We start from the raw sequence: 139,391 nt of genomic DNA on the forward strand, positions 1-139,391 counted from the left end.
TGCTCTCTGGCTGTTCACATTCAGCCTCCAGATGTTAAACCTCCAAGGTCCATGCCTGAGTGAATCTTTCACCCTTCCCTTCACAAATGTTATGGAGGGTACAGCATGCGGATATAACTGTGGGGATGCTGTCATCGGCCAGGTCCAGCTTCCCATACAGAGAGCGCCAGCGGCCCTTTAAAGCACACTCCACAGTCATTCTGCACTGGCTCAGCCTGTTGTTGAACCACTCCTTGCTGCTGTCAAGGCTCCCTGAGTAGGGTTTCATGAGCCACGGCATTAAAGGGTAAGCAGGGTCTCCAAGGATCACAATGGGCATTTCGACTTCCCCTACGGTGATCTTCTAGTCTGGGAAGAAAGTCCCGGCTTGCAGCTTCCTGAACAGGCCAGTGTTCCAAAAGATGCGTGCGTCGTGCACCTTTCCGGGCCAGCCTGCGTTAATATCAATGAAATGCCCACGGTGACCCACAAGCGCCTGGAGAACCATAGAAAAATACCTCTTCCGATTAACGTACTTGGAAGCTAGGTGGGCTGGTGCCAGAATTGGAATATGCATCCCATCTATCGCCCCTCCACAGTTAGGTAAACCTATTTGTGCAAAGCCATCCACAATGTCATGCACGTTACCCAGAGTCACAGTTCTTCTGAGCAGGATGCGATTAATGGCCCCACAAACTTGCATCAACATGATTCCAACGGTTGACTTTCCCACTCCAAACTGGTTGGTGACCGATCGGTAGCTGTCTGGAGTTGCCAGCTTCCAGATTGCAATAGCCACCGTCTTCTTCGCTGTCGGGGCAGATCTGAATATCGTGTCCTTGCGCCGCAGGGTGTGGGCGAGCTCCTCACACAGTCCCATGAAAGTGGCTTTCTGCATCCGAAAGTTCTGCAGCCACTGCTCGTCATCCCAGACTTGCATGATGATGTGATCCCACCACTCAGTGCTTGTTTCCCAAGTCCAAAACCAAAGTTCCACGGTGGTGAGCATGTCCGTGAATGCCACAAGCAAACTCGTGTCATATGCGTTACTTGAGTCGATATCATCGGAGCCCTCACTGTCACTTTGGAGTATAAGGAATAACTCGACTGCCAAACGTGACGTGCTGGCGAGACTCGTCAGCGTACTCCTCAGCAGTTCGGGCTCCATTCCCGCAGAGCGAAAGGGAAGACAGAGCGCACAGTATAGAAAACGTTGAAAGATGGCGCCAAGTGTGGTTGGAAGCACAGGGATTGCTGGGATGCGAACCGATGCATCACGGGGCGTTGGGACAGGACCCAGAATGCTCCCCCCATCCCCTTCCCACAAGCCAGAACGCCAGAATGGGAAGAGGTGCTCTGTGGGATAGCTGCCCATAACGCACTGCTCCCAATGCCGCTGCAAGTGTGCAAATGTGGCCACGCCCGTGCGCTTGTTGCTGTCAGTGTGGACAGACTGCAGCGCTTTCCCTACTGCGCTCTCCGAAGGCAGGTTTAACTCAAAGCGCTCTGCATCTGCAAGTGTAGCCATGCCATTAGAGTGACCTCAAAGGTGCCTTAATCAATGTTCTGTCTGCAATGGTTCCTTATGAGTCATGCACCAAGCAAGGGAGCTGCATTCCCGTGTGCTATGCCCATGCCCCCTCCATCCCTGGGCCACATCCTGTCTAAGAATCTGGATTGGGGGGCCAAAACAGAACCATTTTAATAGCTCTCTCCCAGCCAGAGAAACCATTTACACCAGGGCAGTTCTACAGGGCAGTTCCACCCCCGTTAGTGGAAAAGAGAATTGGACCCAATGGCTGTAAAGTTATCTGGGTGTGAAATTGCTGTTGAGTCCAAGGGGAACAAATCCGAGTTAGATTCCAGTTTACCTTCGGCCACGGGTGGGGTTGTCATCAGTTCAAGAGTGGTGGGTAATGGACATGCTGGACTGGAGCCTTACAGTAGGGGAGGGTATCACAGCAAAGAGGGAAGAGAAGGTCGCATAGTCCATACCTGCAATGCAGCATAGGGCATAATGGGCACCCCTGCTTATAGAGTCCAATAAAACGGAATTTTGCTGGTTCTTTTTTACAACACCCTGTAGGAGCAGCACCCAGAAGTGTAACCAACTGGATAAACCGATTCCTATATTGTAGCCACTCCAGAATTCAGAACAAATGGAACCTTCTGCTCAATTAAATGTTGTGCCTGATTCCATTGAGGGAACGTTCACTGTCCCAAGGGGTGGGGGAGCATTTGGAAGAGGAATGCAAGGATGAGCCTGGAGTGGAACCAAGACAGATGCGTCCTCTTGAATGGTTGCTATAGTTACAGCGCTATCGATTGGCCAGAGTCTCTGCTGGAGTTTTACATAAGGCCAGAATGGACCATGATGATCAACGACCCTGTGTTGCATATGAGAAACGGAGGATTTTCTGGACAAAAGTCAGGATAGCCTTCTACGGGCACAAAGCTCTAAAGATTTAGAGCAGGTTGCACAGCGGAGCCAAGAGGCCAGTGAAGAACCTTGGCAACATGTGACCTCCAGAAGAAGAAGGGGGAATGTCCGGGTTCCAGCAACGCGGACACAGGTAACTAACCGCTTTCATGTTCTCTCCACAGGTACCGCTGAGGAGAGTGGACCAGCTGATATGTCCGGGGGGAGAAAGCAGAAGGAGACTCCGCTGGTTGGAAGGCATGAGATGCGCTGTCCTGAGGTTGGGGGTTCCACGACCACCACTCCCAAGAGAAGGAGGCGGGTGGTGGTGGTCGGGGACTCTCTACTCCGGGGGACTGAGTCATCTATCTGCCGCCCTGACCAGGAAAACCGAGAAGTCTGCTGCTTACCAGGGGCTAAGATTCGCGATGTGATGGAGAGACTGCCGAGACTCATCAAGCCCTCGGATCGCTACCCCTTCCTGCTTCTCCACGTGGGCACCAATGATACTGCCAAGAATGGCCTTGAGCGGATCACTGCGGACTACGTGGCTCTGGGAAGAAGGATAAAGGAGTTTGAGGCGCAAGTGGTGTTCTCGTCCATCCTCCCCGTGGAAGGAAAAGGCCTGGGTAGGGACCGTCGAATCGTGGAAGTCAACAAATGGCTACGCAGGTGGTGTCGGAGAGAAGGCTTTGGGTTCTTTGACCATGGGATGGTGTTCCATGAAGAAGGAGTGCTAGGCAGAGACGGGCTCCACCTTATGAAGAGAGGGAAGAGCATCTTTGCGAGCAGGCTGGCTAACCTGGTGAGGAGGGCTTTAAACTAGGTTCACCGGGGGAAGGAAACCAAAGCCCTGAGGTAAGTGGGAAAGCGGGATACCGGGAGGAAGCACAGGCAGGAATGTCTGTGAGGGGAGGGCTCCTGCCTCATACTGAGAATGAGGGGCGATCAGCAGGTTATCTCAAGTGCTTATATACGAATGCACAAAGCCTTGGAAACAAGCAGGGAGAACTGGAGGTCCTGGTGATGTCAAGGAATTATGACGTGATTGGAATAAGAGACTTGGTGGGATAACTCACATGACTGGAGTACTGTCATGGATGGTTATAAACTGTTCAGGAAGGACAGGCAGGGCAGAAAAGGTGGGGGAGTAGCACTGTATGTAAGGGAGCAGTATGACTGCTCAGAGCTCCGGTACGAAACTGTAGAAAAACCTGAGTGTCTCTGGATTAAGTTTAGAACTGTGAGCAACAAGAGTGATGTAGTGGTGGGAGTCTGCTATAGACCACCGGACCAGGGGGATGAGGTGGATGAGACTTTCTTCCGGCAGCTCGCAGAAGCTACTAGATCGCACGCCCTGGTTCTCATGGGTGACTTTAATTTTCCTGATATCTGCTGGGAGAGCAATACAACGGTGCATAGACAATCCAGGAAGTTTTTGGAAAGCGTAGGGGACAATTTCCTGGTGCAAGTGCTAGAGGAGCCAACTAGGGGGGGAGCTTTTCTTGACCTGCTGCTCACAAACCGGGAAGAATTAGTAGGGGAAGCAAAAGTGGATGGGAATCTGGGAGGCAGTGACCATGAGTTGGTTGAGTTCAGGATCCTGGCACAGGGAAGAAAGGTAAGCAGCAGGATACGGACCCTGGACTTCAGGAAAGCAGACTTCGACTCCCTCAGGGAACGGATGGGTAGGATCCCCTGGGGGACTAACATGAAGGGGAAAGGAGTCCAGGAGAGCTGGCTGTATTTCAAGGAATCCCTATTGAGGTTACAGGGACAAACAATCCCGATGTGTCGAAAGAATAGTAAATATGGCAGGCGACCAGCTTGGCTTAACGGTGAAATCCTAGCGGATCTTAAACATAAAAAAGAAGCTTACAAGAAGTGGAAGGTTGGACATATGACCAGGGAAGAGTATAAAAATATTGCTCGGGCATGTAGGAATAAAATCAGGAGGGCCAAATCGCACCTGGAGCTGCAGCTAGCGAGAGATGTTAAGAGTAACAAGAAAGGTTTCTTCAGGTATGTTGGCAACAAGAAGAAAGCCAAGGAAAGTGTGGGCCCCTTAATGAACGAGGGAGGCAACCTAGTGACAGAGGATGTGGAAAAAGCTAATGTACTGAATGCTTTTTTTGCCTCTGTCTTCACTAACAAGGTCAGCTCCCAGACTGCTGCGCTGGGCATCACAATACGGGGAATAGATGGCCAGCCCTCTGTGAAGAATGAGGTGGTTAGGGACTATTTAGAAAAGCTGGACGTGCACAAGTCCATGGGGCCGGACGAGTTGAATCCGAGAGTGCTAAAGGAACTGGCGGCTGTGATTGCAGAGCCATTGGCCATTATCTTTGAAAACTCGTGGCGAACGGGGGAAGTCCCGGATGACTGGAAAAAGGCTAATGTAGTGCCAATCTTTAAAAAAGGGAAGAAGGAGGATCCTGGGAACTACAGGCCAGTCAGCCTCACTTCATTCCCTGGAAAAATCATGGAGCAGGTCCTCAAAGAATCAATCCTGAAGCACTTACATGAGAGGAAAGTGATCAGGAACAGTCAGCATGGATTCACCAAGGGCAAGTCATGCCTGACTAATCTAATTGCCTTCTATGACGAGATAACTGGTTCTGTGGCTGAAGGGAAAGCAGTGGATGTATTGTTTCTTGACTTTAGCAAAGCTTTTGACACAGTCTCCCACAGTATTCTTGTCAGCAAGTTAAAGAAGTACAGGCTGGATGAATGCACTATAAGGTGGGTAGAAAGTTGGCTAGATTGTCGGGCTCAACGGGTAGTGATCAATGGCTCCATGTCTAGTTGGCAGCTGGTGTCAAGTGGAGTGCCCCAAGGGTCGGTCCTGGGGCCGGTTTTGTTCAATATCTTCATAAATGATCTGGAGGATAGTGTGGATTGCACTCTCAGCAAATTTGCGGATGATACTAAACTGGGAGGAGTGGTAGATGCGCTGGAGAGCAGGGATAGGATACAGAGGGACCTAGACAAATAGGAGGATTGGGCCAAAAGAAATCTGATGAGGTTCAATAAGGATAAGTGCAGAGTCCTGCACTTAGGATGGAAGAATTCAATGCACTGCTACAGACTAGGGACTGAATGGCTCGGCAGCAGTTCTACAGAAAAGGACCTAGGGGTTACAGTGGACGAGAAGCTGGATATGAGTCAGCAGTGTGCCCTTGTTGCCAAGAAGGCCAATGGCATTTTGGGCTGTATAAGTAGGGGCATTGCCAGCAGATCAAGGGATGCAATCGTTTCCCTCTATTCGACACTGGTGAGGACTCCTCTGGAGTACTGTGTCTAGTTTTAGGCCCCACACTACAAGAAGGATGTGGAAAAATTGGAAAGAGTCCAGCAGAGGGCAACAAAAATTATTGGGGACTGGAACACACGACTTATGAGGAGAGGCTGAGGGAACTGGGGATGTTTAGTCTGAGGAAGAGAAGAATGAGGGGGGATTTGATAGCTGCTTTCAACTACCTTCTAACTGCTTCTCCACGTGGGCACCAATGATACTGCCAAGAATGACCTTGAGCGGATCACTGCGGACTATGTGGCTCTAGGAAGAAGAATAAAGGAGTTGGAGGCGCAAGTGGTGTTCTCGTCCATCCTCCCCGTGGAAGGAAAAGGCCTAGGTAGGGAGCGTCGAATCGTGGAAGTCAACGAATGGCTACGCAGATGGTGTCGGAGAGAAGGCTTTGGTTTCTTTGACCATGGGATGGTGTTCCATGAAGGAGGAGTGCTGGGCAGAGACGGGCTCCATCTTACGAAGAGAGGGAAGAGCATCTTTGCCAGCAGGCTGGCTAACCTAGTGAGGAGGGCTTTAAACTAGGTTCACCGGGGGAAGGAGACCAAAGCCCTGAGGTAAGTGGGAAAGCGGGATACCGGGAGGAAGCACAGGCAGGAATGTCTGTGAGGGGAGGGCTCCTGCCTCATACTGGCAATGAGGGGCGATCAACAGGTTATCTCAAGTGCTTATATACAAATGCACAAAGCCTTGGAAACAAGCAGGGAGAACTGGAGGTCCTGGTGATGTCAAGGAACTATGACGTGATCGGAATAACAGAGACTTGGTGGGATAACTCATATGACTGGAGTACTGTCATGGATGGTTATAAACTGTTCAGGAAGGACAGGCAGGGCAGAAAAGGTGGGGGAGTAGCACTGTATGTAAGGGAGCAGTATGACTGCTCAGAGCTCCGGTACGAAACTGCAGAAAAACCTGAGTGTCTCTGGATTAAGTTTAGAAGTGTGTGCAACAAGAGTGATGTAGTGGTGGGAGTCTGCTATAGACCACCGGACCAGGGGGATGAGGTGGATGAGGCTTTCTTCCGGCAGCTCACGGAAGCTACTAGATCGCATGCCCTGAGTCTCATGGGTGACTTTAATTTTCCTGATATCTGCTGGGAGAGCAATACAGCGGTGCATAGACAATCCAGGAAGTTTTTGGAAAGCGTAGGGGACAATTTCCTGGCGCAAGTGCTAGAGGAGCCAACTAGGGGGGGTGCTTTTCTTGACCTGCTGCTCACAAACCGGGTAGAATTAGTGGGGGAAGCAAAAGTGGATGGGAATCTGGGAGGCAGTGACCATGAGTTGGTTGAGTTCAGGATCCTGACGCAGGGAACAAAGGTAAGCAGCAGGATACGGACCCTGGACTTCAGGAAAGCAGACTTCGACTCCCTCAGGGAACGGATGGGTAGGATCCCCTGGGGGACTAACTTGAAGGGGAAAGGAGTCCAGGAGAGCTGGCTGTATTTCAAGGAATCCCTGTTGAGGTTACAGGGACAAACCATCCCGATGAGTCGAAAAAATAGTAAATATGGCAGGCGACCAGCTTGGCTTAATGGTGAAATCCTAGCGGATCTTAAACATAAAAAAGAAGCTTACAAGAAGTGGAAGGTTGGACATATGACCAGGGAAGAGTATAAAAATATTGCTCGGGCATGTAGGAATGTTATCAGGAGGGCCAAATCGCACCTGGAGCTGCAGCTAGCCAGAGATGTCAAGAGTAACAAGAAGGGTTTCTTCAGGTATGTTGGCAACAAGAAGAAAGCCAAGGAATGTGTGGGCCCCTTACTGAATGAGGGAGGCAACCTAGTGACAGAGGATGTGGAAAAAGCTAATGTACTCAATGCTTTTTTTGCCTCTGTTTTCACTAACAAGGTCAGCTCCCAGACTGCTGCGCTGGGCATCACAAAATGCGGAAGAGATGGCCAGCCCTCTGTGGAGATAGAGGCGGTTAGGGACTATTTAGAAAAGCTGGACGTGCACAAGTCCATGGGGCCGGACGAGTTGCATCCGAGAGTGCTGAAGGAATTGGCTGCTGTGATTGCAGAGCCACTGGCCATTATCTTTGAAAACTCGTGGCGAACCGGGGAAGTCCCGGATGACTGGAAAAAGGCTAATGTAGTGCCAATCTTTAAAAAAGGGAAGAAGGAAGATCCTGGGAACTACAGGCCAGTTAGCCTCACCTCAGTCCCTGGAAAAATCATGGAGCAGGTCCTCAAAGAATCAATCCTGAAGCACTTGCATGAGAGGAAAGTGATCAGGAACAGCCAGCATGGATTCACCAAGGGAAGGTCATGCCTGACTAATCTAATCGCCTTTTATGATGAGATTACTGGTTCTGTGGATGAAGGGAAAGCAGTGGATGTATTGTTTCTTGACTTTAGCAAAGCTTTTGACACGGTCTCCCATAGTATTCTTGTCAGCAAGTTAAGGAAGTATGGGCTGGATGAATGCACTATAAGGTGGGTAGAAAGCTGGCTAAATTGTCGGGCTCAACGGGTAGCGATCAATGGCTCCATGTCTAGTTGGCAGCCGGTATCAAGTGGAGTGCCCCAAGGGTCGGTCCTGGGGCCGGTTTTATTCAATATCTTCATAAATGATCTGGAGGATGGTGTGGATTGCACTCTCAGCAAATTTGCGGATGATACTAAACTGGGAGGAGTGGTAGATACGCTGGAGGGGAGGGATAGGATACAGAAGGACCTAGACCAATTGGAAGATTGGGCCAAAAGGAATCTGATGAGGTTCAATAAGGATAAGTGCAGGGTCCTGCACTTAGGACGGAAGAACCCAATGCACAGCTACAGACTAGGGGCCGAATGGCTAGGCAGCAGTTCTGCAGAAAAGGACCTAGGGGTGACAGTGGACGAGAAGCTGGATATGAGTCAGCAGTGTGCCCTTGTTGCCAAAAAGGCCAATGGCATTTTGGGATGTATAAGTAGGGGCATAGCGAGCAGATCGAGGGACGTGATCGTTCCCCTCTATTCGACATTGGTGAGGCCTCATCTGGAGTACTGTGTCCAGTTTTGGGCCCCACACTTCAAGAAGGATGTGGATAAATTGGAGAGAGTCCAGCGAAGGGCAACAAAAATGATTAGGGGACTGGAACACATGAGTTATGAGGAGAGGCTGAGGGAGCTGGGATTGTTTAGCCTGCAGAAGAGAAGAATGAGGGGGGATTTGATAGCTGCTTTCAACTACCTGAAAGGGGGTTCCAAAGAGGATGGCTCTAGACTGTTCTCAATGGTAGCAGATGACAGAACGAGGAGTAATGGTCTCAAGTTGCAGTGGGGAAGGTTTAGATTGGATATTAGGAAAAACTTTTTCACTAAGAGGGTGGTGAAACACTGGAATGCGTTACCTAGGGAGGTGGTAGAATCTCCTTCCTTAGAGGTTTTTAAGGTCAGGCTTGACAAAGCCCTGGCTGGGATGATTTAACTGGGAATTGGTCCTGCTTTGAGCAGGGGGTTGGACTAGATGACCTTCTGGGGTCCCTTCCAACCCTGATATTCTATGATTCTATGATTCTACCTGAAAGGGGGTTCCAAAGAGGATGGATCTGGACTGTTCTCAGTGGTAGTTGATGACAGAACAAGGAATAATGGTCTCAAGTTGCAGTGGGGGAGGTTCAGGTTGGGTATTAGGAAAAACTTTTTCACTAGGAGGGTGATGAAGCACTGGAATACGTTACCTAGGGAGGTGGTGGAATTTCCTTCCTTTGAGGTTTTTAAGGCCTGACTTGACAAAGCCCTGGCTGGGATGATTTAATTGGGGATTGGTCCTGCTTTGAGCAGGGGGTTGGACTAGATGACCTCCTGAGGTCCCTTCCAACCCTGATATTCTATGATTCTATGATTCATTCCAGTCTTAGGGAGACCATATCCTCTCACTGTACTCCCACCTCTGTCTGCATCTCTTGTGTTTTGTCAGATCCTTAGCCTGGAAACTCCCTGAGGCAGAGCCATCTTTTTGTCCTGTTTGTTCAGGCCCTAGCATAAGGGGATCCTGGCTCAGGACTGGCACTCCCAGGTGCTGTGGTAACTGGCCAGCATTCACTGCTTCTTTACAGACAGCTGGTCACTTTCAAAACTAAAAAGGATTGTTTTCATTTTATTTATTTCACCTTTGGCCCCACTTCCAATTCCATCCAAGTCAGGGGACCTGGGTCCAGCACAGGCCCCGTTTGTAGTGAAATGGCATTCGGATGCATTCTGTAACCAGGCTAAGACCTTGGCTGTGAGCCTGGAATTCAGATTACAAAATGCAGCTTAGGGCCATGTACACTTAAAGTTTGGTATGGGGTTGTAACTGGGTCATGGCACAATTGTAATTGGCTAGATTGTAATTGTAGGGTAGGCTGGTCTTTCCTCATACCATTAGACCCTGTTCTGCTTTGTTCCACTGATGCACAGACATGCTTGGTTGATGGATGCCTTAATGAAGCTTTGGGAAAGGAGTTGCTTACAATCAGCCATAGACACTTAGTGCACAGTAGGTAAGATATTTGCCCAGTCTAGACCAGGGTCAGTAGGAAGACACAGGAAATACAATGGCAAATGTAGGACCTGTAATTCACCCCTGTTGCAATGCCATTACAGCTAGTGTAGATGGAGCTTTTAACAACCGTGTCATCGATACCAGGTGTTCTCAACCTGGGGAGTTGCAAACAGGTGTCCGTGGGTCATGACCACTCTGCCATTCCCATATTGCTAAATGGGAGAAGAATTCAGGTAGATCTTGGAAAGCCTGGAAGGGGAGATCTACAGTGGGGTGTGTCGCTATGGAAAAGCGAGGTGGAGCATGGAAAAGATTGAGAATTGCAGATCTAGATCTACCCTGAGCAGGGTTAGACAACAAGGTATTCCTGTATTCCATCTAGTCTAGCGCCCTTGGTGAAGCCGCAGTGGTGGTAATGCAGCAGCAGGAGGTTTCGTGAGTGCAGACAAACTTGTGGGGCTGATATAGATTAGGAGGGGAATTGTAGCTAATTTAGTGTCCTCAGATATCTGAGGATAAAGCAAATGTGTGCTTTTGTTTTGCTGAAGGGAGAAGTGTCATAATCAAAAGCTAATGGATGCTGGGCTTTGTGCAACCGAGAGCTGGGTCATTTATGAAACCTGTTGGGATCAAAATTTATTTTCTTTCTACTTGTTTTTAATGTTAAAAAATGAGATTGCCTTGCCCCTGGCAGACTGTGGGCAGCTGGAAATCCAGTAGGACTATGACATCAGATATACTATGCAAAAGCCCTGTGATGAATAGGAAAAGGAAGTAATTTTTATTCAGACTTTTAAAATATTCAGTGAAGTGGGTATTGATTTTGGGTAGCTAGCAAGAGACACCAAATACCAAATTATTTGGTCTGGCTGAGCTGGACTCAACACAGGGCCAGAGGGGTGAGGGGCAAAGGTGACTTTAAGCACTTTTACCCTCCCTGATCCTGAAGCTGGATGGGGCCTGAGACAGTCCACGGCAAAACAGTGTCAGGACCCTCTAATTTACACCCAGCTGCCCATAGCTCAAGGGGGCTCTGGCAGCTAGGAATCTCGGGCATAAGGAGATCCTGGCCACGCTCCCATCTCTCCAGACAGTTCCTTGGTCTCGAGGCTGAAGGGAGCCATTCTGTGCCGCCCAGGGATTCTTACACAAAGGGTCCGGATCCACCAGCTGTATACTGTCGCAGGGATGAGAGCCTGGCATCTCTCACTGGGTGCCCAGAATCAGTGGCCACTTTTCAAAATGTGGGCCCTTCATTAACGCCTCAAATTCTGGAATAAGCCCCTTCCATCAGGAACGGAGGTCAGTCCATAGGAGAGACCTCCAACAATTCCTCCAGCCAAACCAACAAAGCCAGAAAAACAAGCAGAAAGGAAATCTTTTTAAAAAGCCTTTTTTGGCCCTTTGTGTGTCATAAACCGGCAAACAAAGGGCACAAACTCATTAGCCCTTTGCTGGTCACCTTTGTTACTGGTGCTGTGCTTTGATAGCTGAGGGGTGGGCTAGGTGGGGGGTTCTTTGGCACATCAGGAAAACTCTCCTGCCAGATCCTATCCCCCAAGTTGCGGGAGATGAATGGGGGGAGTTAACAGTGGAGTGGGGGGATCCCAGATGGGAGAATGGGAAGATCGCTCTTCTCAGCCCTAAATAGCCGTGATTGTGTCCTCTCCACCCTTTCCACCTCATCCGCATGCGCTCAAGCTCACTTTTCCCACTCCTCACCCCACAGCTTGGCCCTGCCTAGGCTCAGCCATTGTCAATAAGACCTGTAGCAAGCTGTACCCTCCCTTTCCTGCCAAGGCCAAAAGCAGGTCATGCCTGCCTCACCCCTCTGCCTCACCGGCATTTATCTCAGTCCTCCCTCCTGCTTCCCCCTTGCCAGGCTGTTTCCCCCTGATTCTGGCTCCTATCCTGCCTGTTAAGGCCAACCTTGGGGCTAATCCCTCTCAATCCGCTGCAGATCCCTGCAGCCAGCGTGACACCTTAGAGCTGCCCTATGTGTGAATGGGCTGGCAGGGCTGAATGGGTCACATGTAGAGGGTACACGTGCAATGGCCAGGGCTCAGTGGGATGGAGAGGAGGGAACGGCCTCCTGGGAGAGTGAGCCTGGCTCACAGGGACTGGGGACATCATCCCCTCCTGCCCTTGCTCCACCAAAGAATGCTCCCTCTCATCATCCCCTCTGACTTCGGCCCACAGCCTCCCCATCTGGCTCCGAGTGGGGTGCTCTGTGTGGTGGCATCAAAGGTTTCCCTGTCTCAAGCCCCCAAGGTCTGGGGGGTCCCAAGTGCATCCCCTTGAGCCAGAGACTCCTCTGTCAGACGTAGTGTCTGACCAGGCCAAAACGGGGACATCCCCTCCTCAGCCCATCCCGCACCTTGCTGGGCGTCCGTCTTCGCTGCCTCACTGCTGGGGGTCTCTTCACCCTCTCCCTGCGATGCTGGGGTGTCCCTCTCCACACGCGCCCCCAGAGATCCCACCCTTCCCTCTCCCCCTGTAACATGGGGTCCCTCTCTCCCCTGTGGCTGTGGGGCACCCGCCATGGTCGCGGGGCGGACCCCCCCCATGAGAACTGCAGGGAGCCGGGGGCTCCCCCTGGGGAGGTGGCAGCGCTCCCCACCAGCTGACTGGGGCTGCCTGCCCTGACTGAGGGGCGGCTTTGCGGGGGCTCCCCCTGGGGAGGTGGCAGCGCTCCCCACCAGCTGACTGGGGCTGCCTGCCCTGACTGAGGGGCGGCTTTGCGGGGGCTCCCCCTGGGGAGGTGGCAGGGCTCCCCACCAGCTGACTGGGGCTGCCTGCCCTGACTGAGGGGCGGCTTTGCGGGGGCTCCCCCTGGGGAGGTGGCAGGGCTCCCCACCAGCTGACTGGGGCTGCCTGCCCTGACTGAGGGGCGGCTTTGCGGGGGCTCCCCCTGGGGAGGTGGCAGCGCTCCCCACCAGCTGACTGGGGCTGCCTGCCCTGACTGAGGGGCGGCTTTGCGGGGGCTCCCCCTGGGGAGGTGGCAGCGCTCCCCACCAGCTGACTGGGGCTGCCTGCCCTGACTGAGGGGCGGCTTTGCGGGGGCTCCCCCTGGGGAGGTGGCAGCGCTCCCCACCAGCTGACTGGGGCTGCCTGCCCTGACTGAGGGGCGGCTTTGCGGGGGCTCCCCCTGGGGAGGTGGCAGCGCTCCCCACCAGCTGACTGGGGCTGCCTGCCCTGACTGAGGGGCGGCTTTGCGGGGGCTCCCCCTGGGGAGGTGGCAGCGCTCCCCACCAGCTGACTGGGGCTGCCTGCCCTGACTGAGGGGCGGCTTTGCGGGGGGGAAGGCCTCACTTTCCTGCCCTGGCTGCCCTGCTCTAGCAGGCTCGGGGTCTCTCCCGGCGGCGGGTGGCTGGGGTGACCGTCCCCCGCGGGCTCTGGTTTAGGGCTGCAGATCCCGCGTTGCGGGGCACGTCGCTCCCCGCTCGGCCCGGGGCTCCCCGAGGCGATGCCCCGCCCCGCGCGGGGTGTCTGTCCGCCCGAGGCCCGGGGAGGCAGCCGGCGGCCCGGCGAGTCCTCCCGGCCCAGCAGAGGGAGCGGGCGGGCGCGGCGGCGGCTCGCGGGGCGGCGGCGCGGCGCGGCGCGGCTCGGCCCGGCCCCGGCCATGGCCCGCCTGCTCTTGCCCGTGCTGCTGGGGCAGGTGGCGGCGCTGGGCCCGGCGCTGGCCCGGGTCGAGGTGCTGGCGCTGCGGGAGCCGGGGCAGGCCGCGCCGCGCTCCCCGCCCGCCGGGGGCTACACGCTGCAGGGGGCGCTGCTGGGGGGGCGCCCGGGCCCGGGGCCGCGCGAGGAGGCGACGGAGGGGAGCCTGGTCCTGGTACGGGGGCCCCGGCAGCGCGGGGGGCGGCCCGGCGGGGGCGGCCCACGGGCCTCTCCCCTGTAGGGCAGCGGGCCCAGGCGGGCCCAGGCGGGGTTTGGCGTTTCGCCTCTGTTCTCTTGGGTGGCCGGGGCGCCCCGGCGTGGCCCGGACCCCGCGGTGTCAGGCGCTGTACAGCCCAGCGCAGAGACGGGCCCCGCCCCGGGAGCAAGCACCGGACCCAGGGGCACAATGGGGCAAAGGGCTGGGCACGGCGGGCCGCGGGCCCAGCCCCCACAGCCAGCCCTTGCCAGGTGTCCGGCAGGCGTGGGGCAGAGGATGCCCCCTGGCTTTGTGGGCGGTAGGTGGAGCCGCGGCCGGGAGTGCGGCGAAGGGGGCACGGCCGCTTTCTCATCAGGCTGCCCTGGGGAGCTGGCTGCTCGGGACTGCGGGCGAGCGGCTGGGCCCGGGCCCGGCGTCGGGCTCGGCGGTCCCCTGACGGCGTTTTCTCCTCCTGCAGGTGGGAGGTGCAGAGCCTGAGCTGGAGGGTGAGGGCAGCTGGATTGGGGTGGTGCCGGTGGGGGAGGAGCAGGCGGAGATCCCGAGGGGCAGCAAGGAGGAGTCCTTCACCGCGGCCGTGGTCAACAAGGTGAACCAGCGCTGCCTCCGTGGGCCGTCCTTGGGCCACAGCAGTGGCCACTGGGAGAGCGGCAGCAGGAGCTTCTCCATGGCATGGCCCCCTGGGTCCCCAGCGCGGAGTCTGGCAGGGGGATTTCCTCCCCATGGGGCCCCTTTGTGCATGCCAGGGTCTCCAGCACCGCGTGCTCCCTATGACAGTGCCCCTTGGGACCCGCACTGTGCCCCAGAGACTCTGGCAGAGGCAACCCTTTTATCCAGTCGGTCCCGTGCTCCCTAGGACTCTGCCTGGAAGCAGAGGATCTTTGCAGCCGCTCAGCGAGGGCAAACTGGAGCCAGGCTACTCCTGTCTTGGAGTGACTTCCTGGAACGCCAGCAGCGGGCTGGAGACCAGGACCCCTCTTATCACCACAGGTTGGCTCACTGAGCCTGAGTCAGAGGGTGACCCTCAGGAAAATCTCCTTCGGGGGTGGGAGTGGGAGGGGAAGGGGGAGGAATGGCTCAGTTGCCCACCCACCCTGTCCTGAGGCTGCTGGGCCAAGCCTCCTGTCTCCTTCCCTTGGCCTCCATGTTTGTGTGTGGTTGATAGCGTGTGCAACTCTGTCTCTCCCTGGCCCTGTGCACTCTCCCCCCACAGATGAAGCGAGCCCTAGTTCTGGGAGCATCGGCCCTGCTCATTCTCGCGCTGAATCAGAACACGATCCGAGAGGTAGGAGCGTCACGCTGGCTCCCCGTGACCCTGTCTTGGGGGCTCAGTGCTGCAGCCTAGCTGGCTCCATGGCCTTGCTGACATGTCTGTCGCTTTCCTCCCTGCTGCAGTTGGATGTGTCCGAGGTGCTCTCCAAGCCCGTGATTGTGATCCAGACCTCAGACAATGTCACCCGGCTTCTCGGGGCTCTGCTACGGTAAGAGACCGCCGGCAGGGATCAGTGGGGGCAGCTGGAGAGTGTCGAGGCCTTGCAGCGGTGTGTGTGTGTGCGTGCACAAGCCCTGTCAAGGGCTTCAGCAAGTGCTGTGTGTGTGATCTTTAGCCCTTGTAGTGTGCGTGCGCACACACGTTACCCTGAGCTCCAGAAAAGTGTCGGGGGGTGAGCCTTAGCCCCGCACTACCTGTGCAGATATGCACATGCTACCCTGGGACCCAGCCAGGGCTCTGTGTGTTCTCCTCTGCCCCCCTGAGGGCCCTGCCGGCCTGTGTGTGGTGCTATCTGGGCTGCATTGTCCTCCCATTCACGTGTGTCATTCTCAGAGCTGTCCCTTGGGTATGGCGAATCAGGGTGACCTCTCCGGGCACCGCGCTCTGGGGGCCCCTGCGCTTCAGTGTGCGTGAGTCACGCGGGGGGCACTAGGCTAGCCCAGGGGGGTGGGGGTAGGGGCATCCTTGCGCTGCCGAACACTTGCCCAAGGTCACTCAAGGAGTCAGTCCCAGCACTCCATTCTCTTACTGCCTCCCTTTTGCCCTCTGTGGGCATTGGGATGACCACCCTCCATGTGTGTGTCTTGGGCTCCCCATTATTTCCTATGTGGGTTCCATGGCTTCCTGCGGGCTTTTGTGCCATCCTGTGACCCAGGCTCACAAGCCATCCTCTACAGGAGAGGCAGGCTAGGGGGCATTCCTGGGGTACCTCAGCTGCAGCCGAGGTAGCAGGATGAGATTGTGGGCTGAGATCCCCTACCCCACAGAAAGTTGAGCTCCCCTCATAGCGGCATGACAGAGATGCCTGTGCCTAGGGAACCTGCAGGGCTAACGCTGTTTTCAACTTTTGCTAACAGGGGGCTCCGGGTGACAGCCAAGATCACGTATCAAGCGGTGTTGCTGGAGAACCTGGTACGTAGTCTCAGCAGGGAGGGGACAGCGTGCGTGCATGCTCAGGCTGGGCTGGGTGCATGCTGGTGCTCTCTGAAGCTCAGACTGGGGAATGTGTGTGATCATAGCATCCTGGCCTTCTGCTTTCTCCAGCCCAGTGTGAAATGGCCTGGCCCGGCTGGCCTTCTGCCCTTTCCCTTGGGAGCTGATTCCACAGCCAGAGACACCTCGATACCCAGTTTATCGGGGTTCCACGTTCCTGAATGTATTTATCCTCAGAGATGGGGAAACACTATCTACATTTTACAGATGGGGAAACTGAGGCACTGTCACTTGAATGACTTACCCCAGGTCACAGAGCCTGGGGTTGAATGGGGAATTGAACGTATGTCTCCTGAATCCTTGGTCAGTGCCTTACCCACTAGACCGTCCTTCCTTCCATCTCAACACCAAGTTTCCCTTAACTTCACCCCGTTACCCTGCTTTCTGTTCCCTAGGGAGCCCCTGACTAACTGCAGACTCATGTCCTGTTGTCACTTAGCCATGTTATAGACAGACATAGACTCCCTCCTAACTCGTCCGCTTTCACTGCTCTCCTCCAGGGTCCCTTTGCTTTGTCAGGATCTGTCTGGTAAAGCAGTGCCCATTGAGGTGATCAGATGCCAGGCAAGCCACTTAGAGCAGGATCCTGCCCTCCTTGCTCTGTGACATGGTGCTGTCTGTGTATGGCCTGTTCCCAGTGCCATCTTGCGCTGCTATCTCTTGTTGCCCCTGCATGGTCTCACTGTTGCCTCCATGTGTTGGTGTTGCCCTGCCCTATCACTGGCTGATGCATGGTGCTGTGTTTCCTCTGCAGGGAGTGACTCTCACCCTGTGGTCAACCTGCGGCCTGTCCCGGGGTGGGCTGTATGGAGAGTGGCAAGGAGTTATCTGCACGGGCGAGAACAGCTCGCGGGTCCAGGTTTGTGTTGCTACTGGCTGAAGGGTGTCCCTGGGACTCCACAACGACAGGTTTCAGAGTAGCAGCCGTGTTAGTCTGTATTCGCAAAAGGAAAAGGAGTACTTGTGGCACCTTAGAGACTAACCAATTTATTAGAGCATAAGCTTTCCTGAGCTACAGTTTCAGAGAGCACCAACAGTACCAAAGAGGATCCCATCCTATCCTTGGCTGAGATGCAGGTGGGGTTTGCTGGGGGGTGCTGCAGCTGAGCTGGGGAGAATGGAGTCCCAGGCGTGTGCTAATGGCTCCTGTGTGCTGGCCCCGCAGAAGTACCTCCAGCAGCTGTGGAACGCCATCCTGTTCATCGCCCTGATCCTGTGCACAGGTGTGATCGTGCAGGCCCAGCGGCAGTCCCGGCAGGGCCAGCCGGACCAGGACACTGAGGTGGGCTCGCTGCTCCTCTCCTCTCCTGTTGGGGACGTGCGGCTGGGAACTGACTGTGTGCTCTGCCTTCCCAGCTGGACCTCAAGCAGCACATCCTGCGGAGGCTGTCGGCACTGAAGACTCGGCGCTATCACCCTGGCAAACACCACTGGAGCCAGGCCCATGACATTGATAGCTGTGCTGTTTGCTTGGACCAGTTCCACAAGAACCAGGTAGAGCCTGGCTGGGGCAAGACGTGCTGGGGTCTTGGGACCAATGCCTTGTGCACCAGCCTTACCAGACTGGTGCTAGGGACAGACACAGGAGGTCTGCGAGAAGCCTGCTAGCCAGTGGCAGAACCTGGGCTGAAAAGTCACAGGCCAGTTAAAGCTATTGCCCCTAAACCATGGGAGAACCTGGGTATGGATTCTCTCTAGGCACAAGAGTTCCCACCTATGTTCAGCTCCATCCCAGTGCTCCCTGTCTGGAGCAGTCCCCAGCCTCTGCCCTCACTTAGCAGACTGCCAGCAGCTCTGCTGTGCCTGCCCTTTTCAGATACTTGTATGGTGGTCAGATGTCTTCCCATGGCCATTTGGACACGCAGGGGACTCCACTCTCCCCAGCTGGCCTATCAGTGCATCCCACTGCAGCAGGAAGGCAGATACTGGGCTACCTGGCTCCCTGCTTTGGCCTGACACGTCTCCGAGGCAGGGTGCTAAGATGGCTGCTGTGATGCATGTATTTGTCCTGGACATTCATTGCTTCGCCTTCTGCCCACAGTGTTTGCGGGTGCTGCCGTGTTCACACGAGTTTCACCGGGACTGCGTGGATCCATGGCTGCTCCTGCAGCAGACCTGCCCTTTGTGCAAGCACAACATCCTGGGTGAGAGCGGAGGGTGGAATTGGAGGGTGGCCCCCTGTACAGCTGCCTGTGCTGGCCCTGAGGCTTCAGGCCTCTCACTGTGATGTGGGCAAAGCCCTGCAAGCTCCTGCCCTGGCTGTGGATTCCTTTGATGCCCCCTCTCCCCCATGACATGCAGAAATGGGACAGACCTAATAAATGAGCCTCATAGCTGGGTAACAGGCTGTCCACACATTGTGGCCTAAATATGAGACCAGGTCTCCCAGCCATTGCCTCCCCAGGCCCCACCTTGGTGATCTCAGCATGCTTGCAGTAGGGGGTCTGGGAGGTTTGGAGGATGTGGGCTCTGGGGGAGGGGTGCAATGTCTGGGGGGGGCTCTGGGAAGATGTGTTAAGTACACAATAACTGCATCCTTGGCTTTAGAATCCCGTGGCAGCTTCTCGCCCTGTTTTCCCTAGGGAGAGCTCATTGGCAGTGAAGGGGTTACTGACCCTCCAGTGACACCCCTCTTGATCTCCCTTCCAGGTAACTGCTGCGGTGAGAGCTAGCTGGCCTATGGACATGGTGCGGGGACAGAGCCACCTACACTCCAGGGGCTGGGGGGTGCCTGTTGGAGGGGGCTGGGGACACCAGGAGTGTGGCTCCATCAGCAGAGCAAGTGGCTGAGCAGGGGGAAGCAGCAGCACTGTGCATGTGTCCCCAGGGCTGGGCAGACCCCCAGGGCTGCGTGCTCAGCTCAGCAGTTATCCCCAGGCAGCTGAGAGTGGGAACCTGAGCACTGGGGTGGGGAAAAGGTTCTGCTCCCTTTAGAGTGCACTCAGACAGCCTTGTTTGGCAGGGGTAGAAGGCAGGGTCAGTGTAGGGATGGATGTGGTCAAATTGTGCGCTGTCTTAAATCCATGCAAGCCCCCTGAGACTAGGGAGGGCAGAACTTTGCCTCTGAGTATGTGTGTAGGGGGTGGGGGTGCATCTGGGCAGCTGATCTGTCGATATTAGTGTAGCGTCTTTGGAGGGGTAGGGGTTGTGGGGGCTGGTAAAATAAGCTAAGGAGGCACCTGAGACCCGCTCAGGGGAATAAGGAGGGGATGCCAGACTTCTTAGGCAAAGTCTTAAAGGGTTAGTGGGGAAGCTTCAGCTACCATGGGAGAGGCTGGTGCAAGCACTTTGCTGTAAGCTGATTTCCCTGTGCTCCCTGGGGCAGGCTAGTCTGCCCCCGCCCAGTGCTCTTAAGGGACTTACTCTCTCCTTTTATAAATCTCTATTTTCTATACTCCCATGGCTGCTGCTAGGAGCCCCTGGGCTGGCTCAGCTCTCAGTTACTCCTTGGCTATCTCAGCAGGGTGGCCTGGGTGTCGCCAAAGGCAACACTGAGCCCCTCTCATCCCTCACAGGGTGTTGGCCCACACCTGGAGCAGGGGAGTGGGCCTGGAAGCTGCATTGATCTGCCATGTTTTGATGTGCTTCCCTTCTCACTGGCCCTTGGGAGATCACCTTGCTGGAGGGCAGGGGCAGGAAGTGGGGAGGGTTTGAATGCTTGCTTTATTTATACTAATTTATTAGAGAGAATGGCATGAGGTAGCTGCAGGGGCAGAACAATATCTGTGGATGTGTTGCAGTGTCCAGCCCTTTGCTGGGAGTCCTGGCTGGCTCCCAGCCCCACTCAGCAGCCAGAGGTTGCTGGATTCGATGCACTGTACCTGTCTGTAAAGCTGCCTGCGCTATTAAATCTAGAGCAAGGAGAAACCTGCACTGCTCTTGTTGCTGTTTCTTTTACGGAACAATCCAGCACTGATTCCCCCTCCTGCTCCCTGCATAGGTTCAGTTTCCCTCTGCCTGGCTAGCAAGCCCCTTTCTCTCCTAGTCTCCTACTGCCATTTAGAAAGGGTCCCTCCCAAGATAGCAGAGAAGCTGAAAGGGGCGTGTATCATGGAAAAGAGCCTGGCTTGATCCTTGCTGTGAGTTCAAGGCGGTGCCCTGGTTACTGCCTGGCTGCAGGTTCAGGGGCCAGAAAAATACTAGGGTATGGTATATACCAGACAGTAGTCTTTGCTCACAGCACAGGGATAATCTGATCTCCAGGTTGGACACAGCAGTCCAGTAACTTGCCAGAGGATGGATGTGGCCAAGGTGTTAGCAGAGCTCAAGAGGCCCTGACTCCCAGTCCTATGCTTAGGCTGCTAGCCCATGCCTCTCTCCTAGAGCAAACCTTTGGGCACATAGCCAGCTCCCTTTGCCTCCCCCAGCTTCATCTGGATGTGCAAATATACCTACCCAAGGGCCACATTGGTGAGGACTACAGGAACCTGCATGCAATGCAGCCTGGCTAGTCTGATGAAGGATCATGGATTTCAAGGTCAGAAGGGACCGTTAGGATCATCGAGGCTGTCTTCTGCCTAGTATCGTGCAGAGAATTCCACCAGAAGCCCACTGCATGCTGGGTCCTCTAGTTTTCCACAGGGTGCATGACATGACTTAAGCTGGGGAGTGTGGGATGTAGTATAGAATGCAGTGGCATGGGCTTAGTCCTCTAGACTGAAGTTAATGAACATCTGCTGAGCCTCGATTTGGTTCAGTTTTTACACGTCTCCACTGCTGATGAATCTTATTGTGGGTTCCAATGACACTTAGTCTCCCTCAGTCCAGTAAATTGGTGCTATGGTGTGAGATATGAAACAGGCTCATGCTCCCTGCAGCTGCACAGAGTTCTCCCTGCTGCTAATCTGTGCTGTTATCCAGATCAAGGAGGCATGTCACCCTTTGCTTTAAAAGCCCTCGGACAAACAGTATTGCGGGATAAAGGTGGGAGGAGAAATTGCACATGCAATTTCTTAAGAGGGTGTTGACCAGCATAAATTAGGTGGTGGGAAGTATAATGAAGTAATTGTCAGAGGCTCTTTAAGGAATGGCTAAGCTTAAATGTAAAATACTAGTTTATTAACAGCACTGTCCTCTCTCTGGGAACCATGCCCTTTCCCTGCAGGGGCAAGGACAGTCTGATCTAAGCTAGTCTTTCATATCTTAACTTCTTGGAGCCTAACTTGTAACAGAGCCATTGAAAAGGAACAGAACAGTGTATGCTGTCAATGCCCACTGGAATTGTTATATAGCAGTCACTCAATACAGTCCTTCCTGTTCTCCCCACCCCTTTTCTTGCAGTCATTTGCCAACTGCAATCTTACTGGTTAAAAGTCTTAACTCTTGAATCTTTTACTGAAACTCAACTCCCTGCTGTTTCCTCCTGCCCTTGCAGCACACCGTGCTGTCAAAACCCAACCAGGATGTGGCAGGGGTTTGCAGCAAGTGCTAGATGTTAAACCACAGGAGGGGGGGGTATGATCCAGGCTGTGATGGAGCTCTTGATTCCTAGCTCCCTAAGGAGGAAGAAAAGTCCCTCTTGTGTCTGTACAAAATGGGGCAGTTCCTATGTGGGAATGGAAGATGTCTCCTGCTGGAAGGTGGGAAAGCATACAGCCTTTTGTATGGGTTCTGTCTTCATGAGATCCTCTGGATCCCTGAGAGGATCCCTCAGTCCTTGCATCCTTCCCACCTCTTCCTGGGCAGCCTCCCTCACAGCAGCCATCCTGCTGCTCCGGGAGGTCCGGCTGGTTTTCCTTGTGGAGCTGCCAATGCTCCTTCCTCCACCAAAGGAGATGCTGTTTGCAAGGCGTGGCGTCCCCCACAAGCTGACTGCCCTGACTCCAGCAGGTGGCCCATCCCAGTTAGGGAACAGGCGAGTGGCAGAGAAGCCCTGGGCTCCCATGTGGCACAGCCCTTTTGCAGCTCTGTCACTGTCACAGACAGTAGCCCTGCACTCGGAGGGAGCCTTGGGGAAGAACAGTAAATGGCTTTATTTGTGTCCTTGGCTGAACACCTCCAGCAGGGGTTGCTCTCCTGGAGTTCTATTTCCGGTGATTCCTAGGGCTGTGAGCTGAGAGGCCCTGGACTCTGGCTGTGCTGCCTTTCCCTTTCAGTCTGGCATAAATGCTGATGGCCGAGTTCTCGGCTGGAAGGGAGACGCAGGACATTGCCTTCCACGTGGCCTCTGCAGAGGATGGCTTTGGCTGGTTGCTTGGCGGTCTCTGGAGGGCCATGCTCTGGCTGCTGGCTTGGCCACTCGCAAGCCGGTGGGGTACTGTACTGCTTGGAGGTCTGTGTGCGAGGTTAGAGTTGCTGAAGGAGATGTAGGACAAGGCATTGGAGATGCAGCCCCTGAGGCAGGGAAAGTCTCATAAAAACATAAGAACAGCCCTACTGGGTCAGACCAAAGTTCCATCTAGCCCAGTATCCTGTCTTCCGACAGTGGTCCGTGCCAGATGCCCCAGAGGGAATGAACAGAACAGGCAATCATCAAATGATCCCTCCCCTGTTGCTCATTCCCAGCTTCTGCCAAACAGAGGCTAGGGACAGCAGTGTAGCGAGCGGGGCAGCGGCCGCTTTCCCACCGAGCAGAGGTGGTGCCTTTTTAATTTTTACTCACCCAGCGGCAATCCGGGTCTTCGGGGGCGGGTCAGACGGCGCTCCGGGTCTTCAGCAGCACCCACTTGTACTCACCCGGCGGCGCTCCGGGTCTTCGGCGGCACTGAAGGAAACCCCCTCCCCCCCCCCCCCCCCCCGAAGACCCGGAGTGAGTGAAGGACCTGACGCTGAAGACTCGGAGCGCCGCCGGGTGAGTACAAGCGGGTGGCTCCTTTTTTTTTTAATCTCCGCTCTCCGTTTTCTCTACCTGGCTACGCCACTGGCTAGGGACACCATTCCTGCCACGTAAAGTCTCCATGCAAACCAAGCCCTGCAGCTGCTTGCTGGGGGTCGAGGGGGGGGGAGGTTTAGAGCAGGCCTGCTCACCCTGTGGAAGCCTTGTGGAGGTCCATCATGCCGTCCTTGGAGCCAGTCCTGGAGGAGGAGTGAGCCCAGAGCTGGGTCTGTGGGATGAACTGGGGAGAGGAGAACTCGGGGTTAGAACCTCCCTGGTCACTGCTTGATGCTGGGAGCTCCCCCTGCATCCACAGGAAGCCATGGCTGGGATGCATCAGAAAGAATATTCCTCCCCATCATGCACCTCGTTCATGGCGCTATCATGGCTGGTGTCTGTCGGGGACTGACTCAGAACTGGATGGGTGGCATCTAGGCCCCAAAGGTCTCCAGTGCTTGTGGGTGCCTGTGTTATCTAGTGTCAAGTGCTTTCCTTGCTCTGGGCCCAAGGAGCTCCAGGGTGTGGGGAAAGTCTCTCCTACCATCTCTCTGGGGAGAAACCACTCCATTCTGGGCTTAGTCTGCTCCCAGCTGGAGGCCGTGGCTTTGAATGCTCCTGTTTGATGATTGGAATGGGCTGGGCCATCGAGGAAAGGGCCTTGAGCTGACGAGATGACTGAAACTCGGCCTTGTGTAGAGGGCCAGCCCAAGGCCTGTGCTTCACTGGTCCAGAGACGTGGGGCTAATTCTGCTGGGTCACCCCAGCAGGGTGGGACCAGTGCAAGAGATGCTGTCTGGACACTAGATGGAAACTGGTCTCAAGAATAGACCTTTACTGTTATTCTTGTCTACACAAACCAAGTTCGCAGCAAGCCTGGTGTCAATCTCCCTTGCATTAGCCCACCATGCACTGAGCGCCCATGTGCACCCTGCTGCTCTGGACTAACTGTTCCACAGAGAGCTCTGATTCACTCCTGTTTCCGTGCAAGAGAGATCAAAATGGACTATGGAGTTTGTGCGCAGCAGGCTAGGGCGAGGTAGATTCACACCCTGACTTGCTGCCAACTTGGGCCTGGGCTACACCTAAAATTAGATCGACCTAGCTACAGCACTCAGGGCTGTGAAAAATTTTGCACTCTGTGCACAAAATTAGGCCAATGCATCTAGGTCAATGGAAAAATTCTTCCATCGACCTAGCTACTGCCTCTTGGAGAGATGTCTTAATTACCTCAATGGAAAAGCTCCTTCTGGCGACGTAGGAAGCTTCTACGCGACAGTGGCAGAACTGCCATGCTGTAGCTGTACCGCTGTAGCTGCTGAAGTGTAGGCATGACCTTCATGTTCCTTTCAGCAAGCCCCAAGCCTGACTGCTGTGGCCCATGACTGAACCCCAGAGCCTCCCCACAGCTGTTGTGCTGGGATCATCTCCAGGAAGAAGCTCCAAAAGGCCCAAGCTTTTCTTTCAGCTAGGACTTAATTCTTAGCAGCTGTGAGCATCTCCCAGCAGTGGTGCGCTAGGAGCAGGGTGCTACCATTGCAGAGCTTGTCACCTCTTCAAACATGCTGTACCTACCTCCCCACTGCCTTGCTCCTTATCCACTGCAAATGGGTGTGAAATGCTCCCACTCTGGTAGCATTTGGCACTGGTGAAAGTGACAGCGTAAGGTGCAAGCCAATGGTGAGTCAGGCCCGCTGAGTCTCATGCCTTCAGCCTAGTGGTTGCTCTTTTAACGAGAATGTTAAACCAACCCCTCCTCAAGGAGGCACTCTACACAACACATAATGCAACTGTGGCCTGAGGGATGGTACAGGCTCGGAGAGCAGCAGAGAAGCAGAAAATATCTTGCTAGAAAATATCTTACATTAATATTCTTCTGCCCTGGTAATCGAGCTAAGGAACCCTTAATCACTAGGCTTGACTAACATGCAACTCCATCATCTGGTTGCAGTAGCCTTTCCCAGGAGTAGGGCTCAGGTTTGAGTTGAAAAGTGGGAGGGCTTAAATGAGAGGGGTGACCGTCCTATGTGCAATTACTGGGAGGGGCCCAGTCTGGCCAAACCTGGTAGTGTTATTTATTTGTATTGGTGTAGCACTGTCCTGGGCCTGCACTGCTCCAACAAGGGGATCTCTAACCCAAGATTTACAAGCAAGTAACGATGAGGGCCAAGTGTACAGCAATAAGGGCTGCTGTAGGGTGTGACTGGGGGGTACTAGTAAAGTTGGGCAGAGAGGTCAGGATGGGAAGAGCAGGAGAAGAGCATTAGCTTTCTCTACAGTTCTAGTAACAGCTCCTGTCTTACTGCTCCCTGCCCCAAGGGGTGATATTAATTCCTCACTTTTGTGAGTTCCAAAGGAGATCACAATTAAAGCTCAGTCAAATGGACAAGCCCCCCAGCAGTGCTTCTCTAAAGGCCTGGACAGATCCCCCTGCCCCCATGGGCTTTGGGTCAGGCGCTGTATGTGTCTTCGCTGCACTCCAGACATGGGTTTTCCTTGCTGTTTGTCTCTGTGATCGCAGAGCCCAGGATCGGCCACAGGGAAGGACCCCAGAGCCCCCCTGTGATTGCAGAACCCAGGATTGGCCGCAGGCCCACGTGAAGAACATTAATACAGAAGTCGCTCTCTGGAACAGGCGCCATGCTCAGCGGAGAGCCTTGCTCCCGCCGAGGGCCATGCTGGGGAAGTAACAATAGAGATTTCCAGACTTGGGTTATTCTTCAGGAGACCTCAGTCCAAACACAGGGGCTCTTTAGATCCCGTTTTCCAGCTGAGCCAGCTGTCGAGCAAGGAAGTTCTGTGACGTCTACCCAAGGCCTCACAGCAGTTCTGGCACAGTCCAGCAGTCTGCACTCATTTCTGTTTTAAATTAGAGCCCGGACTCCTACTGGTTCTACAACTGTGCTCTTGTTACTAGACTGCATTGCCGCAAGGGGGAACAGAATGGGGCATATAAGCCTCACTGAGAAGTACAGGGAAGCAGCATTAAACCTACAGCTGTAGAGAACAGAGGTACTGGGATTAGTCCTGGAGCACAGGCTGTATGAAAACAGTCCTGAGGTTCTAGCCCCCAAGAACAGTGGAGGTGTAGTCCCTCAGCCCCCACAGGGATCACGGGATGGATCGTCTATTCCTCAGCCTCCAGGAGCCATGGGACATATCTCCTATTCCCCAGACCCAAACAGGACGGGTCTCCTATTCCCCTGCCCTAAACTCTACTGGGAGTGGGATGTGTCCTAAGTCTCCCATTTGTACAGTCTCGAGAGAGTACAGGATAAGCCACAATCCCCCATCCCCAAAGTCTAGAGAGACCATGGGATTGACATCCAATCCCTCTGCTTCAGGGTCCCAGGGGCCATGGGATGGGTCACAGACCCTCCATGCCCAGTAGGGACCACATTGTTGCACTGACCCCCTATTCTGCCTGCCTTGCCAACTGTCTATTGATAGCAGCTGGCCCCCCTTGCACTGAGAGGTGCCCTCTCCACCTGTGGCTGGGGTCAGACTCACCCTTAAAGCTCCTTGCTGGGCCGCCTCTTTCATTTTGGCTAGTGTGGTCCTGAGTCGCGAGTTCTCTTCCTCCAGGATGCTAATTCGGATGTTGTTCGCCTGCAGCTGCTTTTCCATGTCATCAGTGATGTTCCCAGTGCCTGCAATGAAACAGGATTCCCCTTCACAATGGGGCAAGGGGAGTGGGTGTGCACAAATCATCTGGATACAGCAGGGCTGGCACATACATGCATGCATGTCCGTCCCTAACTCCTCCTGAGAAGGACATCCCCCTTCACCTCCTGGCACAGACAGCCCTAGAGCATGTGCAGGTAACCGCTAGTAATGCTGTAAAGCAAGAGCAGACTGGCTGGTCGAGTCCTTTCATGTAGTCTAGGGATGATAATTATGCCACAAAAGCAGCAGGCCAGTTAAAAACGAAAGGCACAGACATTACAGGGCCAAAGCAGAAAGGATGCAGCAAGGGTAGCGAGAAAGCTGTATTCTCCTTAACCAGTATGTGATTCCTCTGGTAACTAAAGCGATCACTTGCGGGTGCAGGGTCTGTGCTGTGTGTAAGGCAGTGGGAAAATAGAGGAGGAGAACGGAGGAGTGGGAGACCAGCCTCCAGCCAGTGACTTGCCCATGGGTACAAAGCTAGTAAGAGAAATCATGCCCTCGGGGCAGCAGGTCGCAAGCCACATGACACAACCCTCCTGTGATGGCGTGTTGACCCCACACCACCATTGAAGGGGTTATGGTGGCAAGGGATGCCAATTAGCCATAGGCTGCACCTGCGAGGGAGCTAACTGCCAAGGATTCTACTTGAGAATGAAGCTCACCTGGGCAGGAGTGGGTGGGGGCTTCTACAAAGCTGAGGCCACCAGAGGCGGCAGGGAGATGAGTCTGCTGATGCACCCCCGATACAAGGGGGAGAGCAGGAGCCTGAAAAGGCAGCACAGGAAGCCATCCAGGGAAGGAGCAGTAAAGTCCAAGAGAGCACAGACCTGGACTGCTGGTTTGAGGGTCCCTGGACTAGAACCTGGCACAGAGGGTGGGCCTGGTTCCCCTACCAGCTACTGTGGGAGTAGAGATGGTGACTGCCTGAGACTTTGTGGGAAGAGACTGATGAGGCCCTGGAAGGGGAGGATGATGGTGACTTGGCTGGAGAGAGGCTACAGCTCCTGATAAGCGAGAGAGAGGCTATAGATCAGTGGTCCCGAATGTGGTGCCCGTGGGCGCTGTGGCATTTATGTGCACCCGCCGTCAGGACTGGCACCAAGGAACAAAGAGGAGAGGAACTCATCTGCCGGAGAACCTGCCACCGAAATGCTGCCGCTGAGCGTTTCCCGCAGAGAAGCAGCCACTGAAATGCCGCCGAGGAGTAAAGCCACCGGAGAAGCGTCGCCACCGAAATGCCGCCAAGAAGCGTCGCTGCCCACCACACACTTCTGAAGGCATGCATGTGCTCTTTGCCACAGAAAGTTTGGGGACTACTCCTGTAGAGCAAGTGACTGAGGCAATGGAACAGACTATGGTGAGCTAATTCCCCAGCTGAGCCATGAGGAGGCATTGCTGAGCCGTGAGTGGCACATCCTATTACACCTCTGACCCTCCCATGCTACTCTGAAGGACAGCAAGAATTGCAAGGGTACTCATTCTTAGCTGAAGTTTGTCTCCACCACTTTGCCAGGATTGTGTTATCCTCACTAATCTCCCATTGTGCCCACCAGCACCCTCTAACCCAGGGGTTCTCAACTTTTTTCTTTCTGAGGCCCCCCCAAACATGCTATAAAAACTTCACTACCCACCTGTGCCACAACAACTGGTTTTCTGCTTATAGAAGCCAGTACTAGTGTTAGGAGGTAGCAAGCATGGCAATTACCTGGGGCCCCACGCAACAGGGGTCCCCGCAAAGTTAAGTTGCTCAGGCTTTGGCTTCAGCCCCTGGTGGTGGAGCTCAGGGCCCCCGGCTTAGGCCCCATGCAGCGGGGCTTCAGCTTTCCACCCTGGGCCCCAGTGAATCTAACATTGGCCCTGCTAGGCAGACCCCCTAAAACCTGTTCAGGGCCCCACAGGGGGCTCTGGACTCCTGGTTGAGAACCACTGCTCTAACCCACAGCCTACACCCATGCCCAACACTCATTCCACTCTCTGTCAGTGGCTTCTGTGCTTCCCCTGACCTTTAGGGCATTAGTGCCAGCACCGGAGACCAGGCTGAGTTCTTGAACCGTACCATAGACCAGTCTCAGTTCCAACGGGCCAGCCATCTTACCTCTCCAGGGTCTGGGTGCCCAGCAAAAGCCTCCCCTGGAAGCATGCTGCTGGCTTCCCCTTTTAGTGACGTGACATCCCACCACAAAGTGGAACATGCTGAACAAGTGAACCAAGATGCATCTTCCCCCACCCCATTACATTCAAACAGCTTCCACATGTCCTCAGACCAATCTCTTCCCTTAGCTGGAGGCTTTAGGACAGACTCTTCGGCTGATATGGCCACTTAGTACCTGCACCAGCTGCATCCTCCCCCGACTCTCCAGCACTAGGAGCATGTGAGGCCAATGGGTCCTATTGGGGGATGGAGATGGGCTGGGAGGAAGAAGGGGGCATGGTAGAGTGGAACGCCACTGGCATAAAGTCATTAACTACCTTATTCCTCAGCACCTCTACCTTACACTGGGACTAGGCATGCAGGATGGTGGAGCTGCTGCTCACTTCCTGAGGATGCTCCCTCCCTGCACCAGACCAAGCTTGGATACAGCGGATAACTGAGCTCTTTGTTATGAAAGGACATTGGGTAGCAACAGCAACCATGGAGGAATGTGCCCAGTTACACTCCACTAAGCACCGTGCAACCCGTCAACTGCAGAACACTAGGGCAGACAGGCTGCTAGCAGAACCTTTCCAGGTGGAATTATCTTGTCCTGCTGTACTAGCGACATACTATCCTGATCTGCAGGGATGTTGTGTGACCAGAGGAACCTCTATTCCAGATCCCACCAAGCATCTCTCCTATGGACACATGGCCAGGATCAGCTGTAGCTGATTGCTAGCCAAAGGTGGGTTGAGGGGGTCATAGACAGAATACACAGCTGCAGTCTGTAAAGGGTTAAGATGACCCTTAACATAGCATAGAGTCACGTGGTCACATCTCATAGTCACTTGTCTCAAGGGCGATCCCTCTGGACTGCAACTCTGATTTTTTCAGTGGGATAGTTTTCCATGTTTAATTGAAAGTCTGATTTTTATATTTGTGTAACTCTAAAACAGTTGCTGGAATTGCACACTCCCATGCATGTGAGCTGGGGGAGATGAGCCCTCTAGGGCACTCAGTGCGTGAGTACTATTGGCGGCAGGGATGAAGTCTGTTATCATCCATTCTGATGTTTGCTACCCCCTGCACAGGCTCTTACTGTCTGCTGCCCTCTGCCCCTCCGCACACCCTCTCTTACTCTCAAACTGCGCCTCAGCAGGGATGTGGAGGTCTGGAAAGGACACGAGCAACCTCTCCCTCTCCTTCAGCTCCTGGAGCAGCTCATCCAGCTCGGAGATGTTCCTGAGTAGTTCGGACGTGGACTGCTCCAGGCTCAGCTTTTCCTGCTGCAGGTTCTCCATTAGCTGCTGCACTGGACAGGAGGAGTGTGGTTAGGTTTCACCAAGCTCCTTCCCTGCTGCGTGATTCTGCTCAGGGGCAGGGGCTGCAAAGTGGCTAGGAGAGGAGAAGAGTTCATCATCCAGCTGTAACATTGCCTTCAGGGCTGAATCTGACCGCCTTGTCTAGTGAGCGGCACGCCAATGTGACAAACCACCGGGTCTCAGTGTGATGTGGGAGCACCAGACAGATGTGGCACTTGTCCTGGAATGCCCACAACCTTCAGTGCCTAACAGGGTTCTGCTGAGAGGGCCAATCCCTGAGGCCCCTGCTCCCCCCTGCTACTTGCTTAGAACAAATTCCTATCAGTCAGAGGGAGAAGGACTGAGTAAAATGGAGTAGCGTTCTCAGCAGTGGCCCAGAGATATTAACCATGGACAGACTGCCTGGCTGGAGCCAGTGCAAGAGGAAGACATCTCAGTGCTCTTCATTGTTCTCTCACCCTCCATCATTGCACAGTGCAGCCTGTTCACCCACCCCCAGCACACTGGCACTCCATGGTGTACCCAAGCGGGGGGCATTCATTCTGAGCCCTTTAATGGCTCCCTCCCGTACTGGAGCTCCACAGTGCAGCTCTAGCTCCCATTTCACTGCCCCTCAGGGGAGCCCCTACTGCGAAGGAACTTCTTGCTGCTCCGGGGACATTAACGCTGACCTGCTGGGCCTCCAGCTGGCCCTGAATCTGCTGCTTCTCGGCCTGTGTTGCCTTCAGCTGTTGCTCCAGCTTAGCCTTGTCATCCTCAACTTCGCCTAGGCTGGCCCTCAGCTCCTCGCACTCCTGATCCAGGTAGTCCAGCTGTTGCAACAGGGTCCTCTGCTTGGCCTGGAGCGACTTCACAGAAAGAGGAAGGCAGATGATATGTACAGATGTCACCCTCAGCGGCCCAAGTAGCTTTAAAGCAGGAAGGGTTATAATAAAGAGTGGGGTCAAGGGACCAAACTGTGAGGGATGGGCTAGAGTGTGTGAGAGGGGGAGGCAAGAGGAGCCGAACTGGGTGTACAGCTTGGCCTATATCACAAAGGAAGCGTGTGACCCACTAGTAAGCCACAGCCTGTGACACAGGTGCCAAGTCCGTGAGTGCTCCGGGCCTGGAGCACCCGGAGAGAAAAATTAGCGGGTGCTCCACACCCACCGGAAGCCAAACTCCCCCCTCCTAGCCTCCTTCTCTCCACCCCCGCCTGTACCAGCACAGCGTCCCCCGCTCCTCCCCCTCCTTCCACATGCGATATAGGCCAAACAGCTGTTTGGCAGCGCTTAGGACTTTCTGGGAGGGAGTGGGAGGAGCAGGGACACGGCACACTCAGGGGAGGAGGCAGGGCAGGGATAGGGACTTTGGGGGAAGGGGATGGAATGGGGGTGGGAAAAGGTGGGATAGGCGGGGACTTTGGGGAAGGGGTGGAATGGGGGCGGTGCAAGGGCAGTGCAAGGGCGGTGGGTTGGGCACCCACTGGTCAGAGGGGAACTCAGTGCCTATGGCCTGTGATGTGTGTAGGTAGCAGCAAAGGGCACCGGAGAGTTTCCTCTACCTGCAGCACCAAATGGGCACCAGTGGGCAGAGTTGCCAACTTTCACATGGTAAATAAGCACCCCGACTTGCACAATAAGCCAAAAATCAAGCTAATCCCATTTCAAAACAAGGCCAAAACAAGCCAATCCTTAAGAACCCCAACACTCTATGTGACTAGATCCCCCCGGCATGCAGTCTGGGACTGTGGTGCACGCGGTGTGCACCCCTGACTCTCTTCCTCCCTTGCCTCTGTTTGCTCCCCCTTACCCCTGCTTGCCGGGAGCCGATCAAAAAAAAGAAGCAACAAGCTACAAGCCAAAAACTAGCCAACAAGCAACTCACAAGCCAATTAAGCCAAAAACAAGCACAATTTATGCATTTTTTTGTGGGTTTGGCATGTCTGCTTGTGGGCCTGGTTCTAGGGGGGATCGGGCTTCTCCAGCTTTCACCAAAAGCATGGGGCCCTGCCTGCTTCTGCCTAGAGCGCTCCCTGGAATGCTGGAACTGATCAGTGGCAGCTTTCAAAAGTGAGTGTTTGTTACTGACAGCAAAATGCCATTGCACTGAGGGAATGAAATAGGCACAGAGGGGATGCTGATGAAGGTAAGTTGCAACAATCCATCAAACAGGCTGCTTTCAGAAGGCAGCTCCCCCGCAGGTCAGGGTGACAGTACACAAGTAAGATGGCAACATTGCTCAGGTGCACAGCACCTCTTTACCTGTCTGATACTCACCCCTGAAAAAAGGGATAGCACAAGGTATTGCCAGGGAAGTACAAGCAAAGCAATGCAGGGCGGGGAGGGGAGCAGGAACACTGAGCTGAGCCCTCAGCTTCCCACAGAGACCTTATTTACAATCCTGGCATAAGTCTTAAATGAAAACAAGGTTGGGTAGCAGCAGAGGGAGCAGAACAGAAGAAGGGACGGGATGACAGGAGAGGTATGGATAGAGCAGCATGGACCAGGACCAGCCAGAGATGACCTAGTGGAGAGTAGAAGGGAATTAGATTCGGGTAAGGCAGGGAACAACAGGTCCTGGTTCCTGCCATGGCCGCACCTCCTCATGCCTGAGCATGCTTTCCACTTTGGCCTTCTCCTTGTCTAGCTGGGTGGTGGCCCTGCTAAGCTCCTGGCTTGCGTTCTCCAACTGGCTGGTTAGCAGCTGCACTTGGTCTTCCAGCTTTGTCATCTGGCTCTTGTGGGCCATCTTAGTCCTCATCTCCTCCAGCAGGGTGCTTTTGGTCAGCTCTGTGAATACACAACATCCTGTAACCAGTGCTGTGGATGGGGGGAGTTCATAATGGTGGAGATGGGCAAGATGGGCTCTTCCTTCCCCAGGTTCCATGATCCCGCGGGAAATGGATGAGAGAGGTGAGAGGAAGCTTTCTGGCATGACTTAAATTCTCTCATGGATGCCTCCCAGAAGGGGAGCCACCATTCCCACTTATGCCTGCAACCTTGTGAGTCCCAACACATGATGCTAGCACCCCACAGCTATCAGCCAGGTAGACAGGCTTCACTGTTAGTCTTTAAGAGCCACACTGTGGCTGGCTCTGCATGGGTACATGAGATGCGGGAAGGTGGCACATGGAGCCTTCCCCTTGTGTAAGCAGGAAGCAGAGAGATTGCATCATGCTAGCATTAGTCTTCCCAAAGCTATGGGCCCACCTCTGTACCAAGAGCTGCTTGGTGCAGGGGAGCACTGTTATACCCATCTGATGGGTGGCAGAGAACAGTCAACCAAGAGCCCTGGGAGGAATTTTGGGAGTCAGCCAGGAGTCCATTTGTGGCTCCCACTGCAGCACATCTTCTCCACACCCCTGTAAGGAATAGCCTAGCCCCAAGGCTTCTCTTCCTAGGGATTTCAAGTTTGCTGTTCCCTGTGCTGAAGTGGCTGAGATTCTGAGAGGCTCATGGGCTCTTGCCCCAGGATTCTGCCTAGTGTGTTACCTGGGCAGTGGAGGTTAGAAGGCACTCAGACACTACAATGATGGAGGCCATTTAAATACATTGGTGCCGATTCTCCTCTCACTTACACCAGTGCTAATCGGGAGCGACTCCACTAAAGTCAAGAGAACTACACTGGTGTAAAAACAGCGTGAGAGGAGAATAGAGTCTATGGATGAGATCGGATGGATGGATGAGCCCATGAGAATTCCTACCCAGCTCTCGCATGGCAGCTTGCTGTGACAGCAGCTCTTCTTTCAAGGTGGAAATTCTCTCCTCCAGCACAGCAGCTCCTAAACCAACCAGAACAAATGACTTAGTAAGGACCTCCCAGGTCCTTTACAGCACTTATCTACACATAACAATCACACCATGGCATTTCTCATCAACTGAGTGTATCATTCTATGCTTCACTAAAGGGAGGAGCCAGGAAAAATGAAATAGCTGATCATCTTTATTATCTACTGAACTTCTGGTCTTAAGAAGTTCCATATCCTTCCAGTTGGACGGATATGGAAAATAGCACCTTTATGTGTTTAAAAAACTCTCGAAAAAAGTTGTGAAATAGTTTTTCTGGGAACAGATGTGCCACATACAGAACACAGGATGGGATGGGGTGAAGGTTTTATTGACACTCATTAGGGACAAGCTACATAATGCATCACTCATCAGCAATGCCAGCATCCCAATAAACTCTTCATATCATCACACCAAGTGGGCGGGGGGGGGGGGGGGAGAGATAGAGAGAGAGAGATGTCACCCACTGGCACAGCTGAATCAACAGACTCAGGTCACCTGTGTTCTCGCTCTTTAGGTTGGTGAGGATTAGGTAAGATGATCAAGCATATTGTGAAGATGCCATATTAACCCCTAAAGGAGGATGTCTCCCTCCCTTTGAATGGCCACTTTATGGGCTAGTGAGTTAGATACATAAAGCCTTATGGGGGGCACCGTCACAATGTAAATATACTTATGAATGTATATATGACATAACTAGAATGTGTTCTATGCTACATACGCCATGTAACATATCTCTGTAAAGGTTATGCTCTACTAAATCTATTAATCCTATTTGTATGCATGTATCATTTTTGTATTCGAAGTTATGAATATTGGCTGCATACTTGTTTGATTCTAGTAAGTTTTAGTGAAGCAGTTGGTCAGCTTCCTGAGAAAAAAGACTATTCTCAGTCAGTGCCAGTCAAGAAGCCCTTAAGCCAACAATGAACTTGGAGATGCCAATCCACATCTGGGCTTTCCCAAGAATGTGGCTTGGCTGGTAAGGAACTCAGTCATACATAGACATGCGACTTGCCCAGGTTACTCCAAAACTCCATTTTGTAGCTGGACGTTGCATAGGAGAGAGTAGGGGGTCTCCACCCACAAGAGAAAGTCTATTTAAACCCTCGACAGACCCCTCCATTTGGTCTTCAGCTGGCTAAAGAGAGAGCCTCCCCACCCCAAGGATACCTGAAAGGACAAAGGACAGTAACTACAGGGGGTGTGAGCGATTGCTGGATCTAGACTAGAAGGAGACGAGTCTGTAAAAGGAAGCTTACTGGGTGAGGATTTTATCTGTATTCAGTTTTATTACTGTACTAGACTTAGACTTGTGTGTTTTATTTTATTTTGCTTGGTAATTCACTTTGTTCTGTCTGTCACTACTTGGAATCACTTAAATCCTACTTTCTGTATTTAATAAAATCACTTTTTCCTTATGAATTAACCCAGAGTATGTATTAATACCTGGGGGGGGGGGGCAAACAGCTGTGCATCTCTCTCTATCAGTGTTATAGAGGGCAAACAATTTACAAGTGTACCCTGTATAAGCTTTATACAGGGTAAAATGGATTTATTTGGGGTTTGGACCCCACTGGGAGTTGGGCATCTGAGTGTTAAAGGCAGGAACACTTCTGTGAGCTGCTTTCAGTCAAGTCTGCAGCTTTGGGGATGTGGTTCAGACCTGAGTCTGGGTTTGCAGCAGGCTAGCAGGTCTGGCTCAAACCAGGCAGGGCACTGAAGTCCTAAGCTGAAAGGGCATGAAAGCTAAGTCTGCAGCTTTGGGGCATGTGGTTCAGACCCTGGGTCTGTGTTGGAGCAGACTGGCATGTCTGGCTCAGCAAGACAGGGTGCTAGAGTCTCAAGCTGGCAGGGAAAGCAGGGGCAGAAGCAGTCTTGGCACATCAGTTGGCAGTCCCAAGGGGGTTTCTGTGATCCAACCTGTCACAGTGGCGTAGTCGAGCAGGATCTGTGCACAGCTGATTGCTTTGAGATACTGGTAGTGATTTTAAGTGAGTTTTAAGTGTGGTGGCTGGAGAACAGACAAAGTGGTTACTGTTTGTTATTTTCGGTTTGCTTATTTCGGGTAAGCAAAATAAGTAAGAGTGAAGATCAGAAGAAGCTAGAACTACACAAGTTGCAAATTGCCCAGAAAGGCTGAACACTGGGCGCTGTGAAAGTCTCTGTTAACTAAGAATCCCCTGAGGTGAGTGCATCCCAGTTTCAGTGAACTACAGAGGGGGCGTGGCCCAGCACAAGAAAGTAGGAAAATGACTACCAGTGAAGCAGCTAATAAACTAGAGCTGGCTAGACTGGAAGCAAAAGAGAAAGAAAATGAACATAAGAGACGGATGGAATTAAGACAATTAGAAATTAATACAGAGGAGGCTGCCCACAAGAGAGCTGTGGAGGCAAAAACATCCAAGGTGGAGGCAGAAGAGGCTGCCCACAAGAGAGCTATGGAGGCCCAGAAGCATGAACTGGCTGTTATGGAGTTGAAGAGCTGGCTTCACTTCCCCAAAAATCCACAAATGGGAGCGACTATGTCCCCAGTATGACGAATCCGGCAACATTTTGCCGAATATTTCATCACCTTTGAGAGACTGTGCACCCTCCATGCAATCCCTGAAGACCAAAAGATGACCACATTGATTACAAAATTGACTGGCAGAACTCTGGACATATTCAATAAGATGCCTATTGATGATGCTTCAAACTATGGTAAATTTAGGGAACGGGTTCTGAAACAGTTTCAGGTTACACCTGAAACCTACAGGATTAAATTCAGGAGTCTTAAGAGAGGATCTGGATTGAGTAATGTGGTTTATGTAAATGAAATGTGAGATTTGGTAGACAAGTGGGTGAGGGGGAAAGGCATTACAAGCTTTGACGGAATTTGTGATTTGGTTACTCAGGAACAATTCCTGAATACGTGCAGTGATGATGTAAAACAGTATTTGTGGGACAAAAAGATGGACGCAGTGGGTGAATTAGCTGGGTTTGCAGGCTCTTATGAGCAAACACAGGCTGCAATTAAACATGAACCACTGGCAGAGGGGCACAGGGTTGGGGGAAAGCAGAAGCACCGTTTTGCCCCTGGGAAAAAGGAGGTGGGGTGTTCACCTCCCCACTCCCCTGTGACCCGTCCCAAATCTCCTGTGCAAGCAGAGGCGCCCAAGAGGTGCTATCGTTGTAAGTCCACTGAGCACCTGAGGAATAAGTGTCCCTTGCTGAGTGGAAACAGGCAGCAAGTAACACTTGAAGCTGCTACTTCTCAGAGCCAGGCTGCGGCCTCTTTGCACACAGGGTTTGTAAAGCTTGCTTCTACACAACCAAGCAATGAGCATATGCATGCAGTTAAAATCAATGGTGAAGTGCTTCTTGGACTGAAGGATACAGGTGCTGAGATTTTTGTGGTCAGGAGCGACCTGATCCAGGAGAAGGATTTGTTGCCGGGTAAAATGGAAGAATTAGAACTGGTGGGAGGTTACAAAGTCCTTGCACCTTTAGCTAAAGTATACATGCAAACTAAGGATTTGCAGGCTGAATTGACTGTTGTAATGGTGGCACACAATTTTGCACCGTTTTTACTGGGGAATGATTTCTTTAATGTGACAGAATCTGTCCCAGGGTTGGTTAGCAGTGAGAAGGAATCTTGTGCTAAAAGCCCCGGGCCAGTTCCAGAGGGAGGGGCTGGACAAAGCCAGCCCCTGTCCCATGATCATCTCCCCAGGGGAGGGGAATGTATCATCTTGTAACAGGGGGGCCACCCCAGCCACTGACTGCTAGAAAGTTGCAGGTCAGCAGAGGGCAGGGCCTGCCCTGGGGTGCACAGAGACATGTGTCCCGAAGGTGGAATTTGGGGTCCTGTTGACCTCTGCAGTGGGAACAGACCCCCAGGACTCTGTAGCTGGAAGCAAGCCCAACCTGAGTGAAAAGGGGGGAATTTTGCTGGCCAGTGAAGGGTCTGTCATAGCTGGTAGTTGTGAGCCCACAGGTGGATCAGGGACACCTTCCCTTTTGGGGGACACAGGAGTGTCTGACCCAGCAGGGAGCCCAGAGAGGGAAGCCCAGACGGAAGGTGCCCACCTTTTGTAGGGAGGATGTTTCCCAGGATGAGGGTGAACAATCTGCATTTAAAATGCCAGACCCCTCTCCTGTGGAACAGGGTTTAAGGGAAGACTGGGGGTCAGATCTCCCAGAAGGGGGTGCCCCCCAGCTAACCTTTTAGGAACAGAAAGTGGGGTGTCCAAAGGGGTTTTACCCATCCAAGGCACTCCCCTGAAAGATGTTGTTCTTGCTATGCTTGTAAGAAATAAAACTCTCTTAATAATAAATAAAAGACAGGAAGGGAAAAATCTCCGCATGGGTGAAACTTCACCAGGGAGTGGGGCCCAGCCCAGAGAAATCCCAGAGGGAGGGGCCAAGGGCAGGCATGGTTGCAGTACACCCTTTCCTTCCCAAAGCCCCAAACACATGCCTGAATTGAAAGCCTTCTCCAAAGAGGCAGAAGAGTCTGCATCAGAGTGCCTACCAGGAGGCACAAAGAAATGGGAAAATACAGTAGACACTAAACAAGCTAAATTGTGTGAACAAAGCATGTCCACCATAGATATGCTGTTACTCTTGTGTCTTTTACTATTTCATCTATGGGTCAAGACAAAGGAGTTAATACTAGTGGTTAACCCTTTAAAGATGTGGGACATACCTGATTTGTGTCCCCCAAAAGCCCAGATGTGGATTGGCATCTCCAAGTTCATTGCTGGCTTAAGGGCTTCTCGACTGGGCACTTACTGAGAATAGTCTTTTCTCAGGAAGCTGACCAACTGCTTCACTAAAACCTACTCAGAATCAAACAAGTATGCAGTTCATGAGAACACCAGGGAATAAAAGGAGCCCAGAAGGTGAGAGTGAGTAGGAAACAGCCACCCCTCCAGAAGCAGAAATGAAGTAAGGAGTCTGCAATACCTGGCCTCTCTGCCACCAGAAATACAGAGAAAGAAGAGATTTGTGAACAAGAGTTAATTTAAAGGGAACAATCAACTGTCAAGGGGTAAAATCCTAATCCCATTGAAGTCAATGGAAAAACTCCCACTGACTTCTGTGGGACTAGGATTTCCCTAAGGACTCTGGTTGTGTTTAACAAAAACACCTACTGACTAGGGACAAGCTGGGACTGGCACCACACCTGTCTGTAGATCTTCCTTGTCCTTCTCCAGTTTGGCTGTGATCTGAAAATTCTCCTTTATCTTTTCCTCCAGGTACTGCTCAGCCTCCTTCCTCTGCCATTCCTGGGTCTCAGTTGCCTTCTGAAGAAGCTTGTCAAAGTCCTCAACCTGCTTCCTCAGCTCATCCTTCTGTTTCTCAGATTCTTCCAGATCTGCCTTCAAAGGGTTTATCAGCTGCATCAGCACCCCAAGATGTCTGTTGATACGAGAGAGGTCTTTGCTCTGTTCTGATGCCCAGAAACTTATGTCAGTAGTGGTGAGTGGCTTGTTGCCTAGGGTCTCCTCAACCTTCTCTTGGAATTTGCCCAGGGACGAGGGGATGTTCTGGCTGTGGCAGATGCTGATGATGGCTTTACCGACCTCCCAGAGGCTGGCCTGGCCACTTGCACATGCATCACAGGGCACCAGAGATGACTCAATTGTCTGAGAATGGACACTACAGACATTCTTGGTGACACCATATGCAGATCGTGGCTGTGAGGTGTCTGAGAAACCACAGTCTGGCCCACGGATGGTTTGTGGTAGACATGACATGGTTGACTGGGCACTGGCTAATAATGCACTTGATTCTGAAATCACAGGTGAGCAGCTTTTCAAAGGCTCATTCTCAGCTTTCACATCTTGCAGGGTAGATTTCAGTGCAGAGATGTCCCTCCTGTTAGATTTCTTCTATTAGAGAGAAAACATAGGAGAATGAAGACATTTGCTATCATGTTTAAACAAGTTATTCTCAACTATCTTCACAGAACAGATGCTCCAAAATTGGCCTGGAAAGCCGATAAAATAGTGCCCATTTTTTTAAATGGAACACAGGAAACGAATAATTCCTGTAACTCAATAGAGACCCCTTTGCTTCACGGCTGGTGACAGGACCAAAAGTACAACACCAAAAAGCCTGACTGAACACTGGCACATCCTCACTGGGAGGGAATGTCAGTGGGAGTCTGCATTCAGCTAGGGTAGCTTCACCTTTGCTACATTTTTCTGAGATTGAATAGGTTCAAAGAGGGGCTACAAAGAGACCTGGCCAGATTCCCTCAGGAGGTGGTCTGGCAAATACTAAGACTATTTATCCTGGGAAAGAGAATTATTTCAGGGAACACGACTGAGGAACAGTGTTAAGGTTACAAAGGGGACAGTGATCAGCACCCCTTTTTTGCCCCATAATAGGAGAACAAAGGGTCACTTGAAAAAAGTAACATAAATTTCAAACAAAAGCATTACTTTTTTGGTACGATTGCTCAGAGCTCCAGTTTGAAACTGGAGAAAAGCCCGTTGAGAGTCCTTGGGTTAAGCTTAGAGGCGAGAGAAACAAGGGTGATGTTGTGGTGGGCATGTGCTATGGACCACTGAATCAGAAGGATGAGGTAGACGAGGCTTTCTTCGGACAACTAACTGAAGTTTCCAGATCAAAGGCCCTGGTACTAATGGGAGACTTCAATCACGTCTGCTGGGAGAGCAATACAGCAGTGCACAGACAATCCAGGAAGTTTTTGGAGAGTGTTGGGGACAACTTCCTGGTACAAGTGCTGGAGCAACCGACTAGGGGCTGTGCTCCTCTTGACCCGCTGCTTACAAATAGGAAGAATTGGTAGGGGAAGTAGAAGTGGGTAGCATCCTAGGCAGCAGTGACCATGAGATGGTTGAGTTCAGGATCCTCACAAAAGGAAGAAAGGAGAGTAGCAAAATATAGACCCTGGACTTGAGAAAAGCAGACTTAGAAACCCTTAGGGAACTGATGGGCAGGATCCCCTGGGAAGCTAATATGAGGGGGAAAGGAGTCCAGGAGAGCTGGCTGTATTTTAAAGAAGCCTTATTGAGGGCGCAGGAACAAACCATCCCAAAGTGCAGAAAGAATAGCAAATATGGCAGGTGACCAGCTTGGGTCAACAGTGAAATCTTTGGGGAGAAACTCAAAAAGGAAACTTACAAGAAGTGGAAATTTGGACAGGTGACTAGGGAGGAGTATAAAAATATTGCTAGAGCATGCAGGGGTGTAATCAGGAAGGCCAAGGCACAATTGGAGTTGCAGCTAGCAAGGGATGTGAAGGATAACAAGAAGGGTTCCTACAGGTATGTTAGCAACAAGAAGGTGGTCAGGGAAAGTGTGGGACCCTTACTGAATGGGGGAGGCAACCTAGTGACAGAGGATGTGGAAAAAGCTGAAGTACTCAATGCTTTTTTTGCCTCAGTCTTCACAAACAAGGTCAGCTCCCAGACTGCTGCACTGGGCAACACAGTATGGGGACGAGGTGAGCAGCCCTCAGTGGTGAAAGAACAGGTTAAGGACTATTTAGAAAAGCTGGACATGCACAAGTCCATGGGACTGGATCTAATGCATCCCAGGGTGCTGAGGGAGTTGGCTGATGTGATTGCAGAGCCATTGGCCATTATCTTTGAAAATTTGTGGTAATCGGGGGGAGGTCCCGGATGATCAGAAAAAGGAAAATATAGTGCCCATATTTTAAAAAGGGAAAAAAGAGAACCCAGGGAACTACAGACTGGTCAGCCTCACTTCAGTCCCCGGCAAAATCTTGGAGCAGGTCCTTAAAGAATCATTTTGAAGCACCTGGAGGAGAGGAACGTAATCAGGAACAGTCAACATGGATTCACCAAGGGCAAGTCATGCCTGACCAACCTGATTGCCTTCTATGACGAGATAACTGGCTCTGTGGATATGGAGAAAGCGGTGGATGTGATATATCTTGACTTTAGCAAAGATTTTGATACGGTCCCCACAGTATTAATGCCAGCAAGTTAAAAAAGTATGGATTGGATGACTGGACTATAAGGTGGATAGAAAGTTGGCTAGATTGTCGGGCTCAACGGGTAGTGATCAACAGCTCGATGTCTAGTTGGCAGGCGGTATCAGGCAGAGTGCCCCAGGGGTTGGTCCTGGGGCCAGTTTTGTTCAACATCTTTATCAATGATCTGGATGATGGGATTAATTGCACCCTCAGCAAGTTCGCAGATGACACTAAACTGGGGGGAGGGTAGATATGCTGTAGGGTAGGGATAGGGTCCAGAGTGACCTAGACAAATTGGAGGATTGGGCCAAAAGATAGCTGATAAGGTTCAACAAGGACAAGTGCGGAGTCCTGCAGTTAGGAAGGAAGAATCCCAGGCACCGGTACAGGCTGGTGAGCGACTGGCAAAGCATCAGTTCTGTAGAAAAGGACTTGGGGATTACAGTCTAGTCTGGGCCTAATCCTTTCCCCGGTACAGTCCTTGTTCCAGCTTAGGTGGTAGCTAGAGGATTTCTCATGACTGCAGCCCCCTTTATTCTGTTCCACCCCCTTATATATAGCTGTGGCACAAGGAGGGAATCTTTTGTCTCTTTGGGTCCCCACCCCTCTGTCTAAATGGAAAAGCCCCAGGTTTAAGATGGATTCCAGTACCAGGTGACATGGTCACATGTTCTGTGAGACCCCCAAGCTTTCATTAAAAGAAAAGGAGTACTTGTGGCACCTTAGAGCCTATTTGAGCATAAGCTTAATCGGAGCTGTAGCTCATGAAAGCTTATGCTCAAATAAATTGGTTAGTCTCTAAGGTGCCACAAGTCCTCCTTTTCTTTTTGTGAATACAGACTAACAGGGCTGTTACTCTGAAACCAAGCTTTCATTCTTCCCAATCTGACTCACAGGAAGGCCTGCAAGTAAACAGAGCCATCTACAGTCAATTGTCCTAGTTGATGGGAGCCATCAAGATTCCAAAACACCATTAATGGCCCACACTTTGCATAATTACAATAGGACCTCAGAGTTATATGTCATATTTCTAGTTTCAGATATAAGAATGATACATTTATGCAAATAGGATGAACACACTCAGTAGATTATAGGCTTTGTAATGATACCTTACACGAGACCTTTTGCATGAAGCATATTCCAGTTACATTATATTCATACTCATTAGCATATTTTCATAAAATCATATGGACTGCAACGTCACACCTAGGGAGGTGGTAGACTCTCCATCCTTAGAGGTTTTAAGGCCCGGCTTCACAAAGCCTTGGCTGGGATGATTTAGTTGGTGTTGGTCCTGCTTTGAGCAGGGGATTGGACCTCCTGAGGTCTCTTCCAACCCTAATATTCTATGATTCTATGATCACACTGCATGTAGGCAGCCAGCAGACCTCCCTGCTTCAGTAGGCCAGAGAGCTAAATACAGTAGCTGGATTTTAAAAGGGGCTGGCTAATATTACAGTCACTAATTTCATTTTATCTAGTTCTGAGGATTAGATGAGGTTAATCAAAGCTCATGCTCTGAAGTGTAATCTGATCACTGAAGGTTCAACCACGATCTGGTTTAGTATAGCAAATCCTATATGACATAGGTCCCAGCATCGCTAGGCCACATCCTACCTCAGTCACTAGCTGCTGATGGAGCGCTCCCAGTTTCAACATGCTGTTCCCGTACTTCCTCACAGCCAGCCCGATGGACATGCAGGGTCCCACTGCCCGGGAGGGGGGCACAGCTTGTTCGCTGATGAGATTCTCCATGTAGCCTGTGAAGCTCTGAAGCAGCAACAGCAGCCTTTCTGACAGAAACAAACCGTGGCTTAGAGCTGCATGGGATTTCTTTCTGGGAGTGGGCTTTTTGCTGTCGGTCACTACTGCCCTGCAAGTTGGGGGATGACATAAGGAGGTGGCCCAGGGTTAGCATTTGGCACACAAAATACCCCAGAGGGAAACCCCAGCTTCCTAGGCTGTTTAGGGGTGGAAACAAGGCAGGGGGACCCTCTCTATCCCAGGGGGCTGGATAGTCGTGGGTCACCACTTGTACAACTCCCCAGTTCTGGGTCACTCTACGGAGCAACATTCCTCCGAGTTCAGGGCCTGACTGTCCTTTCCCAGGGGCACAGATTCAAAGCCATCCCCTGTGCTTTGGGTTATGTGGAGGTAGGTCCCCCTTTAGCCCAGTGATCAGGCCTTCTGGCTGGTGGGTGAATTCAAGGCAATCCTAAATGGGCCTTGTCATAAATATAAAGGGAAGGGTAAACCCCTTTGAAATCCCTCCTGGCCAGGGGAAAGCTCCTCTCACCTGTAAAGGGTTAAGAAGCTAAAGGTAACCTCGCTGGCACCTGACCAAAATGACCAATGAGGAGACAAAATACTTTCAAAAGCTGGGAGGAGGGAGAGAAACAAAGGGTCTGTGGGTCTGTCTATATGCTGGTTTCTGCCGGGGATAGACCAGGAATGGAGTCTTAGAACTTTTAGTAAGTAATCTAGCTAAGTATGTGTTAGATTATGATTTCTTTAAATGGCTGAGAAAAGAATTGTGCTGAATAGAATAACTATTTCTGTCTGTGTATCTTTTTTGTAACTTAAGGTTTTTGCCTAGAGGGGTTTTCTATGTTTTTGAATCTAATTACCCTGTAAGATATCTACCATCCTGATTTTACAGGGGGGATTTCTTTCTTTCTATTTACTTCTATTTTTATTAAAAGTCTTCTTGTAAGAAAACTGAATGCTTTTTCATTGTTCTCAGATCCAAGGGTTTGGGTCTGTGGTCACCTATGCAAATTGGTGAGGCTTTTTATCCAACATTTCCCAGGAAAGGGGGGGTGCAAGTGTTGGGAGGATTGTTCATTGTTCTTAAGATCCAAGGGTCTGGGTCTGTAGTCACCTAGGCAAATTGGTGAGGCTTTTTACCAAACCTTGTCCAGGAAGTGGGGTGCAAGGTTTTCGGAAGTATTTTGGGGGGAAAGACACGTCCAAACAGCTCTTCCCCAGTAACCAGTATTAGTTTGGTGGTGGTAGCGGCCAATCCAAGGACAACGGGTGGAATATTTTGTACCTTGGGGAAGTTTTGACCTAAGCTGGTAAAGATAAGCTTAGGAGGTTTTTCATGCAGGTCCCCACATCTGTACCCTAGAGTTCAGAGTGGGGGAGGAACCTTAACAGGCCTTAACAAAGGTAAAGCCTTGAGAAGCTGCACTGAGAGTTACTTTTTTAAAATTAAGCACCATTTTACTTCAAGCCGATGGAAAAAGCATCCCAAATGCCTAGTGATTGAGCCATGATTTAAAATATAAAACTGACATCTGTATTGATAACTATACATGCCAAAAGTCAATGCAGGCTAGTGGATGATATACTCAAGAGATGCGGTTCTAGTCCCCGCTCTGCCATTCACTAGCTGGGTGGCCTTGAGCAACTCAGTTCACTTGTGCCTCAGTTTCCCAATTGGCAAAGAGGTGATAACACTCATCTACTTATTGTAGATGAGAGGCTGTGAGGATTAATTAGTTCATGGCTGTAAAATATTTTGAACAAGTTAAGTGTTCTAGAAATACCAAGTATTAATGTAACTGTCAAATACGTACTCACAAACCTCTGTACATTGCACACAAAATCTAGGTTAAAAGAACACTGTCAAGGTTGCAAAGTCAAGCACCCAAAAGTTAGGAAATGCCAAAATTAAGGTTGTCTGCATATTCTTAATTTGGCCCCCTTGTGCCAATGCACAGTCCTTAATTACATGTTCTCGTGCCATTTTTTTCCATAGAACCTCTGCCTTATTCAGTGCACATGATGGACAATGCTCACTGGATGAACTGCTATTCAATATTTTGTTTTATCCTCATTGTTTAATGTGTGGCCCCAGGCCTTGTTCACTGCACATCATTCAAACCCTGCTCTGAAGACTGAATTATTAATTTCCTCATAGACTTTTCTATGACGCTCAGCATGACAGTAGCTGCTGTGCAAACATTTTTTCCTCACAAGACTCCTGTGAGATGGGGGGTGCACAGATCATCCCCATTTTACAGATGCAGAGCTGAGACACAGGGCAAAAGTATCCACTAGTTTTCAGTGCCCAACTTGAGACACCTAGGACCTGATTTTTCAACATACTTACCATTATACTTTAGATGTTCGAAGCACAGCTCCCATTGACGTTAGTTGTAACTGGGAGTGCTCAGCACTAATGCAAATCAAGACCCAGGCTCTCATGTTGAGCACCCCGAAAATGAGGAGCATACTTAGGGACCACCTATGAAAACTTTGGTTTAAGTGACTTGCCCAACACTGCATAGGAACTCTGTGGGAGAGGCAGGGATAGAATCCAGTTCTCCAGGGTAGCATTCAACTCCCTTAACCACAAGGCCCTCCCTTCTCTTCCCACAATCCTCTGCCTCATTCACTAGACACCTTCCAACTTCCACAAATGAGACAGCAGGCTCCTTCACTATAGTCCTGATTCACCCCCAAAGCAGGTCCATTCTGTGCACTGAATGAAGCATGCACAGTCCAGTCACACCTGGGAACTTTGAGGGGATGGAGCATGCTCAGTCACTCTGGAGGGATGGCACATGCACAGCCCGGTCAGCACCAAAACCAGTGATGAGCTGGAGCATACTCAGTGAGAATGGACTCTTCAGAGATTTTAGTTAAACTCTAAAAAGTCTCTACTGAGCATGTGCAAACTGAGATTTTTCAAGGACTTATAACAGCCAAATTTGGGCAGATTTTCATATGAACAGCAAAAGGCACCTCCCTGACACAGGCCAAATTTCTCCCTGCTCCAAAGTATGGGGATGTTAGAATTTCTCAAAGGTCAACAACTGTTTTTGCCAAAACAACATATTTTTCCCTATCCTTGGAAATGGCTGAACCATTTTGGCTGAAGCTTTCCCAAAATATTGAGCCTGAGGCAGACATCCAGCACAGGGAAATTTTAGCTCAATCAATCAAAGTTTGGTAAATGTATAACTAACTGAAAACAAGGTCTTATAATGGGAAATGTCAGGCAACCTTATACTATATTGCTACCAACCCCCCTATAAGAAGAGAATTTCAGGGAAATGCTTCTAGATAGCTAAAAGCTGTTGCAAGTTCTTTGAATATACTGCACATACAGATCTATGCTCATGGTGTTAGGGGCAGGTATCTTATCGGTAGGATTCTGCAGCGACATTTCTCAAAGAAGAAATACAGTTGCTCAGCCATAGATAAGTGGCTGAATACAGAAATGTCTTCCGTGCTTTCCAGATGCATGTGACTCTAAAGACCTGAACACAGATATAGGGTCTGTATGAATGTAGTGTTTTCCCAACAGGCATTTCTGAAAGGAGTTGCGGATGTCCACTGATCAACCTCTTAACAGATCTGAGATGTATTCATCCTCTCACCTGTCAATCACCAGTTCGAGGAGCATTACATGGGAATGCTGGGTAAATTCAGGGTCATTTTCCACATAGTCGTAATGCTCCAGCAAAGCCACCAGATCCAGATCACAGGACACTTTATTGGGGAACTTCCAGGAGGGGTAACGCACTGCCCCAGCCCGGGAGAAGACATCAATAATGGCTCCTTGTAGATCGGTGATGTCCTTCCTCAAGCTCTCCATGCAGTTTGGATTACCCAACAGGTATGCCATTCTGTCAGTTGACTTTAGGCCACCAATAGGAAAATGCCCCTCATTGGCAGGATGGATAGATCTGCAATGGACAACAACACTGAACATCAAATTAACCAGCAGATTCCATAGGGAAAGAAAATCAAGGCAGGTCAGACTCATTACTGTACCTCTCAGCTCTTCATGACTGAAGAGGGTATAAAGTGCTGTCACTTCTGCTATGGCATAAAAGTTATGGCCCAGTGTATAGCATTGTAACAAGTCCTAAGACTTCGCAGCCGTCATTATACCGCATGTTGTGCCACTGGAACTTCACAACAACACCACGAATAAAACTCATCTCCTCTTGTTCCAAATCACAGAATACCCTTTAGCTGTTAGTTGCATAGAGCCTCTGATACTAGTCCCATAGAATTTAAGGCCAGAGGGGACCATTAGACCTAGTCTGACCTCTAGAATACCTGAGACCAAAGACTCTAGTTGGAAAAAAGTATTTCAGTCCTCAGGAGCCTAACCTACCAGAGGCAGAGAACAGGAGAGAGCAAGATGCCAGGCATCACACATAGGTGAACGTAGAATCATAGAATATTAGGGTTGGAAGAGACCTCAGGAGGTCATCTAGTCCAATCCCCTGCTCAAAACAGGACCAATCCCCAACTAAATCATCCCAGCCAGGGCTTTCTCAAGCTGGGCCTTAAAAACCTCTAAGGATGGAGATTCCACTACCTCCCTAGGTAACCGATTCCAGTGCTTCACCACCCTCCTAATGAAATAGTGTTTCTTAATATCCAACCTAGACCTCCCACACAGCAACTTGAGACCATTGCTCCTTGTTCTGTCATCTGCTACCACTGAGAATAGTCTAGCTCCATCCTCTTTGGAACCCCTCTTCAGGTAGTTGAAGGCTGCTATCAAATCCCCCCTCACTCTTCTCTTCTGCAGACTAAACAACCCCAGTTCCCTCAGCCTGTCCTCATAAGTCATGTGCCCCAGCCCCCTAATCATTTCCGTTGCCCTCTGCTGGGCTCTCTAATTTGTCCACATCCTTCTGTAGTGGGGTGACCAAAACTGGACGCAATACTCCAGATGTGGCCTCACCAGTGCCGAATAGAGGAGAATAATCACTTCCCTTGATCTGCTGGCAGTGCTCCTACTAATACAGACCAATATGCCATTGGCCTTCTTGGCAACAAGGGCACACTGTTGATTCATATCCAGCTTCTCGTCCATTGTAATCCCCAGGACCTTTTCTGCAGAACTGCTGCTTAGCCGGTTGGTCCCCAGCCAGTACTGGTGCATGGGATTCTTCCGTCCTAAGTGCAGGACTCAGCACTTGTCCTTGTTGAACCACATCAGATTTCTTTTGGCCCAATCCTCCAATTTGTCTAGGTCAGTGGTTCTGAAAGCCGGTCCACCGCTTGTTCAGCCCCTGGCGGGCCGGACCGGTTTGTTTACCTGCCGCGTCTGCAGGCTCAGCCAATCGCGGCTCCCACTGGCCGCAGTTCCCCGCTCCAGGCCAATGGGGGCTGCGGGAAGGGTGGCCAGCACGTCCCTTGGCCCAGTCCGGCCCACCAGGGGCTTTCCCTGAACAAGCAGCGGGCTGGCTTTGAGAACCACTGGTCTAGGCCACTCTGGACCCTATCCCTACCCTCCAGCGTATGTACCTCTCCCCCCAGTTTAGTGTCATCTGTGAACTTGCTGAGGGTGCAATTAATCCCATCCTCCAGATCATTTATGAAGATATTGAACAAAACTGGCCCCAGGACCGACCCTTGGGGCACTCCACTTGATACCGGCTGCCAACTAGACATGGAGCCATTGATCACTACCCATTGAGCCCGACAATCTAGCCAGCTTTTTATCCACCTCACAGTCCATTCATCCAGCCCATACTTTTTTAACTTCCTGGCAGGAATACTGTGGGAGACCCTATCAGAAGCTTTGCTGAAGTCAAGATATATCACATCCACCACTGTCCCCATATCCACAGAGCCAGTGATCTCGTCACGGAGGGCAATCAGGCTGGCAATCGGGCAAGCAGTTCTGAGTCCAGCCGGAGGCAGCAGCGGCATGCATACCTGGGTCAGAGACAAGGGTCACACTTCACACGCAGGTTTCAGAGGAGCAGCCGTGTTAGTCGGTATTCGCAAAAAGAACAGGAGGACTTGTGGCACCTTAGAGACTAACCCATTTATTTGAGCATGAGCTTTCCTGAGCTGCAGCTCACTTCCTCGGATGCATTCTGAGCTGCAGCTCACGAAAGCTTCTGCTCTAATAAATGGGTTAGTCTCTAAGGTGCCACAAGTCCTCCTTCACTTCACACGCAGACACAGGTAAGGGGCGCGCGCGTTCTGCACGCGACCACTAGCACTGGCTGCCCTTCGGTCCCCAGAGCCCCAGGCAGCCCGGACACGGACACGGCGCCACCCACCTGCTCCGCCTCAGCTATTCCCTCGCCGGCCTGGACGCTGCAGCCCCGCGCAGCGCGCACGGCGGGCGGGCGGGCGGGAAACCCGGGTCACCCCCGCCTGCGCCCGGCCGCTTCCAGCCGAGCGCCCCGAGGCGCCCCGCCCGACGCCCCGCCGCGCCCCGCGGAGCCCAGAGGCCGGTATTCTTCCAGCGCCCGCCCGCCCGCGCCGCGCCCCGCGGAGCCCAGAGGCCGGTATTCTTCCAGCGCCCGCCCGCCCCCCCGCGGAGCCCAGAGGCCGGTATTCTTCCAGCGCCCGCCCGCGCCGCGCCCAGAGGCCGGTATTCTTCCAGCGCCCGCCCGCCCGCCCGCGCCGCGCCCCGCGGAGCCCAGAGGCCGGTATTCTTCCAGCGCCCGCCCCGCGGAGCCCAGAGGCCGGTATTCTTCCAGCGCCCGCCCGCCCGCGCCGCGGAGCCCAGAGGCCGGTATTCTTCCAGCGCCCGCCCGCGCCAGTCGCGCGGACCCCAGAGACCCGGCTCGCGAAGCGCCGCCCGACGCGCGGCCCGGGCAAACAGCCGCTGCCCCAGCCTGGCAGAGAGCTTGGGCGGGGCCCGGGCCGGGACACGGGGCCCGGGGAGGGGAGGCCCGGGGAGCGAACCCACCTGCCCCCGGGCGGCCTCCGTTACCGCCTTCGTCGCTGCCCGCTACCACGGCAACCGCACAGGCCCCTCCCCTCCGCTGTGCGGAGCGAACCATCTGTCCCCTGTCGGGGGGTAGCCGTGCCCGTCTGTGCCCACAGACTCAGCGAGGAGGCCGGCGGCACCTTGAACGAACCGATTGATTTGGTGGGTAAAAGCCCCCCGCTCCAGATGCGCGGCTGGACCTTACAGGTGCAGACAGCCAGGTACACCTGGCCACTGGAACGTCAGGAGCGCTCCCAGCGCCTTCCCCCACAAGACACCGTCACGAGAGTACCCCCCTGGTTCCCTCCGTGGAACATTCCGAGTCCACCCCCCTCGCTCCCTCTGAAGTACACTCCGCCGTCTTCCTGGGAACAAGCCCTATTCCCCCCCCGGTGACAGGAGCCCGATGAGTTGCGCGCGCATCATTTCCGACTGTACCAACCCCGACTGGTATCGCTGGGCTGCGGGCACCCCTCTCTCCGTCCCCAGAGTAGAACATTCCAACTGGGCTACCCGCGCAGCCTCCACAGCCTGCTTCCTGGCCCGGCCTATGTTTTCGACGTCAGCGAGCCCGACCGCGCTGCGCGCGCAGCCCGCGGGGGTCGCCGCCATTTTGTGCGCGGCGGTGTCGGTCACGGAGCGGCTCGGCCCTTGCCGCCCTAGGACAAGCACAGGCTGCCGCGGGCTGCTGAGGCGGCACCATGCCGGCCGGTCCGGTGCAGGCGCTGCCGCCCGCGCAGCCAGCGCCGCAAGAAGGCAAACAGGTACCGGGCTGTCCGGGGCGGGCCGAGGAGGCGGGCCCGGCGAGCCGGGGCCCGGAGAGGAGGGAAGGCCCGCGCGCTCCAGCCGGCCGGGTCCCCAGCGCGGCCCCGGGCTCCCCGCGGGTCCCGAGCAGGCAGCTCCCAGCATGCAAAGCGGCGCGGTGCATGCTGGGAGAGGTAGTTTCCTTGGGCACCAGGAGCCGGTGATCCGAGCAGGCTGTCAAGCTAAGCAGGGCCTGCCCCGGTCAGGGCTGGGATGGGGGACCCGGCCCTCTCCCTCCGACAGGGAACCCCCACGCGGGGCCGTGGTCAGCGCCCGCTCAGCCTGTAAGGGCAGAAGGTCTGTCTCGTCCGATCTGCACAGCGCAGGCCACAGCACCTCGCCCACCCACTCCTGTAATAGGCTCCTCACCTCCGGCTGAGTGACTGAAGGCCTCAAATGATGGTTTAAAGACGTCAAGTGACAGAGAATTCACCATTGACACTAGTTTAAAGCTGCGAGAGATCTGTGCGCCATGCTGCAGAGAGAGGCGAGAAAGCCCCAGGGTCGCTGCCAATCTGACCTGGGGGAAAATCCCTTCACAACCCCAAATATGTCAATCAGGCTAGTGGTCCCTAAGCTTCTGATGGTCCCTCCCCTCCCCCCCCAGCAGGGGTGGGGTAAGGGGGCCACAGCTGGGGTGGATCTTGGGCTGGACCAAGGCAGGAGTGGAGCCACAGCTGGGCTGCAGTGGGGGCCGGGTGCAACTCTGCTGCCAGCCTCTGCCCGGGCTGGAGCGGAGCTGCGGGTGGGAAGGGGCTGTGTGGCAGTCCCTTCCTTCCCCCCTGTGAGGGCTGGGCTGGCCCTGCTACAAACCCCTGCAACGTTCCCCGGTGCCCTCCTAGGGGAAGCACTCCGCTCACTGGGGACCTCTGAGAGACCCTGAGCATGTGGGCAAGACCCACCAGCCAGACACCTGGGAAAGAATTCTCTGTAGTAGTCAGAGCCCTCCCCATCTAGTGTCCCATCTCCAGCTATTCGCAATATTTACTGCTAGCAGTTACAAATTGGCTATATGCCATTGTAGGCAGTCTCATCGTACCATCCCCTCAATAAGTTTATCAGGTCAGTCTTGATGCCAATTTAGTTTTTTGTCCCAATGCTCTGCTAGGGGGCGCTGTGCTGAGGTGTGCTCAGCAGGGGCTCTGACCCCTGTGTGCTGCAGGGAGTGTTGCAAGACTGTGGGTGTGTAGGGGTGCTGATCTCTGTCAACACAGAGCGTTAGGGTGCAAGGCATGAATAAAACTCAGTCTCTGCCTCGCTTGTGGGTATTAAAAGCTCCCGGGCTCTCTTTTCTTGAGCCCTGTGTCCTGGAGCACTGCCATTTCTGGTCTCGATGTCCCAGCTCCCTGAGTTCTTTGTGGAGTTTTAATGCATAACATCTTCCTTATTTCTTATCTTAAACTTTTATCTAGGTTTGCTGTGCTCTGTTAAACAGCTACTGTCTTCTTCTAGAGAGGCAGTGTGGTCTAGAATCTACAGCACTGGGATATAGGAGACTTGGATTCCATTCCTGGCTTGCTGGGTGACCTTGAGCAAGTCACTTCACTGCCCTGTACCTCAGTTTCTCTATTTGTAAAAGGGAGATAATGATACCAACCTCCTTTGTAACGTGCTTTGAGATCTACTCATGAAAATCACTATATGAGGTAGCTACTCTGCCTTCGAACTGGCTGCATTTCAGCACTGTGTGAAGTGAGTTATCTCAAGGTTTCTCACAGTGCTTGGCAAACTAAACGGAATTGCTTCACCCACCGCTAAAATGCAACCCCTGAAGGCAGAAGCTGTTGAACAGCTCACTACAACCCAACTTGATGCTAGTTCAGGACAGAATGCTAAAAAGAAGAGTTTATCCACTGGAAACTGAAGGAGGAACAGGGGACAGAATTGTAGTATACAAATTGGAATTTGCCAGGAAATCTGGATTTATGAAAAGCTTACAATTGCTTGGGCTGTTGGCTCTGTACTGGAGGAAGAGGGAGAATATCACCTACAGAATCTCCTATCCAAGTACTGATCTGTACTATCTTTGCTTAGCTAGTTATGGCTGCACAAAGTGTAGAGTGATTTGATATTCAGAAGAGGGGATCTGCAAACATCGCAGAGCCTTATGTTTGACTGAAGGGAGAGAGAAATTCATTCTGGTGCTTACAGTTCTGGAAAAAAAATCTCTGACTCAAATTACTTAAAGCTTAATTCTCATTGTAAAGGTTTTATTTTTCTAGGTTGGTAAAATTCTGTTCTTGCTTTCTGTTCCTGCACAGCTGACAGTGTGGACTAAGGAGTTTCACTTCGGTCAATTTTGGAAGACAGTGATTGGTTGCTCTTAAGAATTTTTTTTCCTACCTGCCCATTTGCATACCTCTACAGGCAGCTGGTTCCCACATTCTTATATTCATCTTGTGCCTAAGCTCCCCACAGACACCTGCAACTCCTTATGAGTCAGTCAACCAGCTAGGCAAGCAAAAAATGCTGCATTTGTGTCTGAGCCAGAATTTTTTCAGTGAAAGGCTCATGGTGGTGCAGCTGTGATGGCCTCTCTTGCTTTGCTTTGAATCCAAATGAAGAAGTCTGAGGCTTGGAATCCTTTCTCCTTGAAGGCAGAAGGGTCTGTTACATCCTGTTACAGCAAGGCTTGATACCCTAGCACTGAGATTACTCACAAAGACCCTAAAAGTATTAGCAAAAGCAAAATCCAAGTGATTCCCTACAGTGCATCCAGTTGAGATGCAGTGGCCCAGGTCATTTGGTTCTTTTTCTAACCTGGAATTTGTGACAAACATGGAAAAAAGTTCTCTAGCTCCTTCTTGATGTAATTCCCACCTGGAAGCTGCCATTAGCATAGCAGAAAGCAAGGTTGCCCAGTCAAGACCACATAAAGGTGATTTTCAAGGCCACAGGTCTTCAAGATGTTCTCTCATCCCACTGTGTGGGATGGGCCAAAGTTACTGTTACTCAAACTGGTCCCATGAGCAAGATACCGTCCAGACCATTTTTTCCTCACTCATTCATCCCCCATTGGGCTCAGTGCAGTTCCATCCCCTGACATATTCTGTCTAGCCCAAGGAGTCCTTATGGTGGTGAGAGGATTCTCACAGCCTGGTATTCCCCTGGATGATCCATGTTCTTCTCCTGCCATGTGGGTAGAGCAGTATCTTTTTCTCTACCCCAAGCAGGGCTTCCCATAACCAGAAGACAGCTGAAGATTGCATGAAATCCACTAATGATCTTGTCATGCCAATCTAATTAACCTGTGAAATGCTCAGATACTTATGTGATGGGTGCTGCTATATAACCCTAAAATAGACACCAAAACTGTTCACCTGGCATTCAACATCCCAGGCTGACCAGAACTAACTCTGATGAATAGAAGCTGTCCCAGTGTTGCTAAGAAATAGAAAATACTGCGGGATGCCAGAAGTAGATTCTTTTGCCACTCGAGTAAATTAGAAAGTTACCAAATTGTTTAGCAGGTTCAGGAAGCCACGGGTGCATGCAGTGGATGCTGCCTATATGAGATGGGCAGGGAGCTTGAAATACGGATTTCTGCCCTTTCCAAAGATGGAATATTTGTTAAACTTACCACTCCAATGTGACTTTGGGAGACTTGATGTTCCAACTTCCTGCTCCTAACCAGAAGCTTAAAATCATCTGTCTAGTTGTCCCATTCCTTCTGCCTCCGAATTCTTTCCCTCCCCGACCATGCACCAAAAAAATATTTCCTTAGCATTTTGGAGACTAAGTGGCACGTCCTTTTGTGATACAGAATTATCAGATTTTTCTCCCTGGGATGACTAGTGTCTAGTAGACATCCAGTTTTCTTCACAGCCTGTAAAGGGTGTAGGCAGCTCTCTGTGCTGTTTGGACAAATACATTTCTCTAAACATGGGCCCATTTGCTTGAAAGACCTGTAAGATTGAGTCAGAGTTGCATTTTGGGTTGTCGGCTTGAGTCTTCTAACGTCAAATTCTTGTTCTCAGGGCAACAGGAAGGAAAGTAGAAGGGTTTATAGCAGTCTTTTATTCCCGTATCACATGATTTATTTAGGCTCTATCCATCTGAAACCATTTTCACCCTGCAGTCCCTCCATAGTCTACTCTAGAGTACTAATGTTTTTAAGTCTCCTTGTTCCTCCCTTTTGAGTCTATGACCACTCTCCCCCTACACTTTGTTTTTCTAATACAGCTTTGCTTTGGCAGTTTTTCCTTTGTTCAAGCATATTGGAGAGAGATCTGTCCACTCCAGTAAATAACTGCTTCAGGTCTTCCACAAGGATAAAGCAGTTCTCAGGAAGAGTTCCAGGGATTGTGCTCAAGTTAAGGTCTTTCTTTCATATCATTCAGGAAATTGACTTATAAGCTTTGGTTCGTTTCTTACAGAAGGACTTTTGGCACAGTTTGGAGAGGGTCAAAACCCTTAAGTCTCATTTACATGGAATTCATTCAGATTTTAGCTCCTTATTTGGGGTCTGAAAGTGTCTCCAAAAAGTTTCAAAGCTTCCAGATCTGCTCTAGCTAGATGGTCAAAGTCCTGTATTCTGTATATGATGTTGGGACTTCTCCCCCAGCAGCACTTAAAGCCCACTCTACTGGACTGTGGGCTGAAAGGGAAAGGGCTTCAGTGAGAATTGTTTAAGGCTGCCACCTGGTGGCCGTTCTTATGTCTTGAGGCACTGTTCCTTTGATGTGTTATCCTCTGCAGCAGATGCCCTAGGCAGGTTGGTGCTCAGTATTGTTGCTTGGTAAAGAGCAGGGGAGCCAGTGGATGCTGTTACTTGGAGCCTAATGGTTCAAATTGTTGAATGAGTAGGAGCAAAAAGGAAAAATCACTTTATCAGTAACCTGAATTTGTTCAACAGAGCTTTTGACAATCCAGCATTTGACCCTTTCAGGCTTTTAATAATACCTTGCTGTTCTATAGAGCTTTCTATAAGCAGATGTCAATGTGGCTTCAAAGGAGGTAAGTATCATTATTCTAGTTTATAAATGGAGAAACTGCGGCACTGGGGGGTGAGGTAACTTGCCCATGGTCACCCAGCAGGCCAATATCAGAGCTGGGAATAGAACCCAATCTCCTGAATCACAGTCCAGTGGCTACTACTTGACACTGCTAATTGGTCTCTGTCTCCCAAGCTCAAACAGCAAAAGGAAACCTGTTGATTCAGATTTGCTGTGCTTTGTCTCAGAACCTGATTAACAGATGATGAAAATCTCCCTTTCTGTTATCACCAGCTTTGATCTTGTTTGCTATAATTTAATATCCTGACAAGCTGATTGCAAATTCTACAGTGAAGAGAGATGCTTCCATACCTCATCTTATCTCCATGTAACCACTATGTACTGGGTGGCAGGACTGTTGTTTTGGTTAAATGAGGTGGTAATATGGTAAGATTGTAGAAAAAGCTCTCATTTGATCTTACTGCAGCCAGAAGATGAGCCAAAAGAGGAAGCGGCACCAGCCAAACCTGTTGTGGGAATTATTTACCCTCCTCCAGAAGTCAGGAATATTGTGGACAAGACTGCCAGCTTTGTAGCCAGGTAAGTAACACTAGATTGGGCTCTCCATTTCATGGGATTTTTCAGGCCTTCTTGGGAATGCCACTCACTGCACTGATCCAGAAACTGGAGCAGGTCTCTATGTTAATTGGCATCAGAATGTGCTGTTCAGTTGGTGGGGCTGGGGAATGTTTTTGTGCTGCCTTGCAAAATTATAATGAAAATTTACCAGTTGAGGTGCAAAATCTACTTGCTTGTCTTTGCCACAAGGAGGATGGTAGACAAAAACAAGATTTTGTTTCTCTGTCAAAAATTACACCCTCAAGGTAAGCTGGTGAGTAAAATTTGCTAAGGGTGCTTTAGCAGTTTGCATAATTGTCTTTATGGTAGATCACTCCCTGTTCTGAAAGAGAACTTGGTACATTCCAGGATTCTAACAAAAATGAGAGACTAGTGCCCTCTCGAGAGATCAAATTAACTAGAGGTTCAGTGACCATATTACTTTGAACATCTTTTTCAATCTGCAGACCAAATTATAAGGTTTATAGAATGTCAAGAACAGACGTACCTGCCTCTTCCTTGTTGGGGTGTGAGGGTAATTTCCTATACTTACCAGTATATGGTTCTGTAAACTGACTCAGTTGGTATGAAATGAGTCTACTAGAAGGGCATGCAGAGTTTTTGGGGTCTTAGTTTAACAAGTTTTTAAAAATTGAAATGAGATCTAGGTCTACTTGAATCATTGTTCTAAATGCTGACACTCCTTGGTGCAGTACTTCTGGTGTAAACAGAACTAGTGCTAAGCATGATCGTGTGTGCTTGGTGGGGTGAATAAATGTAACTAGTGAGAATTGTTTAGGTTGTGATGGTAACGGAAGTAACTTTCTTCTGCCCCCTCTTTCCATTCTACCTGCTGCCCAAGAAGTTTGCATATGGTGGGCCCATTATGCTAGCCTGTGCTCCTGTAGATAAGCATCCTACTACACTTCCCATTATTGTGGTGCAGTAGAAAGCAAATAGCGTAGGGCTCCAGCACAGAAGCACGTTACATGGAAGTGATATTTGGTAGCGTGGGGAGGAAGACCACGTTCGTCCTCCGAGGGGAAGAGGGAAGTTGGTGCATCAACATTACTTTTAGTAATTGTGAAGAAAATGGGTTTTTTACTTCAGTGTTGATGCTGACTCTTCTCAACCTGCTCTCCCCCCCCCCCCCCCCACAGAAATGGTCCAGAGTTTGAAGCACGAATCCGTCAGAATGAAATAAACAACCCCAAGTTCAATTTCTTGAATCCCAACGATCCCTACCATGCATACTACCGGCACAAAGTCAGTGAGTTCAAAGAGGGCAAGGCACAGGAGCCTTCAGCTGCCATCCCCAAGGTCATGCAACAGCAGCAAAGTGCTCAGCAACAGCTTCCCCAGAAGGTAAATGGTTCATGTCTGTTAGCCAGGAGTTGGCTCATAAGGTGTCAGTTCTGATCTTGGTCTTTCAACCTCCTTGCTCAAACAAGCTGTGGGTTTGTTCTGTGTGTTCTCATTTTCACAATGGAAATCAACACTGAGAGACTTTGAACTCTAAGTGCCTAGGCCTCTTCCTTTTGGGACACATAATGTATGCCCCTCGGTGCTCAGGGGTCATATGTCCTGAAACTTGACAAAGCTGAGAAGCCTGCTTGTATCTCAAAGAAAGGTAATTTGCTGCAGGTATTGATCACAATTGAATGCTGGTTTGACTAGGAATATTCCTGATTGGGGATTGATGTGATCGCTAGTCTTGTATATATCTAGAATATCCTGTCAGAAGTAAATTGCTTGACAGCACCCTGCAATCAGTGCAAGATTTTGCTGGGCTTGTGGTATGCATTGTTAATTCCAAGGAGGTTGTTCCAAGACTGTTTTCTCCAGTTATGTTGGCTTCTCAGCAACATTTTGTACTCCATACTTTGAGATAATCTGACGTAGTAGGGACCTAGGTCAGGTATGCATTAGCTGACAAGGCCACTTGCTGAACCTACCTGCTTCGTGTACTCTGTACAGTCAGTGATCAGATGTTTTGTAGTTATGTCTGTTAGGAGATTACAGCTACATCCCATTTCTGCTTCCAGCTATGTTTTGTGTCTGAGTAAGCTTTTGTCATCTTTTTGCAGTGGGCCTATTTAAATGACTCACTCATGAACTATATTATGTTACTACCTTTTCCCTTCTTTGCAGTTATGGCACCAGAGATGTTAGTGATTTTTTTTCCCTTCAGTTAATAAAAGCCAAACAGTTACTTAGGAGGAGTAAGTAATGGCTTTCAAGGGTGCAATTAGTGAGCTGTCCGAATTTCCCTCTGTAGGTACAGGCTCAGGTGATCCAGGAGACAGTCGTTCCAAAAGAGCCACCTCCAGAGTTTGAGTTCATCGCAGATCCTCCCTCAATCTCAGCTTTCGACTTGGATGTGGTGAAGCTTACTGCACAGTTCGTAGCTCGGAATGGCCGGCAGTTCCTGACTCAGCTGATGCAGAAAGAGCAGAGGAATTACCAGTTTGACTTCCTGCGCCCACAGCATAGCCTTTTTAACTACTTCACCAAACTGGTTGAGCAGTATACCAAGGTACTCTCTGGGCTTCTGTCTCTTCTTCTGAAAGCATTATTTCAGCATTATGAAATAGCCAGTCTAGAAAGAAAGAAAAATTTCTTCTAGCTGTCCTCTTTTAAATACCTGTCTTTGAGTATAGGGAGAGGATGTTTTCTTCATTGTCAGAAAAAGGTGTACGGTGCCTAACACTGAGAGCCTAAACTTGATTTGGATGTTCTGAGTGCTACTGTAATGCAGATAAAAGTTGTCCCTTTATAGCAAGAGAAGCAGGTGAAATGGCCGAGTGTGAGAATACTATACCTGAGTATTGGTGATAGCTAAAAATAGGGTAACAACAGGAGAAATGGAGCTTAGCTTCAGGGGATCTGGTCATAAGATTCATTTTTGTCTAGTGCAGAAAAAAGATAATTATGACAGCTTCCTTAATTATGAACCAGTTTATATGATCTCCTGAAAATGTGTTTCAGATCTTGATCCCGCCTAAAGGCCTACTTATCAAACTCAAGAAGGAGGCTGAAAACCCTAGAGAAGTCCTGGATCAGGTAACTTACGACTAATTTCCACAAAACTGCTGAAGCTGTCTTGTTCTGAATTATTTCTAGTTTTGAGCTCAGCATCTTTCTAATTATTGACATCACATGTAAGCACAACGAGAATAAAGTGTGAGAACTGGGTATTTCAAACAGTTTTTCAAGCATGGGGAAATAAGCTGGTCTGATCAACCACTTGTGTAGCACACTTTGTCTTAGACCTGGGGGAATTCTGCACCAAAAAAATTAAAATCTGTGCACAATATTTTAAAATTCTGCTAATTTTATTTGTCAAAATAACACTCTATGATCACGTTAGTTTCAGTTATTTTGGTAATTTATTTCAAAATACCTGTCAGCAAGTATGTCCGTAACAATACAGACACACAAAAATTCCCCTCGGAGTAAAGAGTTAAACCTCTATGACAACCCACTTCCTCTTTCTCTGCCCCCTCCCCCCTAGAGCTCAGCCAGGGGGCCGGACACTTTCCCCCTCTTCCACCCCCACCCCCCCAGAGCCCGACCAGAGGGCACCGTGGCCCAGATACTCATGCTCTCTACACCCCCCACTCTCCCAAGCCTTGTTGCAGGCACCCTAGGCCCAGACATTCACCCTCTACCCCCCCAGAGGTCAGCTGTGGGCCCCCCGCTGGCCCAGATACTCATACTCTCACCCCCTACCCTCCTAAGCCTAGGGATCCAGAGGGAGAAACAGCCTCATGCTGGGTCCTGGACATGCAGAGTTTCCTGCGTGCTGCCATCTCCTTCCTTCAGAGCATTCTGGGAACTGCAACTGCTGGGAATCCTCCAGTTCCCTCCCCTCCCCCCAGCCTTGTCTTCCATTTGTAAGCTGGGCTCTGCCAGGTTCAGTGGCCCTTACTGGCGGCCAACATCTCTGCAGTCCATTTCTGGCGGCTGGGGGGGAAAGGAAGGAAATTCTGCATGCACAACATTAATTTATGCAAAATTCTGCATTGCACAGTGGTGCAGAATTTGCCCAGGAGTAATGTCTTCATGAAGCTGTACTGCGTAAAGCATTTTCCCATCCCAAAGAGTTTACAATCTAAGATCTCAGTTACTACTTGTAGGTTTCTTAATATACAGTACCTTAAATCTTTAAAAATTAAAGTTTTCCTCTATCAGACTATATTTTCAGTTTGGAACATGACTGCGTGTTTGTGAGAAGTATGTCAAACATTTCCAGGTGTGAACCTGTCAGGTTTGAGATCTCACTATTCTTAATCTAAAAAGTTTGACATCTGCACAGTGCCGAACCTGCAGCCCATACTCAAGCAAACCACTCCTTGAAGGCAGTGGGAGTTTTGCCTGGTTGCTGCAGGATCAGATTCAATTTCTAAATTTTGAATTAACTGACTTCCAAGGGGTGCCCATGTGACTGCCCTGGAGGCACTGACTATGTTGGGTCTTACATATTTCGGAGAATAGAGGTGAACACTTGTGGGTGTTGTGACTTTTTTTATGGTTCCTAATGGGTTGTCCTTTGTATACTGTGACATGCTTCCCACTTCTGTGACTCAGTGCTTTATGCCTCCTTGTGCAGGTGTGCTACAGAGTGGAGTGGGCCAAGTTCCAGGAACGAGAGAGAAAGAAGGAAGAGGAGGAGAAGGAGAAGGAACGTGTTGCTTATGCCCAGATTGATTGGCATGACTTTGTTGTTGTGGAAACAGTGGACTTCCAGCCCAATGAGCAAGGTAGGAAAACTAAGTGACACAACCGCTCTGTGACTTGGCTTCTGTTTCGTGGGGATAATACGTGCCTCTTGAGAGCTGCTGGAAAATGCTGTCAGTAAAAAAATATTAGATGGGTGCAAGGTAGAAGCATATGATGTCCCTTTTAAAATATGAACTGAAAAACTTTATATCTGCTGAGTTCAGCTCCTGTTTCTTCTGCAGATAGTGATGTCACTGATACTTAATCAGTACTGCTTTCTTTGTGACTAGCAGCTTCCAGTGTCATCAACTGTTCCACTGAAAACCAAGATCCCTGAACTCCATTGCTGCATTAGCACCCCATTGTGGTAGCTGCTTCCCTTTCTTTGCTGCCTTCAGTCTGTGTCATCACATATCTTCATGTTGGCATTTAGATCAGTCTTATCCCTAGCCTTTCCCTTCTATATGCCTTTGCTCCCACGAGCCCATCAATACAACAATCTGATCCCACCCCACCCCCGTTAGTTTCATTAAAGGGGATTGGTGCCTGTGTTTCTTTGTTGCAGGGAACTTTCCTCCTCCCACCACTCCTGAGGAGCTGGGGGCTCGCATACTGATCCAGGAGCGCTATGAGAAGTTTGGTGAAAGTGAGGAAGTGGAGATGGAGGTAGAGTCAGATGAAGAAGATGAAAAGCAAGAGAAGACCGAGGAGACCCCATCTCAACTAGACCAAGACACGCAAGTGCAGGATATGGATGAGGTAAGTAGCTGGTGTGATAAAGAGTACTTTCATTGATAGGACTTTAACGTGGCTTATGGGGCTCTGCAAGCTCTGACTTCATAGAGTCCCTGTGCTGCTTAGTGTTCAATGACCGTTATCCCTAAAAATGAGCTCAATCTTGGCCCATTAATCTGTTGGCTAGAAACCCTTCTCATCCATTGAACCAATGAGGAGGACTGTGTTTGCATGTTCTCTAACAAAGTACAATCTCCATGAGAGAATTCCAGGAATGTTGCTGTAGAGAGAACCTAAAAGATTTTGTCATATTAAATAGATCACTTTTCATTGTACAGTTGACACATTCAGAAGCCCCTGAGATGTTTACTTGTTGTCAAACTACTAACTTAGCTGCCTTAAGGGAGAAGAGATGAGAAAGGACTATGGTTAGGGCCCTACCAAATTCACAGGCATTAAAAATGAGTAAAGGACCATGAAATTGGGTCTCCCCCCCGTGAAATCTGCTTGTTTATGTGCTTTTACTCTATACTAGACAGATTTCACGGGGGGAGACCAGTGTTTCTCAAATTGGGGGTCCTGACCCAAAAGGGAGCTGCAGAGGGGGTCACAGTCTTGTTTTAGGGGTGTCGCAGTATTGCCACTTTTACTTCTGCACCGCCATCAGAGCTGGGCAGCCGGAGAGCGGCAGCTGTCGGCCGGGCACCCGGCTCTGAAGGCGGCGCCCCACCAGCAGCAGCGCAGAAGTAAGGGTGGCAACGCCCTACCATGCCACCTTACTTCTGCGCCACTGCTGGCGGTGACTCTGCCCTCAGCGCAGGGCTCCCGGCCAGCAGCCGCCGCTCTCCAGCTGCCCGGCTCTGAAGGCAGCACCCCGCCAGCAGCAGCAGCGCAGAAGGAAGAGTGTTGATACTGTACCAGGCCATGCTTAGTTCTGCCCGGCTGCTGGCGGTGGTTCTGCCCTCAGTGCGGGGCTCCCGGCCAGCAGCCGCCGCTCTCCAGCTGCCTGGCTCTGAAGGCAGCGCCCCGCCAGCAGCAGCAGCGCAGAAGGAAGAGTGTCGATACTGTACCAGGCCACGCTTAGTTCTACCCGGCTGCTGGCGGTGACTCTGCCCTCAGCGCGGGGCTCCCGGCCAGCAGCCGCCGCTCTCCAGCTGCCCGGCTCTGAAGGCAGCGCCCCGCCAGCAGCAGCAGCGCAGAAGTAAGGTTAGCAGTACTGCAGCCCCCGCTACAATAACCTTGCAACCTAACCATCCCACAACTCCTTTTTGGGTCAGGACCCCTACGATTACAACACTGTGAAATTTCAGATTTAAATAGGTGAAATTTATGATTTTTTTTAAAATCCTATGACCGGGACATTGACCAAAATGGACCATGAATTTGATAGGGCCCTAGCTATGGTAAACCGTAGCCCCCTGGTGCCAGAACTAAAGATGAGAGATACAATTATTTAGAGAAAAATGGGGTACCTGGTTCCCACTTTGGGCAATGATTAGATTCTCCACTCTCCTTAAATTACAGCAACATTAGTGCTGGCACGCTCGCTGCTATTTTAAAAATCCCCGTAGAAGCATAGTGCAGACTGCTTGATTGCAGTGTGCTGATCTCTGACCCTTGCATTTTTCTGACTGAGGTGTGGTCCCATGGCACAACCTGCTAATAAAGATATTTCACGTGGCTTGAGGTTTCCCATGGAGAAACTGTCAACAAATGAAAAATGAGAAGCTTAGGTATGCAAAGAAGAAAGCCCGTTTCACTTCTGTAACGTGTACTCTTGAGCCAAGATTGTTTCAGTCATGGAGTGACTGCACAAGCTCTGTTCACTTGATGCATAGATTTTTGCCCTATACAACTTTCAGTGCTGTTGCTGCATATTCTGTGTTCTAAGATATTTGATCTCCTGTTAATAAGTTGTAGGCATTGTTTTAATTTTAAGGGCTCAGATGACGAAGATGAGAGTCAGAAAGTTCCACCTCCTCCTGAGACCCCGATGCCACCACCTCTTCCTCCAACTCCAGATCAGGTCATTGTGCGGAAAGACTACGATCCCAAAGGTAAACTAGAGTTTGGTGACAATGAGCAATTTAATTTCTTACTGAATAGTCACACAAGAACTTACTTCTAAGATGTGCAGTCAAGTTAGGCATTTTTAACAATGGTTTTGTTCCTTCAGCCTCCAAGCCATTACCACCAGCACCAGCCCCAGACGAATATCTTGTGTCTCCCATCACTGGAGAGAAGATTCCTGCCAGTAAAATGCAAGAACACATGCGAATCGGCCTTCTGGATCCCCGCTGGCTGGAGCAGCGGGATCGGTCTATCCGTGAGAAACAGAGTGATGACGAGGTCTATGCCCCAGGTTAGTCTGGTGCCCCTCACAAGCCTCCAAGACTTACTCATTTAAAAACCCAGTACACAGTTTAAATCTAATTTAGTCATGTCAAACTGATCTGTATCAATGGGGACTTTGACATATCTTGAAATGGTGATTTGTGTACTGTGCTGGTTTAGTATACATATTCTGATAGCCATCAAGAACGCTGAAGCTTTCCTGTAGACATTGTTCTGCGCCCACCTTATTAACTGAAGTTCACTCTTTAGTAACAGTGGTATTGGACCCATTGGTACTGAAAATATTCTGTGAAACAAAAGGGATTAGAGCAGTGGTTCTCAATCTGTGGCCTGTGGGCCGCTTGCAGCCCAGTCAGCACACAAATGCGGCCCATGTGACATCCTCTGGGCCATACAGGTAGTATATATATATTGTGCGGATGCAGCCCACATAACATACACTGAGCTGCATATGAGGCCCACAGTAGTAAATAGGTTGAGAACCACTGGATCAGACAATTAAGCAGGACTCTGAGTTCTGTTTTGTCATATGAGAGAAAATGTCTAACATCATTTTTCCCCGACCTCTGCCTGTCTGCAGGTTTGGATATTGAGAGCAGCTTGAAACAGCTGGCTGAGCGCCGTACTGATATCTTTGGTGTGGAAGAAACTGCTATCGGTAAAAAGATTGGAGAAGAGGAGATCCAGAAACCAGAGGAAAAGGTGCGGTGCAAATCCTGCTGTAACCTCGCCGCCTGCTGTCCTTAACCTGTAGAAATGGGAGTCTCGAGGGGCTTGTTCTTGCTGTGAAACAGCAGCCCTCACTTATCTGCTAATCTGATCAAAATTTTGACAGTCTGATACGTTCTTCTGATTTCCAGGTGACCTGGGATGGCCACTCTGGCAGTATGGCCCGCACACAGCAGGCTGCTCAAGCCAATATCACCCTCCAAGAGCAGATCGAGGCTATCCATAAGGCCAAGGGGCTGGTGCCAGAAGATGACAGCAAGGAGAAGATTGGTCCCAGCAAGCCCAATGAGATTCCCCAGCCTCCACCTCTCTCGGCAGCATCGAATCCCCCATCTAATGCTCCCCCAATTGCATCTGTGCCACGCCCTCCATCGGTAAGCATTCTTACTGTCCAGGACAAACAGCTGCTTTGATGCTAAATTGGAAGTAGGTTTTACTGCTGCTGAAATGGGTCATGGTAGGGTGCTGCTTGGAAACGGGAATAGCAAGTTAAGAGATCAGTTTGCCAAATTAGCTCTAAACCATAAAATGGATCCTAGAAGTAAGTTTAAAATATATTCAAAATGGAAAACACGTTAGGAAGGAGTTTTCCAGCAGCTGAGGTATTGTAAAGAGGAGATGTTGAACTGGAGAGGAGAGAAATTCAGACAGTGACAAATGGGAGAGGAAGGAAGTGTGGACTGGGGAGTCGCTCAGAGGGACAGGAAGGTGAACTAGATTAAAGGGTGAGAGCCAAGGTGGGAAGTGAAAGTAGTAGTCTTAGGCAGAGGTGTAGGCACGAGAAATGGTGGTAAAGGTGTGCAGCTCACTCAGTCAGCCCCACTGAAGTTGTCCTGATGTTTGAGGTCGGCAGCATTCTGCTCATGTGGCTCTGTTCAAAGAGCTTCTGTTTCTGAGCCTACTCTTTTTTTTTTTTTTTTTAATGGCTGTGCAGTGTGGCTCCTGAGTGTGGAGGGGGGGAAAGTAACTACTGACTTTTGCTGCTACTGAGGCTTCTATACCCAATCCCAAACTTCCTGGGAATTTGGAAGAACGGCAGTAGCAACTAAAAGTACACACACCCCCACCCACTAAGCTTATATTCCTAAAACTGACCAGCCAAAAGATTCAGAATGTGACACTCTGCGGCTGTTGATCAGCTCTTGTGACCAGTATAAGAAACTGAATCCCTGAGTGCCTGGAGCTGCACCTGGTAATAAATGTCTTCTTTCTAGATGCCGCCTCCTGTTCGCACCACTGTTGTTTCTGCAGTTCCTGTCATGCCTCGTCCCCCTATGACTTCTGTGGTCCGTATACCCCCAGGCTCTGTCATCGCAGCCCCCATGCCACCAATAATACATGCCCCACGCATCAATGTTGTCCCGATGCCGCCATCTGGTCCCCCCATGATGGCCCCTCGCCCACCTCCCATGATAGTACCAACAGGTCAGTGAGTCGAATAATTTTTCAGTGTAATTGCTCCTGGAAGATGCTTATATGAATATCCCTACTCTCTGGTGGGCCATCCCAGTGAAAATTAAAGCTCTGTGGCACTTTCTGAATGAGGATAGACCCAAGTGACCTGGCCTGCATTTCTTGTCATTAAAATCCGTTCTAACTTCCAACCCTGTGGATGAGCTATTGCTGAGTGAATAATGGCTGTATTAACTGCCTCTTACTGCAAGCACAGTGCGGGAGGTAATATCTTGTGTTGGACCAACCTCTGTTGGTGAGAGAGACGAACTGTCAAGCTTACACAAAGCTCTTTGGGTCAGGCCAAAAAAAGAGCTCTGTATAAGCTCGTCTCTCTCACCAACTGAAGTTGGTCCAATAGAAGATATTCTCTTACCCACCTTCGCTCTCTAATATCCTGGGACTGATACAGCTACAACACTCTAATTACTGCAGTAACTTACCAGCCTCTAATTAGAGTACCTTTCAGACCAACTGTACGTTGAGGTCTGTGCTTCTGTTGACGTGTGTGACTGGGACCTTTTACTTTTCCACATGAGCCACAAAAATATGTGCTGTTTATTGGCTCCCCCGGTCTCTTCCCCACATGGGAAGGCCTTCATGTAGCATCATATGTTGCATGTTACCACTAAGTATATTAATTTCCCCCTTGTCTAGTGGTGTTTCCTTTAGGGTCTGTGCCAGTCTACTGCAGAAACGTGTTAAGGGAACTGTTCTTGAATGTCATGTGTAGATGTATATGTAGCTGTTTTTTTTCCCCTCCTATTTCAGCATTTGTCCCAGCCCCTCCTGTGGCTCCAGTCCCTGCCCCAGCACCAATGCCTCCTCACCCCCCACCACCCATGGAGGATGAACCTGTGTCTAAGAAACCGAAAAGTGAGGACAGCCTGATGCCAGAGGAGGAGTTCCTGCGCAGGAACAAGGTATATAATTTGAGTAGCACCATAGTCCAACCGCTCGCTGTGCATTGCCGGGAACTCTGACCACACTGGAGTATTCAGTCTCTCCCCAAAAGAGGCCATCTCCTCTAAATTGGAACCTGAATCAGGAGGGCAGCTGGCAGGCACAAGTGCCCCATGAGAAATTGACTGTGTCTCTAGGAAGTAGCTCCTTCCTGTCACTCTGCCTAGAGCAATTGAGTGAATTTAAATTTACCTGAAAAGTTTTGATTGTTTACAAAAACTTAAGACTTCCTCCCCAGGAGAGAAAGACAGCATGGGGAAGTCAATCTTAAGGAAAGGCTAAGTATGCAGAGTGGTTTTTAGTAGTTCTCCAGTTAACACACACATGGTAAAGACCTATTAAAGTGTGTCCACTTCCCTACAAGGAAGGAAATGTCCCCAGATCAAGGAGACTTGGCTATTAAACTGAGTTATAATTCCTTCCCCTTGTCGGTCACTCATTGAATCTTCTCTGAAAATGAGTTGTAAATTCTTCAGGGTAGTGAATACTATTGTCCTGTACTTGTACAGCACAATAGGGGCCCTTTGTGGTAAGTGTGTGCATGCATACAGTACAGTTAATGCTGTTTGTAGAAGGACCTTGGTAGTGTTCCCCATGTCACTTGAGTCAAACCACCCAATGAACAGCCAGAAGTTAATAAGGAATAACTGGGGGGAGAGGGGGCAGACCAAACTCTTAACTGACTTTTGACAAAATAACTTGCCAAGTGAGAGTAATGAAGCAAATAAAACAATTAATGTTGACTCCCTAGTCACAGGGAATTGAAAGGTGCAAGTTGGCGGCACCCAAAGGAACAGCAAAGTGGTTGCCTCTTGTCACCACATCTGTCTCTATGCATAAAGGACCATCTGTGTGTGTAACTACGTTTAATTTTTTTCCTAGGGTCCAGTCACAGTTAAAGTTCAGGTTCCCAACATGCAGGACAAGACTGAATGGAAACTGAATGGCCAGGTGCTGGTGTTCACCCTTCCGCTCTCGGATCAGGTAAATGGCTTGTTAACCTGGCCTTAACTCCTGCTATTCCATTGCTAGGAGAACAGCAGCTAAACTACCTGGCTGAGGCTGTAAACTCTGGACTCTCCCCACATTGCAACTGTGTACAGTTTGTGAGGGAGGGAGGTGGGTGGAGCTGCCCACTTGTGCTGTGGCCTGGGCACTGGAGGGACTGAGCGCTCTCTGCTTGTTCTTAGGTCTCTGTTATAAAGGTTAAGATCCACGAGGCCACAGGGATGCCAGCAGGGAAACAGAAGCTGCAGTATGAGGTGAGTATGTGACAGTGTTAACCCTTCAAATGGTGCCTTGCTGCTTCCCTGCACTTTTTCTGTACAAAAAAAATTTGTAAGGCCCTGAAAGCTGCCTCACTCTGCCTCTTGTGTGCACGCAGTACAGGGCAATCTTTAATTACATCACTCAGAGTTTGGGCAGAGGCCCTTTCCCATTCAGTGCACAGGCTGGATGGCAGACGGTGAATGAGAGAGATTCTGTGGATTTGCTCTCATCTTTTCACCACTGCAGTATAAATCTGTTGAAGCCAATGGGCTTTCTGTGAATTTACACTGGTGTAACTAAGCTGATTTGAGCCCTCTGTGTGTATTGGTGTTGAACACTGTACCATATAGTATGTACTCATTGAAGTAGCTTCTTCAGAGCCCTGCTGCTTTGAGTGTATTCTTGTGTGCACTGAATGAGACTGTCTCCCTCTCCTTTCTCATCTTTACTCCAAAGACTGTGTACATGTTGAGTTACAGGGTTTGCCCATGAAAATTCCACAACTCATGCACATGTATGTGCAGAACATCAAAATATTGAGAAACTTTAAAAAAAAAACAACACTACTACAAAGTATAATCATGCATGAAGTAGGATTTTAAAGCCATTGTAACCCCGACAACTCTAGAGAGACTTTTGCTAGAACACCAAAAGGAACATATCCCCACCAAATTTCGGCCTTTCCTGCCAAGGCTGTAGAGCTATTTAAAAAAGAGGGGAAAATAAAACAAACTCCTTTCTTTTATAATGGCAGATATGTATATTCTCTCTCACACGATACGTAGGTTCTGAAACCAGTGACATTTCTGCTCTAATCTTTCAAAAAATTCACTTTTGGGCAAAACCTAAGTCTGTTAAACTTCACCCTGAAAAAGAGTAAACATTTGTCTCTGCACTCTAGCCGCAATGTGGAAATACTGTGACAGCACTGAAGCCTAACTCTTACTATCCAGCTCCTCCACCTCATCCTTCTCTCTGGGAGACTGGGATCCCTCCTCTGTACACTGAACCACCCTAGATCCCTCCTAGTTTAGTAGTGAATTTCCTGATTGCCCAGATAGTTGAATATTTCTGGAGGGAGCACTGAGATCTCCTGTTTCTTGCAGGGCATTTTCATCAAGGACTCCAACTCTCTGGCATACTACAACATGATAAGTGGCTCTGTGATTCACTTGGCACTCAAAGAAAGAGGAGGCAGAAAGAAGTAGGAGTCAGGGTGCCTACAGCTGTCAGAAGCTCTGCTCTTTGTGTGAACCCGAGGACTAGAATCCTGCAGCTTCTGGGGACACTGACAAGCTGAAACATCAACCATGTGTTACTTACTAATCCCCCCACTTCAGAGCTATTGACTGTATTTTGGTCCTTAGTCCTGTATCCAAAAATCAGACCGTTACAGAGCTGGAGAGAATTCATATCGCCCAGACAAAGCCATGTAAACGTTGTGACGTTGCGTATAATTTCACAGCTCTTGTGACACTGCTAGAATGCTGGTCTTAATGATCACTATTTTCATTTAATTCCCTACAGCAGCAGTGGCAGCATTTCAGTTTGAGATCTTGTCTGGATTGGACTTTTAAAATCCATCTTCATTTTGCAGCAGGGTTTGTGATGACACAGGGAATATCACCTGCCTGACTAAAACGTTAGCCTTTTCACTTAATCTTTTTTGTATTTGAGAACTCCTTTATTTAGTATAATAAAGCCCTTGCTCCTTCTCTCTGAAATGTACATGTAAGAATCTCCTGCAGTAATTGTCTTTGGATTTTATCCTTCTTCAGAATAACTATACTTTGCTGCTGGTTTTGATAAAGAGGCTCTGAGATTGTGTTTCTGATCATCCTGTACAGTATGTGACTTATTTTAATAAAATTCTGATCTCAGTGGGGAATCTCAGCAGTGACTCTTCATTTCCTAGTTGTGGATGTCCTCTATATTGAGACCTACCCAACTCTGTAGCACTCCTACACTTATCCCAAAAGGCTTTTGAGCAACTTATATGCAAGCACTTAAGGTCTTTTCAACATAGAGCTTATTTGAGCCCACTGTGTACTTCCGGGAGAGTATATCTGTCTGTGTCATTGGATCCTTCAGTCAGTTGTTGTCTGGTGCTTCAGGAGATCTTCATTGTTCGATAGCGATGATTTTAAAAGCTCAGAATTTACTATCTATTGCTCAGACATCTTAAAAAACAAAACTAGCCATGTCCTGTAAGTCTTTTTTTTTTTTTTTTTTTTTTTAAATATGAAAGAATTCTTTTCTTAGAGGTGGCAGCATGAGGAAAGAGACTTGTCTTTTCATGCCCATTACATCAGGGGTCAAGGACAACCTAGGACATGCTCCCAGTCCACAAAGGGGTGGACAAGAGCAGATGATATTGCTGTAGAAAGTGGGCATGGCCAGAGCCCAACAGTGGTAGCTGGTAGCACTCCAGGCCCATGGAAGCCAGCAGTTACTGGTGGCCAACTACTCTTCAGCTGGCCATGTGTGGCTGAGAAAGTAGAGCAGAGTGGTAGTGAGCTGGATGCACTAGACTAGACCAATGTGACCTATGCCATAGGGGAGGGACCTGTGTTCATGGCTGCTGAAAGCCAGGCGGAATGTAGTGTTGGGCATTATGGATGGAGGTGCTTCTTGCTCCTATCTGGGAGGAATATGGTGCTGACTTCCTTTTTAAAAAGGCAAAACAAGAAGACCATAGTTCGGTGCCTGGTCAGTAACCAATTACGGGTGTCTCAGATCTTCAGTGTTTGGGGAAAGCAGAGCGCAGTACCCCAGGTCACAGAACTGCAGGGGTGGCATACTCAGGAAGAGAGCATTAGGTGGGGTCTGATGGGCCTAGATTTGGGTGTTAAAACAACTGGCATAGCCAGGGGGTGGGGTTTACCCCAGAATCAACCAACAGACACTGGTATAACTCACTCTGGGGTTTTTAATCTACAACCCTGTACAGTCTTACTCATTACAGATTTGGAGAGTCAACTCTATGAAACCCATTTTCAGCTTGGGGGGTCAGGGGATTAAGGTCTGGTGGGAATTATGTCCTTATGAAGCTGTGACTAACACAGCAGGCGGGGAGTGTCTGGGCAGAGGAATGAAGAAGCTCCTGTCTTTCCTTAATGGTGTTTGCCATCTGATGGTCTGACCACCCCTAAATCCCACTGAAGTTCTGGGGACTGATCATGCCTAGGGGTCTTGCAGGGTCCTTGGCTAGTCTGGAAACAGAAGTGTGTCCAAGAATGCTTTACTCCATCTACACCTGGCAAGGAGATTACACCCACGCCTGTTGGCTGAGGACCTTGCCATGTGTGATCTACACCTTCCGGTTACCGCCATGCTGGATTGTTTCAACATGTGCTTTCTGGGACTACCACTGGGAAACCTCCAAGCAGTGCAGAACATGGCTGCCTCCTCACTCTTATGCAGGGAGTGTGAGACCTGGATGCTCTGGACTTCCCTGGCTTCTGATTCTTTTCCAGGTGCACTTCAAAGTGTTGGCTTTGATCTAGAAAGCCTTTTATGGCTTCCATCTTGGTGACCCCCTCTCCCTGCATGCTCCATCCCAGCTGTTGAGAAGTACTCTAGCACTGAGATTGACCTCCCCGGTGTTTTTGCCTGGAGCAGTGTTTATAGTGGAAGGCCTATAATACTGGAACTTGATTGGACGTAGCCCGAGTTTGCTGACCTTCAGAGTATGTTGTAGGGACTATTTTTCAGAGACTGTTCTTGAGGATATGGAGCTGAGGTGGTCCAACAGGTTTTTCTGGGGCAATGAGTAGTTGTATTATTGTAATGTCTACAAGCCAAGTCGTGCACTAGGACCCTCTTGTGCTAGGCGCTGTACAAACATCCATTCTCAATCGTCATTGGCTCAGTTATAGAAAGATCTAGTTCAACCATTGTTGGTACATTAATCTAGAGACCATGGTAAGTACATGCTTATAAAATGGAAAAAAATAATTTGAAACATTGCATATGATTTAAAAATGCAACTTTTATTGAAATCTTGTATCTTCTTCAATTGCAATACAAAGGGCAGCACATGAAAACTAAGGCTGTTGAGAAAAAGATAGTGTGATCCAGTGGCCAGAAGTTGAACTGAGACACATTCAGATTGGAAATAAGATGTAAATTTTTAACCGAGTAATTGACCCTTGGTAAATTTGTTCCAAGGGTCATGGTGGATTCTCCTTCATTGGTAACTTTTAAATTGACCTGGATTTTGTTCTAAAAGATTTGGTCTAGGAATTGTTCTGGGGAAGTTCTATGGCCTAGGTTATACAGGAGGTCTGACGAGGTGATCACAATGATCCCTTCTGGGCTTAGAATCTATGGGTCTGTATTTATCTTTTGGCACTGATGGCATCAGAAACCACTCAAACTGACTTCACTCTTATACTTGTTATGGCATCAGGATCCCTGGATGTCTCTCTAGCCCTAACTTGCAGCTGAGACTTAGGAAGCGGGTGGTGATACATCTCTTCTACAGGAAATTCAGTCTTTCCAGTGCTATCCTCAGATCTTGGTGGCGATGAAGGATTTTATTTAGTGAACTAGTTTTATATCATTCCCATGGGCATTTTAAAGAATCGTTATTCAGGTTACAGGGACAAACCATCCCGATGTGTAGAAAGAATAGTAAATATGGCAGGTGACCAGTTTGGCTTAACAGTGAAATCCTTGCTGATCTTAAACACAAAAAAGAAGCTTACAAGAAGTGGCAGATTGGACAAATGACCAGGGAGAAGTATAAAAATATTGCTCGGGCATGCAGGAGTGAAATCAGGAAGGCCAAATAACACCTGGAGTTGCAGCTGGCAAGAGATGTTCAGAGTAACCAGAAGGGTTTCTTCAAGTATGTTAGCAACAAGAAGAAAGTCAAGGGAAGTGTGGGCCCCTTACTGAATGAGGGAGGCAACCTAGTGACAGAGGATGTGGAAAAAGCTAATGTACTCAATGCTTTTTTTGCCTCTATCTTCAAGAACAAGGTCAGCTCCCAGACTACTGCACTGGGCAGCACAGCAGGAGGTGACCAGGAGGTGGCCAGCCCTCTGTGAAGAAAGAAGTGGTTCGGGACTACTTAGAAAAGCTGGACGAGCACAAGTCCATGGGGCCAAATGCGTTGCATCCGAGAGTGCTAAAGGAGTTGGCGGCTGTGATTGCAGAGCCATTGGCCATTATCTTTGAAAACTCATGGCGAGCGGGGAAGGTCCTGGACGACTGGAAAAAGGCTAATGTAGTGCCAATCTTTTTAAAAAAAAAAAAAAAAAAAAAAAAAGGAAAGGAGGAGGATCCTGGGAACTACAGGCCAGTCAGCCTCACCTCAGTCCCTGGAAAAATCATGGAGCAGGTCCTCAAGGAATCAATTCTGGAGCACTTAGAGGAGAGGAAAGTGATCAGGAACAGTCAGCATGGATTCACCAAGGGAAGGTCATGCCTGACTAATCTAATTGCCTTCTATGATGAGATAACTGGCTCTGTGGATGAGGGCAAAGTAGTGGACTTATTATTCCTTGACTTTAGCAAAGCTTTTGATAAGGTCTCCCACAGTATAATTGCTAGCAAGCGAAAGAAGTATGGGCTGGATGAATGGACTATAATGTGGATTGTCGGGCTCAACGGGTAGTGATCAATGGCTCCATGTCTAGTTGGCAGCCAGTATCAAGCGGAGTGCCCCAAGGGTCGGTCCTGGGGCCGGTTTTGTTCAATATCTTCCTAAATGATCTGGAGGATGGTGTGGATTGCATCCTCAGCAAGTTTGCAGATGACACTAAACTGGGAGGAGAGTTAGATACGCTGGAGGGCAGGGATAGGATACAGAGGGATCTAGACAAATTAGAGGATTGGGCCAAAAGAAATCTCATGAGGTTCAAGTGCAGAGTCCTACACTTAGGACGGAAAAATCCTATTCAGTACTACTTTTTTTGCCTCTGTTTTCACTAACAAGGTCAGCTCCCAGACTGCTGCGCTGGGCATCACAAAATGAGGAAGAGATGGCCAGCCCTCTGTGGAGATAGAGGTGGTTAGGGACTATTTAGAAAAGCTGGACGTGCACAAGTCCATGGGGCCGGACGAGTTGCATCCGAGAGTGCTGAAGAAATTGGCGGCTGTGATTGCAGAGCCATTGGCCATTATCTTTGAAAACTCGTGGCGAACCGGGGAAGTCCCGGACAACTGGAAAAAGGCTAATGTAGTGCCAATCTTTAAAAAAGGGAAGGAGGAGGATCCTGGGAACTACAGGCCAGTCAGCCTCACTTCACTACTTGGAAAAATCATGGAGCAGGTCCTCAAAGAATCAATCCTGAAGCACTTGCATGAGAGGAAAGTGATCAGGAACAGCCAGCATGGATTCACCAAGGGAAGGTCATGCCTGACTAATCTAATCGCCTTTTATGATGAGATTACTGGTTCTGTGGATGAAGGGAAAGCAGTGGATGTATTGTTTCTTGACTTTAGCAAAGCTTTTGACACGGTCTCCCACAGTATTCTTGTCAGCAAGTTAAGGAAGTATGGGCTGGATGAATGCACTACAAGGTGGGTAGAAAGCTGGCTAGATTGTCGGGCTCAACGGGTAGTGATCAATGGCTCCATATCTAGTTGGCAGCCAGTATCAAGTGGAGTACCCCAAGGGTCGGTCCTGGGGCCAGTTTTGTTCAATATCTTCATAAATGATCTGGAGGATGGTGTGGATTGCACTCTCAGCAAATTTGCGGATGATACCAAACTGGGAGGAGTGGTAGATACGTTGGAGGGGAGGGATAGGATACAGAAAGACCTAGACAAATTGGAGGATTGGGCCAAAAGAAATCTGATGAGGTTCAATAAGGATAAGTGCAGGGTCCTGCACTTAGGACGGAAGAACCCAATGCACAGCTACAGACTAGGGACCGAATGGCTAGGCAGCAGTTCTGCGGAAAAGGACCTAGGGGTGACAGTGGACGAGAAGCTGGATATGAGTCAGCAGTGTGCCCTTGTTGCCAAGAAGGCCAATGGCATTTTGGGATGTATAAGTAGGGGCATAGCCAGCAGATCGAGGGACGTGATCGTTCTCCTCTGTTCGACATTGGTGAGGCCTCATCTGGAGTACTGTGTCCAGTTTTGGGCCCCACACTTCAAGAAGGATGTGGATAAATTGGAGAGAGTCCAGCGAAGGGCAACAAAAATGATTAGGGGACTGGAACACATGAGTTATAAGGAGAGGCTGAGGGAACTAGGCTTCTTTAGCCTGCAGAAGAGAAGAATGAGGGGGGATTTGATAGCTGCTTTCAACTACCTGAAAGGGGGTTCCAAAGAGGATGGCTCTAGACTGTTCTCAATGGTAGCAGATGACAGAACGAGGAGTAATGGTCTCAAGTTGCAGTGGGGGAGGTTTAGATTGGATATTAGGAAAAACTTTTTCACTAAGAGGGTGGTGAAACACTGGAATGCGTTACCTAGGGTGGTGGTAGAATCTCCTTCCTTAGAGGTTTTTAAGGTCAGGCTTGACAAAGCCCTGGCTGGGATGATTTAACTGGGAATTGGTCCTGCTTGGAGCAGGGGGTTGGACTGGATGGCCTTCTGGGGTCCCTTCCAACCCTGATATTCTATGATTCTATGACTAGGGACCAAATGGCTCGGCAGCAGTTCTGCAGAAAAGGACCTAGGGGTTACAGTGGACAAGGAGCTGGGTAGGAGTCAACAGTGTGCCCTTTTTGCCAAGAAGGCCAATGGCATTTTGGGATGTATAAGTAGGGGCATTGCCAGCAGATCGAGGGACGTGATCGTTCCCCTCTATTCGACACTGGTGGGGCCTCATCTGGAGTACTGTGTCCAGTTTTGGGCCCCACACTTCAAGAAGGATGTGGATAAATTGGAGAGAGTCCAGCGAAGGGCAACAAAAATGATTAGGGGACTGGAACACATGAGTTATGAGGAGAGGCTGAGGGAACTAGGCTTCTTTAGTCTGTAGAAGAGAAGAATGAGTGGGGATTTGATAGCTGCTTTCAACTACCTGAAAGGGGATTCCAAAGAGGATGGATCTGGACTGTTCTCAGTGGTAGCTGATGACAGAACAAGGAGTAATGGTCTCAAGTTGCAGTGGGGGAGGTTTAGGTTGGATATTAGGAAAAACTTTTTCACTAGGAGGGTGATGAAGCACTGGAATGCGTTACCTAGGGAGGTGGTGGAATTTCCTTCCTTTGAGGTTTTTAAGGCCTGACTTGACAAAGCCCTGGCTGGGATGATTTAATTAGGGATTGGTCCTGCTTTGAGCAGGGGGTTGGACTAGGTGACCTCCTGAGGTCCCTTCCAACCCTGATATTCTATGATTGATTGTCTCTAATCTGTGGTCAGTAGGAATAGGTGGATGGCTCAGAGCTTTTGTAATGGGATTGCCTGTCTGTCATTGGTTCAAACCCAGCTCAAGTATAGAACAGTTACAGGCTAGTGTCTCTTTGGCTGTTGTGGAATTGGACGTTCAGTTCAGATCATGGTGGACAAGGGGTCTCCTGACTGCAGTTGACCGTTTCAGCAAAGAGCCAAGGCCAGAGCAGGCCCCGAAAACTGAATTATTTGTTTTGGAAAAGTCTGTATCCCAGAGAAACATGCACTATTTACTTAAGCTAATGGTTGTTTGCCTGCTGACCTGTGGCGGCTTCACAGATTTAGTAACCAGTTATCTCCTACCTGTGTTTGTGGAGTAGTTCTGTGCTTTGTAGGCTTGAGTGCTTTGGCAGGGAGAGCTTGTTGATCCTCATCACCCTGGTGAGGGGGAGGGTTGGCCAAGTGGTGACAAGTTCCATCCAGTTATAAGTCTGTGAGCTCAGAGGAATGAGAGGTGCTCCTGCCTTCTGAAAGGCCTCTTATAAGAGGAGAGCTCAAAACTGTCCCCTGGGATGTGTACTACACCCCAACTTTTAAACAGTCTTGGAGGAACCCCTTCAGTGTGCCAGACCCCCAAGGAGCCCCCGCCCCCTCCAGGGCAAGCCATGTGGCCTCACTACCTCTAAGACAGCCTCTGGAATCCAGTCCTCCTCCTTCACAGAGTAAGCTCTGCCCAGCGAGTCTCCCTGAGCCAGGCTCCTGGGGAGAGACCTGTAGACTCTTCAGGAACTAATGCACCTCAGCTAGTGTTTGCAGAGACACCAAACAACCTTTTCAAAACAGAGCTGGCTTTATTAGTCCAGTGGCCACAGCATGGGAAGCCCTCAGGTTAGCACAGAGGAATGAAGGTGAAACATTGTCCATTCGGGCCAGGCTAACACAATTCACCATCTAAGCTGCAGTGAACTCAATTTCAGGTTCTGTCTCTGACTCCCTAGTCAAACCTAGCTGAGAAGAGCCAGACCACACCACCGCCCTTTTCCCCCTTCTTGTCGTCTCTGTCCTTTGTCCTTGAGCTGGTGTCTCTGCAAGGTGGGGAAACCTTCCAAGGTGGGTGGTTTGCTAGAGGTGAATGTTCTGATGGTTGGGGCTTTCCATTGTCTCTCTTAGATTCTGCAGTGATAGGAGTTGCCTTCCTTCCTTAACTGGCCCAGACACCAAGATGACACTTCCAACTCCGGTCCTGGGCTGCCCCTAAGTGTAGGCTTAACCCTTCTTCCTCCGCTGGGTAACAATGCAAAGTACAGAGGGAAACTGAGGCTCGGGTAGGATTCATAAAAAATTCATGCTTGGTCACATCTCCACCTTTACATTTGCAGCGTAGTCCGATCTTAGGCTCCATCTTCCCCGGGCCTGGAGCTGGGTTTACTGAAATGTGATTTTGTTCTGGTTACTTGATTTAAATGCTGTTTGGTGGGGCGGTGTGGATGGGTCAAGCCACGTGTAAACCAGCTTTGGAAGCTGGGTGCAAGCCTATGGGCCTATCAAAGGAGTGGGGAAATTGAGGCTAAATAGCGGTAAAAGCTTCCTGACAGCAATAGCTGCGAGGGCATGAGTTTCCCATTGGGGATGGGACGGAAGCCAGAGACATGTGAGATCAGACCAAGCCCTAGAAAGTGCGCTAGAAGGACCAATCCTCCCATGGCAGCTGGAGCTGGGCTAGGTAGATCAGCGGTTCTCAACCTTTAGCCTATGGAGCACTGGACGCAGTACCTGACTTGCCAGTGGTCTGCAGGGAGTGGGATGTTACAAGGGGCAGGCTCCTTGTTTGCTGTCCCTCCTTGGGTTGCCCAGGCACTTCATTGCAAAGACAAACCTGGATCCCGGTTTTAAAAAAACAAAGGCAAAACCAGACTAGCTACCTCCACGAGTTCCTGCAAAATAGGAGAAGGAAACAGGAGCTGCCCTCGGGGACTGGAGGCAAGTGCATAAAACAACAAAATACCTTCCTTACATTCCTTTTCTAGGTAAGTAATGGTTGCAGTTCCCAAAGAGATGGTGTCAGCAGTGTGACCGTGCTGCCTGGAGGGCCTCGCTGAGAGTGCTCGCTCAGGGCTGCAAGGAATAGGGCAGACACTCCCCAAAACCAGGGGTTTATTCTATGATTCGATTCACCAAGCCAGTAACAATACAGCGTCTGTAACGCCACACAGGTTACCAAGAGGCCAAACTACAGTCTCCTTTAAGCAACCTGGGCTTTGGCTACCAGCCAGACAGCAAAGTCTAATATAGTGAGAGGTTACTGAAAACCTTATTCACCATATTTAAAATTCTACCAGTCCTAAAAGAGTGAATGCATTACCCACCAGATCAATGAATATTTCAGATTTTACCCAAACACATGTTTATGGCCAATTCTTATTAACTAAATCTAAGAGTTATTAATAAAAAGAAGAGAGTTGCTATGGTTAAAAGATCGATATACATACAGATCTGAGTAAAGTTCTTACCTCCGTTTCATCGTAGAGAGAGTGAGGCTGCTGATTTGTAAAAGCCTTTCTGAAATCAACTTAAAAGGTTAGTCCAATGAGCAGTCCAGGTGCAGAGTTTGTTCAGATTCTTCCATGAGAATTCCAGGGTGAATCCAGAGTAAACCTGGACACCTCAGTCTTGGGGCTTTGACTTTACCTCTCCAAGTCTAAGCAGATCTGAGATTAAAAGGATCAGGCCTGAAGCTTCTTTTATAGTTGAAGACAGGGGGGTGCTGACAGGTAATCTCACCCCAGATGACTTTGATGGAAGTGAACCGACAGTTTGTTCTATTCAGTGAGTCCTTCCGCAGACAATACCGTAACTCCTCGCTTAACGCTGCAGTTCTGTTCCTGAAAAATGCGACTTTAAGTGAGATGATGTGAAGCGAATCCAATTTCCCCATAAGAATTAATGTAAATGGGGGGGGGGGGTTAGGTTCCAGGGAAATTTTTTTCACCAGACAAAAAACTGTATTATATATGTACACCCACAGGATAAGTTTTAAACAAACAGTTTAATACTGTACACAGCAGTGATGATTGTGAAGCTTGGCTGAGGTGGTGAAGTCAGAGGATGGAAGAGGGTGGGATATTTCCCAGGGAATGCCTTGCTGCTAAATGAAAAGGAGGACTTGGGGCACCTTAGAGACTAACCAATTTATTTGAGCATGAGCTTTCGTGAGCTACAGCTCACTTCATCACTAGTGCTCAGCTGAGCCCTCAAGGGTTAGCACAGTGCTGTTAACGTAGCCTCACGCTCTGCAAGGCGGCAGGAACGGAGGGCGGGGAGACACCCCCTGTGTGTGGGGGAGAGAGAGAGATGCGCATTGCCCCTTTAAGTACGTGGACCCCACTCTAAGTACACTGCCTTTTAAAGTAGATCAGGAAGTTGAGACAGCGGCTGCAGCCAGCAAGCCCCCCCCCCCCCGTCCTGTCCGCACCCTGTGCTATGTGGAGAAGGGGTAAGCGGGGGGCAGGGGGACACGCTGACATTAGACCCCCCCCACGCAGCAGGCTCTGGGGAGCAGCACAGGGCAGTGCGGGGAGGGACAGCCGAACGGCCGGCAATTGGTAGCCCGCTGGGCGGCTGACACACAGGGAACTTAGGGGAGCTGATGGGGGGCTGGCAGCCCCCCCTGGTTCCAGGCCTGCACCAGCTCGCTCCAACGGGCTGCTCTTCCTGCAAGCGGTGGACAAAGCAGGCGGCTGCTAAACGACCTTATACGGGAGCATTGCGCAACCTCCAAGGAGCATGTTCCCTAATTGGTCAGCCCTGGAACAACCCGGGAGGACGTTAAGTGAGGCCTTACTGCACAGGAAGCCATTCAAATTACAAAACCAGCTCACAGGTAGTTTGCTACATAGAATGACAAGATTGGAGAAAAGATTAGGACCATAATATCATTACAGCACAAGCCCCATCTAAATGATAATATCCCCTTTTGATCTCTGAAGCAATAGAATACACTAATGAAGCATTGTGAGGCAAGAAGACAATTTTAGCATCTGCAAACTAATTACCTCACACTTAACTTCTATCAAGATATAGGCAAAAACAGACAAATACAATAGCACGGTCAGGCTTGACAAAGCCCTGGCTGGGATGATTTAGTTTGGGATTGGTCCTGCTTTGAGCAGGGGGTTGGACTGGATGACCTCCTGAGGTCCCTTCCAGCCCGGATATTCTATGATTCTATGAGCGACCCTTTGGTTTGCTAACAATACAGGCAAACATATTGAAGATTCTCATCTACTTAACAGGGCTTTGATAGCTATCTGCAAGGAATGGCCTTGTTTATCATTTCAGGACCTCCTGTTAAATTGTTATGGGTCACACACAGGTAGACCAGTCTATCAGTGTCACACCAGGAATGAGAGGGGAGGCGGGTCATGAATGGGGGCAGAGGCGGTGGTTGGGGGGGTCTGTGCAATCACAAATGGGTGGGAAAGTTGGCCCAGGCAACTGCAAATGGGATAGGAGACGGGTCTAGGTGGCAACGAATGGGCAGGGACGCAGCAGTCACAAATGCGGGAGAGGATGTCTGGGGAGGAGAAGGCTGATCTGCATGGTGGTGATAATGATGGTGAATGGGAACTGGAAAGGGAGATGGGGGTCAACAAGACACTGTTTACCACTGTCTCTGGTAAGGCTATGTCTGTGTTACACATCCTACACAGGCAAGGCCCTCCAGTGTAGACACAACCTACACCAACAGAAGGAGATTTTCTGTCAGCCTAGGAATGCCGCATCCTGAATGATGGTAGCTGTGCCAACAAATGCCTTCTTCTGCCATAGAATCATAGAATATCGGGATTGGAAGGGAACTCAGGAGGTCATCTAGTCCAACCCCCTGCTCAAAGCAGGACTGATTCCCAATTAAATCGTCCCAGCCAGGGCTTTGTCAAGCCTGACCTTAAAAACCTCTAAGGAAGGAGATTCCACCACCTCCCTAGGTAACCCATTCCAGTGTTTCACCACCCTCCTAGTGAAAAAGTTTTTCTTAATATCCAACCTAAACCTCCCCCACTGCAACTTGAGACCATTCCTCCTTGTTCTGTCATCTGCTACCACTGAGAACAGTCTAGATCCATCCTCTTTGGAACCCCCTTTCAGGTAGTTGAAAGCAGCTATCAAATCCCCCCTCATTCTTCTCTTCCGTAGAGTAAACATCCCCAGTTGCCTCAGCCTCTCCTCATAAATCATGTGTTCCAGTCCCCTAATCATTTTTGTTGCCCTGCGCTGGACTCTTTCCAATTTTTCCACAGCTTTCTTGTAGTGTGAGGCCCAAAACTGGACACAGTACTCCAGATGAGGCCTCACCAGTATCGAATAGAGGGGAACGATCACGTCCCTCGATCTGCTGGCAATGCCCCTACTTATACATCCCAAAATGCCATTGGCCTTCTTGGCAACAAGGGCACACAGTTGACTCCTATCCAGCTTCTCGTCCACTGTAACCCCTAGGTCCTTTTCTGCAGAACTGCTACCGAGCCATTCGGTCCCTAATCTGTAGTGATGCATTGGATTCTTCTGTCCTAAATGCAGGATTCTGCACTTGTCCTTGTTGAACCTCATCAGATTTCTTTTGGCCCAATCCTCCAGTTTGTCTAGGTCCCTCTGTATCCTATCCCTACCCTCCAGGGTATCTACCTCTCCTCCCAGTTTAGTGTCATCTGCAAACTTGCTGAGGGTGCAATCCACACCATCCTCCAGATCATTTAGGAAGATATTGAACAAAACCGGCCCCAGGACCGATCCTTGGGGCACTCCACTTGATACCAGCTGCCATCTAGACATGGAGCCATTGATCACTACCCGTTGAGCCCGACAATCTAGCCAGCTTTCTATCCACCTTATAGTCCATTCATCCAGCCCATACTTCTTTAACTTGCTGGCAAGAATACTGTGGGAGACCGTGTCAAAAGCTTTGCTAAAATCAAGGAACAACACGTCCACTGCTTTCCCTTCATCCACAGAGCCAGTTATCTTGTCATAGAAGGCAATTAGATTAGTCAGGCATGACTTGCCCTTGGTGAATCCATGCTGACTGTTCCTGATCACTTTCCTCTCCTCTAAGTGCTTCAGAATTGATTCCTTGAGGACCTGCTCCACGATTTTTCCAGGGACTGAGGTGAGGCTGACTGGCCTGTAGTTCCCAGGATCCTCCTTCTTCCCTTTTTTAAAGATGAGCACTACATTAGCCTTTTTCCAGTCTTCCGGGACTTCCCCCGCTCACCATGAGTTTTCAAAGATAATAGCCAATGGTTCTGCAATCACATCCGCCAACTCCTTTAGCACTCTTGGATGCAACGCATCCGGCCCCATGGACTTGTGCACGTCCAGCTTTTCTAAATAGTCCCGAACCACTTCTTTCTCCACAGAGGGCTGGTCACCTCCTCCCCATGCTGTGCTGCCCAGTGCAGTAGTCTGGGAGCTGACCTTGTTCGTGAAGACAGAGGCAAAAAAAGCATTGAGTACATTAGCTTTTTCCACATCCTGTCACTAGGTTGCCTCCCACATTCAGTAAGGGGCTCACTCTTTCCTTGACTTTCCTCTTGTTCCTAACATACCTGAAGAAACCCTTCTTGTTACTCTTAACATCTCTTGCTAGCTGCAACTCCAGGTGTGATTTGGCCTTCCTGATTTCACTCCTGCATGCCCGAGCAATATTTTTATACTTCTCCCTGGTCATTTGTCCAATCTGCCACTTCTTGTAAGCTTCTTTTTTGTGTTTAAGATCAGCAAGGATTTCACTGTTAAGCCAAGCTGGTAGCCTGCCATATTTACTATTCTTTCGACACATTGGGATGGTTTATCCCTGTAACCTCAATAAGGATTCTTTAAAATACAGCCAGCTCTCCTGGACTCCTTTCCCCCTCATGTTATTCTCCCAGGGGATCTGGCCCATCAGTTCCCTCAGGGAGTCAAAGTCTGCTTTTCTGAAGTCCAGGGTCCGTATTCTGCTGCTTTCCTTTCTTCCTTGTGTCAGGTTCCTGAACTCGACCATCTCATGGTCACTGCCTCCCAGGTTCCCATCCACTTTTGCTTCCCCTACTAATTCTTCCCGGTTTGTGAGCAGCAGGTCAAGAAGAGCTCTGCCCCTCGTTGGTTCCTCCAGCACTTGCACCAGGAAATTGTCCCTACACTTTCCAAAAACTTCCTGGATTGTCTGTGCACCGCTGTATTGCTCTCCCAGCAGATATCAGGGTGATTGAAGTCTCCCATGAGAACCAGGGCGTGCGATCTAGTAACTTCTGCGAGTTGCCGGAAGAAAGCCTCGTCCACCTCATCCCCCTGATCCGGTGGTCTATAGCAGACTCCCACCACGACATCACCCTTGTTGCTCACACTTCTAAACTTAATCCAGAGACTCTCAGGTTTTTCTGCAGTTTCATACTTGAGCTCTGAGCAGTCATACTGCTCTCTTACATACAGTGCAACTCCCGCACCTTTACTGCCCTGCCTGTCCTTCCTGAACAGCTTATATCCATCCATGACAGTACTCCAGTCATGTGAGTTATCCCACCAAGTCTCGGTTATTCCAATCACATCATAATTTCTTGACTTTGCCAGGACCTCCAGTTCTCCCTGCTTGTTTCCCAGGCTTCGTGCATTTGTGTATAGGCACATGAGATAACCCGCTGATCGGGTATAGGCACTTGAGATAACCCGCTGTCAACACAATAGCGTCTACACTGGGGTTGTTTTGGGACAGCTGTGTCTGTCAGGAGTGTGGTTCTTTCACACCATTGACCGTAGCTAGGTTGATATAACTTTCCAGGGTAAATAAACCTTAGATGTGGTCTGTGGTTTGAGAGCCCTTTGGATCAGCCCAGGCAAACCCAGTAAGTCTCTTCTAGCTGTGAGTTCAGTGACTATATTGTTAGGTTGGAGGGAGGCCACAAAAACCATTTCACTCCACTGGTTCCTAGCCCAGTACTGACACGTCAACCTTTTGTGGCTGCTGTTCTAGTCTCCTCCACTCTAATTCAATAGTAACCTGTGGGGATGGGCCCCAATGTGTTACTGCCTCTCCCCATCCAAATGTACTGGCTCCCAACCCACAGTGCACTTAAGAACGTTCCAGATCTTAAACTATGTCTACACTACTGCGGTAAGTCGACCTTCGCTATGCAACTCCAGCTACGTGTATAACATAGCTGGGGTCGACGTACCTTAGGTCGAGTTACCGCGGGGCCTACACCACGGGGGGGTCGATGGGAGAAACTCCGCAATTTACAAAATAACAACTTTGGGGTATTTTCATTTGTCTTCTGGTGTGGTAACCTTTAGATCCACGTCTCCATATTTTTCTCTGCAACCATGGGAGCTAGAAATTTACCCTTTTATTAAATGACAGCTGAAATTCTCATGTAATCACATGAATCCTGGAGTTGAGGCTTTAAGAAAACTTTCAGATATCACAAGACTTGCAGTAAAATCACATGAGTTGGCAACTCTGATTTCCTTATGGTTTACAGTCATTTTGCTGTCAGGTTCTGGTGCATTAACACAAAGCCGCAGTGTTTGGCTTGCCTATACTCTGGGGGGGAATTTTTGCTTGTTAATAGACGAAAAAGCCAATTTCCATTAGATTGTGAAGGGGTGGGGGGAACAGATGGAAACATTTCCAACTGGCTTCAGTTTTGTAAAAGCTTATTTTTAAGCAAAATTTGGGGCCAGATTTGACCTGCCCTTGTGCTTTTAAAGCATCACAACTTTCAGAAACACACTTGTTAATATCAACCCTGCAAGGTTTAGGATGGTCAGAAAGATTGAAGCTTGCTTCACACAGGTGCTTTGAACTTGACCTACCACAGTGGGTTAGGGGAAAGAACCACATAAAGACTAACCTAACTTTGGGCTATAGAAATCCACATGCTCCCAATCACTGGAGTTGCAGTTTTGATTAAAGGACTGTTGTATGTATTAATTCAGCCAATGATTACAGACTCTCTTTGCCCAAGGTCGGGGGGAGGGATGGGAAGGGATCCATGGTGGTGGTTTACTTATAGAGATTCCAAGACCAGAAGGGACCGTTCTGATCATTTCTGACTGCCTGTATCGCACTGGCCAGAGACTTTCACTCTCTGATTCCTGCACTTAGTCCCGGAAATGGAAAGTTCCTTGAATTTGTAAGTTCCCTGTCCAGATCTGGTCCCAGGCACTGATTCTCCACTGCCTTGCACCTTGTGAATCATTCACAGCAGTGTTTCGCAGCCAGCCCCAGCCGTGCCCCCTGAGCAGGCCACGTAACTCCTACACCGGGGCATTGAATCATAGAATCATAGAATATCAGGGTTGGAAGGGACCCCAGAAGGTCATCTAGTCCAACCCCCTGCTCAAAAGCAGGACCCATACCCAATTAAATCATCCCAGCCAGAGCTTTGTCAAGCCTGACCTTAAAAACTTCTAAGGAAGGAGATTCCACCACCTCCCTAGGCAACGCATTCCAGTGCTTCACCACCCTCTTAGTGAAAAAGTTTTTCCTAATATCCAACCTAAACCTCCCCCACTGCAACTTGAGACCATTACTCCTCGTTCTGTCATCTGCTACCATAGAGAACAGTCTAGAGCCATCCTCTTTGGAACCCCCTTTCAGGTAGTTGAAAGCAGCTATCAAATCCCCCCTCATTCTTCTCTTCTGCAGACTAAACAATCCCAGTTCCCTCAGCCTCTCCTCATAACTCATGTGTTCCAGACCCCTAATTATTTTTGTTGCCCTTCGCTGGACTCTCTCCAATTTATCCACATCCTTCTTGAAGTGTGGGGCCCAAAACTGGACACAGTACTCCAGATGAGGCCTCACCAATGTCGAATAGAGGGGAACGATCACGTCCCTCGATCTGCTGGCTATGCCCCTACTTATACATCCCAAAATGCCATTGGCCTTCTTGGCAACAAGGGCACACTGCTGACTCATATCCAGCTTCTCGTCCACTGTCACCCCTAGGTCCTTTTCTGCAGAACTGCTGCCGAGCCATTCGGTCCCTAGTCTGTAGCTGTGCATTGGGTTCTTCCGTCCTAAGTGCAGGACCCTGCACTTATCCTTATTGAACCTCGTCAGATTTCTTTTGGCCCAATCCTCCAATTTGTCTAGGTCCCTCTGTATCCTATCCCTGCCCTCCAGCGTATCTACCTCTCCTCCCAGTTTAGTATCATCTGCAAATTTGCTGAGAGTGCAATCCACACCATCCTCCAGATCATTTATGAAGATGTTGAACAAAACATTGGGGAGCCTCTGCAGCCCCACACAGCTACGTCCCTGGCTTGCTCCCAGCCAGCCACTGTCGCTGGCCCCACTGAGAGGAGGGGAATGGCCTGACTCAAAGTCTGGACACTTCTGCCCCAGCCATCGCATCCCCTGCCAGGTACTTGATTTATGGGGGGAGGAGGGGGCACTAGCAGCTGGCTGCAGCTCTGATCTGTGCTTACAGGACTCCACCTGCACCAGCCCCAGAGCAAAAAGGGTGTACATGGGAGCTCCAATATCCGGCAATCTGCCTCCCCTGGCCCGGGTGTGGGGGAAAGAGAGCACTCAACGCTGTCCTCCCCCTTGCCTGACTTGGGAGCTGTGAGAAAGAGGGGAGCTGTTTAATAGGCCTGGGCCTGTGTGAATGGAAAACCCCCAGTGGATACTAATTAGCAGTTGAGTGGTAGTCTGAGAGTCATAGAAATTGAACCGACTTCTCATATGCAGGGGTAGTCCCTGGAGACCAGGGTGTGGCAGGGCAGAGGAGGGACTTGCTCTGCTGCATGACTCTGGGGGCTCCAGGGCTGGTACCAAAAAACTCAACTTCATAGACTGACTTGAATTCATCTAAGCCATTAGTTTGTAGCCTTTTCCCTGGAGGCACTCAGGCTGGCATCCAATGAGAGCACATGGTACATAGCCACTCCCTGCTCATTTGTGTGTATCTTTTTAATCAGCCCTAGAAGAACTGCTCTAGAGGAGGATACTCTGAACACAAACAAGGACTTTATTCTCTATCAACGACTGTAAATCTTTAAAGGACCTGCTGAACTTTGATCCTAGCCAGGAGTGAATCTTTGTCCGGCAGTTCTCACAAGAGGCCTGGCCTCCAGACAGCAAGGTATCAGTCGGGGAGGACCAGGATTCCAGAGGCTTCTTGGGGTAGGCAAGTTGAGCTTTCCTTACTTGAGACGAGGAGGAATATTGAGGACTCAGGAACAAGACATGAGTCCACTGGAGATAAGGTGAAAGGAAGAGTCTCTCAAGAATGCCATAAGATTTTGGATCTAGGCATTGTTTCTCCTTAACACATCCCTGCTTCCATCCCTTTCCTTCCCTGCCCTACTTTGACTATGTAGTTGTTGGAACTTCTGCTTTTTTGGGGGAGAAGTAGGAATTCCTCTGGCTCCACCCCCTGATTGCCCTTGTACTACCTTCACTCCCCAGTGTTCAGACAGCAGTAAATCCTGCCAGTTTAGGGGGCCTGGGCTGTGAATGGCATTTCTGAACTGATTAAAGGGGTTGCCACAGGATGAGGTATTGTCTGTCAACCCCTCAAAGGCTAAAACTGCAGACAGTGAAATCTCAAGTTCCCCTTCCCTGACTGATGTTTTATGTTCCAACTGGAGTGCTGAACTAGCCTCAGGTCTTCACCTGCCAAGGCCGCAGCTCAGGTTGCCTAGAGACAACATCATGTCAGGTTTCAGAGGAGCAGCCGTGTTACTCTGTAGCCGCAAAAACAAAAGGAAGACTTGTGGCACCTTAGAGATGAACAGGGCCTTTCCTCTGAGTATTTCACAGCATGTTCCAAACCCCAATACTCATTTAGCCTCTCAACAGTCTGGCCAGGCGAACGGGTATTAGAACGAACACATGGCACAGTTAGTGGTGAAGGGCAGCATCCGGGTATCCTGACTCCTGGTCATTTCCCCATCACCGTTCATGGCAGAGTGCAGGTCAGAGCCTGGAATTCAGGGCTCAGCTACTAAGCGTAGGGTGGGGCTGGTTTCCAGGGGTTTCCTTTTCAGAATGTATTTGCTTGTAAAATGCTACTTCTGACAGGAAAGGAGTGAGGCCACTGGGTCTGACCCAAAACCACCTGACCCAAGGAATCACCTCCTCCCCCTTGCCGCCTCCAGTTTCAGCTGGCGGCTCCCTTCCCCCGGCAGTCCCATCCCCTGCTGCTAAACACCTGCCACGTCCCACCCCAGAGGTGGCTGCATTTCAGTGGGGGATGAGAGAAGCTTTTCTGCAGGGGCCCCTGCCCCCCAGCTGTCCCCAGCCCCTCCGGCCCACGCGCCCCCCACAGCTGTCCCCAGCCCCTCCGGCCCACGCGCCCCCCCCAGCTGGCCCCAGCCCCTCCGGCCCACGCGCCCCCCCCCAGCTGGCCCCAGCCCCCCCGGCCCACGCGCCCCCCCGGCCCACGCGCCCCCCCAGCTGTCCCCAGCCCCTCCGACCCACGCGCCCCCCCCAGCTGTCCCCAGCCCCTCCGACCCACGCGCCCCCCCCAGCTGTCCCCAGCCCCTCCGGCCCACGCGCCCCCCACAGCTGGCCCCAGCCCCTCCGGCCCACGCGCCCCCCCGGCCCACGCGCCCCCCCCAGCTGGCCCCGGCCCCTCCGGCCCACGCGCCCCCCCCAGCTGGCCCCAGCCCCTCCGGCCCACGCGCCCCCCCGGCACACGCGCCCCCCCCAGCTGGCCCCGGCCCCTCCGGCCCACGCGCCCCCCCCCCAGCTGGCCCCAGCCCCTCCGGCCCACGCGCCCCCCCGGCCCACGCGCCCCCCCCAGCTGGCCCCGGCCCCTCCGGCCCACGCGCCCCCCCCCAGCTGGCCCCAGCCCCTCCGGCCCACGCGCCCCCCCGGCCCACACGCCCCCCCCAGCTGGCCCCGGCCCCTCCGGCCCACGCGCCCCCCCCAGCTGGCCCCGGCCCCTCCGGCCCACGCGCCCCCCCCAGCTGGCCCCGGCCCCTCCGGCCCACGCCCCCCCCAGCTGGCCCCGGCCCCTCCGGCCCACGCGCCTCCTCTCGCCCCCCCCGCTCGCGGGCAGCCGCAGGAGCCTGGTCGGCCGCGGGCGGACGGAGCGGGGCTGGAGGTTCGTTGATTGACACTCCGCAGTGAGCGATGGGTGCGGGTCCCGCTGAGAGGGACCAATCAGAGTCCGGCAGAGGCGAGCCTTGGTCGCCTACTGGCCGGTAGCGGCTGAGGAGGCGGGTGCCGGGCGGCCAGGCGAGCCCGCCCCCTTGGCGCCGATGGGCGGGGCCGGCGGTCTGTCCCGGGCCGCGCAGGCCGGGGCCGCGGCGGGATGGCGAAGAGCCGCGGGGCGAGCGGGCCGGGCGCGCCCGGGAGCCGCGAGAGCCTGGCCGGGGCCCCAGGGGCGGCGGGTGCCGGGGACGAGCTGAGCTCGCTGGGCTCCGACTCCGAGGCCAACGGCGGGGAGCGGCGCGTGGACAAGTTCGGCTTCATCGTGGGCAGCCAGAGCGCCGAGGGGCCGTGAGTGCCGGGACCCCCCCCGGGCCGGGCCGGGACACCCCCGCCTGTCGGGGCCCCCCCCGGCCTGTCGGGCCCCCCCGGGCCCCCCCAGCCCCCCCGCCTGTCGGGGCCCCCCCACCCCCCCGCCTGTCGGGAACCCCCCCCGGGCCCCCCAGGCCCCCCGCCTGTCGGGGCCCCCCCACCCCCCCGCCTGTCGGGCCCCCCCCCCGGGCCCCCCAGCCCCCCGGCCTGTCGGGGCCCCCCCACCCCCCCGCCTGTCGGGAACCCCCCCCCGGGCCCCCCAGGCCCCCGGCCTGTCGGGCCCCCCCCGGCCTGTCGGGCCCCCCCCGGCCTGTCGGGCCCCCCCCGGCCTGTCGGGCCCCCCCCGGCCTGTCGGGCCCCCCCGGCCTGTCGGGCCCCCCGGCCTGTCGGGCCCCCCGGCCTGTCGGGCCCCCCCCCCGGGCCCCCCGGCCTGTCGGGCCCCCCCCCCCGGGCCCCCCGGCCTGTCGGGCCCCCCCCCCCGGGCCCCCCGGCCTGTCGGGCCCCCCCCCCCGGGCCCCCCGGCCTGTCGGGCCCCCCCCCCCGGGCCCCCCGGCCTGTCGGGCCCCCCCCCCCGGGCCCCCCGGCCTGTCGGGCCCCCCCCCCCGGGCCCCCCGGCCTGTCGGGCCCCCCCCCCCGGGCCCCCCGGCCTGTCGGGCCCCCCCCCCCGGGCCCCCCGGCCTGTCGGGCCCCCCCCCCCGGGCCCCCCGGCCTGTCGGGCCCCCCCCCCCGGGCCCCCCGGCCTGTCGGGCCCCCCCCCCCGGGCCCCCCGGCCTGTCGGGCCCCCCCCCCCGGGCCCCCCGGCCTGTCGGGCCCCCCCCCCCGGGCCCCCCGGCCTGTCGGGCCCCCCCCCCCGGGCCCCCCGGCCTGTCGGGCCCCCCCCCCGGGCCCCCCGGCCTGTCGGGCCCCCCCCCCCGGGCCCCCCGGCCTGTCGGGCCCCCCCCCCCGGGCCCCCCGGCCTGTCGGGCCCCCCCCCCCGGGCCCCCCGGCCCGTCGGGCCCCCCCCCCCGGGCCCCCCGGCCCGTCGGGCCCCCCCCCCGGGCCCCCCGGCCCGTCGGGCTCCCCCCCACTCCGGGCCGGGCCCCCCGACAGCCCCCCGGCCCGTCGGGCTCCCCCCCACTCCGGGCCGGGCCCCCCGACAGCCCCCCGGCCCGTCGGGCTCCCCCCAGCCCCCGCCGCCCCCTGGGGCCCCCCACCCCCCCGGCCTGTCGGGACCCTGGCCGGGCCCCCCCCCACTCCGGGCCGGGCTCCCTCCCCCCCCGGCCTGTCGGGCCCCCCCACCCCGGGCCTGCCGGGGACCCGGGGCCGAGGGGGCACTGACAGCTTTGTGGAAGGGGGGCGCCGTTGCCGGAGGCGGGGGCCATGCCCCCCACTTTTCACTTGGCTGTCGTTGGGGGAGGCCTCCGAGGAGCAGCCGTGTCAGGCTGTACCCGCAGAAAGGACAGGAGGACTCGTGGCGCCTTAGAGACGAGCCCATTGACTTGGGCATAAGCTTCCGTGGGCTACAGCCCGCTGCATGGGGGGAGGGGCAGCGTCCCCCCCCCCGAAGCGTTGGCAGGCGAGGAGCAGCCGCGGAAGAGCCCCCACCCCCAGTTCTGGCACACACACCCCCCCCCGACCCTCCTCTGCAGACTGCCAAAGGCTGCGGGGCAGTGAGCGCTGGCCCGGGGAGAGACCCCGTTCTGCCCCCCCGGGGGGCCTACACCCTGCTCAGCCTCTGCCCTGGGGAGACTCCTGCGGGGAACGCCTTCCTGGACCCCAATAGGACCCGCACGCTGCCCTCAGCATTGTCCTGGGGTGGCTCTGGGTGAGCCTTGCTGCTTCCACACAGGGACCCCAAGCCTGCCTGCACCCCCGAGAAACTCCACTGCATACTGCCTGCATGGCCCTGTGGCCAGCACCCCTCCTGAGCCTGTTCCCCTTTGGTCAGTAGGGAGAAGCCCTCTCCTGGGGGGGTCTGGCTCTGGCCTGGGTTTGGGAAACTGAGGTTCCCTCTGTTCCTGTTCGTGATGGGCAAGGGGGAGGGTGTTACCCCCTCTTGGCAGAGGCAGATGCTGTTGTGGGGGTGTAACTGTGAGGGTTTCTTAGGAAGGGGGTGACCTGTTTGGGGGTGGGGAGCTCATGTCTGACTGGAGGCCATGTAACCCTGGGAAGTGTGAGGGGGGGTAAGTGGCCAGGAGGAAGTTGGGGGGGACGGATGGATGGACATGTAACTGAAGAGTGGGAGGGTGGCTTATGTCTGGCAGGGTCTAACCTCGGAAAGGCCTGGGTGCGAGGTTGGCACAGGCTCCAGGGGAAGGGGCTTGGCACCAAGGTTTGTGGGAAGCTTTCTCTGGGTGCAGAGTAACAGCCGTGTTAGTCTGTATTCGCAAAAAGAAAAGGAGGACTTGTGGCACCTTAGAGACTAACCAATTTATTTGAGCATGAGCTTTCGTGAGCTACAGCTCACTTCATCGGATGCATACCATGGAAACTGCAGCAGACTTTATATATACACAGAGAATATGAAACAATACCTCCTCCCACCCCACTGTCCTGCTGGTAATAGCTTATCTAAAGTGATCATCAAGTTGGGCCATTTCCAGCACAAATCCAGGTTTTCTCACCCTCCAACCCCCCCCCCCACACACACAAACTCACTCTCCTGCTGGTAATAGCCCATCCAAAGTGACAACTCTCTACACAATGTGCATGATAATCAAGGTGGGCCATTTCCTGCACAAATCCAAGTTCTCTCACCCCCCTCCAAAAACACACACACACACAAACTCACTCTCCTGCTGGCAATAGCCCATCCAAAGTGACCACTCTCCAAGTTTAAATCCAAGTTTAACCAGAACGTCTGGGGGCGGGGGGTGGGGGTTAGGAAAAAACAAGGGGAAATAGGCTACCTTGCATAATGACTTAGCCACTCCCAGTCTCTATTTAAGCCTAAATTAATAGTATCCAATTTGCTCATGCTCAAATAAATTGGTTAGTCTCTAAGGTGCCACAAGTACTCCTTTTCTTTCTCTGGGTGATGAAAGCACATACAAATGTCTGCAAAGAAAAGAGTCTGGAGCACATAACAGGAGATAAGTGAGAGCCAGGGGAATAAACAACCACTTCTGGTATTTGGGGAGGAGTGGAAGAGAGTGAACCCCACCCGTCAGCTTCCTTGCCAGCAGAGTGGAGTCGGGCTCTGGGTAGCAGAGAGGGTCTGGGCTGTCTTGTTTCTCAAAGATTGTCCTGGCTTTATTGGAGAGGGGGAGGGCTCTCAGGAGTTTGTCTCAAATCAGAGCACAATCCCAGGACCAACTGGGTGCAAACCTGCTAACTTTCCTGCCTTGCTTCATCATATCCTGGACAAGAGGGAGAGTGGGACACAAAAGGTGTGTGGGGCAGACAGCCCTTGGTTGCCATGATCACAGCTTCACAGCCAGCAAGCTGTTCTTGGCAGCCCTGGCTTATAAAACGGGGAAGTAAAACATCCACGAAGAGTGCATTGGAGGAAGCATTGATCCTATTAACTCTGCAGTGTGCATTTGCAGAGTTTTTCTAGATACCGTACTACAGTGTCTGTACTTTGAGCACGTGTCTCCAATCTATGGCATCACGTCCCCGAGCAGGAAGGGGACAGCCCTTCTGCACAGTTCAGCTGCTCTTGGATGATTATTTGCTTCTAAGCACATTGTTTCTAGAAAAGAGACTGATGAACTGAAGGGAGTTTGGGAAGCACCAAATAAAAGATCAGGGGGCTGAATGAGCTTGGCTGATTGCCCAGAGGAAGGGGTGGAATCCCCAGCTGTTGGGATGTTTTAAAACTAGACTGGACAAAGCACTAACTTGTGGGGAAACATGCTGTAGGGATGAATCCGACACTGGTCTTGTGGTGGTGTAATAGGTGCTTTCAATCCCAGCACCCAGATGGGAGATGGAAAGAGGCTGATTGTGGGTACCTGATTTGAGCTCTGTACTGGAGAGTTTGAGTGATCAGAGCGAGGCCCCTGCAGTTCTACTATGCAGCCCCCCCTTAGTCCTCTAATGTAGAGCTTGAATCAAGCCTGACAGTCATGCACTAAGGCAAGCAGTCTACGTGAGCTGTACCTTGTATCGATGCAGCCCCTCATTCAGGGGAAATTCAGTGCAACTCCCAGTCTATGGGAGCCTCCCAGGACCTGCCTTGGGAGAGAGCATGCCTAACACACAGATGCCGTGAAACCAGCCTGTTGTGGCCCCCATGCTGTGTACTTAGAAGTTGTATGTTAGGGGCACTACCTTTAGGGGGTCTGGAGTTGGCTTGTACTTGGCCTTTCAGGGCAGCTCTTTCAGTCAAAGGATCCTGCTCAGAAAGGATGCAAGTCACTTCCTCTGTCTTGGAGCTGGCACTCCTGCATGGATAGTTGCACTGTGAGGGTCAGTTCCTACCCACAACATCTTGGCAGTGGTTTCCTGAGAATCCCTCTACTAGCGTTTCCTTGGCTATGTTCCTTACTACTTGGGTCTGGGTAACTAGCTGCTTTACTTGCCTTAAAAGGACTGAGTAGATCGCTCCATCTTGCTGAAGGAGCCCACATGTTACCCTGCTGTTTTCCAGGAGGGGACAGTCTCTCATTTCTGACATAGCAGAAATAACTAATAATACTTTGCCCTTTTGTAGCACCTTTCACCTACTCTGCAAACACGACTGGCGCCTTGACACTCCTATAGGGCTGGTAGAATCACATGCATCACATGAGCAGTGTTTTGCCAGCTCTTGTGACACTTGGTGTTTTTCTTAAATCCCCTGCTTCTGGGGTCAGGTGATCACCTGAGAATCTCAGCTTTTGTGTTTTTTTTAAGTCTCTAGGCCAGGGGGTCTCAAACTCAATTTATCTTAGGGCCAGTGCCAGTCCTCAAATCCTCCCAGCAAGCCAATAATGTCACTCAAGCTGCCCAGAACCCACCCAACCCCCCTCCGTCTCCCACCTGTCTAAGGTTCTGGGAGGGAGTTTGGGTGGGGGAGGTGGTCTGGGGTAGGGGATTGGGGTGCAGGCTCTGGGAGGGAGTTTGGGTGCAGAAGGGGTGAGAGGTTGGGCTCTGGGAGGGAGTCTGGGGTGCGAGCTCTGGGAGGGAGTTTGGGTGCTGGGTGCAGGCTCTGGGGTGGGGGTGCAGGCTCTAGAAGGGGAGGAGGGGGGACGGGTGCAGGGTCTGGGAGGGAGTTTAGGAGCGGGAGGGTGTGTGTGGGAAGGGGGTGCAGGCTCTGGGAGGGGTTGGGGGATGCAGCGCTTACCTAGGGCTCCAAGGCCAGCGGGGAGTCTCCGTATGCTACTGCTCCCAGGCACCGTCCCCGCAGCTTCCCATTGGCAACGGGTGCTTGGGGCGGGGGCAGCGCACAGAAACACAGCCCTGCCCCAGGGCTGCAAGGAGGGGCTAGCAGCCAGTGGAGCGAGCAGTGGGGGCATCAGGTGGGGCCAAGGGAGAGACCTGGCCCCAAAACTGCTGGAGCCCCATGGGCCAAACTGAGGAGTTTTGTGAGCCGCAGATGGCCTGCGGCCGCGAGTTGACACCTCTGCTCTAGGCTTTGTGGTTGCGGGGAAGCTTCAAAAGCAGAAGACACAAAAACCCCACAAATGTGCTATTTTTAAAATCTCCTGACTTTTGAGTGCTTAAGGCTGGCAGTGCTGCACGAGGGGTGTGGAGAGCTAGGGCATAGACATTGTGTCTTGCCTGAAGTCACACAAGTGAGTCAGTAGGAGTCGGGAGTTAGAATCCAGGTCCCTGAATGCTTTCTCTGATGCAGTGGGGTCGTGTCACTAATGTCCTTTAACAAAGACTGAAAGATATTGCGTCCGGCGTTTTGTAGGGGTGTGTGGATGCAGTTGGGCTAGCTGGGAGAGTACACAGCTGTGCACTGACTTCTAGGAATCGATAGCTCAGTCACCCGTTGGCTCACTCACTGCCAGTGCCATCCAGTGGATTGATGTTTAACGTTTATGGTCAACATGTAAAGCATCCAGGAGGCTCTGCCTTTCCTGAAGGCTGGCTGCTGTTGCTGGCTGGCATAAGGATGTAACACGGTGGCCCCTGTGGTGTGATGGAGTGAGCTTTAGGGTGGTGGTAACCACACCTCAACTGAATTTTTAGATCTAGCAATGTCGTGCTTGTCTTTGCACCTGATAATGCTTTGCCCAGTTCTGTCAGTCTGAGGAATTCCAAGCCTCTTTATAAACACTATCCAACTTTACTCTTAGGACAGATTCTTCTGCTGGGCTATCTCGGGGCCTCTCCTTCTGCCCCTCTACCCCCACGAACATGATACAGTTCTGTGGTGACCTAGAATCCTATTTTCGACATCTCCGGCTCAAGGCCTCTTTCCAACACACCTCTGAACAACATACTAACCTACAGAGACCTTGCTACCAAGACTACAAAAAGAAGGATTCTGGGTGGACTCCTCCTGAAGGTTGAAACAGCAGACTGGACTTCTACATAGAGTGCTTCCGCTGACGTGCACGGGCTGAAATTGTGGAAAAGCAGCATCACTTGCCCCATAACCTCTGAGGCTGTGGATGGCAGAACACAATGCCATCCACAGCCTCAGAAACAACTCTGACATCAAAAAGGCTGACAAAGGATGTGCCATCATCATCATGAATAGGTCAGAATATGAACAGGAGGCTGCTAGACAGCTCTCCAGCACCACTTTCTACAAGCCATTACCCTCTGATCCCACTGAGGGTTACCAAAAGAAACTACACCATTTGCTCAAGAAACTCCCTGAAAAAGCACAAGATCAAATCCGCACAGACACACCCCTGGAACCCTGACCTGAGGTATTCTATCTGCTACCCAAGATCCATAAATATGGAAATCCTGGACGCCCCATCATCTCAGGCATTGGCACCCTGACAGCAGGATTGTCTGGCTATGTAGACTCCCTCCTCAGGCCCTGCGCTACGAGCACTCCCAGCTATCTTCAAGACACCACTGACTTCCTGAGGAAACTACAATCCATCGATGACAGGTTTCAGAGTAACAGCCGTGTTAATCTGTATTCGCAAAAAGAAAAGGAGTACTTGTGGCACCTTACAGACTAACCAATTTATTTGAGCATGAGCTTTTGTGAGCTACAGCTCACTTCATCAGAGCTGTAGCTCATGAAAGCTTATGCTCAAATAAATTGGTTAGTCTCTAAGGTGCCACAAGTACTCCTTTTCTTTTTGCGAATCCATCGGTGATCTTCCTGAAAACACCATCCTGGCCACTATGGATGTAGAAGCTGTCTACACCAACATTCCACACAAAGATGGACTACAAGCCATCAAGAACACTATCCCCGATAATGTCACGGCTAACCTGGTGGCTGAACTTTGTGACTTTGTCCTTACCCATAACTACTTCACATTTGGGGACAATGTATACCTTCAAATCAGCGGCACTGCTATGGGTACCCACATGGCCCCACAGTATGCCAACATTTTTATGGCTGACTTAGAACAACGCTTCCTCAGCACTCGTCCCCTAAAGCCCCTACTCTACTTGTGCTACACTGATGACATCTTCATCTGGACCCATGGAAAAGAAGCCCTTGAGAAATTCCACCATGATTTCAACAATTTCCATCCCACCATCAACCTCAGCATGGCCCAGTCCACACAAGAGATCCACTTCCTGGACACTACGGTGCTAATAAGCAAAGGTCACATAAACACCACCCTCTACCGGAAACCTACTGACCGCTATTCCTTCCTACATGCCTCCAGCTTTCACCCAGACCACACCACCCGATCCATTGTCTACTGCCAAGCTCTACGATACAACCGCATTTGCTCCAACCCCTCAGACAAACACCTACAAGATCTCTATCAAGCATTCTTACAACTACAATACCCACCTGCGGAAGTGAAGAAACAGATTGACAGAGCCAGAAGAGTTCCCAGAAGTCACCTACTGCAGGACAGGCCCAACAAAGAAAATAACAGAACACCACTAGCCATCACCTTCAGCCCCCAACTAAAACCCCTCCAATGCATCATCAAGGATCTACAACCTATCCTAAAGGACGACCCATCACTCTCACAGATCTTGGGAGATAGACCAGTCCTTGCTTACAGACCGCCCCCCAACCTGAAGCAAATACTCACCAGCAACCACACAACAGAACCACTAACCCAGGAACCTATCCTTGCAACAAAGCCTGTTGCCAACTGTGCCCACATATCTATTCAGGGGACACCATCTTAGGGCCTAATCACATCAGCCACACTATCAGAGGCTCGTTCACCTGCACATCTACCAAGGTGATATACGCCATCATGTGCCAGCAATGCCCCTCTGCCATGTACATTGGTCAAACTGGACAGTCTCTATGTAAAAGCATAAGTGGACACAAATCAGATGTCAAGAATTATAATGTTCAAAAACCAGTTGGAGAACACTTCAATCTCTCTGGTCACTCAATTACAGACTAAAAGTAGCAATTCTTCAACAAAAAAACTTGAAAAACAGATTCCGCCGAGAGACTGCTTAATTGGAATTAATTTGCAAACTGGATACAATTAACTTAGGCTTGAATAGAGACTGGGAGTGAATGGGTCATTACACAAAGTAAAACTATTTCCCCATGGAATCATGGAGCAGGTCCTCAAGGAATCAATCCTGAAGCACTTGCATGAGAGGAAAGTGATCAGGAACAGTCAGCATGGATTCACCAAGGGAAGGTCATGCCTGACTGATCTAATCGCCTTCTAGGATGAGATTACTGGTTCTGTGGATGAAGGGAAAGCAGTGGATGTATTGTTTCTTGACTTTAGCAAAGCTTTTGACACGGTCTCCCACAGTATTCTTGTCAGCAAGTTAAAGTACGGGCTGGATGAATGCACTATAAGGTGGGTAGAAAGTTGGCTAGATTGTCGGGCTCAACGGATAGTGATCAATGGCTCCATGTCTAGCTGGCAGCCAGTATCAAGTGGAGTGCCCCAGGGGTCGGTCCTGGGGCCGGTTTTGTTCAACATCTTCATAAATGATCTGGAGGATGGTGTGAATTGCACTCTCAGCAAAATTGCTGATGATACTAAACTGGGAGGAGTGGTAGATACGCTGGAGGGCAGAGATAGGATACAGAGGGACCTAGACAAATTGGAGGATTGGGCCAAAAGAAATCTGATGAGGTTCAATAAGGATAAGTGCAGGGTCCTGCACTTAGGACGGAAGAACCCAATGCACAGCTACAGACTAGGGACCGAATGGCTAGGCAGCAGTTCTGCGGAAAAGGACCTAGGGGTGACAGTGGACAAGAAGCTGGATATGAGTCAGCAGTGTGCCCTTGTTGCCAAGAAGGCCAATGGCATTTTGGGATGTATAAGTAGGGGCATAGCCAGCAGATCGAGGGACGTGATCGTTCCCCTCTATTCGACATTGGTGAGGCCTCATCTGGAGTACTGTGTCCAGTTTTGGGCCCCGCACTACAAGAAGGATGTGGATAAATTGGAGAGAGTCCAGCGAAGGGCAACAAAAATAATTAGGGGACTGGAACACATGAGTTATGAGGAGAGGCTGAGGGAATTGGGATTGTTTAGTCTGCAGAAGAGAAGAATGAGGGGGGATTTGATAGCTGCTTTCAACTACCTGAGAGGTAGTTCCAGAGAGGATGGTTCTAGACTATTCTCAGTGGTAGAAGAGGACAGGACAAGGAGTAATGGTCTCAAGTTGCAATGGGGGAGGTTTAGGTTGGATATTAGGAAAAACTTTTTCACTAGAAGGGTGGTGAAACACTGGAATGCATTACCTAGGGAGGTGGTAGAATCTCCTTCCTTAGAAGTTTTTAAGGTCAGGCTTGACAAAGCCCTGGCTGGGATGATTTAATTGGGGATTGGTCCTGCTTTGAGCAGGAGGTTGGACTAGATGACCTCCTGAGGTCCCTTCCAACCCTGATATTCTATGATTCTATGTTCCCCCCCCAACTGTTCTTCACACGTTCTTGTCAGCTGCTGGAAATGGCCCACCTTGATCACTACAAAAGGTTTTCTCTCCTCCCCCCCCCCCCCCCCAGCTCTCCTGCTGGTAATAGCTCATCTTAAGTGACAGGTTTCAGAGTAACAGCCGTGTTAGTCTGTATTCACAAAAAGAAAAGGAGTACTTGTGGCACCTTAGAGACTAACCAATTTATTTGAGCATGAGCTTTCGTGAGCTACAGCTCACTTCATCGGATGCATCTGATGAAGTGAGCTGTAGCTCACGAAAGCTCATGCTCAGATATATTGGTTAGTCTCTAAGGTGCCACAAGTACTCCTTTTCTTTCATCTTAAGTGATCACTGTCCTTACAGTGTGTATGGTAACACCCATTGTTTCATGTTTTGTGTATATAAATCTCCTCACTGTATTTTCCACTGAATGCATCCGATGAAGTGAGCTGTAGCTCACGAAAGCTTATGCTCAAATAAATTTGTCTCTAAGATGCCACAAGTCCTCCTTTTCTTTTTGCAAATACAGACTAACATGGCTGCCACTCTGAAACCTTTATAAACACTGATGGACTAAGCCACACGTTGCCCCTGTGAGGTTGTATTCCTTCTGACAACTGTGCAAATGGATGGTTTAACGTGCCCAAGATTACAGAACCAGGCATACATCCTAGGCACCTGACCCCAGACCTGTACTTTAACCATTAGATCCCGTCCTTCCTTGCAAATGATTTAAGGGATATGTGAGACTTAGTGAAGCTTCAGTGGTAGCTCTGTTGTGGCTGGTATTATTGTGCGGACAGTGCTCCCAAGTTGCAATGCAAAGAAGGGCCGAGCCTTGAAAAGATGGAGAGGGAGAAGCTGGGAGATCTTCACAGGCTGTGAAGGAGAAGGCATTCTCGCCCTAGGGGGTGGGACTCTACAGGAACAGAGGAGGTGGCTCCTACATGTGAAGATGGAGCGAGCTCAGGGAGGGTCTTAACAGTAAAGTATAGGCCCTGTGGGAGGAAGCTGAGAATAGAGGAGGCTTCTGTTAAATTTTAAATAATTTCAAGGCCTGAGTGTTCCCCTTCCATCCAGTGATGGCAGCTTCTGGTTACCTTGAGACCTGTTTTGAATTCTGAGCACTAGATGGTTGTGCATTTTTGGCCATAGTGTAATTGGGGAAACTGTCCTATCTTCTGGTTCCCATAGGTGCTCGCTTTCTGTGAGGGGAACGGAACATCTGTAGCTGTTGTAAGAGCCAGAGGTTATTTGAAGTGATCCAGAAGAGCTGCAGTAACGGGGAAGCGGACTGTCAGGGCTCCCAACTGCAGAAGAAAGATTCCATGAGCCGGCTCCCTGGCTGAACCCCCCTCCCCCCAACTCCTGCAGCTGATCTACCACTAGGAAGTCTGGCTGCTTAACTCTGACTCGGCTTTCTTTAGGAGCTGCTCAAACTTTGCCCGGCTGAGGGGCAGCAGTGACAGCTTGCTGGGAGCCCAAAGGCTGCACTGAGTTGGTATAGAACAGGCTAGATTCTCTCCTGTTTAGCAGAGATGCACGCCGTATCCCAGCATGCACTGTGACCTCGCTCATGGCGGAGTGTTGCAGGCTGTGGGCCCCACCTCTTGTAGAGATGGAATGGCCCTGACTGGGCTGTAGAACTGTAAGGAATGTGCTCTGTCTCCCCCACTCTAATTGGAATCCGGTTTTGCAGCATGGTTGCTTCCAGAGTTATTTCTATGGCGACACCCAGAGAAAGTGAGCGGGGCCGGGTGTGTTAGCTGTGACCTCATTTGGGGCAGGAGTGGAAACTGCAACATGTTCCTCTAGCTGGCTGCGTAGCTAACTGTGATTGGCACCCTTGTAATTTGTGGGCATGAGATGAGCCGCTAGTAGCCCATTTGTTTTGTGCCGCTGCACCGTTGCTGCTGATGGGGTTGATAGTGGGTCAGCGAGAGGGCCCATCTAGCTTGGCACAGTCAGCAGCTTGGGTGTCTCGTAAGGTTGTTTCACTCCTTTGTGCGAGTTATTCCTTAGAACTCTGAACATGAGTGTAAAGTTCTCTAAAATGCCAGGCAGTGCAGTCTAGTGGGTAGAGCTGGGACCCTCAGGTTCTCGTCCATGTTCTGCCACAGATTCACTGGCTTGTGAAAATCACTGCTGTATGCCTGTTTCCCCATCTGTAAAATGGAGGTATAGGTGTCCTCTTGAACAGTAAAGGCATGCCTAATACCCACACATCAGCCTTGATGTAGTAATGGGGGGGAAAGGTGTCTCATGGCCTTTTTTTTTTTTTTTTTTATAGCAGAAGCCCATTCGATCCTTTTCCTCTTGTAAAGGGAATCCTGGTGCAATGCTGCTGTGATTGTGTGCCTGTAGGAGGGTGACAGGTTTCAGAGTAACAGCCGTGTTAGTCTGTATTCGCAAAAAGAAAAGGAGTACTTGTGGCACCTTAGAGACTAACCAATTTATTTGAGCATGAGCTTTCGTGAGCTACAGCTCACTTCATCGGATGCATGCCGTGGAAACTGCAGCAGACATTATATACACTCAGAGATCATGAAACAATACCTCCTCCCACCCCACTCTCCTGCTGGTAATAGCTTATCTAAAGTGATCATCAAGTTGGGCCGTTTCCGGCACAAATCCAGGTTTTCTCACCTTCTGCCGCGCCCCCCCCCCCCCACAAACTCACTCTCCTGCTGGTAATAGCCCATCCAAAGTGACAACTCTCTTCACAATGTGTATGATAATCAAGGTGGGCCATTTCCTGCACAAATCCAGGTTCTCTCACCCCCCCCCCCTTTTTTTCCCGGGGACACACACACACACAAACTCACTCTCCTGCTGGCAATAGCTCATCCAAACTGACCACTCTCCAAGTTTAACCAGAACGTCTGGGGGGGGAGTGGGGGTAGGAAAAAACAAGGGGAAATAGGCTACCTTGCATAATGACTTAGCCACTCCCAGTCTCTATTTAAGCCTAAATTAATAGTATCCAATTTGCAAATGAATTCCAATTCAGCAGTTTCTCGCTGGAGTCTGGATTTGAAGTTTTTTTGTTTTAAGATAGCGACCTTCATGTCTGTAATCGCGTGACCAGAGAGATTGAAGTGTTCTCCGACTGGTTTATGAATGTTATAATTCTTGACATCTGATTTGTGTCCATTTATTCTTTTACGTAGAGACTGTCCAGTTTGACCAATGTAAATGGCAGAGGGGCATTGCTGGCACATGATGGCATATATCACATTGTTGGATGTGCAGGTGAACGAGCCTCTGATAGTGTGGCTGATGTTATTAGGCCCTATGATGGTGCCCCTGAATAGATATGTGGGCACAGTTGGCAACGGGCTTTGTTGCAAGGATAAGTTCCTGGGTTAGCGGTTCTGTTGTGTGGTATGTGGTTGTTGGTGAGTATTTGCTTCAGGTTGCGGGGCTGTCTGTCGGCAAGGACTGGCCTGTCTCCCAAGATTTGTGAGTGTGTTGGGTCATCCTTCAGGATAGGTTGTAGATCCTTAATAATGCGTTGGAGGGATTTTAGTTGGGGGCTGAAAGTGATGGCTAGTGGCGTTCTGTTATTTTCTTTGTTAGGCCTGTCCTGTAGTAGGTGACTTCTGGGAACTCTTCTGGCTCTATCAATCTGTTTCTTCACTTCTGCAGGTGGGTATTGTAGTTGTAAGAATGCTTGATAGATATCTTGTAGGTGTTTGCCTCTGTCTGAGGGGTTGGAGCAAATACGGTTGTATCGCAGAGCTTGGCTGTAGACGATGGATTGTGTGGTGTGGTCAGGGTGAAAGCTGGAGGCATGTAGGTAGGAATAGCGGTCAGTAGGTTTCTGGTATAAGGTGGTATTTATGTGACCATTGTTTATTAGCACTGTAGTTTCCAGGAAGTGGATCTCTTGTGTGGACTGGACCAGGCTGAGGTTGATGGTGGGATGGAAGTTGTTTGAAATCATGGTGGAATTCCTCAAGGGCTTCTTTTCCATGGGTCCAGATGATGATGATGTCATCAATATAGCGCAAGTAGAGTAGGGGCTTTAGGGGACGAGAGCTGAGGAAGCGTTGTTCTAAATCAGCCATAAAAATGTTGGCATACTGTGGGGCCATGCGGGTACCTACAGCAGTATACATTGTCCCCTGAAGGTATACATTGTCCTCAAGTGTTAAATAGTTGTGAGTGAGGACAAAGTCACAAAGTTCAGCCACCAGGTTAGCCGTGACATTATCGGGGATAGTGTTCTTGACGGCTTGTAGTCCATCTTTGTGTGGAATGTTGGTGTAGAGGGCTTCTACATCCATAGTGGCCAGGATGGTGTTATCAGGAAGATCACCGATGGATTGTAGTTTCCTCAGGAAGTCAGTGGTGTCTCGAAGGTAGCTGGGAGTGCTGGTAGCGTAGGGCCTGAGTTGGGAGTCTACATAACCAGACAATCCTGCTGTCAGGGTGCCAATGCCTGAGATGATGGGGCGCCCAGGATTTCCAGGTTTATGGATCTGGTTAAACTTGGATTTAAACTTGGAGAGTGGTCAGTTTGGATGAGCTATTGCCAGCAGGAGAGAGAGTTAGTGTGTGTGTGTGTGTCCCTGGGAAAAGGGGGGGGGGTGAGAGAGCCTGGATTTGTGCTGGAAATGGCCCACCTTGATTACCATGCACATTGTAGGGAGAGTGGTCACTTTGGATGAGCTATTACCAGCAGGAGAGTGAGTTTGTGTGTGTGGTTTTTGGAGGGGGTGAGGGGGTGAGAGAACCTGGATTTGTGCTGGAAATGGCCCAACTTGATGATCACTTTAGATAAGCTATTACCAGCAGGAGAGTGGGGTGGGAGGAGGTATTGTTTCATGATCTCTGTGTGTATATAATGTCTGCTGCAGTTTCCACGGTATGCATCCGATGAAGTGAGCTGTAGCTCACGAAAGCTCATGCCCAAATAAATTGGTTAGTCTCTAAGGTGCCACAAGTACTCCTTTTCTTTTTGCGAATACAGACTAACACGGCTGTTACTCTGAAACCTGTCTTAGGGCTCTTGTGCCTCTCCTGCATCCCCTGCTCATGACTGATGGCATTCTCGCATGCAGTTCCTGTTTCCATACAGGGAGCTTTCTCTGCTTGTGGCATGTCGTTGAATTCCAGTAACTGGTTTCTGTTTCTGTTAATCCGCTTCAGCTAATGCTTTGTTTTCCTGGTCCTTGGCCCTCCCTTTGGCGCAGCCTTGGCCCTGTGTTTCTGACTTGCTGGTCCTGACTTGCTGGGATTGTGGGTGCGAAAGGACTGACGTCAATCCAAAGCTATTTGTGTTAGTTTCCGGGGCTAAGATGCAGTAATCCAAATAGTTGGGAACAACTCACGGGGTCTTTGCTTTTTGAGATGGGGGATATTTGGTCTTCATCGTGTTCTCCCCTTCAGATCCCCGCCTGCAGCCTTTAGGATCTCTGGAGATGCTTCCCACCTATCCTCATGCTGCTCCTTCAGTCAGTGTCTTTTGTGGGGGTGTGAGGGGCTTACTCCTCAGGGAAGGAGCTGCTGCCTCTGCCACATGCTGTGGGAGCAGCAATACAGGACCCTGGGCTGGTGCATGGCAGCATTTTATGGACAGGCTCCTCTGCCATTCCAGCACATCTCGGTGAGAGGGGATTGCCCTAGCTTGTAAAGGGAAGCTTGGCTCTGGGTAGTGTAATCCCTCTTGGAGGCGGGGGGAATCCTTGTGCGGGTGCTGGCATGGAGTCAGGGCAAAGGCTGATTCTTAAACCATCCAACCAACAGCTGCCAGGTCACACTGACCTGTCCCTTCTCATGTGCCCATCCCCATGGAGTCAGGGCTGTGCAAGGACCCTTAGTTCTTTCCAGGAACAGAGCTCCCCTCCCCCACAAATGAATGCTTTTTAAGAGAATTCTAATAGAGGTGGCTCACTTCTCCTGTGTAGCTGCCATGTTGCGAAGGGCTGGCAGTGGGGAGCTGGCATTATGCATGGTAAGGAGCACTCGCAGGCAAGTTAGCCCGGGTCAGAGGCTAATGGTTTAGCTGGAGGGGCTCTTCTGTAGGGGGGTTCCAGAGCTGCTGCCCTGTAATCTACGCTTCCCTCCGCTGCATCCATGTGTAGGGTAGCTTCTAGAGCAGAGGGGAGGTGACTTCGCTGGAGGGTGAGGGCTCTCGACAGTCCCTGAACGTCAGCTGGTATCAGAATGGGATGTGTGGGGAACTTTGGGATCCCCAAGGCTGGTGGCTTGGGCAGCATGTGCTATATCCTCCTGATCCAGCAAAATATTGATGCGCATGTGGAATTTTAAACCAGTGGCCCTGTCCCATCGGGGCGGTTCTGCATGGTTCAAGTGCTGTGTGCTGACGTGCTGGTGTTGCGGGGTCAGGTCATGGCCGTGCGGTTGGCCATGGAGAAGCAGACGCAAAGGCAGGAATCCCTGCGTGCGCACAGCTGTGCCAGCCACCTTCGGGGGACACCTGAGCCTCCCGAGGGGCCCAGATCACAGAGCGTTCAGCAGCAGCTACCGAGTCTTCCCTCCCCGCCCACCGTCCTGACCCCGTATGGTGGGTTCCTTCTCATGTTAGATAGATCTGGACCCTGCAACCCCCTTATTTGAGCTTGTTCCAGCTCAACAGACAGGGCCTAACCCCCTGAGCACACTCCTCACCCCTGGACTTCATTGGGTGTTGGGGGGCCAGCTGACCTGGATAGCTGGGCCGAATCCCCAAGTTGGGCCAGGTGGGCTCGAATGGCAGCTGGGAGCAAGGGTCACCTGCCATCTCTGGGGTTGACCCTTCATCTCCCATAGATGCCCCACTTGGATCAGTGATGCCATCTGCTGCTGTTTCAGGGGCCCATCAGCAGGGCCCTGGGCTGGGTCATGGTCACAGCGCCCCCCTCTGGATGGATGGCTGAAGTCGCAGAGCTCATGGGATGAAGCTCTATGCTCACTAGCTGAGCAGAGCTCCCAGCTGTGTGTGGAGTGAGCTGAAACAGCCAAGCTCCCCCGTTGCTGTGCCCCAATGTGGACTGAACAGCCCTTTGTGTACCTCTGAGAGAGGTTAGCCAGTCACCTGGCGCCAAGGGGGAGCGACCCAGGAGATGCTGCACAATGCTTCTTTGTTCTGATAGGCTTGAGGTTGGTTCAGGTTTGCAAAGCAATACAGGGTCTCTGCTGTGCCCGCCCCAGAAGCAGTGCTGATCTGCTGGGGTAGGGAGCTCTACCTGCCTGCTTTGGGCCATATGTCTTCTGGCGGTGTCTTATTGGGTGTGCAGTCAGCATCAGCAAAGAGCAGTGAGGCGCAGGGGTGTTCTGAAGTGGCAGCCTGATTGCAGAGTTTCAAGGGTCTAGCCTTTGCTCTGCCCTGGTCCTCATGCCTGTCTTGCAGAGCTTTTCCAGAGTAGATTTAGTGTTGGTGAAAGGTGCTACACTGAATGGCTGTTTATCCCTCTGTGCTGTCCCCCATAACGGGGAATTTAGTCTTGTTGCTTGTATTCCAGTAGCACCTAGGGCACCCCCCAAGATCAGGACCACATTGTGCTTGGCGCTGTACATACCCAATGCAAGACACAGCCCCTGCCCCAGAGAGCTTGTGGAGCCAAAGGGAAGGGTGGAGAAGGGGGCCAGTATGTTTCCTAGCTTGCAGTTGGGGAAGCAACGTGGAGCGATGACTTGTCCCAGCTCATGCAAAGCAAAGAATTGAACCCAGTCCCCGGAGTCCCCGTCTGGGCCCTAGGCTGTCCTTCCACCCGCTCCTTCCTAGTCTCTGCTGAGCCTGCCAACTCATGGTTGTGGGAGGGATGCCTTGTGACTCCTCTCACTAGGAACTGGACTGAGATGCCACAAAACTCACTTCATGCAGGCTGCCAAACAACCATCAGATGGCAACGATTTCCAGCCTGTGCTGTCTTGGGCCCAGCGGGCTAGAGCACAGGCTCTGTATCCAGTGACCAATCCCCAGCACCTCCCGCTCCTTGACTCCTCTCTCCTGCAGAAAGCCTGGCGTGCGCTCAGCGTGGCACTGGCATGCTCTTCACAGGCCTGTTGCGTAGTGGTACTAGGCACTTGGAGGAGCGTGCCATAATGCAGCCTTCCAAACATCTGACCGAAGGTGAGACAGCTAATCCCATTAACTACCTGGCAGAAGGGAGCAGCTACTGGGCTTGGGGGAGGGTGGGGGGGAGAGACAGAGAATAAGGGAGCATCCTGTGCAGCTCTGTGTGTGTGTGGTGGGGGGGGCTTGTTTTGTTCAAGGGAAGCAGAGTTTTGGAATAAGTTTGCATAATTATTTTAAAACCATGACTTTGGCCTGGAATGACCTTCCCTGTTGTTGTCTGACGCTGTGGCATGGGAGGCTGCAGAGGGGAGCTGCTTGGGCTGTGGGTTTCAGGAGAGGGTTCGGGTGCTCTTTCTCCCTGCTGACCTAGTAGAACATATCCTGCTCCTCTGAAGGGAGCCCTGGGCCCATGCTCCTTGCCAGCTGGAGTCACAGCAGCTGACCCCTCTCTAAGAGCTGTAGACTATGGGTATGTGTCACTGCAATTAGATGCCAGCGTATTGCCTGTGATAACTGACTCAGGCTTGCGGGGTGGGCTGGTGGGCCTGTTTAATTGCAGTTCTGGGACCCCTCCACTTCACAGGGTCCTGGAGTCTGGCCTCAGCCTGAACATCTGCACCATGATTAAACAGCCCCTTAGCCAGAGTCAGCTGGCATGAGCCACTCGCTGGTTTTGAACTGCCCTGGTGGCCTGGAGAGCTGAATCCTGCAGGTGTGGGGCAGACCGCCCACGAGGAACCAGCCTTGTTGGCCTCTGGGGCTGTAGACTAACAAGTGCTGCTTGCCAGGGTAACTGCCTCTGAGCTGTGCCAGTGAATGAAGTCCATTGCCCAAGGCAGCTGCAGCGTGAGTTGGTATCAGCTCACTGGAGCGCTAGGGGCTGAAGTGTCCTCCTGTCCCTGCGGCTTCTCTGCTGTGGCTGCGTTACTTTCCTGTCATGGGGACCCATGTGGTGTGGGGAGGAGGTGATGTTCCCCTGCGTGCACAGAGTGAGGGCTGGTGACAGCGGCTGGCTCGCTGGGTCACCCTGCACGGACAGCTCTGACCACAGGGTGGTGGGCAGTTAACCATGCGCCATGTACTAAGAAACCACCCTCTGTCTCCCTGTGACAGAGGTGCTGACGTGGTCCCCATATGCCCTACTTCCCCAGTTACCTCTTCTGCATGGGACCCTTCCAGCCCCCAGCTCACTCGAGCATTGGAGTCGCCTCTTCGGGGACAGCCTTGCCCAGCCTCCCTTCCAGGAGCTGGCCAGCCGGCCAGCCAGCCAGCATCTCCCCTTTGGGGGCAGTCCTGCTTCCTGACCCTGGTACCCAGTAACGCCTCCACTGGCTCCCATGGCGCTGCCTGCTGGACGCGTGTGCCCTTGTCCTGTGCCCCGGGGCCCGGTGAGGAGGCTTGGAGGCCCCAAGCAGGCCTGTGGGTAGGGAGGGCTAGCTCAGCTAGTGCGGGCTTTGTCTCTCCCCATGTGGTGGGAGCTGAACACAGGTGATGAAGAGCCCAAAGGGTCCAGCCAAGCCCTCCTGCTCCCCAATCACTCCCCAAGCTGCTGGCTGTGCGCTCCGGGCATGTGAAATCAGTGGAGGGGAGTGGGCCAGTTGGCGGCTGCCTCTTCAGCTTGTTAACATGCGACTGGACCAAACTGAAACCCCCACTCCTGGAGTTGCTGCAGCACTGAGTCCCTCTGCTGGGAGGACGGGCCCTTGGAAAGCTGGTGGGTCTGGTGTCAGTCGGATCGGGCTGGGGTCTTGGCCATCATCCCATGGGCTGCACCAAACTTCCTGCTGTGCTCTGTGCTATGCCTGGTGCACCTGCTCTGTGGGAGCTGTGTTGGGGGAGAGCTGGAGTCAAATCGCTCCAGTATTGGCAAAGCCAGTAAATGCGGAGCCAGGACCTGTGCGGCCCAAGGCAGAGGCACAGCCTGGTCGTGATGGCTCTGCACTGAAAGCAGAAGTGAGGGTGTGACTGCGACTGTGGTATATCTGGTTCTTGCAGAAGGTTAATGGGGGACATGCTTATTCCACACGTCCTGTGACTATAGCTGTTCGCTCTGCGCAGTGACCAAACTGCCCCCCTTCTGCCTGAGCTTGTGTAGTACAATGGCTAAATCAGATCTGGGCTAAACTCAGACTGTGCTGGTTTGAGGTTTCGAGTATCTGCTTTGTAGCTCAGCGCTATTGGGGTGACATGGGCACTAGCATTCCAAGGTTCAGCACCACACCGTATCGCTTGCAGGAAGCCGTGTACAGTAATACCCGGGGGTGGGGGAAGGCTGTGTTACAGGCTGTCACTTTCCTGATGTGTATTAAAAATCTCCCCCAGGGTATCTGAATCGAGTTTCTCATGACATGCTGCTTGTTCCCAGCCCAGCGCCTGCTGGGCTCCATCTTTCCTGGGTTGGCGGAGGTGCGCACAGCTGTTTAAAGGCTGGTGCACGAGTGGCAAGGAGCCTGTGTGAAAGGCCTGTCTCCCTTCTACTGCAGGTGCCATCCAAGTTGCATGTGGATTACTCCTGTGGGCACAGCACAGGCTATTCCTGGATGCAGGATCTAACTCAATTTCTTGCCCCTCTGTGCAGTGGGTTGGTGCCAATTCTTTAGCTTCCCTAGTTCAGGGCTTGTGCTGTGCTGAGGGATAGTATCTGTGTTGTGCTGGCAGGCTGGTCTCCTTTGGACAGGGGCTGGCCTCAGAGGAAGAGGGCTCTGGCTTTGTTTTACGCCCAGTAAAAGTCTTAATGGAGTGGAGATAGTAAAACTGCTGCCAAGTTCAGGAGCTCTCAAGTCCATCCTGGCCCGAGCGCGTCCTTCTGAGCCAGGGCTGATCTGCCGTTGGATCCCCAGGCCTGAGCCCAGGTGTTCCTGTTGCTCTGTAGGACAGTCTGGGGCTGATGGGAGGTAGATCTCTGCCAGACCTGGACCCTGGCTTTGAAACATCCCCTTGGCAGTACTTGAAGCTGTTAAAAGGGGGTTGGAGCGATGTCTGGTAGCTGGCTTTGACTCCAGCCCAGGCTCTCAAAATCCATCCCCCAAATGCAGGGAGCAGAGGCAGTGCAGAAAATGACTGGTAGGAATTGCAGAGGAGCTGGAAGGCCTCCTGGGCTGCCGAGGTCAGGATCAGGCTAGTGGATACCCGTGAGTAATGCCCAGCTCTGGTAGACATGCATGTGCTTACTTGGATCCAACTAGTGTGCTAAAACCAGCAATGTGACTACAGCGGTATGGATGATGGCTCAGGCTAACCACCCAATTCCAGTCCCTATTGGATGGCTAGCCTGGGCCACCATGGCCACACTGCTGGTTTTAGAACATGGGCACAATCAAAACTAGTGCATATTCCTCTAGCTGCCCTGGTAATTGCATCTCCCTGTTGCAGTGTAGGTGCACCCTAAGAAACTGGTGCTGCCAGTCGTCACTGACAGCCTCTGTCTGTCTGTCTGCTAGCGCAGCACCCTGCCCTGTCTTGTTCTTCAGAGCTCTGAAGAATGCTCCTGCCCAGCAGAGCAGGGCAAGGGCTGCTGCCTGTTTCTGTGGGCAGAGTGGCCCACTTGCTCCAGGGTTCTGGAGTAGCTTGATGGCGCCTGTATCCTGTTCTTTCTCCTGCTTCTGTCTAAGGAACCAGATACTAACTTACATTGCTGCTGTTAAAGGTTTAGTATTTGGGGCCTAATCAGGCCTGGGCCCCCATTGTGTTAGCTTCTGTCCAGACTATCCAGACACAGTGCCTGCCTTGCTTAGCTTACAATCTGACAAGTGGCAGCTGTTCAGTGTCTGACAGGCAGAGACGTGGGGAGCTGGCTGCGGGTGGGTCAGGAAGGGTGAAAGGAGAGGAATGGGCAGGCCAGGCTGGTGTCATTGCTAGTGCAGTGGAGGTGGGGGTTGGCAAGATGCAAGGCTAGGGAGAGAAGGGGCACTTGGGAGGGTTCTCGAAGATGGGACCAAGGCGCTGGCATCTCCGGTGGTGAAATGGTGGGAGCCAGTGGAGGTGGCAGAGCAGCGGGCCGGGAAGAGGAATCTGTACGCAGTCTGGAAGAACAAGGTGGAGCGTCGGGGGCTAGGACAGAGCAGCCTGGATTGTAGGAATGCAGCAAGGTATGATGCTGCCTGGATGTGCAAGGAGAATGGTGGGGGGAGTCGAAGCTGAGCCCCGGGTTAGAGGTCTGGGTCACGAGCATGGGGAGTGCAGAGGGTTGTATGCGAGGGGGATTCTCAGCAGGCGCTTCTCCAGACCCCATTGTCCTAGGGAGTCTGGGTGGGTTAGAGCAGCTTCCTGGGTGCTCCGGGGGCTAGGGCACATGGAGCAGGCGCTCTTGGAGGTGAAATCCTTGAAAGGGCTGCAGGCTCCCAGTTCCACTTGCTGTGACTGGAGCGGCTTTGCCCCATGTGACACTGTCTCTTCTCTCCCCTGTCCCCAAGGCTGGAGGAGGTGCCACTAGAGGTTCTGAGGCAGAGGGAGTCCAAGTGGCTGGACATGCTCAATAACTGGGACAAATGGATGGCCAAGAAGCATAAGAAGGTAAGTGCACCCGAGAGCTCCAGTGCTCTTCTCCCAGCTGTCCCGTAACCCTGGCTCTGGTAGTTTTCGCTCTGGGGTGTTGGGATCCAGAGGGTCTGCGTAAATGCCCCCTGGGCTGGCGGTTTCCTTCCTTGGTGTGAGTTCCCTCTCCGGATGTCTCAGCTGTGCTCATCCAAGCAGGGTGCTCAGAGGTGTGAGCAGAGGACTGATCATGGGCTGACTCATCCTGGGAGTTGGGTTGGGAGCTTTTCTGATAGGCCTCTCTCATCCAGTGTGAGAACCGCGGGGTTGGGTGGTGCCCTCTTCTGCCTTTCTGGGAGCTGTTTGGCTTTAGCTGCTGCAGCGTGGCAGCTTTGCCTTAGCAGCCTCCTGTTCCCCCACTGGGAGGTGCCCTAATGTGAAGGGGAGAGGGGCCTGGCCCGCTTCGTTCCCATCTCCCCAGGGTCTTCAAAGGCAGTGTCCCATGTTCAGACATCAGCTCTGGGGAGCTGAGCCACAGCCCAGTCTTAGCATGGGGAGAGGGGTGCTTAAAGGTTAGAAGCAAAATTTCTTCTGAGTCTAACACCTGACTTAACCCTGAATGCTTGAAATCCACGTTTCCTCATTGATGCTGCTTGCTCTGCTGCGTGGTCTGCTCAGACAATGTCAATGTGCTGGTCAGTTTCACCTCTGGCTCTTTGTTCCCTACGCCTGTGCTGAAGTGTTTGCATTGCAAGTACGGAGCAAGGGGAACTCAAACGGCGTTTTCATTGGCACCTTTCATTTCATTGGCATCATGGGAATCTCAAACTCCTAGTTTTTGTCTGTAACTTTTCCTTTTTGGACCTGAATGGACATTGCTAAGGGCTTGGCGGCAGTATAGCCACTTGCTGGCTGAACCCCTCCGAGGAGCCATTTCCTCTTGTGCCAGGGTCTGTTTTGTCATTACTGGGAGGGGATTGAACTTTTTAAAAATGAAGAACAGAACTGCAGAGCTCAGTGCAGTGTCTTAGCTAGGTCTGTGTTTGTATTGCTGCAGTGCCCAAAGGCTCAGGGACCATTGGAGCCCATTGAGCAGCATCGGGCTCCAATGCGGACTGGCACTCTGCCCTGAAGTTAGATTCCTATGTCCTCTCTATTTAGGTCAGTGAGATTTCCCATAGATTTCCAATCTGCATCCATCCCTGTCGCTGGGATCTGAGAGATGGGCCCTGCTGTTACTCGTGGGCCCTTGGTACGGGGCAAACAAGGTTCTTGCTCTTCTTTTGCCCCTTGGCAGATTTGTCTGGAGTGCAGAGCCCACCTGGCTCCCACTTGTTTCTCTGTTACCGTCCCTAAAAAAACCAAATGCAGCTGAGGATGCTTCTAGTAGCATCTTTCCTAACTCTTGTGCTGTTTCTTTGAGCAGAGCAATCACTCATTTTACTGCTTGACTCAAGTCCACAGAGCTCCCAGGAGAAGGCGGATGAGCAGGCCAGGCAAGCTCCTGGGCAATCAAACTGCTTTTGCCAAGGCCTCTTGCTAGTAACGCCGGCTCCAGCCTTGCAGTGGTGCCCCACCTGCATGCTCGCAAGCCTGAGAGACTTCCTCCTTGCAGCTAGGACTGATCCCTGCACAGATCTCTGCAGTACTGCACCCAGGGTCTGACTGAAAGTGCCGAGCAGCCTCCTAGTGCTGCACTTGGGGGCTGAGTGTCCAGGGCTAGCTGTCAGGAGCAGAAGAGTCCCAGCTTGCTTCCAGGCTGGGAGTGATTTTTTTGGCAGGACCACAGCTGTCCAGTCTGTGCAAGGCTCTTTTGGGTTAACTCCCTTCATGCAGACCTCCCTACCTTGAAGCATCAAGACTGAACGTCTCTTATCTTTAGCTGCTGATGTCAATGGTCCCTTATCCTGGCCTGTTGAAATCCAGCTGTGAGCATGCTATGCTGTGTGTGCCTTGGGCTTCAGCATTCCTTTTTAGTGTCACCTCATTCTCACCTTGTGGGACTGGTTAAAGGGAAACATGATCACGCACTGCACATGTGCATCTGTGGTAAGGGTCCCCTCAAACCTCCCCAGCCTCACTGATCAGCTCGGGCATTGTACGTGAGCCATTCATGCATCTTTTCACTGCCTTCCTGTACACGTTTTCAGGGTGGGACAGCCTGAAATGGACAAGTCCTAATGGAAAGCGAGTCCCATTGCTTTAGTCCAAAGCCTGCCCTCCCTTCTCGTTCCAGATCTTTCTGCTGCATTTGGAGAAAACAGGCTGCTTAGTCTCTACACTATTCCCAAGCACCAAACTCTCCAAATCCTCTTCCCTTTTGGGGCTGGGCAAAGGCAGTTGCACAGACAGGTCTGAACTGAGCTCCCATTCCTTGCTTCTGCCTGACCTGTCCGTTCCACTGTTCCTCTGTACAGAGCAATGCAGGAAAGGGGAACTTCTAATGCTAGTGCCAGGAGACGATTGAATGGAGCCAGAGCATGAAGCCAACAGCCAGGCTCAGCATTTATGGCTCTGCCACAGCCCAGCAGAGTCACATGTCTCCGTGGAGCAAACACTTGTCCAGATCCCATTGCAAAGGGCTGGTAGATGATTGATAAACCCAGGGTCTCTGCTGGGGAGGGCTTGCTGGGCTTAGGCAGAAGCCAGTTCCCATCTGCACTGCCCCAGAATGTGACTCTTCTCTTCAAGCCGACCAGAGGCTCTGGCCTGTGTTCCATGAATAACAGAGGGCTGCCAGCACCTCTTGCTGAACGTCGGTGGCAGGGCTAAGGCTGTGGGGAGGGAAGTCTGTTCCCGGGGTTGGGGACTCCCTGTAAAATCCCAGCACTGAGGCTCCTCACTGCTCTGCTTCTGGGCTTGCAGCCTTCTGTCAGGTGTGTGTAGAGTTGTGGGGTGGGGCGTGCGAGTCTCTGTCACCGAGACTTAACCAGGATTCTCGATCTCCTGGCATGCCGAGACTCCCTCCTGAGCCTGTTCTCGCTCAGCCCTTCTCAAGTGCTCTGGAGAATTTGCTCAGCAATACATCCCAGGTGCCTGCACCCTCACTTCTGCTTCTCCCTGCTCTTCCTTCCCGTGCGCCCTCCAGACACGCAGCTTTGGCATGTTGCTCCAGCTTCACCGTCTCCCTGCTGTGCATCGCTTCCTATCTTGTCAGACTTTGCCCACCAGGCATTTGGTCCAGATCCCCTTCCTGTCTCTCACTGCCCCCAGAAAGGATCCGGACAGGTGACCTGGGGAGAAGTACTCATTCAAGCGGTATCCCCAAAACACTAGAATTAAAGTAACAAGTGAAACTGGCAAGACTTAGTCAGCAGCGACCCTGTAAAGGGAGGTTGGGCAGGTGCTGCAGAGAAGGTGCTCTCCGCCAGCAGGGACAGGGGTTGCTGGTGCCTGACTGGCTGAGTGGGCAGGAAGGAGAGGGGCGCTGAGGCCCGCTGAGCTATCCTGGCAGGGGGTGATTCTGAACTGGCTCCTGATCCGAATGGGGAGGCCACGGGGCTGCAAGTGGGGAAGAGGATGGCTGGCAGAGCTGTGCACAGGCTGGAGTCGAGAGCTAAGACCCAGAGAATCCTTGCTGTTGGGAGTGGGAGGTGGGCTGAGGTGAGAGGAGGTGAAGGCCGAGCTTTGAGCTGGCCGCACTATTGCGGGATGATGCGAGCAGACAGTGCTCGTGCTGGGAGACGTGGGAGGACAGTGCAGAGTTCGTGGCTGCCCACCAGCGTAGGGCCCAGTGTGGTATGGAAACAGCAGGACTCTGGATGTTGCTTGTGCTTAAAATTGAGCCTACCAAAATCGGTTCAGCCCTCGAGCCTGAGACACAGTATCTGTGAAGCCTGGGATGCTGCAGCTCTGGCCTCGGCTCTTCCCATCCCTGGCCCAAAGGGCTGCGGTGAATGAGCTTCCAGGTGAGCTTTCGCGACCTAAAAATCTCAGGCATCATGGCTGGGCTGCCATCTCCTCAGGGCTGTGTTCAGCACCCAGATTTGCATCCTCGTTCCCTGCGCTGCAGGGCTTGCACCCGGTCCTTACTCCCACTGTCCCTGTGTGCAGCCTCCTGCATAGGTGGGGGGAGCGGAGCTTGGCGGTGACTATACAGCTGCGCAGGCGCTGCCGAGCTGAGTAGAGACCAGTGCATGGGTAATCCCTCAGCCTCCAGCTGTCGGTGCAGGGCCGGGCTCAGGTGCCACTTCACCTTTGGGTCAGCTATCCTGCTGGCTGTCTTGCTCCCAGCTCTGCTTCCTCCTTGCCTGTGAAACCAGTGGGAAGGGGACTGTGGCTTTAAAAGAAGCCATCAGCGTTTCAGAGGTGGCCCGCCACTCTGGGCAGTGTGCACAGTGCTTCCTGTTAGTGTGAAGGCTCTGCGCTGCCCAGGGCCTTGCTCTGCTCGGGAGCTGTTTGTTCAGGCTGATTGTGTTGGAAGCTGCCCTGGCGCGTAGACGAGGAAGTGCTGTGTTTCCAGGAACGCGGCCCTCACCTGGGGTGGGGGCTAGCCTGTGCTGTTACTGCCCATTGCTGGGGAGCCTCAGCCATGCTGCCTTAAGCCAAAGCAGCTTCTGCTAAGCCAGATATGACTGGCCAGTATCTCAGCAGCGAAACAGAACGGTGGCTGCTGTGCGGTGGCAGAGGGGCTGAAAGGAGTCCAGGAGAGCTGGCTGTATTTTAAAGAATCCTTATTGAAGTTGCAGGAACAAACCACACCGATGTGTAGAAAGAACGGTAAATATGGCAGGCAACCAGCTTGGCTTAACAGTGAAATCCTTGCTGATCTTGAACACAAAAAAGCTTACAAGAAGTGGAAGATTGGACAAATGACCAGGGAGGAGTATAAAAATATTGCTCAGGCATGCCGGAGTGAAATCAGGAAGGCCAAATCACGCCTGGAGTTGCAGCTAGTGTGGGATGTTAAAAGAACAGGAGTACTTGTGGCACCTTAGAGACTAACAAATGTATTTGAGCATAAGCTTTCGTGAGCTACAGCTCACTTCATCAGATGCATTCAGTGGAAAATACAGTGGGGAGATCTATATACATAGAGAGCATGAAACTATGGGTGTTACCATACACATTGTAACCAAAGTGATCACTTAAGGTGAGCTATATTACCAGCAGGAGAGCGGGGGTCCTGCACTTAGGACGGAAGAATCCCATGCTCCGCTGCAGAGTAGGGACCGAATGGCTAGGCAGCAGTTCTGCAGAAAAGGATCTAGGGGTTACAGTGCACGAGAAGCTGGATATGAGTCAACAGTGTGCCCTTGTTGCCAAGAAGGCCAATGGCATTTGGGGCTGTATAAGTAGGGGCATTGCCAGCAGATCGAGGGATGTGATCCTTCCCCTCTATTTGGCATCGGTGAGGCCTCATTTGGAGTACTGTCCAGTTTTGGGCCCCACACTACAAGAAGGATGTGGAAAAATTGGAGAGTATCCAGCAGAGGGCAACAACAATGATTAGGGGGCTGGAGCACATGACTTATGAGGAGAGGCTGAGGGAACTGGCATTATTTAGTCTGCAGAAGAGAAGAACGAGGGGGGATTTGATAGTTGCTTTCAACTACCTGAAAGGGGGTTCCAAAGAGGATGGATCTAGGCTGTTCTCAGTGGTACCAGATGGCAGAGCCAAGGAGTAATGGTCACAAGTTGCAGTGGGAGAGGTTTAGGTTGGATATTAGGAAAAACTTTTTCACTAGGAGGGTGGTGAAGCACTGGAATGGGTTACCTAGGGAGGTGGTGGAATCTCCTTCTTTAGAGGTTTTTAAGGTCAGGCTTGACAAAGCCCTGGCTGGGATGATTTAGTTGGGGATTGGCCCTGCTTTGAGCAGGGGATTGGACTAGATGACCTCCTGAGGTCCCTTCCAACCCTGATACTCTATGAAAGGTGCAGGACCTCACGTTCTGACTGGTGGCACTGGGTACATGCAAGAGAAATCTTCTCTGTCCCATAACTGAGGAGCGCTATGTTCCATAGCGGTGAAGTGGGTCATTGAGAGGGCTTCTGGAGTTGCACCTGCCCTCCTCTCAGATCTGTGGCGTGATTTCCTGGCTTCCCTTGGAGACCAGGTGTCGTCCTTACTGGACTCTGAAAAAGAAAGAGAAGTCGGAGATCTGGGGCTCTCTGTTGGGTTGCACTCCCTTCTGCATTCCGTCTGTCTCTGGTGCTTCCCTGAATGCCTGGTGGACAGATCTCGCTCTAAGAACTGCAGTGAGCAAACAAGCCCAGTTCTAGCTCGTTCTGGTGACAATCTGCCTCCAGAGCCTTCCTGACAACTGCTCAGAGTTTGGCCCATTAGGGAGTAGAAGCAGATCTAATGGGAATGCAGCTGGAGCACAGCCAGCTGAGGATTGCAGGGCTGTGCTTTCCTCCTGTTTGGGATCTGGGCAGCCTGCTGGATAATGCCCAATAGAGCATCTCTCCGAACTCTCCAAGGGGTCAGTGGTCAACTTGTGTGCCTCAGTTTCCCTACTTGTACTGACTTGCCCAAGGTCATGCGAAGTCAATGGCGAAGCAGGGTCTAGAACCCTGTATGGAATGAGGTTTCTGGTTATACATAGGGGTCACTGGGTTCGGATTCGTCCTCTCACATAGCTGACTGCACCCCTCCAGTCCCCCCAGTACCAGTGGGGTTGTGGGGGATGCTGCGATTCCAGCTTTATCCGCCTTCCCCCTACTGGAGATGACCCCCTGCCTGGCCAGTGGGGCATCGGGGTCTTTGGTAGAGAAGGTGTCTGCTGGGCTGATCGGCGCAGTCTCAGACAGCTGGACTCCTGATGGAAGCAGCTGCTATAAAATGACTGGGCCATGCTGAGAGGTCCCCGTAAATCTACCCTCTGCCCCCTGGCTGGACCATAGCCCAGGGCTGCAGTCCCCCTGCTGCCACCCCCGTCTCCTCCTGATGTCACTGTTTTATATAGAGAAGCTGTTTCTAGCATCGTTAAGTTACAAGATCTGAGTGGCAGCTCTGGGCTTTGGTGGGTAATTCCTGGCTGTGGGCCTTGGGTGCTTCTAGGGCACTGGGGAGGCTGACAGGTTGGCTTTGGTAGCCCTAGTGGCAGATGTGTGGCAGGTTCCCGGCCAGACCATGTACTGTGAGAGGACTGCATAAGGAAACCTCAGGGCGCCTTCCTGCATTCCCAGAGCCGCCTCCATGTGGTGTGGCTTGGGTGGGGCAACTGGATCAGCTCCGCTGCAATCCACTGACGGCCACTTCCTTGATCTGAAGGAACCCCTGGGACCCTCCAGTCTGACCTAACACATGCCGAGAACTGCCCTGAATGAATTCCTGTCTGAACTGGTGTGGCTGTTGGAGATGCTTCCGATGCTGGTTAAAATCTGCCCATGATGGAGAATTCACCACACCTGTTGGTGGATCGTTCCAGTAGTTAGTTACTCTCGCTGTTTAAAAACTTGTGCCTTATTTTCCCATCTGAATTTGTCTAGCTTCAGCTTCCAGCCATTGGATTGTGTTATACCTTTCTCTGCTAGCCTGCAGAGCACACTGTCCAATATCTGTTCCCCATGTGGGTACTTCGACTGATCACGTCACCCTTATCCTTCTCTAAGCTAAACATGGAGCTCCTGGGATCTGTTGCTGTAAGGTGTCTTCTAACCCTGCAATCATTCTCAGGCTCTAAATTCATCTGGCTGAATAGCCCATTGGGTAGCTATCTCTGTGCCTCAGCCTGTTTCCTGGTAGCTAGAGAGCTCTACTGATTCTCCCCTTCATGGGGAAGCAGCCAGCTCCCTCATGATTTGGGCTTTGGTCCCAACTGAACACGTGCATCCAAAAACTACTGCAGGTTGTGGATGTTTGCCTCGGGTGGCAGCTGTGGTGGCTGCTGCTGCCCCTGAGGCCTGGCCTGGCATGTGGGTAGCAGGGGGTTTTGGATGGGAATGCACTGGCGGTGCTGGCATGGGAAGGTCTCTGTCACTGCTCCTGCCTGGCTCCAGCCACTGCCATTATGCTGCAACCTTGATTAATGGATCCCGCTTAGCCAAAGGATGTTCTGATGGACACGCTCCCTTGTTCCTCTTGCACAGAGCTACTGAATGTTGGCTGGCTCCTACAAGACAGTCTGGCTCAGCGGAGTCCTTTTTGATACACCATGCCCAGTTAACCTGTGGAACTCACTGCCACAAAATGTGGCCAATAGCTTAGATTCAGACAAGGACTGGACACTTGCCGCAATGAGTATCTACTATTGCAGTACACAGGGTAAGAGAGAAACCCTCATGCTAACTACTAACTGATGGAGGTTGGGAACAAACTTCCTGGGAGACAAATTATTCCTGAACTGCCAGCTGGTAGGTTTTTTGCACCTGCATCTGAAATAGCCGGAGCTAGCTGCTGTCTGACAGGGTATTGGCCTAGATGGGTCTAAGGTCTGATGTGCTGTGGCAATTCCTAGGCTCCTAAAAAAGGGTCACTGGGGCCCTTCACCTCCCGGCTCTGTCTCTGCGAAGGTGGGCATTGTGGTGGAAGCCAGCTGGCACTGCTGTCATGGGAGGAGCGGGGCTGATCATTTGAGCTCCCCCAAACAGTATGTCGTGTCAGAATTTAAAGGGAAGGGGTTAAAAAGCTCTGATACAGTACTATAAAATCCTCTTACCTGTAAAGAGTTAAGAAGCTCAAGTAACCTGGCTGGCACCTGACCAAAATGACCAATAAGGAGACAAGATACTTTCAAATCTGGGTGTGGGGGCGGGGTGGGGGAGGTTTTGTCTGTGTGATGCCTCTGCCCGGGGACAGATCAAGAAAGCAAGCAATTCAACTCCTATAGAATTAGTAAGTAATCTAGCTAGAAAGAGAGTTAGATTTTGCTTTTGTTTTTGACTTGTGAAATTTGCTGTGCTGGAGGGAATGTGTATTCCTGTTTTTGTGTCTTTTTGTAACTGAAGGTTTTGCCAAGAGGGATTCTCTATGTTGTGAATCTGACGGCCTGTGAGATTATCTTCCATTCTGATGTCACAGAGCTGCTGCTTTTACTTTTTTTTTTCTTTCTGATAAAGTTCTGTTTCTTTTAAGAGCCTGACTGATTTCTCTATAATCCTAAAACCCAGGGGTTTGGCCTGTGATTACTTTGTGACCAATTGGTTAGGATTATTCTCCAGCCTCCCCAGGAAAGGGGGTGTGAGGGCTTGAGGGAATATTTTGGGGGAATAGGAAATCCAAGTGGTCCTTTCCCTGATTCTTTGTTAAATCACTTGGTGGTGGCAGCGTACCCGCGCCCCCCCCCCCCGGGGGGGGGAGGGGGAGCAAAAAGTTTGTGCCTTGGTGAAGTTTTACCCCAAGCTGGTAGAAATAAGCTTAGGGGGTCTTTCATGCAGATCCCCACATCTGTACCCTAGAGTTCAGAGTGGGGAGGAAGCCCTGACAATTGGTTTGGTGCACAAAGCTACAGTAGAGTCAGGCTTCCCCTTCCCTAGTGGGGAGACCCCTCCTGCAGCACTGCTGCCTCTCCTCCCTGGAGTGTGCCACCTCGTGCCCAGCAGCCCTAGCCCTGGCTCAGCACCAGGGCTGCAAGAAGGAAGCAGTGGAAAGCAGCAGCTTCCATATGCCTGACTGCCTTCCACTCTTCCTCTGTGTCCAGGTACTCAGCTGCTCTCTGGCACTGCAGAGCTTGTGTGCAGGCTGGGAGGGTCAGTGTGCCCCAGGAGCCGAGGAAGGGCTCTGTTTTGTTTCATAATACAAAGCCCCAGCCTAGTCTGTGTTGTGGCTGAGTCTTGCTGGCTGGCTGAGTCCTGGGGAGGGCTGATCCTGATCTAGATGCTGCTTTGTCTTGCTGCTGATGTGGACTGTGAAACTGCAGCCATCCCCAGCCCCGGCTGCTGTCTCTGAACCTTTAAACTTTCCCCTGTGCTGCCCTGGGCAGCCACCCTTCCCCGGAGCTGCAGGGAGCCATTGAGGCTGAGGGGTTTGCATAGTAGCATGATTCCCTTGAAATCATTAATGAAGCCGTGGTGGCCTGAATTGAATTCCTGGGGTTTCCTGTTAGCTTTGCTCGGGGAGCCAGGAAGTGGCTCGTTATCTGCCCTGACACCCCCAAAATGCAGATTCCAGAGTCCCACATCCTGGGTGAAGAGGGCTCGAGTGGCTCTTTGGCCACTGCTCATCTGGCTGCAAAACCAAAACCCTGTCCCTCTGGTTCCTGGCATGAAATGGCAGCTCCCTCGGATAGGCTGGGCTTTGCAGCAGCCAGGTCCCTCTCCCAAAGCTGAGACCGCATTCAGGAGCAGGGCTGAGAAGATGCAACTGCTTCGGTGGCTCTTCCAAGCCCTCAGCCCCTGCAGGCAGCCTGGCATCTCTGCTGGCATGCTGTGGCTGCTGCCTCAAAGATCCCAGAGTGTGTTGGAGCTGGGCTGATCATTCCCACAACGTCAGGGCTCCTAATGTGAACTGGTTCCTGGTGCTGCGGAAATTTTCCCCTGAGCTTCCCAAGCAACTCGAAGCCTTGACTGCGGCTGCCCCAAATTCAGAGTTTGATCCCCAGTCTGAGTGCTGGTGCAGGAGGGCAGGAGGGGTCTGGTTCTGTGTGTGCCTGAGGGTCACTCCATAGCGTGCTCTGAACTGTACAATGCCAATGTTGGCAAGATGCCGTAGCATCGGCCAGCATTGTGTCTGCATGCCCGTCCCATTGCCTCTGTCAGCTGCTAGCCCAGCCTGGCCAGAACTTGGAGCGGGATGTCAGCCCAAGCCCCTCATCCCAGTGCTCAGTCGGGGCCTGTGGTGCTTCCCACGCAGCTGGGGAGCCAGCCTCCGCCTCTGTGCCAGATTTCCTTCTGCTACTCTCCAGTCCCCTGCAGTGTGCCTCATTCGCTGCCCTGCCATGCTGTGTCACTGTGCTCTGTTCAAGCCACTGCTGCCTATCGCCCAGAGGTGGCTGCTTTTGGAGTGAAGCAAGCCAGTGTGCGTCTGGCTAGTGCAGGGGTCAGCAACCTTTGAGAAGTGGCATGCCAAGTCTTCATTAATTTAAGGTTTCGTGTGCCAGTGATAAATTTTACATTTACAGCCCCCCCCCCCCCCCCTGATGGAACCCCAGGCTGGCAGCGGGCTGAGTGGTGCCGGCAGCCGGGACCCTGGCTGGCAAGGACCAGCAGCCGGAACCCCAGACTGACTCAGCCTGCTGCCCGTCTGGGGTCCCGTCTGTCACCCGCGTTGCTGGTCTGGGGTCCCGGCTGCCAGCCCCATTCATCCCACTGCTGGCCTGGATGGACAGGACCCCAGACTGGCTGAGCGCACTGAGGAGTTCTGGCCGCTGGCCCCGCACAGCCCTCTGCCGTCCCGGGGTTCCATCCATCCAGGCCGGGACCTTGGCTGGTAGCAGAGTGCAACTAACAATCAATTCGTGTGCTGCCTTTGGCCGCAGATTGCCGACTGGGCTAGTGAATCATTCTGGTGTGCCAGTTGCTGGGTGCCTGTTAGATTGCTGCACTTCTCTCTGTGGTTAGCCCCTGTGTTCATATCGGGCCCCACCTGGTCTCAGTGCCTGTGCTCCTTTGCCTTTCAGATCCGGCTGCGCTGCCAGAAGGGGATCCCGCCCTCCCTGCGGGGCCGGGCCTGGCAGTACCTTTCGGGGGGCAAGGTCAAGCTGGAACAGAATGCTGGCAGGTTTGACGTAAGCTGTTCTCGTTTTCTCCTTTTCCGATCTGATCTGCAGCTCCCCAGGGGTTAGTGGTGCTGCTGCAAAATGAGCCCAAAGGATGTGCCCATGTGGGACGCTGCTGGCGTCTTAGGTGGCCTCCCTAACTAGGATGACCTGCCCGTCGCCTGCAGCAGCAGGTCATGGCAGCTCTTGCTTTCACATTGCCCTTTGCACCACTGGGACTGGATCTCCGTCCAGCAGCTGAAGGGCCCACACCTACATGTGCTGCCCAGAGTGTTAGCAATTCAAGGTACAAACTACCCCCTCTGGGCCTTTGCACGGGTTTCCCCAACCTGTCTGAGCTTTCATTACAAGATTAAAACAGTCCCAGCCTGTCTGGTGTTGGCACCCTCCCTGAGGCTGAGGTGAGAGGCTTGGGGGCCAGTCTGAGTGGTGATATTTTGACTGGCTTGTTCTTCCTGGCTCCAATCCTGCCCTTTTGGTATCCTCTTCCATCTCCGCTCGCCCAGTTGCCACTGTGCAGGGCTGAGAAGCTGTGTCAATCTCCTGTTTAAACGCCTGGTGGCCGTGATCCAGTATCTAGCAGACACTAGCCCCACCAGCCCCAGTGCGAGCGTCCCATCTTGTATCGGTGCGTGGTCGGTCCCCCCTTTCTGCTGACGCGCTCAGGTAAGGAGGCAGAATGCCCATGCCTGACCTCACCGAGGCTGAGGGCTCTGTCAGCTCCACAGCTCAGTACTAAACGCTGGGCCCTGACACGTACGGCTGCACTTGAGGCAGGTGCTGCAGCAATGGGGCAGACGCTGTGGGATAGTGTCTGTTTCCGATCAGGTGGCCAGCTGCCCCCCTCTCCCAGAGCTTTCTGCACTTCTCCCCCCGTGGCCTGAAACACAGAGGGACAACCCCAGAATCAAGGCTTCGTAGTGCTAGTGTCTTGTGGCCATCACCCCGATCCCCCCCACTGCCCCAGCCTTCCCCAGATATAACGTCCTACTGGCACCTCCAGCAGCTGCTGCTCCAGCACCGTTAAAGTTAGGGGTTGCTTAGCATGCACAGTTGGAAATGAGGAGAGCCAGCACTAACTAGATCTATTTTTAGTACCCTCACCCATAGCAGCCCCAGTTGTGGCCCAGGACTGTGCCAGGTGCTGTATAGACACAGCCCCTAGGGGCCCTGCCCCAAAGAACTCAGTGTAACTAGCCACCCACAAGTGCTTCCCAGGCACTCCCTCTATGCAGTGAATTTTGCTTAGGAGAAGGACCTAACTAGCAAACAAGCCCCCTGCCCTCCTCTCCCCCCCCCCCCTTCGGAGAAGAAGTGTGGGAAGGGGATTTTTGGTCTCCCCTCCACTTCTTGCTGGGAGCTACTGCAGCAAAACTGAAAGCCAGGGCTCTTTACCCCCCTCCCACTCCATAATGCCAGCTGGCCTCCTGCTGGGCTGTGCTAATCCCTGGGTATGGATCACTTAACCCTGACCAGCTGGTGATAAACACATTCCAGGGGATTAGCACAGAAACCTGAATTGAATGGAGTGAAACAAAGGTCAGAGTTGCTGTAAACGAAACATGAGCCTCTGTACTCCACTCTGCAGCCCTGTCGGCTCTGGAGACTACCTATTGCTGGCAGGGGGCACCTGAGCTCGTTCAGCTGCCAGCCTGTGCTGGGTGACTCTTGTAGCATGGACAGGTGGGTGCTGCCGTAGAAGATGAGACCGATCCCTCTAGGTCAAGGCTGAGGTCCATATTTAAGGCTGGGGGGCAGGAGGGGGCACTTGCTGTGTGCTGTACTTGGGCTGAGGTTAGCTGGGACTTCATCCGCCCCCCATTCATCAGCTCAGGAGACCAAGTGCTGGGTCTAGGTCAGGGGTCTCAAACTCAAATGACCACGAGGGCCACATGAGGACTAGTACATTGGCCCGCATCACTGACCATCCCTGCTGCCCTGTCCCCGTCCCCACTCCACCCCTTCCATGAGGCCCTGCCCCCATTCCAACCCCTTCCCTGAAATTCCCGCCCCAACTCCGCCCCCTCCCTGCCCCCAGGGGGTGCGGGGTGCGGCAGGGGGCTCAGGGCAGGGGGTCAGGGTGCAGGAGAGGTGCGGGGTGCAGCGGGGGCACAGGGCAGGGGGTTCGGCTGCAAGAGGGATTCGGGGGCGGGTCCGGCCCGGCATCACTGGGGGCAGGGCAGGCTCCCTGCGCTGCTCTGGGAAGTGGCTGGCACCTAAAGGATTGGGAGGGGGCACAAGGGTCCAGGTACCTCCCCTGAAGCTCCTATTGGCCAGGAATGGGGAGCCCCGGCCAATGGGAGCTTCGGGGGAGGTACCTGGCGGAGCTGCCAGGGCAACATGCAGACCCCTGTGCTCCCCCTACCCCCAGGTCCTGGCCGCTTCCCAGTGAGAGGGCAGGCAGGGAGGGAGCCTGCCTTGCTCCTGGTGTGTGCCGGGCCGAAGCAGCTCTCGGTAAATGCTGGAGGGGCAGGGGTGCTGCGGGGAGCTGGCAGGCCGCAGAAAATAACCCCGTGGGCCATGTGTTTGAGACCCCTGGTCTAGGTGCAGCCGTGGCTCCTGTGGCCACCTGCTTTGACAGGACAGATGAGCTCCAGCCAGCCTTGCGCAGAGGCCTTCTCTCAAGTTTCCCACTGCTGGTCTCCTCCAGTTCACCGGATTGGTGGCTCTGTTGGGGAATCCCTCGCCCATCACTAGGGAGTGGCGGCTGGTCTGATGACAAGAGGAGAAGTGTGGCAGCAGTGGGGATGCTGGTAGTGGGGGCCCAGGGGCTGACGAGTGCGGAGGAGCTCCCAAGTGGAGTGGATGCAGCCTGAGCTGGCTGTCCCAGGCTGGCCACACAGGGTAGCTCTTGTTTATGGCTCACCTGCTTGGAGCCATTCCCACAGCCCTTGGAGTCACAGCCCCGCGACCTGCCTGGGCCTGCATGTGGGACATGGCCCAAAGGAAGAGTTGATACCACAATTGGGAGTGAGAAATGCCAAACCTCACCTCCTCGTGGATTCAGGTTTCCGTAGCCTCCGTCTGACTCAGCCGCTGTCACCCACCCATACAGGCTGCAGGGAGGGACCCAGGTGTCTGGGATGTGAGGTGCGGGGGAGTGAATGTGGATCTGAAACATTGTCCCACCCCAGCTCATGAGGGCTAGGGGAGCCTTTGGATTGTGCAGCTGGAATCTCTTCTCTCGTGGCTCCGCACAGGTGCAGGGCACTTGATCCTTGGGGTTCTTATCCTCCGACCCCATTTTGGGATGATCTAGGGAGACGGAAGCTGCTTCACCATAAGATGGAGCTCATTCAGGCCATGCTGTGAGCATTGACTGCAGGGCACCAGTAGCCTCTCCCTGCTGGGGCTGCACTCAAGAAGTTTCAGAACAGGCAGTCACCAAGGAATGTGGTATTGGTGGCTGGCGCTGAGATGAGCCATTGACCATGGGTCCTGGTGCATGCTGGCGGGTTGTAGCTGCACTAGGATTAGGGCTGGCAGGATTGAGTTTTTAGCACTGTATGATTTTGATGGATATTGGTGTTTGGTTTTGAGCATCTTTTTCAATGTTTATTGATTTTTAAATTTCACAGTTGCAGGGAATTATGGGAGCCTTAGACATTATTTAGTGACTGGCACTGAGATTCAGGAAGTTAAATTGTATAAACCAGTTAAAACACATTTGTCAACATCACATGTCAAAATATACAAAGTAAATACCCTTGATCAACAGATCACACCTGTTTGTACTATACAGTTGCGAGTCCATTTGTAACAAGCCTCATTCAAAAGTTGAAATCACTGGGTTTTTACTCTGTTCTCAAACAGTGTTTTTCTACTTGCCTAACTGTAAATTTCATCGTCATCCATGGAAACGTTTTTCATCAGCTTCATCCTTCCAAGCCAATCTGTGACCTCGTTGAGAGGTGAACGTGACGTTTGAGGCAAGTGGGTGGTGAGCTCCCCCAACATACTGTGGTTACTCATGTGCTCGCTCTCCTTCCTAGGAGCTGGATCTCTCGCTGGGGGACCCCAAGTGGCTGGATGTGATTGAGCGGGATCTCCACAGGCAGTTCCCATTCCACGAAATGTTTGTGTCTCGGGGAGGACACGGGTAAGTGCTCCCACTCTGTGGCATGTGACTTGGTTGTTTGCAGCATCCATAGGGCCTGGTAGCCGAGGCTCTGGGGTGACCGCAGCTGAGCCAGGTTACCTGCAGATCAGCTCATAGAGTCTTGTTTACTCCCTTCTCCAGTGTTGCATCTGCCTCTCCCGCAGCCAGCCCACCCTTGTGCTCAGACCCAGCAGTAATGGACGTGGTCAGAGTTTATGTGGGCCGGGCTCCCTCTGTTGTTCATCACCTGGTCCTGGTGGTCTGACTCCATGTTGGCATTCAGTCTTTGTGCAAGTCACGCTAAAGCCCCTGATGGGCCTGGTGAAGGGCCTTGCAAGAGGGACGCTACGGGGTGGAGGGATGTGGACACGTGATCAAACAGAGGCAGGGCGAGCTTGCTATTCACATGAAGTGTGGAGTGAAAGGGAGATGTGTACATAGCAATGGGAGAGGCCTCTCCCGGTGACCTGGTAACCAGGCATGTCCTGAGCTGTGTCCCTCTGTGCAGAGAACTACAGGCCTGGGCACGTCGGCCAATAGAGCATGACTGAGTAGCTCCATCCCAGGTCTCCATCACACTAGTGCCAGGCTCCCAGGGCAAGGCAGGTTCTCCTTCTCCCATCTGGAGAGCCGCCTGAGTCAGCATCTCCAGCCAGATCAGCGAGGGCGGGAGTCGGAGGCTGGTTGTCAGCCCCTTGATGAAACGTGATTAACCTTGTTGAAGGGCTCCAGGTCTGAGAGGATGACGGAGCTAACTGCCTTGTACGCACCCAGTGAGAACAAGACACCAGAGCTCCCCGTGGAGTTGTTGCTGATGAGATCAAAGCCTCGGTCTGGTTATGTGCATTGCAGTAGTGTCTGCATGGCCCTGTTTATGTGCATAAGAGCGAGCCCCGGCCAAAGAGTTTAATCTTGGTGGGGAAATGCCAGGTCCCGGTGAGGTGACTGCCATAAGCAGCAGTCCTTGCACTCCAGCTGCCTGTCTGGTGCAGGGCGTTGCAGGTGTCAGGGCTTAGGCGGGTTCTGAGAAGAGTGGTGGAGCAGATCCCAGTGCAAAGCCTTGTTGGGCTGCGATCTGCTGTGCCTGGAAGGCCCTCCGTGCCACAGCCGACTTGGACTGCATTCAGCCCGTGTCTTGCCCTCCTGGTACAGGAACAGAGCAGAGATGGACTGGAGTCATCTGTCTGGGCGAACTCCAGTCCTCAGCAGCATGGAATTGCTAGACTAGTGCCTGGCGTCCGACTGAAAGAAAAATGATTTTGTGCTGAGGTCGGCATCTACTTGATTTGCTGCTGTGGACTGGGAGGTATCCTCATGCAGGACTTCAACCAACCAGTGTTTGCTGCTGGCTCCTGGGGCTGTAGTGGTGAGGTGCTAAGTAGATCTTTTTGTTCCCGGCACTGTGAGATTGCCCACCTACAGATGCTGGGGCAAGGTGCCCTTCCTGGGCTCCAGAGCCTAAAGGTGGGAGATCAGACACCACCCCCACGTGCCTCCTGTCTGTGTCCCTGCTGCCCGTTGCTCAATGGGTGCTGTTTCTCTGCAGGCAGCAAGACTTGTTCCGGGTGCTGAAGGCCTACACGCTGTACCGGCCAGAGGAGGGCTACTGCCAGGCCCAGGCTCCCGTTGCAGCAGTGCTGCTCATGCACATGCCTGCAGAGGTAGTGACTGCACACCGCCTCAGCCGGGGCCAGGGGAGGGCTCTGACACACACAGCCCCTCCGGGGACTCTGCCCCAGAGCACGGCCCGTCAGCCTGCCCTGTCACCCTGCCCGGTATTTCCAGCTGGGTTGGCCCTTGCACTGGAAAGAGCCCACTTAACTCCCTGGAGGTGGTTGAGGAGGCTGGGGGTGGAGCAGCTGTGAGGGAGTGAGGAGGGGGTCCCTGTTTCCTTTCTGCCCTAGGCATGATCTCCTGGAGAGGACATCTTCTAGCACGACGGAACCAACCCCCTTTGCGTGCTCCCTGCACAGATTGGCCTGAGGGCTGGTTTGGGCTGGTGTAATGGCAGGTAGCGATGCTCTGGCGGGATCTGACCCATGCTAAGGAGAGGAATCTCTAGTCCTCTCGGGAAGCTCCCTGTCCTCCAGTGAGGGGGCTGGGAAGGGACCGAGGACTCACAACTGTTTGGAGACTGCAGGGCTGACACTCCCCTCCCCCCACCCGCAAGGAGGAGAGGCAGGGCAAGGGGCTGTGGCAGCAAAACCCCAGTGAGTAGGGCCTTCCCTGGGATGCTGGTTGTGCCTAGGAGTAGGAGTTGCAGGGGAAAGGAGCTCTCCCGATGGGGGGTTAACCTCGTATTCAGCCCAAGGGGTGGAGTAGCCACCTAGGGAGTGGCCTAGGAGCTGTTCGCCAGGGACTGCAGGACCCTGTGCCCACGGGGGATGGGCTGTTGGGTCTCCCCAACTTTTTATAATGGTGGAGGAGCTGCTGCAGCTGCCTTGTTTGAGTTTCCACACGCTGAGAACTGAGACGTGTCTGGCCCCTGCAGACAACCTTGCTCACGTCTGGATTGGCCTGCAGCCACCCAGCCAGGGGCACCAGCGAGCGGCAGCTCTCACTGGGCGCTCGCTGCAGAACCTCTCCTCTCTCCAATGTGTGACAGAGCTGGCTGGTGCCTGCTCAGGCTGAGCTAAGGAGGCGGTGTGGAGCGCTTGTTCCTTTCTCCCCAGAAAGGATCTCCCACCCCACTTCCTCCCCACAGCCGACTGACCCTTGCACTGGGCTGCCACACCCCCCAGCGGTATCAGAAGTGTTCTGGGCCCTGGAGGATATGGAGTCAGCCTAAGGAAACACTAAGGCAGGCATCCCACTGACATTGGTTCTGGCTTCTGCTCTATCATCTCTTCCCCCATCCTGAGAACGCCAGGAGCTTTGTCTGCCTTCTGGGCGATGGGGCTTCCCAGCGCCTGAGACATTGTAACTGGCAGGACTCCCTGCCTCGGATTCCTCTCCCAGCTCTGGGTTATGGCAGTGTGGCATAATGGCTAATGTGCTGGCCTGGGATTCGGAGACCTGGGTTCCATGCCTAGCTCTGCTGCTGGGTGACCTTGGGCAAGTCCTTTCCCCTCCCTGTTGCCTGTTTCCCCATCTGCAGAATGGGGATAGTGAGCCTGGCCTCCGTGAGGCGCTGGGAATGGCTGGTGACTAGCTCTAGCAGAGAGCTGGGATTAATAAACTTCTCCTGGAGCGCAGCCGCGTTACAGCATGGCCTTGAATTCTCCGGGGCTCCGTCCCCTGAGCCCTTCCCATCTCAGATACGTGTCCCCACCACCAGCACTAACCAGCCTGGCTTTCTGGTGTGCTCAACCTGGGCTCCCACTGATGGGTAGGAGCTGGGTGCTCAGCCCTCTGAAAATCGGGAATGAGGTGCCTCTGGGCAGGCTGGGGAGAGGGATGGCGAGGGCCCAGGGTGACTTGTGCCACGGGGCGGAGCTTGCTGCATGGCCACAGGGAAGGGGGGCAGGCCCTTTGGGCGCAGGCTGGCCCTGCTTTTAGGCACAGTAGTATCGCTACACAGAAGCAGGGTGCCCATAGGGCTGCGTTTCCCCTTACTGGGCCCCGTGGGTTGGGAGGAGCAGCGCTGGCAAGCGGGGGGCCGGGAGCTGCACTGACAGCAGTGAGCGCGTGGAGGGCATCTCCAGGAGGGCTGCAGCGTGCTCTGCCCTGTCCTGCACTGATGGCCCGTTTCCTCCTGCAGCAAGCCTTCTGGTGCCTGGTGCAGATCTGCGAGAAGTACCTCCCCGGCTACTACAGTGAGAAGCTGGTGAGTGAGGGTGGGCAGGAGGGAGGGGTCCCTCTGACACCCTTGAGCCTGCCCCCCAGAAAGCAGCTGGTAGTCACCTGGGTCAGCAGCAGGAGGCCAGTTGGCTTCCTCTGCCTGTGATAGTCACCAGGGGCTCGGGTAGACCTGGTTTACCAGAGCAGAGCCCAGAGAGGGTTGATTGCAGAGGGTCTGTAGCAAAGGCCCTGTTGGGCCACCTGCTCCAGAGGGAGGGTGGCCACAGGGTTAGGCCCTGCGCTAGGAGACAGGAGTTCAGCTCCACTCTGCAGGACCGTGTGACCCTGGGCTTCAGTTCCTCCCCCGTACCCTGGGGATGCTGTTTCCTTGGCCCTGCCTCGCTAGGCTGGGCACAGAGGCTGTTCTGCGCCTGGCCCAGTGGGTTCCTGACCTCATGAGCACATCGGGTGCTACTGAGCTACATGTCGGGTTAGTCCAGCAATGGTCTGTCCTGGATGGATCAGAGAGGCAGGTGGATGCTCCAGCCTTCCCAAAGCAGCTCTGTGGCTAGGCTGGGATGTCTAGAGCACCCATAGGGAGTTGCTTTGGGTTTCCTTCCATGGCCCATCAGCAGCCTGTGGCTTACAATGGCCAGCCCGGGGCAGTGACTGCACACTGGGGAGTGGCTCATGCAGGGGTGAGGGGGGAGCTGGGTCCCGTGCGCTGACCTTGCGCTTGCAGTAGCTGATCTGTGTGCAGCCGCAGTGGAGCGTGAATCCCACTCTCACATACTGAGATCTTTATCTGACACAGCAAGAGGCTCTGTTCACAGGCTGTTTCTCCCCCTCCCCAAACAGGAGTCCTGCCAGTCCCCTCCAGGCCCACGCGGCCCTGAGCACTTCACTTAGACTGCATTGCCACCGTGGGCAGGGCGATGGGCTTGCACCAGACCCTCCTAGCGAGGACTGGCTTCTCTGCTGGAGTCCAAACCACTTCTCCCCTCCCCCTTCCCATTCTGCAGTATCTGCTTCCACCAGGAGGGCAGTAGGTTCCCATAATGCATCAGGAGTGGGTCACTCCGAGGCCGGGGAGGAGAGTCTCAGGGGGACTGGGGTTTACCAGTGTGTTTCTGCATTGGTAGGACATGCCTCTGGCTGGGCAGCCCTGGAGACCGAGCTCCAGCAGCTGCGGAGAGGAAGGACGGCCGTGGACTGGGATTCTGTGGCTCTGGGTCCAATTCCTGGCTCTGCCAGATGCCTGCTGACCTTAGCAAGTCACTGCCCCCCCCCCGCCTCCGTTTCCTCCTGTACAATGGGGGTGATGCTGACCCAGCTGTGGGGCACACTTGGAGACTGCACTGGTGGGGCACATGAAAACCTAGACCAGTGGTTCTCTAACACTGTCTTGGCAGCCCCTTTCACACAGCAAGCCTCTGAGTGTGACCACCTTCCCTTCTAAATTAAAAACACATTTTTATATTTAACACTATTTTACATGCTAAACTTATAACCTTGTTTAAACTGAATTTCTTTTCTCACCGCTTTTAAATTAAGACTAAAATACATTTTTATTGAATTGTTATAAGCAAAAATTATTTTTAACTAGTTACTGTTTAATACTGAGGGGACAGGAAGAAACTTTGTCAATATCACTTTTCCCAGCAGACTTAGCACCTTACTTCTCTGCTGCTGCTGGTGGCAGCTGGTGGCTAGCTTCACAGCTGTTGACACCTTCCTCTTGGCACCTGGGTCAGCCCCAAATACCCAGTCTCTGCCTCAGCAGCCTGTCAGGGTCCCAGCTGGAGAGAGTGAGAAATGTAAAGCCTAGTAACTTAGAGCATGGTAGCACCACTGTGGCCAGCTGGGAGCTGGTGCAGTCGGCCCTGCCTCTCCTGTTGGGCGGCCGCTGGCAGACGGCAGCTTTTTGGCTGTGTTTTGGTGGCCATAAGTGTGTGGATTGCGGGTGGGCACCGTTTGGAGGGATGGCCCATCCCTGGTCCTCCCCAGCAGCGCCTCTCCCTTCCCGTAACCTGTCGCTCTCCTTACAGGAGGCCATTCAGCTGGATGGGGAGATCCTCTTCTCACTGCTGCACAGGTTCGCACCCGTGGCTTACAAGCACTTGAGCAAGCAGAAGATCGATCCCATCCTGTACATGACGGAGTGGTTCATGTGTGCCTTCTCCAGGACCCTACCGTGGAGCTCCGTGCTGCGTGTCTGGGACATGTTCTTCTGTGAAGGTAGCGCATGGGTCTCCTGGGCTGCTCTGTGCTCCTGGGGCAGAGCATTCCAGCTTACGGGCATCTGGGGGTCTTGCAAGCCTGGCCGCCAGTTCAGCTGTCTGCACTGAGGGAAGCCATGTTCTCATGGCCCTAGCGTAGCATTCTAACCCATGGGGCCTGGTTTTATACCTGCCTTTGCCACTGGCTGCCTCTCTGTGCCTCAGTTTCCCCATCTGTCACAAAGTTCTCAGTCTTTGGCTGCAGAAGTGGAAATGATCAAACCAACACTCCTGCTCAACTGGCCTCTGCTGGCAAGTGACAGTGCAGTGGGAGCTGCTTTCTGGCAGGTTCAGCTGGGCCCCAGCTGCTCTTTGGGCTCACTCCTGGAGGGGCAGGAGCTGCTGTGTGCCTTGGGAACAAACAGGATTGGCCGTTTAACATGGGGATACAGATCACTAGTGCTGGGTGTTTCCCTGTGCTGAACAGGGCCGGGGCAGGAGCAAGATCCCACATACTCCATTTGTCAGCAGCCCAGGCCCTTTCCTGTCCCCATGACACTGAGGACCTTTGTTCCAAAGGGCTGGGCTCTCTCCTTCCCCGTACTTCGTCCGCTATCACCCTGAGCACTGGGGAGCGGAGGGGTTCTCAGGCCCCTGGAGCTGGTACTGTGGCCTGGCTGAGCCCCCTCATGAACTCCTCCCTGCCGGGGCTGGCTCATCAGCGTCTCTGCTCCCTGTTGGGGCTGCTTGGAAATTCCGTCTTGTTCTGGCTGCATCCCCCGGCTATGGTGCCTGTGGGCAGCTCTGGAGAGCCGACTCTCCGGAAGCAAGGACCTGGAGTCTAGCCGCTGGGTAGGAGACGCAGGGCCCCTCGCCCTCAAAGGGCTCCAGCTGAGCCAGCCCGTGAGCCAGGGAGGCTGAGCTGAGCGTCCAACATGGCCAGGGTCTGACTGGGACCAATCCCAGGATTGCTAGACGTCCCTCAAGTGTTTGCACTGGGCAATGATGCATGTCCAAACTCGCTCCACTTTTTCCTGCCCCCTGCTGGCAGCCTGGCTCCCTGCACCAGGTTCACTGTGCTCTCCACACTGCCCCATCTTCACTTGGAGCTGAAGCTTGAATTTTGTAGGCAGCCTCAAGTGCGCAGGAACAAACCATCCCGAAGTCCAGAAAGAATAGCAAATATGGCAGGCGACCAGCTTAGCTTAACAGTGAAATCTTCGGTGAGCTTAAACTCAAAAAGGAAGCTTAGATGAAGTGGAAATTTGGACAGATGATGGGGGAGGAGTATAAAAATATTGCTCGAGCATGCAGGGATGTAACCAGGAAGGCCAAGGCACAACTGGAGTTGCAGCTAGCAAGGGATGTGAAGGATAACAAGAAGGGTTCCTACAGGTATGTTAGCAGCAAGAAGGTGGTCAGGGAAAGTGTGGGCCCCTTACTGAATGCAGGAGGCAACCTAGTGACAGATGTGGAAAAAGCTGAAGTACTCAGTGCCTTTTTTGCCTCGGTCTTCACAGACAAGGTCAGCTCCCAGACTACTGCACTGGGGCAGCACAGCATGGGGAGTAGGTGAGCAGCCCTCAGTGCTGAAAGAACAGGTTAAGGACTATTTAGAAAAGTTGGACGTGCACAAGTCCATGGGGCCGAATCTAATGCATCCAAAGGTGCTGGGGGAGTTGGCTGATGTGATTGCAGAGCCACTGGCCATTATCTCTGAAAATTCGTGGTGATTTGGGGAGGTCCCAGACAATTGGAAAAAGGCAAATATATTGCCCATATTTTAAAAAGGGAAGAAAGAGATCCTGGGGAACTATAGACCGGTCAGCCTCACTTCAATCCCTGGCAAAATCATGGAGCAGGTCCTCAAGGAATCCATTTTGAAGTAATTGGAGGAGAGGAAGGTGGTCAGGAACAGTCAACATGAATTCACCAAGGGCAAGTCATGCTTGACCAACCTGATTGCCTTCTATGATGAGATAACTGGCTCTGTGGATATGGGGAAAGCGGTGGATGTGATATATCTTGACTTTAGCAAAGCTTTTGATCAGGTCTCCCACAGTATTCTTGCCAGCAAGTTAAAAAAGTCTGGATTGGATGAATGGACTATAAGGCTGGTTTTGTTCATCTTTATCAATGATCTGGATGATGGGATTAATTGTACCCTCAGCAAGTTTGCGGATGACACTGAGCTGGGTGGAGAGGTAGATATGCTGGAGGCGTAGGGATAGGGTCCAGAATGACCTAGACAAATTGGAGGATTGGGTCATAAGAAATCTGAGGTTCAACAAGGACAAGTGTAAAGTACTGTCCTTAGGACGGAAGAATCCCATGCACTGGTACAGGCTGGGGACCGATTGGCTAAGCAGCAGTTCTTCAGAAAAGGACCTGGGGATTACAGTGGACACACAGATGGATATGAATCAGCAGTGTGCCCTTGTTGCCATGAAGGCCAATGGCATATTGGGCTGTATTAGTAGAAGCATTGCCAGCAGATCAAGGGAAGTGATTATTCCCCTCTATTTGGCATTGGTGAGGCCACACCTGGAGTACTGCGGCCAGTTTTAGTCCCCCCACTACAGAAAGGATGTAGACAAATTGGAGAGAGTCCAGTGGAAGGCAATGAAAATGATTAGGGGGCTGGGGCACATGACTTACAAGGAGAGGCTGAGGGAACTGGGGTTATTTAGTCTGCAGAAGAGAAGAGTGAGGGGGGATTTGATAGCAGCCTTCAACTACCTGAAGGGGGGTTCCAAAGAGAATGGATCTAGACTGTTCTCAGTGGTGGCAGATGAAGAACAAGGAGCAATGATCTCAAGTTGCGGTCTGGGAGGTCTAGGTTGGATATTAGGAAACACTATTTCACTAGGAGGGTGGTGAAGCACTGGAATGGATTACGAAGGAAGGTGGTGGAATCTCCATCCTTAGAGGTTTTTAAAGCCTGGCTTGATAAAGCCTTGCCTGGGATGATTTAGTTCAGGGGTCTCAAACACATGGCCTGTGGGTGGCCGCCAAGCTCTCTCTCCCTCCCCGCTCCTCTGCCTACCTCCAGCTGTTTCGAGGTGCTTAGCGCTTTCCAGGAGGGAGGGGGAGGAGTGGTGAGACATGTGTTCAGGGGAGGAGGAGGAGAAGAGGCAGGGGTGGGGACTTTGGGGAAGGGGTTGGAATAGGGGTGGGAAGAGGGGGCGCAGAAGTGGAGCCTCATGAAAGGAGTGGAGTGGGGATGGGGGCAAAGGGGGGAGGCTTTCATATTTTCATATGAAAAGGTGTCAGTGATGCGGCCCTCGGCCAATGTGCACTAGTCCTCATGTGGGCCTCGTGGTGATTTGAATTTGAGGTCCCTGATTTAGTTGGGGATTGGCCCTGCTTTGAGCAGGGGTTTGGACTAGATGACCTCCTGAGGTCCCTTCCAACCCTGATATTCTATGATTCTAAGTCTCCGTCTCCCTCCCTCTGCCGGGGTCTCCAGCTAGTCACCCATCTCCAGAGGGCTCTGAATATGCCCCCTTTGTCTCCACGCTGCTGCTAAGCTGTGCCCCTGGGCTAGGCTTGGGGGGCCCCCAACCCTCCTTCACCTGCATCGGGGAGACATCAGTGGAGAGACTCCTGTTAGGACAGGAGGGTGGGGCATTCACACCTGAGCTGAGTCGTAACGACATGTCGCCTGTGATGGCAGATCTGCTCCAGCCCTGAATGAGTCGTGCTGGTTCAGTATCCTCACTGGGTACCTAAAAACCTGCCTTATTGCCAGAGAAAGGGCCAGGGCTGCCCCTGTTCAAGGGCATTGGCGCTGCAGGAGCGTTCTGAGTCTCAGAGCCCAGGAAAAAACCCAGCTCTTAGCACCTGCTGGTGCTTTCTGTCTCATCATAGAATCATCATAGAATATCAGGGTTGGAAGGGACCCCAGAAGGTCATCTAGTCCAACCCCCTGCTCGAAGCAGGACCAATTCCCATTTAAATCATCCCAGCCAGGGCTTTGTCAAGCCTGACCTTAAAAACCTCTAAGGAAGGAGATTCTACCACCTCCCTAGGTA

General features: G+C 52.1%; 5 protein-coding genes across 6 annotated transcripts in view; 3 read left to right on the forward strand and 2 right to left on the reverse strand.

Annotated features, from left to right (window-relative positions):
- Positions 1–13,776: 13,776 nt before the first annotated feature.
- RNF215 (ring finger protein 215) lies at positions 13,777–20,412 on the forward strand. 2 transcript variants are annotated; one of them, XM_084649074.1, is made up of 10 exons: positions 13,777–14,015; positions 14,515–14,643; positions 15,268–15,339; positions 15,450–15,535; positions 16,404–16,458; positions 17,294–17,398; positions 17,705–17,821; positions 17,896–18,033; positions 18,581–18,683; positions 19,189–20,412. In XM_084649074.1, the coding sequence occupies exons 1-10, from the start codon at positions 13,806–13,808 to the stop codon at positions 19,209–19,211; spliced, it is 1,038 nt and encodes a 345-aa protein (XP_084505200.1). In that variant the 5' UTR covers positions 13,777–13,805; the 3' UTR covers positions 19,212–20,412. The 2 variants fall into 2 exon arrangements, with proteins under 2 accessions (XP_084505200.1, XP_084505199.1); XM_084649073.1 differs by lacking the exon at positions 19,189–20,412 and having other exon boundaries at positions 18,581–19,182.
- Positions 20,413–21,570: 1,158 nt separating this feature from the next.
- On the reverse strand, positions 21,571–47,724 carry LOC311531579 (coiled-coil domain-containing protein 157-like). The gene is made up of 10 exons (XM_084649069.1): positions 47,590–47,724; positions 43,817–43,992; positions 39,413–40,121; positions 34,161–34,238; positions 33,056–33,246; positions 31,147–31,323; positions 30,292–30,460; positions 26,861–27,000; positions 23,506–23,594; positions 21,571–22,872 (listed from the first exon to the last, which is right to left on the reverse strand). Exons 2-10 carry the CDS (start codon positions 43,952–43,954, stop codon positions 22,563–22,565), a joined length of 2,001 nt encoding a protein of 666 aa, XP_084505195.1. The 5' UTR covers positions 43,955–43,992; positions 47,590–47,724; the 3' UTR covers positions 21,571–22,562.
- On the reverse strand, positions 47,586–51,051 carry LOC311531583 (coiled-coil domain-containing protein 157-like; the record flags this gene model as incomplete). Its single annotated transcript, XM_084649076.1, has 3 exons — positions 50,886–51,051; positions 49,710–49,894; positions 47,586–47,898 (listed from the first exon to the last, which is right to left on the reverse strand). The coding sequence occupies exons 2-3, from the start codon at positions 49,886–49,888 to the stop codon at positions 47,586–47,588; spliced, it is 492 nt and encodes a 163-aa protein (XP_084505202.1). The 5' UTR covers positions 49,889–49,894; positions 50,886–51,051.
- Positions 51,052–51,489: 438 nt separating this feature from the next.
- SF3A1 (splicing factor 3a subunit 1) lies at positions 51,490–71,380 on the forward strand. Its single transcript, XM_084649068.1, has 16 exons — positions 51,490–51,670; positions 57,132–57,244; positions 58,423–58,627; positions 59,541–59,798; positions 60,251–60,325; positions 61,875–62,025; positions 62,550–62,743; positions 64,659–64,776; positions 64,896–65,081; positions 65,655–65,776; positions 65,935–66,177; positions 67,018–67,228; positions 68,027–68,178; positions 69,101–69,202; positions 69,409–69,480; positions 70,594–71,380. The coding sequence occupies exons 1-16, from the start codon at positions 51,608–51,610 to the stop codon at positions 70,693–70,695; spliced, it is 2,367 nt and encodes a 788-aa protein (XP_084505194.1). The 5' UTR covers positions 51,490–51,607; the 3' UTR covers positions 70,696–71,380.
- Positions 71,381–91,034: 19,654 nt separating this feature from the next.
- The window catches only part of TBC1D10A (TBC1 domain family member 10A), a 55,223-nt gene continuing 6,866 nt past the window's right edge, over positions 91,035–139,391 (forward strand). The window contains exons 1-7 of the mRNA XM_084648858.1: positions 91,035–91,277; positions 113,658–113,757; positions 125,221–125,328; positions 129,312–129,418; positions 130,965–131,079; positions 133,119–133,184; positions 135,187–135,376. Coding sequence (XP_084504984.1) covers positions 91,090–91,277; positions 113,658–113,757; positions 125,221–125,328; positions 129,312–129,418; positions 130,965–131,079; positions 133,119–133,184; positions 135,187–135,376 — 874 coding nt within the window. The 5' untranslated portion in view covers positions 91,035–91,089. The remainder of the gene's footprint in view (positions 91,278–113,657; positions 113,758–125,220; positions 125,329–129,311; positions 129,419–130,964; positions 131,080–133,118; positions 133,185–135,186; positions 135,377–139,391) is intronic.

This window comes from Lepidochelys olivacea (assembly GCF_965140295.1).
Source record: "Lepidochelys olivacea isolate rLepOli2 genome assembly, chromosome: 15".
Classification (NCBI taxonomy): Eukaryota; Metazoa; Chordata; order Testudines; family Cheloniidae; genus Lepidochelys; species Lepidochelys olivacea.

What these genes read in the sequence shown, in the direction of transcription:
- RNF215 (XM_084649073.1), top strand. Translation starts at nt 13,806, where the DNA reads ATGGCCCGCCTGCTCTTGCCCGTGCTGCTGGGGCAGGTGGCGGCGCTG. An exon ending in CTTCTCGGGGCTCTGCTACG is followed by an intron (nt 15,536 to 16,403) that starts GTAAGAGACCGC and finishes TTTTGCTAACAG; the next exon opens with GGGGCTCCGGGTGACAGCCA. An exon ending in AGAACAGCTCGCGGGTCCAG is followed by an intron (nt 17,399 to 17,704) that starts GTTTGTGTTGCT and finishes CTGGCCCCGCAG; the next exon opens with AAGTACCTCCAGCAGCTGTG.
- LOC311531579 (XM_084649069.1), bottom strand. Translation starts at nt 43,954, where the DNA reads ATGGAGAATCTCATCAGCGAACAAGCTGTGCCCCCCTCCCGGGCAGTG. An exon ending in CAAGGAAGATCTACAGACAG is followed by an intron (nt 34,239 to 39,412) that starts GTGTGGTGCCAG and finishes TGGTTGGTTTAG; the next exon opens with GAGCTGCTGTGCTGGAGGAG. An exon ending in TGCTGAGGCGCAGTTTGAGA is followed by an intron (nt 27,001 to 30,291) that starts GTAAGAGAGGGT and finishes GTTTCATTGCAG; the next exon opens with GCACTGGGAACATCACTGAT.
- SF3A1 (XM_084649068.1), top strand. Translation starts at nt 51,608, where the DNA reads ATGCCGGCCGGTCCGGTGCAGGCGCTGCCGCCCGCGCAGCCAGCGCCG. An exon ending in CTTCCAGCCCAATGAGCAAG is followed by an intron (nt 62,026 to 62,549) that starts GTAGGAAAACTA and finishes TCTTTGTTGCAG; the next exon opens with GGAACTTTCCTCCTCCCACC. An exon ending in TCCCATGATAGTACCAACAG is followed by an intron (nt 67,229 to 68,026) that starts GTCAGTGAGTCG and finishes CTCCTATTTCAG; the next exon opens with CATTTGTCCCAGCCCCTCCT.